Raw genomic sequence first — 132,047 nt, forward strand, 5'->3', positions numbered from 1 at the left:
AGCGAAGCAGCCTAAAGTAATGCTCCATACGAGCTTTAAAGGTGGTGGTGGTGGTGGTGGTGAGGACCACGGCTTCACGGCGCAGCCCTCGGAGACAGCCCACGCTAGATTTACGGAGGCGGCATGGCGTGTTGCCGCGAGGCCGTACGGACGTCATGGCCACCACCACCACCTCCTCTCCCTCCCGGATTATAGTTTATGGGGTGAACCCTTTGCCCTGTGATCTGCGACGATCACCTCGTACGTATAAAATAGAAAGCAGCAGCGGAGCGGGCGGCTCTAAGCGAGAGTAGAAACGTGATCTGATGTGTTGGGAAGGAAGGAAGACAGAGAAAGAGTCAAAGAAGGGCAAGTGACACGCACGTGCTTCTTCTGCAAAGGTCGAAGCTAATTGCCCTTAAGAAATGGTCGCCCATGAAACCAATGGCTCGCGTAGAATCGCTCCCCAAGCTTTGTTTTAGGGAGGTAGAAGGACACGAAGCAGCCAGAGAATAACTGCGAGGGTAGAGTGGATGGGAGGCAGTCAGGGGGAGGATAACAGCGGACGTCTCTCTCTCTCTCTCTCTAAGATACGGTGAAAGAAGGAAGAGAGGACAGGGACGGGTCCGGGTGCAATAATTACACGTGTCCCGTTCCATTTCCTCTCTCGGCCTGTCTCTCTCCGAGCCTTCCTCCAATCACACACGGCTTGCTCGCCCGCGAGAGAGAGAGAGAGAGGTTTGACTAACTTTTAGCAACAACAGGAGTAGCGATAGATACTGGATACTGGGCAACAGGAGGCGGCAGAAAGAGTGACACAGAGGAAAGGAGGAAAGCAGGCGAGAGAGTGAGATCGAGGAAGGAGAGTGATTCAGAAGGTACTGCTCCCCACCAGAAGGAATTTTTCAGAGTCCCCACAACCTCACTTCCACCTTCTCCAGACACCAACACCCATCCGTCTCTTCTCTCTCATCATTCGAGCTTCTCCATTGAGAGTCAACCTCTAGCATCTCTCTCGCCCCACCCTACATGTATAAACGAAACAAAAGTTGTGTATGACGGGTGTTATTTGTTTAGAGAAACAGTAGGCAAGAGAGAGAGAGAGAGAGAGAAGTCAGGTCTTATCGAGGGAGATATTTGTTTAGATAAACAATAGGCGAGAGAGAGAGAGAGAGAGAGAGAGAGAGAGAGCGAGAGGTCAGGTCTTGTTGAGGGACAGATTTGGGCAGTCGTTGGTGTAAGAGTGAGCCAACGAAGGAGGGGGGCGATAAGCAAGTGGAGGGAGCATAGATCGGCTTTTTCTTCTCTCTATTCTTGATATAAGAGCAGCCGGCGTGGCTTCTGGAAGGCGATTTCCTTCCGACAGTGGCGCGTTCGCGGACTGGGTGGCAAACCCGGCCGCTGGCGGCAGAGGCGATGATCTCTGCCTCGGCTTCAATGCCGGCTCCAGCAGAGGAGGAGGAGGAGGCGCTGGTGGAGTAGTATGGGGTGGCCCCAGCTCTTTATCCGCCGTCGGTGGTGGGACAAGGCAGGGCGTCAATTACGGGTTACCCGCCGACATGGGGATGATGGTGCTGGCCTCCGCCGCCTCCTTCCACCAGCAGTGCCACCATGAGTCCCTGCTGTCCTCCTCTGCCGCGGCGGAGCAGCACCCTGTCATTCCCCTCCTCGCCGCTGCGTCGTGCGTCGTTGAGGACGACAACCCCACCGCCCGGGCCAGGCCCGGTGGCATCCACCTCTGGCAACCGGTCCTGCCCCAGCTGCCACACCCCCACGCCCCTAACCCTAACCCTAACCCTAACCCTAATGCCAGCCTCGCCAATTACCTCAGGAAGGCTGTGCCGACGACCGATCCCAGTGGAATTCTCCTCGGTGGCGGCGCTGCCGCCGCGGGCGTGGGAGAATCGACGTGCCAGGACTGCGGGAACCAGGCCAAGAAGGATTGCAGCCACCGGCGGTGCCGTACGTGCTGCAAGAGCCGCGGATTTGAGTGCTCGACCCACGTCAAGAGCACCTGGGTTCCCGCTTCCCGTCGCCGCGAGCGCCACGTCACCGCCGCAAGCTCCTTTGCCTCCACCTCCGCCTCCAAAAAGCCCCGCCTCGTGGCCTCGCAGCCCGCGACCGCCTCCCACACCTCCACCCCGAACACCACCCCGCCTCGTAGCTTCGACACCACCTCCAGTCACCAAGGTAGTACTCCAAGAACTCCCATCTCCATCTACTCCTACTCCTCGCTCGAGCTCTCGTAAAGAAGCCCGAACCTCTGTTACTCCAGACGCGGGCGCCATCGAGAACCTCCCGGGCCACGTACGAGCGCCGGCGGTGTTCAAATGCGTGCGCGTAACCTCCATCGACGACGGAGAAGACGAGTACGCCTACCACGCCGTGGTCAAGATCGGTGGACGCGTCTTCAAGGGCTTCCTCTACGACCAAGGTCTCGACGACGGCAGCCACGCTGACGATGCCAACGACGCCATTCCGAACATCTCGGAGCTGCACCTCGGCAACCGACACGGTGGCTTGTCGTCGTCGCCGATGCTACCGTCCAATGTCTTCGGAGACGGCGGTGGATTCATCGGAGGAACCAACTACGGAAACCAAACAAACTGAACTCATCGTCACTCTTCACACACACCACACACACACACACACACATCCAATCCTCTCACGGAGCTTAAAACTTCTATTGCTCATCATCTATCACAGAAGCCTGGAGGTAGCCATGACGAATGCAGGTAGTGGTGAGGGGTTTGGTTCTACTTCTTGTAACCATATGTGTCTTCTCTATTGACTCATTTGTCTTTCTTCAGTCTACTTGAGTTACTATTATTTTTCTTGCTAATAATTCTATCTAGCAACGATGATTACTGCTGTCTCTCTCTGATATGCAACACAGTCTTGCACTGTTACGAGGTGACTGCTGCTTTCTATTCTTTAATTTCTCTTCCATATATGCTTTCTCTCTGATATTTCTCTTCCATATATGTGCAATGTAACTGCTGAAGAGTCGTTTTTGTGCCGTATTTATGACTGCCGCTTTCATGTGATCTTCTTGTGGTTCAGTAGGATGACTCTTAGCCCATTCTTCCTCTTTTATGTATGCTGGGTTTTACGAGGGCTGGTGTGTGCTGTAAGGCATTGCATTGGAACTTGCATCTGAATGATGCTTTCACTATCAGAGAAATGTAGAGAATATGGGTTGCTTTTGCTGCATAGGGGTTAATATGGCAGCGAGCTTACTGTTCTTTTTGCCATCCCCACAAGTCTTGCCTGTGAAGCTTATCATGACTGAGCAATGGGTTGTTGTTCTTGTATTGTTTGATGACATTACTGGTGCTTTATGATATAATTACATGTATTATGTTTATGATGACCACCATCAGCATGATTGGATCATTTCTAAGACTTAACTCACTGCTCACTGGTTCTCTCATTTGCAGTTTCCTGCTTTCACTGTAGATGACTTCAATTCTGTCTTTCATGTATATTAAAAATTTATTGCCTTTTTTTGTTTTCAGCTCAATAATAAGATTGACAAAATGTTCGTTCTCTGCTTATTGTGTCTTTTTGCTTCTACAAAAGCAAGAACTTAAAAGATGTGATTGCATGGTTAGATTTCATTATGACTTGGACATCTCTGATTGAGTTTTAGGACAATGTACTGTGCACTTGTCAGCTTGTTTCTTAGTCTTTATAGCATGTTTCTAGAAACCGCTAGTTATCTTTGGAACATTATGTGGTACATAGTCAGCTATTTGATTCTTACATGAACTACATAATAAGCAATATAAAGGAAAATATGATTTTGAGAATTCCAACTTTTTGGAGAGTTTTGTTTCAATTAGTATTGAGTGTAATTAAAATATATTTTTCTTGTTTCATTGTTTAAGTGGGTAAGGTAGGAACTACATAATCATATTAGAGCCCATTTGATTTCAAGACAATCATGGGAACTGTGTTCTAATACAGATTGCAAGAAAATTTTCCTATTTTGTTTTTCAATTTCAACTCCTTTACTCCATAGTAACAATTTTTTCCCAACTATCTTAGAGCTGTATGATTTATATGTTAATTCACCATATCCTAACTTATCAAGTATCAATCGAGAATCACATAATTATTCATGAAATCTAGAATTTATTCTCAAAATGAGGTTAGCATAATTTGAGTAATTGTACAAAGGCAAAGCAACGAAGGCATACTTAATTTCTTTAATGCCTTCAGTTTTCTTGGAAAAAAAAAGATAAATTTACTAAATGCTTTGCATTTATTTCTTACTATACTCTATTGAGTATTGTTTATGTGCATGAACCTTGAATCTGCTGGAAATTAAAATATATATGAATTTGAAGTTTGAGTGTCACCTTTTTCTCATGGTCAGTTATGACTATGCCATGCATTGAAGGTCTCTATTGAGTGAGGATATCTGTGCAGTTTAAGCTGTTCAGAATCTTCTTAATTCATTTGCCAGTTCTGGCATGAACCGAAAATATGTGAACATTTGCACTCCTCTACTTTTCTTAAATGAATTTGACAAACAAGAAATGCTCCTTATGTCATATGCCTCAATATTACTTACCAAATTTGATTCAATAAGGATGAAACTTTTATAAGGTAACAAAGTTCTCCTGTTCTCTTATTACTTTAATTCCTTTTTTCCTCGTTATACTAAGTAGTTTAATGATTTTCTTCGGTTCATTTGGTTTTTTTTGTATCCGACAATGTTCGACAAACAGATTGCTTATTGCTGTTTATCTTTCAACGATCTTTCACACTTGAATAATAATTGATTTGCAATGTCTGATCAACAGATTGCTTATCTCTGTTTATCTTTGATGATTGAATAATACCAATGTGCACTAAGATACATTCTTTATGTTTTCTTTTTCCGATATGTAGGCGCCAATTCTTGTATGAAATCCTGATCATGATTCATATAAGAACTATGTATTGAATAGGTGACTTTAGTATCTTGAAATGACTCCTAGATTTCTTATCCCCAAGAACTATGTATTTTGTAGGTGGCTTTAATGATATGACTTTTATGTATAGGGTTGATAGGATGATTTGCCAAAAACATGTTTCAAATAAGAAGATCATGTGATATATGTGGTTTGATTTATAACTTGACAATTGAAGTTTGTTAACAAAACTTGAATTTCTTTTTTAATTCTAATGCTGAGCTAAATCTGTCGCTTACTGTCTGGTTTGATGTAGCTTTGTGATTCCTTAAAATACATTTAAGTTGGAGGGTTCAGTATTATCAGATTCAGCATGTCTGCAAGTCAAACAAATGCTGTTTCTAGGTATTACTTGCTTCATCACAGTGCTTCGGTGGATAAAATATGACAAACAGAGGTTTCAGGTAGTAAGGAAGGTTATTTTTTAGGTATTACTTGCTTCATCATAGTGCTTCGGTGGATAAAATATGACAAACAGAGGTTTCAGGTAGTAAGGAAAGTTATTTTTTAGGTGTTACTTGCTTCATCATAGTACCTATTTTAGGCATTTGAATCATGATATTTTCTGTAACAAGTTGTTTCAGGTAGTAAGGAATGCTGATATTAGTAAAAGGCAAATAATAGATGAGCACCGACCTAGTGAAATGAATTCATCGGGTCTTGTAAGTACAATTTATTTTTTTCTGAGATTGGATGCCGTTTCAATGATGAACTAAAGATATTTTTTGTAAGTTTTGCTAAAGATCACTGCATCTTCTGTACTTGGATCTCTGCAGTATGCATTGTTACTATTGTTTCACAGTTTTATGATCTGAAGTGGTCGATATTTTTAATGGTTTATGCATATGTTGATAACCCTTGCATCTAGTTTTTTCTTCGAATCTTAATCATTAACCTCTGCTGTCTACAACAACACAAAAAGCTATAAAGTCCTACTATTTGGGATCGGCTATCGGCTACATGATCTAAAAACTATTTACCTGCTGTATACCTTCACAAAATTAATCCTTGACAAATTGTGCATAATATTGGACTGAATTGTGGCTATTGTCATTACAGTATGCTAAAATAACCATTAGAAATTAATAAAGTTTGTTGTGATCATTAGGACACTGCCCATGTCATTATTTTGTATAGAACTGCTGTATGAACTAATCAAGTTCCCAACTTAAGGTGAGCTGTGACTTTTGCCTGTAATGTTCTTTTTAGATGTTTGATAAGTTGTAATGCATTCTGGACATCTGAAATATATGAGAATACAATTCATTCAGTGATTCAGAGATTTGTTGGTTTGCTCAATTTTATTATTCTATGCTGACTGCCTTCTCATTTTAAGATCAGCCAAGTTTTGGAGAATGAATGAGATCAATAATGGTACTTTGTGGATGCCTTCTGGGTGAGATTATAATGAGTGTGTAAGAGGAAAGGCTCTGATCTCATCAAAGGCAGGAAGGAGAGTGGGGACAGTGATAGAACTGGTGCAGTGAGTGGTTTGATATCTTGACCAATGGTTGAGAAAAGACCTACAAATGGCTGCCAGTTTATTTCATGCCTCATTTGGGTCAGTACTGGATGAGAAAAATGCAACTGGATCTCCTCTCTTTCCTCTTTGCAGTTTCCCAGCCAACTGGGAAATGTTCGGAAATTAGTGCCTCAATAGTACAACACATTGGACACAAATAATGGCATTGAAGTGGACAATGGAGTTTGCCACAATAAGATTACAGCATCACACTCAAAGCATACAGCCATGATCAAGAACATTCAACACCTTTCATGAGTTTCGGCGCGACTGCACCCAGACAAGATGATGCAGAAGTAATATCTGAAATATGAATAAAGTGCACAGTGGCAGTTCTCCGCATTAGACCTAACATGATTGAAGAGAGGTGAACACACTGTACAGAATGCTGCTGGTTTACTATACACTGAGAAGCAGCATCATAGACATTGAAACACGAAACTACTACTAGCGGCCCAGCCTCTGCAAATGCAGCTGGTGCTTGCCGGCGGCAGCCTTCTCTGCAGCCTCTCGCTTCAGGGCCCTTTTCGCCCTTCTGCCAGTGACATCCTTTCGTGCTTCTTTCTTCTTTGGACCGCGGGTTGGACCCCGGCGTATGCGTCGTAACGATTAAGAAGAGGTCGTGCTGCCTTCCTGCCTACCTTCACGTAACCATTATCGCCCCATCTCCTATTGCCTATATGAATACTTGATTTGCTAGTAACATAATAGCTTTCATCTAAGTCATCGAGTTCATCATCATATTCATACTGCAAAGCATCTTCTTCTACCTCATCGGAAGCTTCAAACCAGCTTGTTCCAAGGAAGAGGCAAACACTCTCCTCAAACATACAGTCGTGGATGCTGCATGAAGAATTAATCTGATCGGTACAAGTTCTGGCACTGTTTTTTCTTTTGTCGTAGAGAGAAAAGAAAAGATTGGAAGATGTCTAACCTGCCTTCCAGGAACGGAGAATGTTCAGGAATTCAAATGGATGCTTACACTGATGACAAGAAGACTTTTCATTGTATAATGCCCACCGTAGGATGCACGTCACACTGCCCACAGCAAACAATAATGAATGCATAGGCACAAACTTCTCAACATAAATCTGCAGTTTAATACATTGAGTTCAACAAATAAATAAATATTTAGCTCCTTATATTTGCCTCAAACATCAAATTACATTAACAATACATGTCGCAGTAAAATATGGTCTCAAATGTAATCGAATATGCACAAAGGTATCAAATATTGGTCTTGTGTAACTCAGATATAAACATTGCACTTAACTAGAATCAAAATTAAGATACTCAAGATGGGTATCTCTTCTTGATGATGCTAATTGTTTATTGAATTTTCATGATCAATGGAAATATCATAGTCTGTAAGTTGAAATAAACGAGCCCAATAATTCAAAACAAGAAACAAGTGAGAAGCAATTCTTGCTTGTCAAAAGTTCCCAAGGAAGCATACCTGTTGAGTTAGAATGTGTAAAAACACCAGGAATCAGACTGATATGTCACAAAGGATGTGATGCATGCTCCTGTGGACATGTTCATTTCTTCATTTATACCTCTCTTCCATTTCTCCATGACAAATCAAACTTCTTTTGTGAAGTGCAAGTGGCCATGGAAGCATTAGATTTGGATGTGGTCATTGAATAATTGAAAGACCTGTTCTAGCACTACAGTCATAGTTAGAGATCCAGACCAAAATGCGATGCTCAAGGGTCATTGAAAGATCTTCTTAGTTCTTTGTTTCTAACACATTTATGACTTCTCTGTCTCCCTCCAGCAGAGACATAATAAAGCTTCCATTACCATCATAATGCAAAATCGGAAGTTAGCATCTCAAGCAATGCAAACACCATTTCTACAATTAATTGAATTGAATGTTTTCAAAACTTAACATGTCAGATATAAATATTGAATGTTTTATTACTTACCAGAAATAAAAAAAAAAAAATAGTTTTTGTCTTTCAATTTAAAGAAACATTAAAGAAATAAAGACAAATATAAAGACAATCTGATTACCTTGTCAGATATATATATTGCTAAACCACAAATAATATGAACAGCACAGAGAAGTAAAGAAGTGATTCATGATGAGATGTAACAAGTAACTAAACAGCCTCAAAACCAAGAATTGGTACAAGCACAGCAAGATCTGTATGTACGTGGAACAAGACGTTAGAGACGAACCAGTAGGCGTGCTCGCAGCCTTTAACAAGCGCCATATCCTGCAGAGCGATCTTCTCCAAGCAAATCGCGCAGAAGCCGCAGCCAGCAGCCGGTCCGCCTCGATCATCGCACCCATTCCCCTTCTCGATCCTCACCTGGCCCGGTAACGTAGTCAGATCAAAAGAGAAAGAATAGATCGGGAGCATCGAGGGATCGAGAGATCTGGATCCTCGCGTTACCTCTCCCAGGGGGCAAGTCAAAAGGATATTTGGCGCTGCTCCTTCATGGATTGGCCGCTTAGTTAGGGCAGGACGGGAAGATCGGGAGCGTAGATTGTTCTGCAGGCATCAGCCTTCTCGTCGAGAGAGATCGAGAGAGAGGCGGAGGAGGCATCTCCACGGGCACGGGGAAGATGCGAAAAATAAAAAATAAAAATCTATAAATAATATGGGCGAATTCTTAAAGAAAAATAATTTTGGTTTTTCTCACAAAACGCTCTTATTTTGAAAAATGCCCAAATTGCATCCCTACTTTAAAAAATATATATTAATTTTAAAAATTGCTTGGGTTTACATAAGATTAAACTGAATAAAAATTTAATTGAACTTGAACGGATGCTACACTATATATTTTTGTTTTATATTTGTCAATCGATATGACATGTGTTCTATCATTATTATCATAGTATTTTTCACGACATCTAAGTATCATCCAATTTGTGTTATTATGTTTACGAGCGTTTGAGTTCCATGATGACACCGGCTCCTTTGAGCTTCTATTTCATCGCTTCGTATTATTTGTGATAAAACTTCGGTTCTTTCATGTATATTCTTATTTATATAAAATTATTTATTAGAAAATCTAAACTTTTAATTTATTATGTAGATAGGGTTCCAAGGTTGCATTGAAGTTTACTATTGAATAGTATTTTAAAAACTTATTATTTTACTATCAATATTTTTAGTGTTCTTTATAAAATAAAATCTTTATCCAGAACAACGTGCTATCATTACCTCGTTTATTTTATTTTCAACAAATTATAATTTCTGTCTAATATTTTTTTATATTTGAGCTTCTAAAGAGGTTAGAAATTTTGGTTTAGACAAAAAATTCCTAATAGGTGATGCATTATTTTTTAGAAACATTTAAAAATAGTGCATCTATGCTAATAAAAAAAATCTCAAATTTTTAGGAAAGCTTTGAATAATTGACACTTTATGCTTTCCATTTTAAAAGATTTTTTTTTGTATTTTTATGATTTTTTAGCATCGCAACAATGTGTCTTTTTTTTATTTTTTTTCTAATTAGATAATTTTTTATTGAATTATTAACTCTAATCCCTTTTGATTTTAAATAGGAAATAATATGTCATCAAACACTTATTATTCGAGTAGAATGTCCCAAGCCAATTGTAAGAATGTTGATTTAAGCATAGATATGTTTTTGTTTATATAAATTTATATTTAATTTCTGTTGAATTATTGTTGATAATTTTTAAATTTTATCTTTGTAGTTTCCTTTGTTGGTAATAGTCGATTAAGTTATTACGAAGATGAAGAGGGGTTACAAAGTCATTTTGATTGTATAGTTTTAGGACGAAGTTTTTTGGATTATTTTTATTACTTCCTTATGACAACTACTCAGCCTAATTAAGTAAAATCGGTCTAGTTATCATGTGTCACTTTGATATTATAAGAATTATTGAATTTGATTTTTTTTGGGATATCCTTGATATTCTTATATCTCACTGATTAATATTGACAATTATAGAATGATGGTCTAAAAATGATAAGTTTCCGGTGAATGATGTGGAACTATCCTTTTTTTTAATCTGACGTATCTTTTTTTGCTTAATCTATACCATTTTGAGTTTAGTACAATACGGTATGAGTATTTTATATATATATATATATATATATATATGGTTCGTCTTATCCATCTGTATCGATGTGCCGACCAATTGTTAGTATAGCATGTGTTGAAGCGTATCAAAAATACGCTCAAAATCACTAAAAATAGTTTTAAAAAAATAAATTAATATTTTAAGTAAATAAATAAATATAAAATTAGTATATTTTTATAAAAATAATTTAAATTAGGATAAAATAGTGACACTTATCTTTTTCGGACTCTAAGGAGTAGCTTTGTGGTATGTTCCCGATTGTGCTTTCGTTAATACTAAATTATCTTAAAAGAAATGATTTGAATTATTTTTGTTTTTAAATAAGTTCAAATTTAAAATTCAAATGAACCAAGTACTCAATCAATGAATATATCTAGTTCTATTTAAAAGAAAAAAAAATAATGAAACTCTACAAGTGGTGGATCAAGGTCCTCGATTATATATATGTATATTAATTTGATATATTTGTCGAACATAATCCTAATACATAATAGACCAATACATTGTATGTTATTGGTGCATTGATATGGTGATGACCATAGTCTGGTTATCGTAAATCACATGTGTTTAAGGTACCTTTTAAGACAAGTATAATTGTGCCATGTATTGGTGTGAATGATGAAGAATAATGTTGGAACTTCTACTTTTATCATTGATTTGTTGCTCCATATCATACGATCAATTACTATACTATTACTAAAAGAAGTATAACTAACTATCACCATATTGTCATTAGTCATAAGATTCTTCGTAATACAATGATAGTAAATACGATGAGCTTCGCTATGTGTCTATGTCGTATAGGCTCTATTGTATCTTTTCAAAATTATCCACTATCTTCTCCTTTCCCTACTACCAATAACGATCTTTTCCTCATCTGAAGGATCCGCCGGAACCAACAAAGATCAACATAACTTAGCCAACCCTACACGAGAGTCAGAGTCATTAACGAGTTGAAATAACATAGCAGATCAAAAGTTCGACTACTCAACAATAACAACAGTAGAGAGCAGTTGAGAACCAAGAGACACATTAGACACGTTACAATTGAAGTAGAAGATCGAAGACTGAACAGTTAAAATAGCTAATCATTGAACGTTGCTTGTGTATTTTGTTTTTTCTAAGTGTGGGTGTTGGGAAAAAGCCGAACTTTTTAAGGGAATTCGTCCAAATAATATTAATTAGCTAATTAATTATTTCTTTATTTGTGTTCATTTTTTACGTGGTTACGTAACGCTTTACGTGGCGCGTACTCGTGGACCGTCAGTTCCAAGTTGCTTGCCATTGGATGCGGGCCCCACATGAGATGGTTTAATCATAAAGACTGTCGGTCGGCGAGGCTCCCTAATATCTTATAGCAAGTATATATCGCCCGTGCAATGAGAAGGTATGCACGTGGTCGACGTGGCAGCCACCGACTATGATGTATGGTTGTCGTCAACGAAGACGTGTAGTTTGGATGCACCTCACTAAACCACCATAATTAGCTAATATACTATATTATCTGTTGTATTAAAATATATATCACAAGTTGAATCATAATTAGTTAAATCACATGTTGAAAGGTATTGTCTAACTAATACATAGCGTAGTTGATAAAGGTTTTGATGAATCATCATAATATCTTGAGCTCAGATCTTATCTTCATCATTTATTCTTTAAAAACATATATATAATTAATTTTTTTTTATTTACTTTTGCCAAAGACAAAAGATCAGAGATTAATGTGTAGTAAATATGTGTTGGCGTAACTAATTATATTCATGAAATTTAATCTAGATGTTTATAAAAAAAATCTAAAAATGAACCTTATAATTTTTATAAATATGGGGAAAAAAAAGATAAAAGTGTTGGATTTAATAAGATGCAAAAAAAAAAATCAAGATGGAAAAGCTTATTATTTTATATATATTTTTATCATGATGAAGAATTTATTTATTTTTCATGTACATAGATAAAGAGTATCAACCCATGTAAATCGCTTTGTTTTTTAATTTATATTTTATTATTAGCTTTTAAAATTAATTTGATTTTTCTATCAAAGTGCTTTGAGTCATTGCTGATGATGGTAGACAAAAAAAAATAAAATGGTGAAATCATCCAGTTTTTGGCAGTATGTAATAATGTGTTGGCACGACGAATTATATTAATAAAATTGAATCTAGAAGTTTCCTGAAAAAAAAATATCTAAAAATCAACCTTATAATTTTTATAAATATGGAAAAAAGAAAAAGAAGATAAAAGTGTTGGATTTGATAAGGTAAAAAAAAAATTCAAGTATGAAAAGACTTCTACATAAAAAAAAAAAAACTCTTAAAATTATAATTTAATTATTTTATAAATATTCTATCATGGTGAAAATTTTATTTTCTCTCCATAGACATAGATAAAAAAAAGTGTCAAATCATGTAAATCTTAAGTTGATGTTTTTTAATATGATCAATTTTTAAAACTAATTTGATTTGTTTCTCTGAAAGTAGACACACAAAAAAAAGTGTCTATTAGAGAATTTTATAGTGATGCATAAGTGATAAGCTCTATTAGAAACAAGAGAAAGAATGGGTGTGTTTGTTTATTAAAATGTCATTGCCACCATTAAACATTGCAATTTTCAAGTTATCAATAACATTCCTATAAGTTGCTTCTCTTTTCTTTCTCTCGTTCGATTTAATCTCTCTCAAACATAATTGGGTCCACTATCATGATTGAAACAATGCTACAATATAGTTAACCAATTGATACCCACCTATGCAATCATCATGGAGATATCTAATAAATAGGCTATGGTTCCTCTAGTTGGCCAAGAGGATGACCAACTTATTGTACTCAAACACCAATCATTTGCACATGATTACTCTCTGCCTCTATAATTCTATGTTCTTGATTCATGTTGCACGGCCATGAAAAGGCAAGGCTAAAAGTTGGCGCAATGGGTGAACAAGCGGCAACCCTAAACAGCTCAAGATGATAACCTTCCATTAGAAGATGCAGTTTGGATGCTTTCCATGCACTCACCTTTGCTTGTGGCAGATTGGGAAGAAGAACTGGATGGAAGGTATCACTAATAATTGAGTTAGAGACAACTTTGAATTCACCTTTCATTCAACGATTACTTTGTCTCCTTCTCCGGGCCTTGGAACTGTTTCCCTTGGCAACCGGTCGCTTGGATCAGCGAGTAAATGGCGTTGCAGGTAGAATTGTGGCCATGGGAGTTTGTCCGATAGCGTTTGGGCTTGTGGCTTGTTGACGACGGGGCGACAAAGTACAGGGAACCCCCACAAATAATTCGAGTAGGTCCAAGAAATGTTGGGCATCCCGAGAGGCTCATGACGAGGCACAAGGCATTATTGGGAGTACGGATGGATGGATCGCCGAAGCATGCAGTCCACGGCGTGGATTTGGCTCCCTCGGTCGGACCTACCATGGCCTGTGGCCACGGAAAGATCTCGAGCAGTAGCTGAGCCATGTCTGCGACACGCCGTGGCCTCACCTAACACTTATCCATCGATCCCTTATACATCTTCTTCTCGCTCATCCCTATCAACAAGCAGCGAGCAGTTTGCGCTGCTGCGATCGCGCGATGTCAGGCCACCGGCGACAAGCCTCCCAGTCTCTCCCGGCGTCGTTCGACGTTACGGCGGAGGAGGAGCCGCCGCCCAAGGTGGCGCCTGAGGGCGCGGGTCATGGCAATGCTGACGGTGGGAAGTCCCTGGGTGGTGATGCTGCAAGGAAGGCGCTGCCGCCCGGCGGGGAAAGCTCTGGTGTTAAGTCCAAGGAGAAGCCCTCCGCTGTTGCGTCTTGAGTAGAAGATGGTGTAGTGATGAAGAGGATCGAGAGAGTGTCTCTGCTCTCTCTCTGCTCTCTCTCTCTCTCTCTGCTCTCTCTCTCTCTCTCTCTCTCTCTCTGTAGTAGTAGTACTAGTGCTACTTGGTTAACCTTTTGCAGTTCACGTAAGAATAATTCCATGTGTGCTTGTCCAGTTGAACCATGTCATGAAGGAATGTCTATGCTGAACTATCCAAGATCAATCGTATATCATTAAGAATTTTAATTTACAGCCAAAGGTAGATTTACAAGGTTTATCATTTGACAAGGATATATATGAAGATCACTTTCTCATTGGTATCACTTAAGGTAAAACCAGTTCAAGCAAGCACATGATGAATCAAAAGATTAGAATGGTCAACATCCATCTCCATGAGGTCGATGCTTGAATTCAAATTTGGCCTGGATTTAACCCAGACTTGTCAAAGTAGCAAAGCTTAGATCTCAAGTTTGACTTTCCCAACTAGCCTAGCTTGGTCAAATCGGCGTCCTCATCTCAGCTTTCGCACACCCTCACTGACTTCTTCTCTCAGAAGCCGAGATCGAAACCAGTCAAGAAAAAGAATGTGTATTGGCAATATCAGCTGCCAACCAACCCTAGTGCTGAAGAAGTCACAAAGACAAGGTGAAATGTGCTGCTGCTTGCCACTAGAATAATATTTTAGAGAGGTAGAAAGAGTCAAACATTACCACCAACTCACACAATAATAAGAATAGGATGATGGTTCATTGATGGAGGAAGAATGTTGAGTCCGAGGCATGTTTAGCATTGTCCTCAAAAGTAGTTTTTAAGTTATCCTTTACTTAAGAATAATAGGTTTCAAACACAGATATCTGTCAGCTCAGAAAATATTGAAAAATACGACAAAGAAAAGGATGAAAAACACTATGAAAACAAATAACAAACACAAGATCAAGAATATTATAGAAAATATTTAGACTTGAAATATGTATAAATACTTTCCTAAAAATAATATTTGTACCTTCTTCTCACTAAAATTATTATGAGTTTGATGCGAATAATTTTAGTGGATATTACGAGCCTTTAGAAGATCTGTATTGAGTAAACAAAATCTTCAAATAGAAATTAGAGAAAATCTAATTCAATCATTTAGAAAATAAAGAATAAGAGTATGAAAGAAATGTCTACATGATTTACCCTCAAATACCTATTTATAGATATTTTCTCAAAGACACAATCTTTCAAAAATAACTAAAAAATCACCTTTTCAAATAAATCTTTTGAAAAGAAATTTTTTTTTCTTTTTAATTTGAACAATTTATAACAGAAAACACACCGAAAGTAATTAAATTTCACTATAAACTTGATCAAATTTCACTAAATAAATTCAAACTTTAACAAATAAAAAATATAATAAAAACTCTTATAGAACTGACAGGATATGATTCTAAGATGATTAATAATATATATATATATATATTTTAATAATTTTATGATAATTAATTATTTAAATTTTAAAAAATTAATAGGTTCAAAGATTAAAAATAATTTAATTAAAATTAGAGTATAATTTGATTAAATAAAATTTTATAAAATCAGTTCATCCTAAAAAAATACGTTCATTCTGTCCAAAAGTCAAATCGAGTCAATGTCTGAATAATTTCGTCGGAGCGAAAAAAGGCATCCGGTAAAATGCCCATTTTACTTTTACAATAATATTTATGTCGTTCCAAACATAGCCCGAAACAATGGGAATATGATATCTATATATTAAAGGCCGATGCCTTGCACCAGCAGAGCATCCGTTGCGGCGATCGAGGGAGGCAAGCCGAGAGAGAGAGAGAGAGAGGAGATGGAAGCGGCGGCTTTGGCGACGAAACCGATTGTGAAGGTGGCAGCGCTCTGCGGTTCCCTCCGCAAGGCTTCCATGAACCGCGGCCTCATCCGCTCCGGCAAGCCACCCTCAACCCTCTTCCCGTTGCCCTCTTCCTTGTGAAGCTGTTAGTTCTGATTCCCTTTCTCTGTTCTTCTTCCTCCGTAGCCATTCAGCTATGCGACGAGTCCATCGAGGGCATGACGATCGAGTACGTGGACATCGCGCCGCTCCCCTTCGTCAACACCGACCTCGAGGTTGATGGCACGTTCCCCGAGCCCGTGGAGGCCTTCCGGCAGACGATCCGCGGAGCCGACGCCATCCTATTGGCTTCGCCCGAGTACAACTACTCCTTCACGGGTAACCCACCATCCAAATCCAAACTTGCCTTCAATGATGGGGATATAAACAGGAATAACCTTTGTATAGGAACAAATACTAGAAGACCAAAATACGCAGCGGAATAAAATGGAAACACAATCAAACAGAACACCAAGATATACGTGGAAAACCCCTTCAATGTGAAGGGTAAAAACCACGGGGCAAGCTAGAGATAATCCACTATGAGAATAATGAATATACAAATCTCAATCTCTTGCCCAAAACCCAAGCAACAACCACAAGAGAATAACTGGGATACAAGGATCACGTTACTGCCCACAATATCTAAAACCTCCCAAGTAATCATAGCAAGAGCCTACTGTAGATTTGATCTAACCTGAGATGAGAACACTGCTAGATGATTGTGAACAGTCTCTCTGCGTTGTCCTTGTCTTCTTCCCTTTCTTTCTCTTCCTCTTCTGCCTTGTTCTCCTTCTTCTCTTTGGAATCTCGTCGCTCCCAAGATCTGCCTCGTTGCTGCCTTTTTATAGCTTTAATCTGTCTCTAAAACGCAGCCACCACACCCCCCTAATCTTAATTAGGGTTAGGTTAAGAGGGGGTGTGAGCTGTGGGCTGATAAAGCCCACATGGGCTGAATATGGGCCATCAGCCCAACATTAAATACTATTGGTTCTCGTTTGATCGTCTTCATAGCTGCTGCTCTGTGCTCTGTTAAAGATCATTTCTTTCGATTATGTTGCGGATTCTTTTGATCTTTTTATATATTTTCTGATGCCACTTTGTCTGTTAAATTATTTGTTCTCGTAGACATCTTAGCCTTGCACAAACTAAATGATTTTGTAGTGAATGTGCAGGGAATTCTTTGATGCGCCCTGTAAGTATGTCCTTGATAACACTAATGCAGACGGACACACTTTTGCTTTAGATTTAGTTTGATTGGCTTTTCGTTCATGAATTAAATGGTAAAGCCTTCTGCAAGGAAGGATCAAGCCAATTTTTTTTGTTCTTTGCAAGATATAGTTCTATGAAACTGATATTAAATAATAGCAACCTTCATCATTTCTGGTGATTTAGTACCAGAAACATGAAGTAATTTTTACATCCTTTGCAAGATATATTTTTCTGAAATTGGTATTAGATATGTCCCTATATTGATGAGTTACAACCTATAACTTCCATTGATATCCTTGATCCAGCATACAAAACACTTCGAAACTCTTAAAACTCCGAAACCACAGACACCATGGTTTATAATAGCTGTTCAAATAAAAATTGGCAGCAGATCATACAGCTTGGAATTGCTTGGTGCCACTCATATTTTGTTTTATTTTTATCATTTTTCTAGTTATTTTGGATCATATAGGACTGCCCAAATAAGCACTGGCAGCAGGTCATACAGCTTAGAATTTCTCTAATATTTCTTTGTTTTTATTATCTTTCCTGTTATTTTGGGATGTACAGGTTCTTAATGTTGCTCTACATATTGGTATATGGTGGTAGCATGCCAATTTGATAGGTTGTTGAAATCAATATTAGATTGGTATTTAAAACCTTGATACATAATTTTTTGAATAGCTACATACTGATTATAGATTATTATATTTAGGTGAACAATGAAAGGAATAATGATAAATAAAGGAAAGAAGAAACTCACAAGATAGCTTTGTTCCTCCATGTGTTCATGTCATCCTTCTAGGCTGGTCCTTTTATGGCATACCCTTATGCTTCATATCCTAGATCAGTAATACAGTGCTATTTCGAAGAGATGTTTAATGTTAAGCACTTCTCAGGCTATAAAACTAAATTTTATCCACTTACCACAGGATAGAGGATTTCCTCTAACACTTCTTACTTTATGCCAAGTTTATTATACCACAATTGTAGGAATGGCAAAAATGATTGGAATGATGTGTAAGGTATAATTCACATCTCATGCCCTGTATGTCAGTTACCATGGTTGTAATGGTTTTGAATCTGTACATGTTCATCAAACTTTGGCAATGAAAATGATCATCTGTTGCACTAAGTGGACAATGTTATGAACCTATTAGTGATCATTCTTTCTCTACTAAAATTTCAATGTATTTCCCGATATTGTGAGTCGATTAGCTTGGCATGCTGGCATAATGAGCCTCTATAAGACATTAATCTAAGTTGGCAAGCAAGATCGAGTTGAAAACCTGATAAACATTTTCTTTAAGTTAAATAAGCTCAAGAATGCTTAGGTAGTAAACTAACATTCAATTATTAGTATTCATAAAAGAAGGGTCTTACATGTGTTGCAGATTCTAGATGTTGCTTTTTCTCTTAGTATCAGATTAAATTGTCCATCTGCATTCACTTAAATCTAGCAATTTCATGATGGGTTGGAGTCTCTTACATATGTGTATGGCATCATCACACTCCCTTTGGTAGCATCAACTAGTTCAGGATATTCAGATAGATGATTTTGGATGAAATGTGCATTTTGTCAGATCCCCACAAAAGTACAAAACAGGTTTATAGATGTGTTCACCCTTTTTTCTTGTTTATATGTAGGTCCTTTGAAGAATGCTATTGACTGGGCATCAAGACCTCCAAACGTAATGGCAGACAAGCCTGCTGCTATTATAAGCGCTGGTGGTGGTTTTGGAGGAGGAAACTCTCAGCTCCATCTTCGCCAGGTTGGAGTTTTTCTGGATCTTCATTTCATCAACAAGCCGGAACTCTTTGTCCATGCATTCCAGCCTCCACCAAAATTTGACAGAGATGGAAATCTTATTGATCCTGAGATTAAAGAACGGCTAAAGCAACTGCTTTTATCGCTCAAGGCTTTCACCCTTCGGCTTCAGAACAAATGCTGAATATTTAGATCAACTGAACATTGCAGTTGACCAATTGAAGCGATATAAGTGTTTGTGTTATTAAGCAGACAATATTTGCTGGATTTACTATAATTATGTTTCCTGTGTTATTTATCTGGCTACATTTGGTTATTTTACTAAAATAAGCAGGAGGTCATGTGATTTTTCTTTTAAGCTTGTTGTACTGTTCAATGACTCTGCAATTTAATGTTATTATTTTTATCCAGCGTCTCATCAAATTGATTTGTTGCTATCAGTGTTTCCAGTCTGACCATGAACCATATAATGGACAATATATATTGGTAGAAATCTGTGTTCAATTTTCTTTTTTCTTTTTCTCTCTCTTTATGATGTTGAACACTATATCTTAAATATACTGATATCATATCTATCTGATGGACACCCAAGATTGATTTAGGTCCAAGATTTAATTACTTTCCATTATTGCTTATTCAACAGGTTTCCATAAATATTTTTATGGATATTGTATGTCCTTACAAAAGCAAATCTTTACCCATATCTTCCTTTTTGGTTTGCCTACATGTATCTTTTATCTATCACCAAGGAGAACAACATCCACCTATAAAATGCCTTTTTGGTATGATCCATATGTAGGTCAGACTTATGAGTTAGTCATTTTCCTCCAAAAAAAAAAAAAGACCTCATCTACACTATATTATTTTGCGTGAATTCTTAAAAAAAAAAAGCCTCATCTTTCATCTTTTTTCCTGCTAAATGCGTCTCCTTTTGAAATTTTCATAGAATGCTTAATTTTTCTTCCCTTATAGAAATATCTTTGTACTATTTTTCTTCATATGTTCCACCAAAAGAAGTCATCTTTATAGTTTGAGGGAAATTACGATATTATTGAAAAAATGGAAATTCATAAAATAGGGGCTTTTCTTTTCCAAGAATTTGCACTATATCATATGTCTGTAAGCAAATGACCATTAAATTCTCAAAAAAGTTCTGCATAAGATAGTCTGATATGAACGTTTATTCGGACTATATATTGCTTATAATCAAGGAAATGAACATGAAATTCTCAGAATAACGACTATTGCCTGCATGCCATTACACCACTAGAGAATGCCTATGTAAACTGTATATTGTCACATGTTATGTCATTTCATCAGTTTTGCTGCTTCCCTTTTAATCACGCTGTAATAGTGAGTACTCAGGGAAAAAAAAATCTCCTTACTAAAATTCCACATAAATTATTTCCACCTTGTTCTTGATGACTGCTTAAGTAGCATAAACCTCATCACACTTGCAGAATGCAGATGGAGGCATCTTGGGGATGGCCTGTGGTCTGCTACTTGAAAGAGCTCTGTTTTAGTTAGAGCTTCCAGTAGATATATTGAATCCTGAACTCTGCCTCATATTGAAAGACAACTTATTTAGCATTTAGCATTTATCATAATGATCTATTCCTACTAGATTTGATTTAAGTGAAGATGAGCTGCATCATAATAGACAAATATACTGACAAATATAAAAGAATAATCTTAGGGAGACGTGATAGACTTGAATGTTGAAAAGAAATCATGTGTAAAGTAAAGATTGAGATAAGATTAAGAGTAGTTTATATAGTTAAGAGATCAAAGAAAGTGGAGCTTTTATATTATCAACCCACAACTTAAATAAGCTTAAACTTTGGACTTCAGTTAAGATGAGTCTTGCAAGAGGCCTCGAGTCAAGTCTTCTAGATTTCCTTTCCATATGCTGGTAATCAACTTGGAAACTTCTACCCAAGTTTTCCATCCTGTTTTCGTTGACATCATGGATGAGGGTCTTCCTTCAATGTGGTTCCATCATTGGATTTGATAGGTGAAGTCATTCTAGATCTCCAAGTTGAAGTTTCACCAAACATATCTTGACCAGAAGATAGACTTGCAACATTGACTCTTTCTTTTTAATGTAGTGGCCTTCTTTTTTTTTTATTGTTCTCAGAGTGATTACTGCATCACTAATCTGTTCTTGGTTTATTATCCTGTTCTAATATGAGAGGAAACATATATTCTGATGCAGTGATACAAGTACTTAAATTATTTGCATTCTTCTCTTGCTGCACAGACATGTAAACTCAAAGCAAGAACTCAATCCTTAGCTTCAAACTTTACTTTGGCTTGCGAATACTAAATTCTAAGTTTTGCCGAAAGTATAGAAGAATAATGTTGGAATTTTCACAATCTTTTCCTGCAAGGATGCATTTTATATTGTTTTAGACTGACTGAATCTAGATTCTCTGAAATGTCAAAAGTGTTGAACTTTACTGATATCCCTCTTGTTACTATTGCTTTGTATTGGTGCTTACTAGCAACAAAAAGATGTACATTAGCTCAACCTGTTGCTCCTGACATTTCCATCATTTTACTGAGCAAAAGCCTGAATCAGAAGCTTTACTAGTGTACTATCCAATCAGATTATTTCTAGTTCCTTTTTTTTTTCCAAGATGCAGAAGAAACAATGATATCAGACAGCATGAGGCAACTCGATGTAGTTTTTCATAAATCTAGTTTATTATCGACTTCATCCTTCAACAATTTACATTTCCTAATTCTCGATAGCTTCGAGCAGCACAAAATTTGCATCATTTGGAGGTATTTGTATGTAAATTTCCTGGCAACACTAATGCTACCTGAAAAAGGAACTAATGATCTTTCTGGTTGATGAATGTGTGTAATCATATCAAGCTATTATTAGACAGTCTCGGTCTTCTCCTCTCTGGTGAGAGTTCGTCATCCCTGGCTTTTCTTTTGTTGCTGGTGATGCTGGTTTCTTCTTGTTGTAGCTGCTGCTCTTTTGATTTCCCCTTCAGTATGTGAGGCCTGAGTCTTTTCATGTCTGAGAGCTGCACTGGCTTCAGGAAGAATTCTTCTGCTCCTCCTTCCAGGCATCTGCGAGCAGCACACATCAAAGCAATTCCACCTTAGATGTAAAGATACAGACACCACAGGTGGGGTCTCTCTCTCTCCCCTTCTTTTTCTCATCACATCAACTTCAGAATATTGAGCAAATCTAACAAGAGCAAGGAAAAGATTATGACATGTTTGACTAAGTTGCAGAAAAGGATTGTCTTTTCCCCTGATTCCTTCCCTGATTTGACCACAAGAACAGATGACATCTAGGCAACTTTTCCATCACATAAAATTTATTGGAATAAAAATGCATAGGACCACAAGTTCCTCAATTATGGGCAAGCATAGAGAGATATCAGAAGGTTCTAATTAATGCAGAACCCAAATCTGCTTCTTTTTCCTTTTATCAAGGGTTCTTAATTGAAGGAAGAAAACCTCTCCAGTTCGCATTGGCAATATCAAGTCCCATCATCACATCAGAATGTATTGCTTCATTCATGAGCACCAAAAAGGACCCTTTTACCAAATTTGACATCAAGAATAATATTCTTTCCAGAATCAAGAAGAGTAGTTGAATTTCTCTTCTTGTATTTTGATTTTGTTGGTGTCAATCAGGATGTTTCAATCAAAAAAATAAATCTTTTAAATAATGATGCAAATGTTTAATTCAAGCAGGATTTATGGCCTAAAAGTTTGAGGGAATTTTTCCTCTGATGAATGATAGCCAAATGCATGACTGTGACAAGCAACCAACCAAGAGTAATTATTTCAGAATCTTCAAGAACATCATATATCTTCCTGGTAAATATCATCATATCTCAAGCAACTTTTCCAAAAGAAATTGCCACCACAAGGAAGGAATTTGCTGATCATTCCTCACCTGTTTATCCTGGAAGGCACATTTTCGGATGACATGATCACTACTGGGATGTCCTTCAAAGATGATGAACCCTGATGTGAAATGAACAAGCTCCCCATAAATCTCTTGAAACATGTCCACGAAATGGAAATGTGAGGGAGCATCGACTGTACCTTAATCTTTTTGAGAAGGTCATACCCTGTCATCCCAGGCATGCAGTAATCTGTTATGACCAGATTTACCTCGATCTCCTGTAAGAAGAAGAGAAACAATCACAGTTTCAGAAAACGAAAGAAAGGGAGAACAAAAGGATCCATGACACAGAAAAGAAGAAAGCAATCACATTGTGAGCTGGAGAGACGGCTGCGGAGCTTGTGAGGTCCTCGCTCAACCCCAAGACTTCAAGAGCCCTGCTCCCAGAATCCACAGCGGTGACTGCAGGCACCACCGCCAACTTGTCAAAGAGAGAAGGAAAGGAAACCAATTCAAAGCAGGAATCACTGGCATCACCAGAGGTTTGGTACCTTGGAAGGAAGAAGTCTTTAGGAGCCTCTCGATGAGTTTCCTGTCCATGAGGCTGTCATCCACAGCCAGCACATGGAATTGGGCTTCTGCAACAACAGCCATGAGCTTCCCCCCTCCCAACAATGGCCAAGAGCTAGAGAAGAAGAAGGCAGAGGAGGTGGAGTCTCGGTTTCTTCACTCCAAATGGACTCTACTAGCCAGCAAGGTACTGAAATATAAGCCAATTTCCAACCCACCAAATCCCACCTCCTCTTGGAAAGGAAGATCCACCAGATATCACCCATATCTCCCCATGTCCAAACAAAGATAGAGACTTGTATTTCTCTCACTACATGAAATATATTGGTGATCTTACGCTGTTCTTAGTACAAGGCATATCTAAACTCCACCCTCAGCAGCAGTTAACTTAAAGGAAGACTCACACAGATCATGATTCCTCGAGCCGTAAGAGTAGTGTGGGGGTCTCGTGAAGGGTGAGGTAGGGAATGGGGTTGGGGAGTTCCCGAGGGACAAGTTAGCGACGAATGGTTTTAGCCATGTGATTTGGGGTGGCTTTAAAAGGTAGCAGTGGCAGTGGTGGTGGCCCACCTGATTCTGGCCTTAGATACGCTGATGTCAGCTGGCCCCACCATTTTCCAGTTGGGTGAAATCTTAATCGTGTGGTCTTCGTTGCCATGTCACATTACCCCACAGACATTTGGGAGGCAATTCCATGTGATATCTCCAGATTTGCCCGTCTCTCTCTTTCTCTCTCTCTCTCTCTCTCTCTCTCTCTCTCTCTCTCTCTCTCATGTATCTTCCTCAATCCTTCTTTATCTCTAATAAGACACCAAAATCTTTAGAGAGCACTTTCTTTATCTTCACAAGTGATCTCAGTAATAAGGAAAGGAATGCAGAATCATGCATAGTTGGCAGATAATTGGTACATCTCAAACTCTGGCAAGACTTGATAGCATAAGAAGACCAAATCTTCAGCCACCACCTTCTTTTATCTTCACGACTGATATCAGCAATAAGAAAAGGGATGCATTGGAACATGCATGCATGAGCAGGTAGATAGATAAAGCAGCACAAGAAACATGCCTTTTGGTGATGAGTTTTCTGATGATAGCATGCAAATATATACCATCTCTTAGCAAATTGGAAGAGCTGGTAAGTTAGTATTAGCTTCTTCAAATCACTCTTATGATGCTATCAAGCAAGTCTTTGATGGCCCTCTCACCCACTTCAATTATCTGTTACCACAAAACTAAAAACTTCAGTGGAGAAAAAGCATTTTAAATGCCAAACATCTAAGATCTTTTTTTAATTAGATTGAATAAGGTTGATCTGCTCATCTGCTTCCAGAGATACAAGTCTTCACCCTCCCATGGGTTATTAAAATGTCAACAAGGATGCTGTTTCATCAAGAACATCCAAATCACATGTTGGACTGCACTAGTAGAGTAATATCTGCTGTGGTCATGAGGAGGGTTGCTAAAGCTTAATGTTGTGAGATAATGGAACTCCTAGAACTGTGTCAGTATGAGTAACCTAAAAGGAGGGAAATATATGTTATTTTTTATGTTGTTGTTTTCTTCATATTATGGATGGATTTGCATCAAGTTTTAAGCATACCATAAAGCTTTTCCCTTGATTTACATATATAGTAACCAATAACAAAATTAAGTATCACTTGGCATTTTGGTAAGCTAACAAAGTAGTTTTGTGTATGTTGAATGTGGCATTTCATTATAATTTGTGAAGTGAATGATGCAACTTATGACTCCGTAAATCTTAATTTACATATATCCAAACTATTTCTCTTTGGTCAAGATTCCTCCATAATTTGTAGTTTGCATTTGGATTAAAATTTATCTATAACAAGTGACATTTGCTTGATATAGAACATTATCACCATCCTTCTCTCTCTTTTTCTTCACCAAATTAACTTTGTTGTCACACCTTTATCAAAACCAACGAAAAAGAATAGCCACTGCATCAAATAGAAACTGGAAATGGCCCAATGGCAGTTTGTTTTATAGAAAGCAAAAAAGATTGGCTTTTGAGGTGTAGTTGCATTGAACTTGCTTTCTTTAATGACATTTGGTTGTTGGCTACAGTACAAGTCAAAAGGCAAAAGAAAGAAAGAAAGAAAAAAGAAAAGAAAAGGTGAGGATTCACAGGTCCTATTGGGTTAATCATGTTGAGTTTGACCTGGTCAGATTATTGTTTTTGAACTAGAACAATGGATTGTTCCATGTAGCTTAATTTGTGTAATATACATATGTATAGTTGTCTTGAAACAATGTGATTGTGTAAAATTAATAGTAATTCATAGCTTGCTAAGCTCAGTTTTGAGGACTTCAACAGCTCTTAAAGAACTTCAAGCTTTGGAGAGTCAGGCAGTGGAAATATTTCAGACTCAATAGAACTCACCTTCTGTTCCTTGTTCAACAATCGATGGGCAGATGACTTCAGTCTTTTTCAACGAGCATGCAGCTGAGCGAGGCCTTTGAAAAGCATTGCTCATGCTCTGCCCATCACCACATGGATTGAAATGAGTTCTCAGTAAATGAGACTTGGAACTTTCTGATCAGATATAATGTACCTTCTTTGTGACCATGTATCTGAGTTTGTTTGATACAGAGGGAGAAAATTAATAGAAAAATCAGACATGCAATCATGTGAAGATAACACACCAATTTAGATTTCTAATCAAATCAGTTTGGGGGTGTGAGTCCACAGTTTGGTACCATTGGCTTGCCAGATCCAGATTTCATTCCTAGGTGGACATGACCAAATCAAATCTTTTATTTTGTTGTCCTTGAAACTAATACATGAGTTTAATAAATGATCCCTTGAGTGACATGAAGCAAGGTGTTGCATTGCTAGTGGGAGGATAAACAAGCCAAATCCACTGTTTTTGTTTCATCCATCATGTATAATATGTCACTAAACCTCTAGCTGAGTTGGTCATGGAGTCACTCCTCGATCCTCCGAGTCAACAAAGGAATCATTACTCTCGGGTCCTGCCAAAAAAAGAAAAAATTTCATACAAATTAGTCATTGGCAGCTAGTTGATAAGTAATCCTGTCCAACTTCTCAAATTTCAGCTATGAATTTACACAAAAAATCATGAAGACCAGTGTTTCTCATTGTCCATCTGCGGTGAGCATATAAATCAAGATTGATATGCTGGTTATTAGTTGGCCAACACATAACACATCAAGACAAATGGTATCATTGTTTCACAAGATACCTCCTTCTGGTGGTCCATTCTTTCCTTTTTCTCTTTCCATCAAGGAAAGAGTGTAAGATCTAGCTATATATATGAATATAAGGATCAAATAAGATAAGATGCACAACAAAGTTATAGAGTAAAAAATAACATGGAAGGGAAACACTGCAGAATCTATGAAGAAGCATTTGGGGCAAATAAGATAAGAAGAAAATGCATGGCAGAAGGCACAGATTCGCCAGTGGATGTGGTGGGTGTCAGGGTGCTGCTATTTTGCTATATATCTTCAAGGAGACAGCAATCATAAGTGATAGCTGGATGGCATCTTTAATGGTGTTCCAAGGTGGAAAAGAATAAAGTTGACTTGCTGGTATGAAAACTTGCTAGTGTTCTTTGTGATCCAAACCTAAATAATGCGAAGGTATGCACATCTTTTGAATTAATAGGTTTAAGGATCCAAAATGTATTTAGATTTTGTCTGATTACAAGGAATTATACTGAAGGATTTATACGGATCCTGAATGCAAAACTGCATGATAAGTTCATTGGATCCAGTAGGACTCCATCAACACCCTTTCCCTCATGCATGCATATACAAATGATTTGAAACTTGAAAACCTCATATCATACCCCTAAAATATGAGAGCAGGAACTCATGTGGGTCCCAGAATCCAGGTAAATTCATTGTCTATGATTCATTGCATACAATTATGATTACTTACATATTATTTATTTATATTCCAACATTATAATTTTGTAATATTACATTTCAATTACTAACATTTACCTTTTGTTGATATTTCAATATGGTTAAGGTTAATCAGCTGCTTCAAATTAAAACACATGTGAAATTAAATTATACCTCTTAATATAAATATTATTCAAGGATGAAAATAATAATTGTTCTACTATTTTACTATATTCACACATGTGAATCGATATCATTGGACTAATTTTTTACACATATTATTACTTAGCTACCCAATGCATTACAGATAGGCTTTTCATAATTTTATTTATGCTATGAATTTTTCATGATTGCCAAAATAAAAGAATTAAATAATGCATTCCTATCAAGTTTGATATTTAATATTACTTGTAACAAAGGAAAGTGGGTGGCCATTGATTGGAAGGACTAATATATGTGTGACCTCAAAGTATGATGGTAAAGAAATAGATATCAGATTAATTTTGAAGTGTAAGCCATAACTACAACTGTAACCTTCCAATGGAAACAGAAAAAGGCCTTTTTTTTATTATTTTCATCATCATGAGCATATAAAATTGGTAACACTGAGTTCAAGGGTTTTGTTAAAAGGGGAATGAATCAAATTACTTAGGAAAGAAAATTTGCTATGAATTGATTATTTACCATATAATGATCTTATCTTTCCATCCTTGTAACATTCAGCTGGCATATATTGTTGGTTCATGTACAAGCAAGACATGTCACAAATTCTTGTGTTAGAAGCTAGTAGATGATTGTGCATGAAGAATTCCTTTCAAGGTGGGTGTGCACACTCCCTACTCTTTACTACGTTATTTTTCGTTTATGCTATTGTTTTGCTTGATTTGTGATTCATAAAAATTAGTTCTTTTTGTCATCTTTTTTCTGCAAATGATCAAACTAAATTTCTTGTCCACATTATTTCTTTGTTCTTTTCCTATGTAGATCTTTGTTCTGATCATTCTCCTTGTTACATTTCTGTAAAACTTCCGTCGACTAATCACGTGATGTAACAGATGATTCCATATATAAAAATATCTATAATTCGGATCCCCACAAGTAGGATGAATTCTCCAGTTTACCAAAATTAGATATATTATGTGCAACACAGATCACACTTGTGACTATGCCTAACTTTTAATACGTTGATATTGTTTACCAGCCTCAAAATATCATTTATTAATAACTTCAAACTCCATGGAAGACCACTCGTTTCATTTACCAGGTTGATTACTTCCAGAGCATCAGGTGGCACCTACAAAATTCTCAATTCTTCTGTACCAACAAGTTCAGTGTTCTGATGATATGATCCTTCATATTCAACTACAAAACTATACATAACAGGGGCCTCATCAATTATATGATAATTGAACTAGTATAAGTAGAAGAAAACAAAGGTCATTATAAATTTGAACAAGGAGATAATTCTGAGATCACCTTTTAAGATGTTTTTCTCCTAGTATATTTTTCTAGTTTATCAAATGGCTGATAAGAAGCTTAGAACAGATCTTATGGAGCAAAGGAGTTACAGCTACCAGTAATGTGACAGGATACTCACATGCAAGCAAGCATTAGGGGTTCATCAAAGCATCCATAAAAAGGAGAGGGACACTGCTAAAAAAGCCAAAAAAGATGTGTCATGCCTCCCACAACTCTCTGGTACAGGTGTTAGAAACCTATTCCCCCGTACTTCTCACTCCAACAAGAAAAACTACTACAACCATGGAACATTTCCAGCAATGAGTCTGCAGAATACGGTCGAACTATAAGATTTCAAGAAGAAGAAGCACGGAAAGCAACCATGGGAGGTTCATTTTCTCTGTTGAATGCTTGCAATGTCAAGAATGGCACAGACCAAGATGAAGATAGAATTGACCTTAATCTTCATATTTGAATACAGGGATTAACTCTTTTCTCGTCCAATAAAAATAATCATGCAAAGTAGTCATGTGTTTTTCATTCTTATATGGATTATAGACATCCTTCATGGATTATGCCTTTAACTTATAATTCCCAATGCACCTTGAGATGTATGTTACTCGATTCCATATTACAAGTTTGTTGAAAAATCAATACTACAATAATAGTATTATAGATGTCAATCATTGTTTTTACTTCTATGGATGAACAACTAGAGAAAGATTCTGATTGCTCTATGTATTTCTTCTTTTCAAACAACTAGTTAAGATCATTTTCACATTAATTTGACATGGCTTCTCTTGCTTGAATATTTGTTTTATCACTTATGAGGTTCTTATTATTGATGCATTATGTGGAATAGAAATAGAAATTGAAGAATTACTTGATTAGCCATGACTTATTGCAATGCATATAAAACTATTAAACTTGAAAGAACTTGATGATTCTTATTTTACTCTTTTATTAAAGGAGGCTGTAGATATCTACCCTTGAAGAATTTGGAAATGTTATATTTGCTCCTATATGGTCCACTAAATATTATTTCTCTCTATTATTTGATTGTCGTTTGACTATTAATTAAAATTCTAACTGACATTAATACCATGAAGAAGTTGGTTTTAAAAAAATGGTAAGAATGAATGCTAGAGATATTTAAAAAAATATTATTTTTCTATAATTCTTCTTTTCGCTTGAACTAGCTAAAATTAGTCACAGTTACAAGTGAGTAACCTAAATCTTTCTTCTAGATGGAAGATATCAATTTTTGCAGGGACATGAATGATACATTAAAATTTCTAAGAGCAACTATGTTATTTGTAAACTTTGCAGAAATAAAGATGTAAAATCCCCTATTTTACAAATAATTATGTTCAAGTTACAAAGGTCAAGTCAAATAACGTAATTCATGAAATGATATCCAAACAATTTTTTTTATTCTTATATAGGTGGATAGATCCTTTGTATTTGATAAATGAAACAAAATGACCATGATATCTTCTAAGGTGAGGACTCGCAAGTTTTAATGGCACTAAGACATTATTTTTATATGTCAAACTTTAATAGTTATTAATAAGATAGATTATTACCAATTAAAAGTATTCTGAGATCCATTAACTCCTGATAGCTTGTTTCTGGTGCCATATACTTCTATATCATTTGGAACATGTAAGAACCTCATGAACTGATCTCAAAACAAATTTATGTTTCTTTCTTTCAAAGACTAAATTCTTTCTATTTGGTGAATAGGACAAGATGATCCATATGTCTACTAAAATAACACTTAAATGATATTTTTGTATACAATTTAGTAAGTTTAGTGGCACCAAGGCAAGTTATTTCTTACCAACAACAAAAAAAACATGTTTTGAAGATAGATCAAGTTGTATTAAAAAGAATACTATATGACTGTTTTGAGTTTGCATCTAAGAAGAGGACTACAGTGTTAAAATCTTAATTTTCTTGTTCAATTTTAAGCTTCTTTTGTAAAGGTAACTGAGATGACTCCACTTGAATCTTGTAAGGTTTAAAGAAAACAAGAACAAGAAGAACATTCTATGTCTCTACCTGAGAAAACAAGGCTACATCTAGTTCTAATGTTTCAGCGAGTACACTGACACAGCTAAGATCTGAAACCATCCAAAGGACAAGTTTATTAGATTAGGACTCAGGAGTCCCGTATTATACCTAGCATCAAGGTTTGCAATACGGCCTGGTGCAGTTCTGTATGAGGGTATTTTACTGGTCCAAAAGAGTTACTGGTGCACGGACAGTATAAACCAGGCAGTACACCTGACACCAGACTTGTACCGAATGGTACAGGCCCTGTACTGTGCAGTACACCTGGTACAGGATTGGTATGACCCGATAGAGGATCAATATCGTCAGGTACAGTGCAGTACAAGCTATGTACCAAGCAGTTTCTGTTCTTCAGGCTTTTTTTTTTTTAAACTTGGTATGTACCTGCCCACCCCGATACTTAGTACACTGTTACCAAGCCCTGACAGGTACAATACCGGTCCAAGTTCTGACTGGTACAGTATACAAATTGTGAACCTTGACTTGCATTACCCTACAAATTTGTAGTAGAACAATATTTCTAGAAATTGCTAACCAACTAATCATCTAAATCTCCAATTTCAAGTTAACTTTTACTATTGAGGTGTTGTGATCCATCCTGATAAGTGGCAGACAGCAGCAGCATCTTTTAAGAGGGATGTGTTTGCAATTAGATTTCAGCATCATCCTATTCAGGATCACTAAACCAAATTTGACACAAATGATAAAGCTTTTAATGGATCAAATCAATTTCCACAGCCAGTATAATTTCCTGATGTTTTCATGTATAAACTATACCAAAGGCTCAAGCCTCCAAGTGTAAAAACACTTATGTATACGTTCAGCTACCTGCTTAATACATGAAGCTAAACATAGAAAATGGCCTGCTCTGGCAACAAATCTTACTCACCTTAAATATCTCTGACACAACCTTCGGCTCCGCAATGCCAAGGCTGAACTTTGCCTTCTTCCCTTTTTTTCACCTTTGGAAAATTAATCTCCAAGAAGTTCCTCAGCTCCTCGGTAATAAGCCCTAATCCCGCACCCCCATAAAAAAATACATCTAAAATTGCCACAGTTTTAATTCGGGGCAAAAGGAATAAACAAAAAAATCGATTTTTGTTTTAAGCTCACCTTCAGAAATGGCGTTGCATTGGTTGAGAGCGTCCAGGGTAAAGGAGAAGGGGTGGAAAGCGACGAGCTTGACGACCTTACCGAAGCGGGTGAGGTCGAGGACGAAGTTACGGAAGGCCTCTGTGCTCTGTCCGATCTGATCTCGTCGACGTCGTAGGCGTGGAACACCGAGTAGCCGGAGACCAAGTACAAAAGGAGGCAGAGCGCCATGGCCCGATCGATCGGACTAGGGTGGTTACAGTGGAGAGAGAGAGAGCACCGGGTGAAGGATTTAGGGTTTGCAGCCATTTTCACGTTCAGCAATACTTTACTTACCCATGCATAGTTACCAAACAAATTACCTTCCTTATGAGACAAGGGACCCACATAGCATTTGAGAGAGAGAACGAGAGCAACGGGTGACAGTTTTAGGGTTTCCAGCCATTTTCACGTTGAGCAATACTTTCCTTACCCGTTCACCCGACTCGTTACCATCCATATGAAAGCAGGGACCCATGTGGGTCCCCCTTGTTCATTTCATACAATGATTATTTACGTATTCTTTATCCATATCCCAACATCATAATTAACTAATATTACATTTTAATTATTATCACTTACTTTCTTTTGTTTATATTCCAATTAGCTTAATCAGCTATTTCAAAGTGTTTATATTTGAATTTTAGTAGTTGTTTTTTTGTGGCTATCCTCAATTCACTTTGGTATTGAATATGAGTGTAACATTACTCTTTTAATATCCTAATTGGCTCATAATTAGACACAAGTCTCTTAAATTACTCATCACTATGCTAATGGTTTATATGAATATTTATTAATTTAAATATATTTGAAGTGATTTATATTTATAATTGGTATAATTTCAGTAAATTTACTTCTTCTTTTTTTTGTGAGTTTCAGGATAATTATATTCAATTTTGACCAATATTATTCATGGTTGAAAATATTATTAATTCTACCTATTCTACTAAACCCACACATCTAAATCTATATTCTTAGACTAATTTTGTTGCACATATCATTACTTTAGTTACAGAAGAAAGATTCTTCATAATTTAATTTATGATATTTATTATCATGATTAATCATATGATTTACTACTTGAGTTGACAATCAATATGTCTTCAAGGACTAGTATGAGTTTGTGGCCTCAAATTACGATTGTGGATTTGCCACAATTCCATATCAGATGAACTTAATTTGATGTGCAAGAGATGAGACTACAAACGTAACCTTTCATTGATAACTTACCATTTGTATTAATATACTCGGATAGATTTGTTCATAATAAGCATGAAACATATAATTGGTAACAATGAGTTCAAGGGGTTCCTACTATAGATATTGAAAGGGGGATGAATCAAATTACTTAAGGAAACCAATTTTGCTATCAATTAATCACTTACCATACAATCATCAAATCCTTCCGTTCTTGTCTTGTTCAGCTAAGCAAGCATATATTGTTGGTTCATGTAGAGGTAGGATTGCATTCACCAGAGATGCCATTGTGAGCCACAAACTTCTTTGTTAGAAGCTAGAGGTAGATACCATATGTTTCACATTAATTTTCTTCTCTACTATTGTTTTACTTGATTTGTGATCCATAGTAAATAGTTCCCTTTGTAATTTTTCAGCATATGATCTAACTAAACATCTGTATATATATAGCTAATAATCCTATATGTTGCTACTTTTATGAACATGCTAGTTATCAATGACTTCAAACTCTATGAATGGAACACCACTTTTCCACTCATATTTCTTAGTTCTTCATGTTTAGCTCTTCACAATCACTTGTAGACCATTGTATACTATGCTTGCCTGTTGTTTGCCACCCTACATGATGAACACACTGCAATAGTAACTTCATCATTTTTATTATTCTTGATCATGTAGGATGATATGATCCATCAGATTCAACTTTAGATTCATTACTACATATGATCATTAAACTGATACAAGGGGAAGAAAAAAAAGGTGATCATGCACCATATCATATCATGATTTTTGAGTTTTAACAAGGGGATCATTCCTCATATTAACATGGTTTTTTCACATTAAATCTTGCTAGTGTCTGAAATGGCTGGTAAGAAGCTGAGGATGGATCATACTGAGGGAAGGAGGGGTTTCAGCTGTCAGTTCTGTGACAGGATATTCCCAAGCAAACAAGCATTTGGTGGTCATCAAAATAGCCATAGAAAGGAGAGAGAAGCTGTCAAAAGAGCCAAAACTGATGTGCCACTCTTTCCTGCACTCTCTGGTATAAATGTTCATAAGCTGTTCCCATTTTCTTCTTCCTCCAACAAGAGAAAGTACGACTGCCTTGGAGCATTCCCAGAAAACGAGCCTTCAAAACATGATCCTACCATGAGATTTGAAGAAGAAGACAGACTGCAAACAACCATGGGAGGCTCATCATCCTTGATGCATAATCCTTCTGATGTCAAGAATGGTGGAGACCAAGATGAAGATGAAATTGACCTTACTCTTCATCTTTAATCATGAGGATGGACCATTTTCTAGTCCAATAAAATCAATCATGCAGAATATATATTGTTTTTTTATTCTTATATGGCAGATAGACATCCTTCATGGATTACTTGTATTATCCTTGATTCCTGATGCTCTATTTGCCTTAAGACATATGTTATTTGATTCAATATTATGAGTGTACTGAAAATTGCTACTACAATTGTGATGTATCAGTGTTTTGCTTATGTGGCTGGAAAAACTAGAGAAAAAAATTGGAGTATCCTATGTGTTTCCTCTTCTCAAATAACTAGTTAAGATTAATTCTATCTACACTTAGATTTATTTTTGTCACTTATGAGGTTCCTAGTAGTGATGCATTATGTAGAATATAAATAAAAGCTAAGAAACTACTTAATTAACCATGACTATTGTGATGCATATTAGACTAGTAAACTTAGGTGAATTTGGATTTTTTTATTTTACTCTCTTATTAAAGGAAGCTCTATAAATCTATCCTTGAAGAGTTTGGAAACAGTGTATTTGCCCCTATAGATTATAATACAACATATATATATCCTACCAAATGTTAGAGTTTAATACCCTTTAGAAGTTTATCATATGATGGTAAGAATGTAAGACATATTTGAAAAAATAATAATATTATTATTATTAGTATTATATTCTTCTTCTTTTAGCTCAAAGTAGCTAAAGTTAGTCACATCTATAAATGATTAATCTGAAATTTTTGGAGGGACATGTTATCACCTCAATTATGCTAACATTACAAGAATAGAGATGTAATATTCCCTATTTCACAAATAATTTAGTCCAAGTGTCAAGAACATTACTATGACAAAGGGGATGATGTGTCATGCTTTAATCCTTATTATGACTTGTTGAAGCTCTATTATATATATATGTATATATATATAATTTCAAGAAGAAAAATATAACTATTTTTGGAATATGAAGATAGAGTTTTATCATCATTCTTGGGCATGGCCATGGATTAATGTTGGTGATCTACTACTACTAAACTCTCTGGCACAGGTCAAGGTAGGAACCTTTGGGAGGAGAAGGTAACTGTTGTTGTGTTCCTGGGGATGGTGACCTATAGTTCACATGCCTTGTTTCTAGCTTCCTTCTAAGAAAGCCTTGTCTGCCTCTAATCCTTATTCTTCCATCAATCTTCCTGTAGCTTCTTTATTAGGTAAAATAATGCTCAATCACAAAATATATTTATTTGATTTGAGATGTCATTTTATGTAGAACAAATTGATGTAGTCGACTCAAACATTTAGTTATGTATGATATGAACGATGAACTAATTTAATTTAGTGGATTAGTGACTAATTAATTTGATTAGACTCTATTTCTATCAGAGTCAAAATCACAAGCCACGTCAAGTGCCTACCGATTGATGGATGGAGTGAAGACAAAACTGATTGCACGCAGAGAGAGAGAGAGAGAGAGCGAATGCGGTGAAGGCGTGTGGCCACATGGGGGCGTGGGACGTGAGGGCGGGGATCCATTTAGGCTAAACTGATACAGTGAGCGCCTCAGCCGTCGGATTAGGATCTAAAGGTTGTACGTTGCCCATGGGCCTTCGCGTACTGCCGGGACGCGTAAAGTTTGCGGCGTGGTGCGTTCGAATTACTTGAGAGGCACGCTTTTTGAAGGCGGCCCCTTGGGTGCGTTCAGGTACCGGTTACGGGGGTTCCGAGATGCCGGAGGGGACAGCAGACCGCTGACCCTCGCTTCCCGAGATGTATATCTTTATGCACTCCGAGAGAGAGAGAGAGAGAGAGGAGCGGGGTGATGGAACGGCTTTAATTCGAATTCGATGTCAGTGAAATGCCTTCCTTCGCATTGAGTTCCTCGTTGTCGTTCTTCTTCTTCTTCTTGATCTGTTTCTTCTCCATCTTCCTCTCTTGAGAGGTACGGTTGCAAGTTGTTCTTTTTTTGGGCCAAGACTGCGAGGAGTTAGAGGTTCATGTTCGATTAGGGAAAATATCTGATATTTGGGTGTAGATTTTGTTTCTTTTTCTGCAATTTTTCGATGGAAATCTTTTGGATTTTGTTGTATGTTCATGTCTGCTTGTATTTACTCCTATCTTTTCCGTAAATTTTTGGATTTTTTTTTTCAAAGGTTTGGATCCGCCATGGTTCTCACAATTCGCGTTCTATTTGCCCTTTGGAGGACTCGATGTTGACGGAGGAAAAGTTGAGTTCTTTGAAGTTATGTGTTCTGGTTCCACTATGTATTCTTGCGTTTTCTGTTGTTTGTTGATCGGATCTGTTGGAATGTTGCGTGCTTTGACTTCCCTTTATTCTCTTTTGCGGTTGTGTCGGTTGATCTGATGTCTGTTTTCTCCGTTGATGTTCTTAGCGTGACAGGTTAGTGTTGATTATTCGCTCCGTCCTCTATGTTCAAGAAGGCTTTTTTCCTTCGTTGCGCTTGGTTCTCATTTAAGTTTGAGACAAGTGAGATACTGCATTATGTCTGTTAAATGCGCAGCTGATTGTTTGAGATGATAATTATAAGGCCAAAAAGATCGTGATGGGTTAATCTGAGTGGGTTGGCAGTTGGATTGACATGGACTATTTCAGTTTTTGTGCTTGAGCATTACTAGCTCTATTCTGCTTGCCCCTGTCGAGATGCCTCATTTGGTCCTTATTGGAGACTAATTTCTTGCGCCGCGCCCTTGCTTCCTTCACTTCTTGACAACCTTCTGAGGCTAATCATTATCGAAATCTTAAAAATAGACACTGGGGAAATAACTACATACTATTTGGTCTCCAATGTTTTTTACTCCAAATTTCATGTGCTTTTTAGAGGTAACATAAAAAAAAAGCAAACTGGACTATTTTTCTCAGTTCTTACACCTTATAATTTCAGAATTAAGAGGCTGTTTTGGTTGCTCACTTGGCTGTGTTAAACACCCTCAAATTGGCCTAATGGTGAGAAGATTGTGCAGAGATAAGGAAGTAGTAAGACAGCTTCAATTACTTGTCTTTGTTATTAAGAGGAATGAATTAGTTGGAGCATAACATTCTAGTTTATGCATAATGGTTATTAAGCATAACAGTTGATTGTGCTTATGTAACTTTTAAATTGAATTATATAATTATTATTTAACAATTTTCTTCTCAAGGCACCAGCTAGATCAGGATGGACTTATCTGAATGATCTATTTTGCCTATCACCTTTGAACAATGATCATTGTTTGATTTATTAGTAATACCGCATACACTTTGGCTTATTCCTATGTATTGTTCGCTTCTCTTGATTCACATTCAATACTAACTTATTTCGTACAAACAAAGTTGACTGGCTGACTTGGTTAATTATGTAAACAGGGCACGGACAAGGGGCAGTAGTATCTCCTTATGGCACTTGATGCTACTTACTATGATGATATGAGTGTCAACCCTGAGGTTATTGATCCTTCTAAAAATGAAGATATGGTGGAAGTAAGTGAGCATGTTAATGACCATGTTCAGCACTCACCAAAGCCGAATATTTCTGTTGCCAGCAGTGTGCGTGAGCTTTTAGAATGTCCTGTATGCTTAAATGCCATGTACCCTCCTATTCATCAGGTCTGATTTATATATGCCTCCCTTTTTTTGCATTTTGCATTATTCCATAACAATAATTTTTTTATATTGTGTCTGATCCAATACTTTTTTTATGGATTTTATTCAAAATTAATTATTGCACAAAATCTAATTGTGTTGCATTGTTTTATTTTGATGGTCATAAGACAAAACTGATATAACTTTTCACCTATTTGAATTTGGATTTCATCAATCGCTTCCACCATGTACTGCAGTACCAAATTCCCACACATATGCTTGAACAGTTTTTGCTTTTATCATGTCATTGTTATCATAGATTAAGGATTTGGTTACTCACTAAATATATAAAGTCATACCAATCCATTGACTAAAGTTGATGACTTCATGGTTTCTTGATGAATAGTATTCTATTTTCTATTCATGATCCTTGAACTATACTTCATTTAGGAGCCCTTTTTTAGTGAGTTTAAGGTAAAAGATCTAGGATTAAATGCAACAAAATTTCTCATTACAATAGCCTTGGAATGAGAACATAAAATACCTTTATTTTTTCCTATGAAATAATTAAAATTATGCTATACATGGAAGTCTTTTATAATGATAACTACCTTTTTGTTTGTATGCAGTGCTCAAATGGTCATACTTTATGTTCTGGATGCAAACCTAGAGTTCACAATCGATGCCCCACTTGCAGGCATGAGTTGGGTAATATAAGATGTCTCGCATTGGAGAAGGTTGCAGCATCTCTTGAATTGCCCTGCAAATATCAAAGCTTTGGTTGTTTGGGTATATATCCATACTACTGCAAACTGAAACATGAATCACAGTGCATATTTAGGCCCTACAATTGTCCCTATGCTGGATCTGAGTGCACAGTTGTTGGTGACATTCCTTATTTGGTGACTCATCTAAAAGATGATCACAAGGTCGACATGCACAATGGAAGCTCCTTCAACCACAGATATGTTAAATCTAATCCGCATGAGGTTGAAAATGCAACTTGGATGCTGACGGTTTATCTCGTGATCCCTTTTCTCATTTCCACTATAAGAAACTGCAGCTTGTTTTATGTTTGTTTTCTATTCCTCTTATTTTTCTACATGTTCTTTTTGTACTATTAGGAAATTGTTTGCTGGGTTAACATTACAATTAAATCAGTCATATCGTATTCTCCTATTTTCTTGGGCTAGTGGTCATGCAGTTCTTGCAATTTTAGGAAAGCTTCATAAGATCATAATGCTTGGTTGGGTTACAAGCTTTCTCAATTAACATTTATAATTATATGAAAATGACTTTTGACAATTTAGTCAGATCTAATAGCTTTCTCCGATTCTTCTTCCAATTTATTTGCGGAATATATATCATTTCCTACAGCCTAATTACTGTCATGAACTGGGTGCTCTGTTTAGACATAGTTTCTCATCATTATAGTCCTGCCAATTTTATAATGTCAGTTCTCTGCATCTAAAAACACAATATCTGAGGTGCATAGTGCCAATGTTAAGGTTGAAATTTCATCCATGAAATCAAATTATTACATATTTACTTGTCATGCTTTAAAGCTAATAAGACATTTTGTGTACAGATAGCTATTTTTTATGTGTTCCTGTATCTAATCTAGAAAACATGGAGACTATTAACCATGCCTTGCCATCCAATTCATTTCTGACACATCTATGGGTGAAGAAAAATCATCACTGCTTATATTGTGTTATAACTATGACATGAGCTCTTACATACAGAGTAGGAAGACACAAGGTATTTCCAAAAAGATGGCATATGAAATAAGTACATGTTCTTGATCATAATGTGGTCATACTGCTGCCAAAATATTGCTACAATTAAAACAACTATTACTCATTTCATGTGACTGACTCTTGTCATTCAATGGATGGAAAATATGGGCTGGTATGTTTACCTAAGTCCAGGAGTCATTACTATGCAACTTTAGTGGTATCTCCAGGATAGGCAAACATAATTGTGATATAATGCTTTTGTTCCTTATATAATCTTCATCATCATGTAAGCTTTGTAGGGGCTTTACTAGGACCAGCAATAGTGATTTTGTTCTCTAAAACTATCAGGTTCACAGAAGTGATAGTTCCTAATATTGAATTTCTAAAGAAAATGAAAAAGGTTTACTTCTCATTGGTTATGATTGTAATATTGGTTAGGTTCACACTATGAATGCTTGTGTCTTGGGTACTAAAATTTCCAAATGGTACCAATGTTCTTGAGTTTCTTGGATCTACTGGGAAATCCCATATGTGCATGCATGTAAGAGGGAGCTTGTTTCATGATTTTCTGAGGATGCAGCTGTAGCTGTAAAGCTTTTCAAAGTATCTCATCTTTGTTGATTAGGTTCCCTATAGCATATTCTGGATCATTTGTTCATATTTGTGGACTGAACGAAACAACGTGGCGTTTTATCTAGGTTTTCAGTTGCTTTGGACAGTTCTTCTGCCTTCATTTCGAGGCATTTCAGCTGGGTACAGCCCCTGTATACATAGCATTCTTGAGATTTATGGGGGATGATAATGAAGCTAAAAACTACAGCTATAGCCTCGAGGTTGGTGGCTATGGAAGGAAGATAATTTGGCAAGGTGTGCCTCGAAGCATAAGAGACAGCCATCGGAAGGTGAGAGACAGTTACGACGGGCTTATCATCCAGCGAAATATGGCTTTATTTTTCTCTGGAGGGGATCGGAAAGAGTTGAAGCTGAGGGTAACTGGGAGGATCTGGAAGGAACAGTGAATATATAATTCTCTGTTGCAATCTCTTTTGCTTTCGTTATGGATTGCTAGAGTATTGAGTTCTCCGAGTCTCTCTAGATTTGAATTTTGGAGGGAGGTTAAGTATTATCAGCAGCAAAATTTCTTTGCTCGGTTGATGTTTGAACTTGCTTAAAATGTATGAGAACATCTTTTAGGCTATAAATTCTACACCGTAGTTGACAAATCCTAGGTGCGTCATGTTGAATTTGTCCTATATATTTCTCTTCTTTTCTTCTTTTTTTTTTGTCTTTGTCCCATGGAAGTTAAGCTATGTTGTGGTTAATTATGCATTCCTGAGTCATAGTCATGTATAAATCATAGATCATGTGAGTTCCATTTCATTATCAGATGACTTTTTCAGAGCTCATTGTCATTTCTCTTCCGGTCATGGAAAGCCTATTTATTCTATTGACAAAATGATGTTACTTGTGTGTGTTCCTCTCAAGGAGATATCTTTGTGAAGTCTCATAATGAGGTGTTGTGCTACTCGAAAAAAGTTGGATCTTACATATGGGAGATCTGTATATTTGCATGATAATATTCATTGTCTATGGTTTGTATATTGAATCTTGACATACTGCTGTCTGATCCTTCCTGCCTGAGAAACCCAAAGAAGCATATATTTATTTTTCTAGATTCATATAACATGAACAGTAGATGTTTCAAGATTCATACATGATTCAATGAGTTTTCCCCTTCTGAATTTAGTGTATTTGGCTCAATAAGCTGCTACAATAAATTTCATAGATTTTAGTACATTTAGGAAAAATGAATAAAAAGGAAATAATTTTATTATACACAAAAAAATAAAATTAGAATTTTAAAATCTTCATCAAATATATTTCAGTAAATAACAAGAAAAAAATGTTCATGCACTATGGCTGGTTAAGCTGCTACAATAAACCTCATTGATTTTAGTATATTTGGAATAATAAAAATAAATAATTTGATTATATAGAAAATCAAAGGAATTCAAATCTAAAAAAATTTCTACTATAATAAATATCATAGATTCTATTATATTTTAAAAATAAATAAAAAACAAAAAAATATTTATTTTATTTTGTTATAATAAATTTCGTATAAATAAAAAATAAAAATCTAAAATCTAAAAAAAATTCTACATAAAATTAAATCGCCTACCAAGTCTCAATAAGTCACTACAATAAATTTGGTAGATTTTATTATATTTTAAAAATGAATAAAAAAAAGCAAAAAATTGGTTAAATGGAAAATATTTAATTAAAAATCAAATATAATCGCCCACCGTGGGGCTCGAACCCACGACCACAAGGTTAAGAGCCTTGCGCTCTACCGACTGAGCTAGACGGGCTTATGTTACAGGTTTGCTTATGTTATATAATCAAATAATAATAAAGATCACTAAGATATATATAATTACATGTCCCAAAGTATTGTCCAAATATGTTCAGTGGAGAAACATCTACTGCAGCCATTACATCAAAATAAATGGGATTTTTGCCAAATAAGAGGATCTTATATCTTAACTCTCATCGCATAGATCTATAAATGGCCTTTTGCATCATTTATTAGCTCATTAAAAGCACTAACTATACTGTAATTTAGCTGCTGTATTTTTAGCAGAAAGAGAGGAATGGCATCCTATTTCTATGTTTTTCTCTTCTACTATCACTGGTCTTGTTTTCTCTCTCCAGAAGCAACCATCAAGAAAGTAGAATGATAAAGAGTCAGCAAACCATTGTGGCAATCTGGCGCTGCAACTTAGCTGCTCAAGATACATTATGGCTCCAGCAAAAACAGTATGATTCAGCAAGCAAAGCATGCATCCTGGTTTGCAGTACAATTTAACGTCAGTGATTATTTCTACTGTATGTGTTTGAAAATGACTACAAAAACGCCTGTCTTTTTAGCATCCAAAAGCTTTACATCAATCAAATTTCAGTTCATCGATGATCACTTTGGTGAGTCTGTGATTTCTTCAACACTATGTGGGGATCCATGTTACTTAATTGGTGGGAGTTTTATGCCAATACTATAGTCAGTAGGTATCTGCTCAGAGATCCAATGGTGCCTTTTGAGAGAGAGAGAGAGAGAGAGAGAGAGAGGAAACAAGCCATTTGACAAAGGTTGAAGGAAGGTGATGGTCAATATTTTTTATATTAATTGGCAGAACCATCAGCTTCTTTGAACACTTTTGATTTGTAAAGGAGACCCCTATCCTAATGGCATTTTAGGAACCCTTTCATTAAAAATATTACAATTATTCTAAACAACATTATTAACACCTGATAAGACAAAAGTATTCTAATCCAAAATGATTCAAGTAAAGACTAGTTTTGTTGGGGTGTCATCACATATAGGCATGTGTGCCCCATGCTTCCCATTTGGTTGCAGTTGCCTTTAATTAATTACTCCATTGTGTCCCCTATAATTTTTTTTTTGATGTATAACAATGACAGTGCAAGGGACCCACCATACCACATGCCTTGAAATCATCATGACTTATAGTGACAGATTGAATCTAAAATATTTTGAAACAGTATAACCTATCCAAAATCTTTTTAAAAATTTTATCATTATAATGGAACTTGTAAAAGATACCAATGATATCCTAGCATTCAAATGACATAATTGATGGAGATTATATATATATATATATATATATATATATGTATGTATATATGTATATATACACACACACATACACACACACAAATGAAAACTTTTAAGTACTTATGTATGTATATAAGTGTTGGATTTTGAATAGAAATATTGGTGTATGCTAAACATAAATTTAGAGATATTACAGGAAAATTACTAACATTGAAGGAATATGTACACATGTATATACATATTCACCTAAGAATGTGGATATATAGTTGATTTTTCTTATCAATGATTGCTTAACTATTGGAAATAAGGAGGGAGCAACCTTTTCATCTTTTTGCAACTTTACTGTGTTGTGCTACTGTGTCTGTAAGATGTGTGTCATCCAAGGTCTGGAATGCTTTGATGTTACATCTCATGCCATCCTTTAGCTTGGATGATGATTGGCTCCAAAGGGCACAACTGCTGCAACAACAGTGCATGACAGCATGACAATGAGATATTATTACTTCCAATATAGTTGATTGCACACAATTTGAGGTTAAAGAAAAAAGAATAAACATGGCAGCACAATGCATGAGATCTCTGCTGAAACCAAAAAAGGATATTTTATTGAGCTAAACATAATCTTTTCAGAACACATGGAAATAAAAGAGAAGTATTGTATCAGGTTGAGAATCAAATTAAATATTGTATATGTACTCAATGAAAATTATCACTTCTATACTTTTCAAATATTATAATAATACATGAGAAAAGATTTACATAGTTGATTCTAAATATTAAACTAGTACATGAGAAAAGAATCTCTTAAGACTTGGGATGCAATGAGAGGAACTCTTCTACATGCATATGCCCTACTGACTTGGATTTTGTTGATTACTTACACTACAAGTGTTTGATTGTCCAAGCCAATTTTGTTACCAGATTTGATATATCCAAGCTGTTAGGAAAGTGTTAGTGGTAAGATTTCAAAAATTTATGTGATTTTTGAATCATTCTTTACCAAGCAATAATGCATAATATGTGTCCATGAAATTCTTTCTAGCAATTATCTTTTAGAAACATTTGAGATTTTGAATAATCTTCATTACCCTAATTGGAACAGATATTATTTGAAAGTTTTTTTTCCACTTTTTTCTTACGACCTCAAATGAGTTCATGCAGAGGATCAACATACACAGTCTTATCCGCAGTTAAATAGTTTCTGTACATGAGCATTCTTCATCCATATATTTTGGTACACAAGCACTAGGTCAGACAATTGATAATGTTCTGTTGATCATAGACTAATGATGCTGGACCAGCACAGAGATTGCACAATTAAAATATGTTTATTGTTTTCAATTAGACAACTCTGTGAGTCATAACAGGAATAGTGAAACTTTTTGCTCACTGATTCCAATGATTAGTGGCAAAAGTAAGGAGGGAAAGGAATAAAAAAACCTATTATCAGATGATACTTGTACAACCTGCTGGTTATATGGCACCAAATGGTACAAAGAGTGTGTGGAACTTTAGTGTGCTTAAATGGAAACTTGCTGATGAAATGGAACCCTAATGGTCCTTGTCATGTCAGATCTGATGATCTTTCCATCTATCTATGAATATATATCATGCAAAGTAGGGTTAGCATTTTGCATCAACAGTAGCTATTGTTTTGTCTACAAATCCCATGAACACTGTATTTTCTGAGTGTCAGCTAATGAAGACACTATTTAGTGTACAGTTCCAAATAATGACAGCTCCAGAATCATGTCTGCCACATTACTGTGAGTTATAAGCTTGAATTTGATGTCAAATAATTATCCTGAAGTAAGAAGTTGGCAATGAGCATGTGGTTGGATTGTGTAAATAGAATACAATTGTCTTAAATATAAGAAAGTTGCCATTGGGAGTTTAAATCACAGAGGAGCAGACTCATCCCAAGTACAATATACATCCATAAATCATAAGTATGTATCAAGAACATATGATTTTTATATTGTAGCCAAAAACAAACTCTAAAGAAAGTTTAGCATTACTGAAGATGTTCAGCAAATCTAAATCTGAAGGAGGTTTAGCTCCCAAATCAGGTGAAGCAGAACACTGCTTCAGCTTCAGAAAGGCTTCAGTTAACTCTTATGCAGGCAAAAAAAAAAAAAATACTGTGGATACAGTGTAAGACTCCTCTTTTGGAAGATTGCTCCACTTGAAGTGTTAAATCACCTTTTTATTGCTTTCATTGTTAGAGAAAGTCACTAAATGTTGAGAATCTGGTCTGGGGGCAGTTTGATATGAAATTGATACTGTAAATGACTGTTTCTTCAGATCTGCATGATGAAATGACTTTTGTTTGTACACAATCCTTTAATAACATCTGAAGAGAACAACTGAGACTGACTTGTGCCTTCACATCTGCATATATGATAGGATGACTTTGTTTATGTACAATTCTAAGAGGAAAATATTCCTTAATTGCTAGCAGAAATGATCCTTATATAACATCTGGATAGAGCAAAATCAAAGAATATTTCGGAAAACCAAAACTAATGTGCAGGTGTGGTTCAGTTGATTAACCTCAAGAATAAATTTTCTGCTGGCTTCAGGATAGAAGACACTGTTATCAAAGGATCATTGATTCAGCATTGCCAATTGCCTGCAAGCTTGCCAAGCTAAAGACTTCTCTGTGTTGGTAGGAGGGTTGTCATGTAACTTGTTTGAGGAACTGTGAGCAGTAGTTTATTGATAGAGGTTTGGAATGGCATGATTAGGTCTTTCTCCTGTTTAGACTACCATTTTAAATGCTTTTAGTTGTGCAAAAAAAAGCTCTCTACCATTTTCAAGAAAATAGCTCTTTGCCAATCCATTTTTGGGAGATGATCCAAGTATTATTATTGGGTCCAATGCAAGTGACATTTAGGATCTTAGCTTTCAAGTTCCACATACACAAACTTAGTTCCTAGTATCAGCCCAAACTCCTAACTTTATAGATATTGACTCAGGAGATTATACCATGACATTCCTAACAGCCATGTTTACACATGCAACATGACTTGCCAGGTAAACATATCCAATTACAAGAATTAAGCATATAAAACATGTAAAAAGTCACTTCTTCCAGATCTAAAGAGAAAACAATCAAAATTACATGAGACTCAATACAACATGCCAGGTTCTCTTCAGCTGCAAGAACAGCAACTCCTAAGATTTTCCTTGTAGGTACAATCAAGAAACATCAGTGACATCTATCTTGTCTCTGTAAACCTTCATCCATTTCTAAGCAAACAAATATATTCCATCAAGCATTATTTTCTTTCTAAGATTATTCCATGCATCTCTTTGTTTGGTTTCTAGACCACCTTATCTTCCTCCTAGTCCCGAGCAGCCAGCCGATCTAAAGCTACTGGAATTGTGTTATCTGGAACATCAGTGAGCTAATTTTATTATGTCTGATCTGTACTAATTCTTGCCAATGAAATGTCCTCTTGATAGCCAGAATAACACCAAAAGATGGTACTTCTTCACTTTCCAATTTCATGCAGAAATAGAACTGACAATTTTCCTCAGGTTTAGCAGGTTCCTCCACACCCTGCTGCAACCTTGATCTACTTCTGGACCACAACTCAGAATTGATTGGCCTCCGCAAAGGATGTTAGAGTGTTACATCTTCTTAAGATGCCTTCTTAATGTACCTTCAAAGCACGTCCATGCTCTTCTTCCAAAAGGGAGTTCACTCAGGGACCATTAACTTCTTAATATTCCTAAAGGACAGGAAGCGGATTTAGAGACCGAGCAATGCTTGCAGACAAATGGCAGGACATGTAGTTTTGTGCCAGTGATTCAATCACATCAAAGCTGACTCTGATCATGGAGAAGCTTATGGATGTTGACTTTTGAACAAGACTGATGTCAAACAGAAAGGTGAGCAAATTGCTATCATAAAAATGACTTGGGATTTGCTGATATGTTTTGTTTAGATGGTGAAGATGCCTTGATAATTTGTCCATTTGCATGCATGGAAATTGTCAGGGGTAATAACACAAACACAAAGAAAGCGTGGGGATCAAAAGGGAGTCCACAAGCCCAAAGGAAGCTGGGAGAGACCGTGGGGAGTGGACAACGTACGGTACCAAAAGATGAGGCTACCCATACAGAGTATATACGTACGTGTTTAGGTGTATGTTACGTCGGTGATGGGAAAGAGAGGAAAGAAGGGACACGGAGACACACCTCTTCCGGCACACGAACGCCCAGTTGCAGTGAGGGGTAGCAGCGAAAGCATGGGATGGGATGGGATGGGATGGAGGAGTGAGGTGGTGGTGAAGCGAGGAATGACAAGTCAACTGTCACTTCCCACACCTCAAATCATAAGACTGTCAGCGATGCGTCAATCACTGCGATTTCCTCCGCTCCTCTCCTCCCCCCTTTCTCGCTCTCACCATCGTCGCTTCTCGGTGCGCGAGTCTGCCCCCATGCATCGCACAGGCACAAGGACTGGCGCTTTCCCATGGCGCAGCGAGGTCCGCACGAGGGGAGCGAGCCCCTCGGCACGCGCGTGGCCACGGTCAAGGCGTGGTGCATGGCATGGCCACGGCCACGGCCACCGCCACGGCCGCTGCTGCCGCTCCACCCCCCTCCCTCTCCCCAACACCCCCTGTCCCTGTCTGCACGAGTCCCCATAACTGTAGTGGAAATTAAAAGACATCGGCCCGGACGCGAAGCACGATGCCGAGCTCCCCTCAGTAAGCCCCAGTCTTTTCCTTTACTCTCTCTGCGTCTCTCTCCCTCCCTACCTACCAAGTCTATGTCTTCAACCCCCCACCTCCCCCACTCAAGTTTGAACAACAGCTGCTACAGTGCTTGCTGAAAGCAGTTCGAGCATGGAACATGGTGACAAGAATATAGCCTTTGGGATAATATCCATCTGGTGGTTTGTGAGGCATAGGGAGGAATGGTTTACTTTTATACGCACTCGAAGAGAGATCCGACATGGGCCATCAGATGTTGCAATCAGTGGGAGGAAGAGAGGAGAGGAAGATTGAATGGATCCATTGCAGAGTGGGGCAGCCATTGGAGTGCTTGAAGCCGAGAATATCTCTGAACTGTTGTTAGGTTTGTGGGGTCGTGCTTGATGTCGACCTCTCAATGCAAAGGTTCCCCAATGAACACCTCCGGATTTATTTACCAACATATGTGTGTGTGTGTGTTGCGCAGATGAATCAGCTCTCAGAGTTACTGCTTTTACTGTTGCAAGGAATGCTTTCGCCTGGAACTCTCATTGACCTGTTCTTGGTCCTATCAATGAATACTCTGCGGAGAAGAAGAGGATGATCGACTAATATTGAAGTGGGAAATAATTGCACAGACAATTAGCATCTGATAGAGAGTCCAACAAAGGTTACAGCTCATTGTCTTCTTCAATGAACCTCTAAGAACATAAAAAATAGCACTGGCAACCAACCAAGTGATTGATTTGGTACAACATGAATGGTTGGTTTATATATATAGGTGGAGTGGTAGTGAGCTGTTTATTATGTTCATGCAGGAAAGCTGCTTATTATGAGATGATGTGAAAAATCTATCTGAAAATGATGTGTGGAATAATTATATCAACCACTGAAGAAAATGAGATGCTTTGACAGCCAGTTGTCATGTAAAGTGTCATTCGATCATGGCTTCTGTGATTTCTCTTCTCAGAACACTATATCTCCATCCAATTTCCTCTTCTTACCTCCTCAATTATTTTATATGCCCCAGCCGCCCACCACATCCATCCAGATTGCTCTCTTTCTCTTTATCTTTCTCTTTCTCTGTCATACACACATAGATCACCTCTACTCTCTGTTCTCTCTCTCTCTCTCTCTCTCTCTCTTCCCAAAAAGAGATATCTCAACCCATCACGAGCGCACAAGTATACAGATAGAAAGAACAACAGGAACCAGAAGTAGCAGCACTGAAGCAGGAGCAACAGGGGATATGAAAAGAAAAGAGGTCAGAAGGAGAAACCCCCTCCTCTCTCTCTCTCTCTCGCTCTCTTGGCACTACTGCTTCTGCTACTCTTCTCTCTTGCTCACCTCGGTAGCTCTTCTAGCCTGACAAAGCTTTGTCTTCCAGAATCATGATCAGATGTAGTTCTGAACCTTAAGCTATAGAAAGGAAGGGATCAGAAGAGGACAGGGGGGAGGGAGGAAAGGGAAGAAGGAAAGCATGGAGGAAGCACTCAAGTCCCTCTCCCTGGACTACCTCAACCTGCTCATCAATGGCCAGGCCTTCAGCGACGTGACCTTCAGCGTCGAGGGCCGCCTCGTCCACGCCCACCGCTGCATCCTGGCCGCCCGCAGCCTCTTCTTCCGTAGGTTCTTCTGCGGCACTGAGCCGCCACCGCCGGGCCTGCTGTCGTCGCCGAGGGGCGGAGCGGCGTCCCCAGGGGCCACCGGTGCCGGCGTCGTCATCCCCGTGAACTCGATCAGCTACGAGGTGTTCCTGCTGATGCTGCAGTTCCTGTACAGCGGGCAGGTGTCCGTGATGCCGCAGAAGCACGAGCCCCGCCCTAACTGCGGCGAGCGCGGTTGCTGGCACACCCACTGCACCGCCGCCGTCGACCTCGCCCTCGACACCCTGGCCGCCGCCCGCTCCTTCGGCGTCAAGCAGCTCGAGCAGATCACCGAGGTCGCCTCTCCGACACGGACACTGCTCCTCCTCCCAATACTTTCACCTCCAACAGTTCACTTGGATGTGGTTCTTTTTTGGGAACGCTGAATCTAACTTGTTTGCTCTTTTTTGGATGTCGTCATCCACTGTTGTTTCTGTTCTTCCTCTTCTTCTTCTTCTTCATATATCTCCTGCGTCTTCTTTACTGTATGAAGAAGCCTTCTACAGCAACTTCTAAGAGCTGCGTCTCTCTCTCTCTCTCTCTCTCTCTCTCTCTCTCGCGAATCCACCCATCATACGCATTACTAAACTAGGGTTTTCCCTTTCCCAATAGATCAGATCCTCCTCCTACTTTGCCGTCACAATTCATGCAAGACCCTGGTGCCAACAAGCTGAACTAAGGTGCCGACTAGCTTAGCTGGTAAAGATCTTGACAGATTGACTAGCTTGAGATCTCGACAGATTATCGCACTACCCTGAATTCGAATCTCACTTGTCCTTTGCCAAAAAAGAAAATTTCATGCATCATTCCCGATTTCTTGAATTGGGTGCTTCTGCTCTCTTACGATACAATCACCAGGTCCACTACTCCGGGCGATCCTCCAATCCTCCTCTTCCTATATTTTATGCGAGGAATCAACCTAGAATTCCCTGCTCACCATCCTCTCATTTGTATGATGTCGGTCGATGCTCATGTTTGGTGTGGTTGGGTGCAGAAGCAATTGGCTAGCGTGGTGGAGAAGGCATCGATCGAGGACGTGATGAAGGTTCTGATGGCTTCGCGGCAGCAAGACATGCAGCAGCTCTGGGCCACCTGCTCGCACCTGGTCGCCAAGTCGGGCCTCCCGGCGGAGGTGCTGGCGAAGCACCTCCCCATCGACGTGGTCGCTAGGATCGAAGAGCTCCGCCTCAAGTCCTCCCTCGTCCGTCGGTCCTCCTTCGTCGGTCACCACCCCCACCAGATCGATGTCGGCGGCCCCGCTGCGGACCTCGAGGACCACCACCACAAGATCCGCCGCATGCGCCGCGCCCTCGACTCCTCCGACGTGGAGCTCGTCAAGCTGATGGTCATGGGGGAGGGGCTGAACCTCGACGATGCGTTCGCCCTCCACTACGCCGTCGAGAACTGCAGCCGCGAGGTCGTTAAGGCACTTCTCGAGCTCGGCGCCGCCGACGTCAATTGCCCGGCTGGTCCAACGGGCAAGACACCGCTCCACATCGCCGCCGAGATGGTCTGCCCCGACATGGTCGCCGTCCTGCTCGACCACCACGCCGACCCCAACGTTCGCACCGTCGACGGCGTCACCCCGCTCGACATCCTCCGCACCCTCACCTCCGACTTCCTCTTCAAGGGTGCAGTGCCAGGCCTGTCGCACATCGAACCCAACAAGCTCCGCCTGTGTCTCGAGTTAGTCCAGTCCGCGGCATTGGTCATGTCCCGTGAGGAGGCCAACTGTGGAGGGGGCACCGGCGGTGCCGGAAACAGCCCGAGCTCGGTCATCTACCCACGGATGAACCCGGAAATCGGCGCTTGCAACACGAACAGCTCAAGCTCCAGCATGGTCAACCTCAGCCTGGATTCAAGAATGGTGTATCTGAATCTTGGGATGGCGGCACAATTCGGAAGCAAGATGAACGATGGCGGCGGAGACGAAAGCGGCAGCGGTAGGCCTCGAGGTGGTGGCATCGGCCCATCCTCCATGTATCCTTCTCATGCCTTCCCATGACCAACTCCGCAAGATCCGAGGACCACCAATCCATAGCACAATAGTCACATCATTCTATAATCCGATGAATTCACAGGGGGAATGGGGAACTGTTGTATCTTTAATCCAAAGGTTTTGTTATTGGAGGAACAGGGAGAAGGGGTATGTGCAGCTGCATCCAGACATGGCAAGGAAGGGCTCCTCATAATTTTATATGTGTGTTGGATTTGTTTGGCTTGTTGGGTTCTTGGTACTTGTTTGGTTTATTGGCTCATGGGGGTGCACCAGCATGTGGGAGATTGGAAAAGGGAGACAACAAGAATCTAAGTAAGCTGTGAATGATGGAGGAGATGCATGCAGGTCAATCCTTTCTCTCCCTAACCTTTCACACCCTTTGTTTCTATCTGCTTTTTTTGTTTTTTTTCTTTTTCTTTTTTGATATCATCCCTTCCTTGTTTGTTTATTTCACTGTACAATGACCTTGTTCTTTTCTTCCCCAACCCCCTCCCCCCTCTCTCTCTCCTTCTCTCTCTCTCTCTCTCTCTCTCTCTCTCTCTCTAGACATGTAAATTTTCTCCTGCACTGAGTGAAGAATGCCTCTCTTAATTACTTGAGCAACTATAACTTTAGGTCATCAAAGCCAATGAGGGTGGGTTTCCATTTGCCTACTGCCTTTAAATGGTGTGATTTGCTTGTCCTCCCTACTGAAGCAGTGTTTTGACATGGATAGATCAATGAGCAGTGCTCTCCACAACAGCTTCAGTAGTGGCTTTCCTTTTTACATGGTTATCCATGCAACAGCCCCATCTTTATGGCCCTTTACAGTATGTTAGTGAAACAAAGGAAATCAGTAAGCTGTAGACAAATATGTCCATTGTCTTGCATGAATGCAACACTGAGTGTGACTACACTACGCTACACCAGCCTTAAGGTTTGCTCAACTTGGGTGCTTTTTATAGTGTTCTCCTTTTTCCTTCTTGTTGACTCTTTTGAGGCTCAAGGCAGTGTTTTCTTGAACATGGTGGCTTTATTAGCACTGTGTAATCTTAGCCCAGTAGCAGACTTGTGTGGTGAAATTTTAGCTCCATAATAATGCCTTCTTGTAGTTTGCCTCTACCTTCTTCTCCTGTATTTTCTTCATTCTTTTCTCTTGTACTTGGAGGTCTTACACACACAAACACATAAAGAAAGAGATGATGCTTAGATTATCTTATTTGTAAATATTGTTTGACAATCTAAAACAAGTTTGATGAATACCTTTAGCTTCTTGCTTACGCCTTATATTTAATTGTTGCTTACATGTTTCAGAACCAATAATCTGTATTTTGCCATTCAAGTTTAATGAAATCCTTTAACAGTGGTTTATGTTCTTGTTCTAGTTCCATAGAATCTGGAGTCCTTTCTATATTTTTTTATTGCTAATGATGCTGATATTTATTTTTTCATCAACCAAAAATGAAAAATATATGAACAAACCTTGTTCAGAGAAAACATATCATGATTCAGAACATCTCAACTATGTATAGTTCAATCAAGTCCATTAGCTATTCTTGTCCTTCACTGTTTTTGCAATCATGCCAAGATTTGTGGTATTCCCAAGTTCTAAAACAGCCTGTCATAATTTCACTGTAGACAGTCATGTAATAAAACTCATGTGAAGGATACTTTATCTTAAGCAAGTTGGTGAGAAATTAGCTGAACATAGTTTTCTGTATGTAATTTTGTCATCTGAAATGTGCATCTTCTTGGTTGATTTTGGATAAAAGATAATAATAATAATAAAAGTAGTACTACAAATTTAGTGGTTTAAATCAATATTGGAAGCATGTTGATTTTTTATTCCTTCATTGACCATATTCCTGGAAATGCATTCAACAACTATGTAGAATAGATGGAAATATCCTCCAAAGCTGTTTGAATTTGTCCAGGAGAATAGTCAGCTTCAACTTACAGCTGAATGTGGTTTACTAAGTCATGTGTTCAATCATTAGTACTAATCTTCTGAATGGAAAAACAAATCATTGTGAGCTTTTTCTGGCAGCTATTCTTGTCTGGTATGGGAAAAAAGCTTCCTGAAAATTGTCATCCTCCAAAGATTGCTCCCTCAATATATGAACAATGAAAGTAGGTGCTGGAGTTCAACATCAAGCCATGTTGTCATTTTATCATGAAGCAAGCTACTTACTTCATGATAAAAAAAATTACAGAATTAAAGAATATGTCTCTTGGATAAGACATCTTTTGTATATTTGATGATCTAACAGATTGTTTATATCTATAGGATTACCAGCATCTACCCTTTTTAGGCTTTTCCTGCATGCCTATTGTATTGAAACATATCCATGAACTCTAATCCCTAGCATTATGCCAAAAATATCATGCAGCAGATTGCTTATTTTAGCTTCTGGTGGTGTTGTATTGTTGTTTTGGCATAATCCCTAGGATTATGCCAAAAGGTAGTGAATTTGGGGGAGGAAAAGAACAAACTATGATTTAGTGTAATGTTATATTGGTTAGAACTTTTAGATGGTGTGTGCTACTTATGCATATTATCCAGTATAAGAATTCTATTGAAATCATATTATTCTGGTCATTGCTTACATTCAAAGTAGTTGGAGGTTGCCAATGATGGGCTTATATATGCATTTTTCATCTTTAAGGTAAGTTTTTGCAGTAGGAATCTCAAAGTCCATGATCAGCTATTTTGCTCTCATAGTGTATGGAGTACATGAGAAGCATGTAAAGAACATTTGAAAGTAGGCAAATCATGTATGATGTTTCTTGTTTTAAGATGGATAAGCTCAAATGATACTGTTTTTGCCCAAATTTCTATTGTCTGGATCTAATACATGTAGGAAGAATGGCAACTCCAGTCATCAGCTCTTCCAGGTTTATTAAGCTCCATCAAATTTGGCAGTCTACTGAAATGCTTTTTGAGATAGTATCCGAACTTGTATGAACACATGAAAAATGCCTTGACAGATGAGTATCATGGATGCAGTGTCTTGAACCCTAATCCAGTGACATCATTATTGCAGTCAGAAATGGTACATGCAAAACAAAAAACAAAAACACACAACAAGTGACCATCTGAAATATTTACATGAATTATAGGAAGCTAGTGCTTAAGTTAGTGTCTACAGTGGGTTTCTCAGATCACAGATATGTTTCCAAGTAAAAACATGCTGATACTGCAACCATGAGTAAAATATCTGATGATGGAGGCTAATTAGACCAATGAGTTCTGAGTTCTAGTAAGGCTTTAGAGAAATCATGCTTGAGCAACAAGTAGTTGTTCTCTTTTGATGATCTTAATATGATTGAGCACATTTTTAGTCTCAAAAGGTCCACCACAACTATCTGCTATTGAATCTTCCAAAAGCAAACTGGAAAGTTGGCTTAGATATATAGCTTTCTTTTGCACCACAGCTAGTCAGGCATGATTAAGAGAAAAAGTGAAGAGAAGCAGTCAAAGCTTTACGATCATGATTAGGAGGATAATATATGTGCTTCCACTATAAAGTGGATGTTTTAATTGTGCTTCCACTGTAAAGTTTTCTCTGAGGTTGTCACTCTAAAAAAAGAAAGATCTTACTGAGAAGACAGCCACTGTAAGAACTCACAAAAGACAAGAACAAAATAGTTCCAACATATATATATGCGCAGATAAGACACAGTGCAAACATCCAAATCATAATCACCAAAAAAACAACTGAGAGAGAGAGAGAGAGAGAGAGAGAGAGAGAGAGAGAGAGAGAGGGAGAGAGATTGATCTTATTGATAAGCATGTATTATTACTGTGTATTGTAGAGATTCCAATTCTTAGTTTATGTTTTCTCCTTCTGCTTATCATTTAGAGGAATTCGCAAACACTTACAAAACCTGATGAATACTTTCTAAAGAAATGCATTAACTAATAAATTATATATATATATATATATATATATATATATATAAGTGTGTGTGTTAACTTTTCTAAACCAAATTTTATCATAAGTTGTTTGCCTATTTAGATGTTCAAATGTCAATGGGTCAATACTATTTTGCTTGAAATGAAAAAATATAGAAAAATAAAAAAATCATAAAAATAAAGAATAAAATTTCTAAACTAGTGTAAGTATGATACATGTGGATAGGGTTACAATATGTTGATAAAGATTTTAAATGATTTGGACTTATTTCACCCTGAAAATAGGTTATCGTATATTAGGAGTTTACTTTCCTAGACTAAATTTTCATGAATTATCAACCTATTTAAAAGCTCAAATATCAAAGATATATTGCATGAGTCCATACTATTTTGCTGGAAATAAAAAAAAATATTGAGAAACTAGACAATTGGTAGACTCTTAAGATATGATTAAATCAAAAAATATAGAATAAAATCCCTAAATTAGATATATATATATATATATATATATATATATATAATATGTCCGTATGGGTTCAAAGAAAATATTTCATGAAGATTTCAAATGATTTGAACATCTCCCGGTAGGGGATACCCTATTTTTGATTTCACCCCAAAAATAGGATATCGTATATTATGAGTTGATTTTTTTTTGCTAAGTTTATATCATCGTTGTCCACTTAGATGCTCAAATGTTAAAGAATATTACGTAGATTCGTGTCATTTTGTTTGAAATAGAAAATTATAGAGAAAATAGAACAAGGGCAGATTATTAAGATGTTGAATAAATCAAAAAATAAAAATAAAATCTCTAAATTAGAAAAAACTTTGATACATGTATATATGGGTGTAGTGCAAATATTTCAAATATTTAATACTTTATTTTTTATTTCACCTCAAAAATAGGATATCATATATCAAGAGTTGCCTTTTCTAAACCAAAATTTTATTTTGGGCTGTCTATCTATTTACATGCTCAAATGTCAAATAATATTATATGAGACCATGCTATTTTGTTGAAATAAAAAATTACTTTAAAAAATTAAAAATATTAAAATATTAAGATTTGAATAAATAAAAGATTATAGAATAAAATCTCTTAATTGGAAAATGTATGAGACAAGTCCATATGGGTGAAATGCAAACCTTTCATGAATCTTTCAAATGATTTGAAGTCCACCCTATATGTGATACCTTCTTTTTTACCACCCCAAAAACAAGGTATCATATACCAGGAGTTAAAACTATTCTGCACTTTGGAGTTGACTATTTAGATCAAATATTTAATATAAAGAATTCAGTAACTTGTTTTGAGAACAATGAGAATATTCGAATTTATCATGAAATAAACTCTTGAATTCCTCATGAACTGCTGAACGATCTGCATTGGTGGAATCACCACCAACTACAAATACTTGAAATCCATTTCTTCTTGTCTCCCATTTGCAATTTGGTGGAGCAAAAAATTGATCTTTATCTCCACAATATCATTCTTTGGGCCTTCATTCCCAGAGTACATCAACAGCAGAGCAGTATTTACCCAGTTGGCTCTTCATTTGTTGGAACTCAGGTAACTCCTGCTAGATCAAATAATTGTGTACTGCCGCCATCTTCTCATAGCAACTAGTTCTTGTGTTCTCTCAAGACTTTTTTTCTTTATCCTGCCTTATCCTTTGTAGATCGTGGCTTTAATTGGTGAGTTCTTGTTATTTCCAGGTTCAGATATCCCTACATCAGTATAATTTTTCCAATCAACAAAAAATATATCATCATGCAACCTGGGGTACCAAAGCAGAAAATTGTAGTATTTTTTATTAAATCATCAACATAAGATTGCTGCAAAACATGATCGGATAATAAGGATTAATGAGCATTAAGACCAACCATTGGAAAGAGATTATCAAATACCTGCCATTGCATTTTGTAGGTAAGTTATGATGAATGAATAGAATCCGACCATTTCTCATACAGTGAAAATAGTTTCTTCTAACCTGTATAGCTGCAGGTGCTAGCAATTCTTTTGATTTCTTTCTTCTTAGAAGCATCTGAGACCACATTTGTGAGAAGTCAATGAACATTGAGAACCATCTATGATGAATGTTTCGAAGCAAAAGTAGCAGTGATGCAGACACCTTTAAATCCTGTTATTCTGTAAACAGAACACCAGCAAAACCCAAATTCAAGCTTATGACAAGAGCAGGAAGACCCCTAATAATGATTTCAAACTAGCCAATGTATGGGAATCATGAGACATCTTGACAAATCCTACCGATTTCTTTCATATCCACTTCCCCTTCATCCCCATAGACAACATCCAATTCAATAAGATAAATTCATCTAACATCATAAATTCTGATCACTTTGTTGTGTTTCAAAGCTTTATAATCCAATGCAATTGAATGCAGGTGATAAGAGCAGGCTTAACAGAGAAATAAAATTGACCCTGATATCATTTTGAAGTCAAAATGATACTCCTGATAACTATTCCTTCCTTTTATATCATAACAATTTCTGTCTTAACTTGGTCCATCTGCCTTGAAGAATTCAACTACAGAACTTTTGGCAAGTATATGCACATCACATGTCCAGCCATCATGGGCACTTGCATTAGACATTGACTGGTTCCACTGTCATGCATGACAGGTTGAAATGAAGAATGAAACTGAGTTTCGTTTCAGTTTGATTTTGAGAGACCCTGCCTTCTTCCCAAATCCATGTTGAAAGAACAAATCCAAATTAAGCACTTGAATAACTGAGGGTTTTGTATGGAACCATGCCATACAATATGGTTAGATATATAGCACTGGACTTTTCTGATAAGTGATTGTTAATATATTTGAACTGAAGGCTATGTTTTTGTCTAAAAAAAATCGACTGACCTTCCAAAACTGGCACATTGGAGTTCATAGCAGAATCCCGCTTCCTTTGAGTCAAGCTTCTTGGAGGAGCTCCTAGAGGCAAACAAACAATATATTACGACAACAATATTTACTTTGAATGACCAACAACTGAAGTATAAAAAAGTAAAATATAGACATCGGATAAACTTACAACCAGTAAGCAACAGGAAGATGATTGAGGATAACAATCTAGAAAATGAGGAACCACTGTTTTGTTTTATCCCTCTTCATAAAGCCAATGGAGGGTATCTTTGTGAACCAAGTGTCTGAAAAGAGAATATATTTAAATAGAACAAAAATATGCAATAAAAGCTTAAGAATTTTAAGATGCATGAATTGAAGGATAAAAAAGAAAGAAAAGAAATCCAATATGCTCAAAAAACAACAAACATTGCCAAAGAAACAAACTACAGGATCAACATATAGGGGAAAGTATACTGAAGGGAAAAGGAACATCCTCTACACAGCATAAGTATAGCTAGCTTCATTTCCCAACAGCAAACCACGGTCTCAACAACATAAACAATCTCCAAAACACAAATAAAGTCGACATGTACTGGTAGACAACGGCAAGTGTAGAAGCGAACAACAGACAGAGAAAAGAAGAGAGGTAGGAAGCAAACTTCACCATTGGCAGTTTTTTAAACGACAATTTAACACAGCCTGTAAAAAAAGGAAATAACAACAATGCAAATAACTAGAAGTGGCCATGTCATGATGTAGCAAATTTGTTTCACATGTCTCTTCCAACTGTGCAGTTGATTCTTACGCCATTCTGAGAGTGAACAAAAGCTTGCAAGGAGATATATATGCACTTAAACTGGTTGGAGAATAGCATGGATCTCAGCTGCTCTCAGAGTGTGAACATGCCTTGCATCTGCAAACTAATTGCTTTTGTCCATGGCATGAAAAAAGGCTATTGCCATCTCAGTTTACAACCACCTAAGTTACAATAATGACAAGCTTTCATAATAAAAATTGGCATACAAAATGACAATAAATATAATCTGAGTCATAACTACGACAAAATATACTGTAATGTTATGTAAAAACCAAAATCGATCTGATGTGCTTGAAAATTTTTGAACAACAATCACGCCAAATAATCCACTACATGGAAGATGTAAAAGCAATTAACATACCAGAGAACACAAGTTCTGAAGAAACCTTAACATGGAATTAAGACCATGTAAAACCTATATATAAAAGCAAAGGTCCAGAAATTTTCATTTACATTGAAATTTCTTGCCAACTACCAGAACTGAGCCACTATGATGGCGATCCATGTAGGAAATGGGCAGACAAAACATTTCAAAATCAAAGAAAAATGTTTATGGGTATGCCTCTATCATAACAACTTCATGGAAAATCATATCAAATCTCACTATTGACACTAAGTGTTCTCAGTCAATGATGAACCAATCTGAAGCATCAGCAGATACACGGGACTAAATTCCTTGTCTCCTTGAGCTCTGGCCTTTATCTCATAATCATCAAGGGTTGCTTTAATTCCTTTCCAAATCTGATCCTCACCTTGTGAATCAAGCCAGAGAGAGTACTGAAGAGGTGTAAGCTTATTCCTCTGCAATGGTGAATGCAACTCATCAGGGCCTCGAGAATACAGGTGGTGGAGTACCACACTTGGTGGCAGATCCTTGAGAAGTGAAGACCCTCCAAGCTGAGCTGTCTCCAGAAAGATGACAGGCCGGAAAGCACGAAGTGCTCGATATGGTGCACCGAGCTGCTCGACAGGAAACAAGTTCTGGCCAACAGCGAGCTCAAGCTCTGCCATATCCCTTGCCAACCTCAGCTTGCCTGACTCAGAAAGAGGCCTCACCAGAGAAGCATGTCGGATGAAGAATATTAGGACTCGAGAAGCCATCCTGCGAACTAGCATGGTGCATATAGTCTCAGAACGAGCAGCAGAAGAAGGCAGAAGTTTGGACAGGAACTCATTCCGGAAATGAAGTGTGCATTTCTGCAACTCATCCATGTAATTAGAGGCATTGTTATCCATGGACACATCCATCCCCTCAGCTCCATAGTCTTGATCATGGATTTGCAGGATGCAAGATTCCAGGCGATCAAGCATCGCTTGGAATAATGAGGTTACTGAGTCACATGCAACTCCATAGATGACACCAAGCGAAGGTGACAGGACATCTGAGGCTATGGTTGGAAGTGAAGATGTAGTGCTTGTAATGCGTGCATGGATCTCCTGCAGATGCTGGCAAAGGGAAAAATTCTTGATTTGGGCTGCAGTTGCAGGACCCATAACCTGGCGAGCTTCAGGACCAGTGGATATCTAAAAGTCAAAAAATATAAAAGCATTAGATGAAACTTCTGACAAATTAACTAAAGCAAAAGAAGGTTGATTATGTAATACCCTCAGATAGTCCTACTCGTTATTAGTCAATCAACAACCAAATCTAATAGAAATGGTCGATCCCATAAGCCCTCAAACTTGAGTTACTTTGAGACTAACCAAAACAAAACAAAGCTAGTGCATAAAAAATGAAAGCAAAAGTATTGTATTGCAACAAATCTAATCACTTTAACATCTATCAGCTATATCTCCTTCAATCAGACCTACTTAGAATTCCAATTGTTGGCGCTCAAAGCAGATTAAATTAGCCTCTTCAATAGTACTAAGAAATTAATTTCTATAGAAAAACAAGAACATACCACACTGTTGACCTCAATTTAAAATTAATTAGGCTGAATTGCAACAATTCACTTCCTCTGCATCATGTCCTGACAATATTTTTTAAATTTGCAACTACTAGACAAATCATAATTAATCCAGATTTTGGGTACGAAAAGTAACACTAAAGTCTCACTCATGTTCACAAAATTGCAACATTTAAGGAAATAAATTTATCTAAAACCAATAAGAAGCACAACAATCTAATTTTGTATGAATGGCAACGAGTGATGAATCATCTGGAGACGTAAAGACTAAGCAATTTTGTCTTTTACAGGACTTGGCTTGGCATCAAGGGAAAATAATAGATGGCATGTCTTTCACTGCAATTTCTACATTTATTATACTTTCACACATATGAATCTAATTATTAGATTTTATGTATGCAAATGATCATGCATCCAATTGATAGTCTATATGTCCTAGATCATTTAACAATGAAGAACCAAAAAAAGATTCATTAAATCGAATGTTATGCTTCTTAGTAGATTTTCCTTATTTGCAAAACAAAAACTTTAATTTTGAGTTCACTTTGTGATACAGGACAGAGATAAAAAAAATGGTTACCTACTTACAAACTTGACTTCTACCTTTCTTATATAAGCACGTCATAATAAATCCATAACTGCTAAGTTATAGATTATACTCATTAGCTTGTCCTCGAGGTTTTCAGAATGTAGATAAAATAACAAAGCAGTTGCTTTTCTGGAATTTTGATGGATTACAACATGTGACCCTTATATCAGCCTTAGAGGAATGGGAAAAAGCAAGTGAGAACTTTCTAATACGTGGCAGCTGTCTTAAATTCCTCGATGTCCAAAAGCCAACAGTATCAAAACTTCAAGAACAGAGTAATCAGATAACTTAATGATCAGGACATACTCTGGATAGTGAAAACACAAAGGAAATTAAACATTATCTCAAGGTAGTATACTAGAAGATTTCTAGAACCTACATTCGACTGCATATCCCAGAAACAAATGGAAGCATCACAGGTATCCAAAATTCACATTTGTGAACTTAAGCATAAGATTCAGACATTGAAGAAAAAACATGTACACAAGTAGATATCATTCAAATGGTCTTGGATTTTGGAAATCATTTACCTGGTATTCAGCTCTCTCAGCTAACAAGAGCAGAACTTTGCCAATTTCATGTAAAACAAGAAGCATAAGGTGCCCATGCATTCTCACAACTTCAATCTCTTCTTGGATACGCAATACAATTCTAGAGATCTGGTCCTTGGAGGGAATACTTCCACGGCTAGACACAGGGAATATGCTATTTACACTATCTGAGAGACGACTTAAGCATAGAGCTAGAAATGATGTCTGGAATATGTTAATTGTAGCAACCAGTTGTTCCTTCCCTTCAGGGTTGAGAGCTGGTAGAACCCCTTTAACATCAGTATCTCTTGAGATTCTTTCAAGAAGATTCTCAATCATAGAGAACAACTTCGGATACCCATGTGTAAATGCCTCTTTGACAAAACTAGATGCTGTGAAAGCAGATTTCATTTGGCTTGCAAAAGCTTTGACAAGTGCTTCCCAGACCCGATCTGTTAATAGAGGATCACCCTCCTGCACAACATCCAATAAGAGAAAAAGATAATTCAGAATCAATTAGTCAAAAAGAATCAGTATAACTAAAATCCATTAGAAAAAGAAGTCCATCAGATGACAGAACTCGGGAAGAACAAAAAAGAAAGTGCAACTTACTACAACACAAACTTGTCATGTTCCAAGAGCCATGAGATGCTAAAAGCTTCTTGTCAAATTTCGGGACCAACAAAGGTATTTTTGCAGAGTCTGCACCTTACTTTAAAGGTAATTGATGAGTCTATTACATATTTAAAGAATTCAGCTTAGAGAAGGGAACAAAATGGAAGCATAAAGAACGACATCAGGAATGAGGCAGGGAAGATTTGTTGCTTCAATAAAGACGAAAGGGGGAAGTGTTAGTTAACCACTTGTTTTATATTTCAAGTTTCTGAATGACATTCTCTGTGAATAGCATAACAAGACACCCCGACTGAGATCAGGTTGATAGTTTTTATCAAACTCAATTTCACACCAAAGGTTGGATCAACTAATCTGGCAGGGTCAGACCTAGAGACAGATAAAAGGGTGCAATTGACTTTGTCTAGTTCAATCTGATGAAGAAAATGCCTAAAATTGATTTTATATCAATTATGCATTTGATTGGAACACTATAGTAAAAATTTCAGAGGCAACACAGACATGCAAAAAGGATTTCTTTTCCTACAAAAGAGGTATACGTAGGCAGGTTTTGAACAGTACATGACCACAGAAGTGGCCGCAGGATCAGAAGACACTTTACTAACTAAGATATCCACAATAACCATACAACACAGGAGTAAGCGCAACAATTTTGCCAATTTTATGACAGTTTCATAATTGAAGGTCGTGAGATGCAACAGATAAAGAAGTAAGCAGATTGATCTACTAAAAGCATTTATAAACAAGCCAAATTCACAATCAAAAGCTCGGGAGAAATGGCCTGATCCGAGAGAGAAATCAACTCACCTGCCAGACCTCATGGAGGAAGAGGACCTGCGTGAATGGCACCCTCTTCTTCGATAGCACGGTCTGAAGTTGCCACACCGCCGTCACAACCCTGTGAAGCTCGTCCATGCACCTTCCCATCCGCTCCCACAGAGCCTCCGCAGCCCTTTTCCCTGCCCCAATCTGCGGTGTCCCGCTCCTCTGCACCCCGCCGGGTCCAAAACCCCCTGATGATGTCGAGATCGTCTTCATGTCAAGCGCCACGCCAACGCTCTTGACACCCACACCCTTGTACTTGCTGACGAGGGTGTCGACAGCGGATCTGAGCTCGCCTAGGTTGTAGAACACCTGGAGGCCGCACCAGATGTCGTTCTGGTTGGACTCATCCATGCCCCGTTCGACGGCCTTCATCGCCTCGGCACGCAGCCGGTTCCCGGTCTCCGAGAGCCAACGGATCTCCTCCTCGACGACGGAGATCCCAGAGAGGCCGCGCTCCTGGTAGAGGAGCTCGATCTCACGGTGCATCTCCGCAGCCTTGGCGAGGTCAAGGCGATCGGAAGGCCCCACAGCGACGAGATCGCGGAGCCTGCGGGAGAGGCGTAAGAGGCGGGCGGCAGATGCAAGGAGGTCGGCGGCGGCGTGGAGGTTGGAGAGCTGGAGGGTGTGGGTGCGGACGACACGGCGAGGCTCGGCGAGATCTTGGCGGGCGCGGCGTAGGGAGGACTGAAGGGCGTTGACGCCGGAGCGGACGGCGGCGAGGGAGGACTCGGCGGAGCGGAGGGAGGCGAGCTGGGAGAGGAGGGCGGGGTGGCGGGCGAGGACCTCGGATCGGAGGTGACCCTGAAGGAGGTGGACGGCGTCCTGGAGGGACTCGGCAAGGGCGGCGGCGGAGCCGGAGCTGAGGGCCTGGGAGGAGAAGCGGGCGGAGTCGAAGTCAGGGGACAGGAAGGCGGAGAAGACGGGGTCGGAGGCGAAGGCGTCGAGAGGGGAGGAGGAGGCGTCGGGGGCGGGTGGCGGTCGGGGAGAGGCGGCGGTGGTGGGGGCCGGGCGGTCCTTGAAGGTGGCAAGCTTTTGGAGCGGGGAGGAAGGGAGGATGCGCGGCGACGCCATGGAAAGAGAAGGGCCGATTCCACCAGATCTCGGCCTCCTCCTCTGTCAGAGTTTGTGTAAATAGTTACAGCAGTAGAAATACGAAGAATACGTACTAGCAGTAGTAGTAAGATGGGTGGGAAATAGAAACCGTAAAAGGAGGCCAAACAAGTACTGACGGACCGAGTGGTTTCTCTTTTTTATATTTATTTTTTTGGTTTATAAAGATAAAAATTTTCCTGGGCCTTATTTTTTATTTTTAATATAGTTTTGGATTGATTTTTAATAGAAACACTTTGTTCATGAGAATATTGACAACAAGATATATATATATATATAGCTGAGAGATTACAACCTCTAATTGTTGCTTTAGAATAATTTTTCATAAGCAACATTTCGAATGGACCATGCAGGAATGTAGCAATGGATCACTTGATTGGCCATTGCAATAGGGGTCATCCAGCAGTTGCATAACATGTCTCAATTCCTCCAAAAAAACAAAATATGTCAATAGAACCATATGGAAGGCTAGATAGAAATAGAACAAGTCACTATCAAAATGTCAAAATAATGGACTGATAGAAGTCTCATTGGAAATTTTGGATCGCCCAAGCAAATCCTAATCGATGCAGCAAAATCCAACTTGTCAAATCAGTGAACCATGGACGAACAAATGTACCGATTAAGCACAGAGATATGGATGGAAGCAGTTTCTGTAATGATAATATTCAACTCTTCGCTGACTTGTTCTCGAGCTCCCTCCTCAACTGTAGGGAGAAATCATCGTTAACATCATCATCATCCCAGTCATCCTCCCACTGCTGCAGGGCTTCTTTACCTTCTTCCTTGTCATCCCATTCTGCAGTCGATCAAAATGACTGACATAAAGATCAAAGATTTCATCCCTCTTCCAACTATTGACTTAGTTATAACTCAAGCAATATGTATACTGCTAAAAATACACAGAAAAATTGTCTTTATAGAAAATAAAACAAATATATAAGATATAGATGCGACAGTGATATTTTTAATTCAAGCACTTCATAGAAAATGTTGAGTAAAAGAATGGAATATGTATTACATCGAGGTATGATCCACTTAACTGTGATGCAAATTAGATAGATCTTGTAATGCCTTTTTTCAGAACTTACAACTTTTAGAACTTCAAATCTCAAGTTAACATATTAAATAATTTGAGTTTGGGCATCATTTAGTTGGTAAAACAAACAAAATAAAGATATCTGGAGCCAGTCGGCAAAAATGGAATAAAGGGCGGAGCATTTTTGTTGCAAATAACACCAGCACCAGCCCAGAACTTGACCAGTGCATCAGGATCTAAGATCACTATACCTCAGCCCGACTCCTAAAAGGAATCAGCTGGATGCTCAGTAGGAGTCTAAATTCCCATTTCATGTGGAAGAGGCAGTACAAGGTGCACTAAGTGGGATTTAACAGTTCCATATAAGTGGACCAGCTAACCCATTTAAGCAATTGCATTTTCACAGATATCGCAGTATGGCCTAGATAAAAAAAACAAGGATATTTATTGAGAAGCACTATTTTTCCTCACTACATCTTTGATTTCCCACAATATTGTCAATTTATCAACTAACGAACTAATTGTAGACAAACACAAAAAAAAAACATGACCAATACATACCAAATTATTGACGACAACATAAGATACACTAGGATGTTATATGCTACAATCAATGCACCATACTGTTTGCTCTGAACTTTTTAAGTGACATTACATCTCCACCATGCTAATGATGTTCATGTGACTCATCCTACAAGGATACTTGATGAAATCATCAAACATGAAAAGAAAATGCTGAATGGAGAGAATTTAAGCACTTCAATTTGGCTCTAAGGTAGCCGTTCTAATTTGATTTAAAAATAAATTTGGTATATTTCAGAAAGGTTAGCATCTTTCGTTTTCTGATGTAACCATGAGCTCGGAAGTAAATTCAGTATGTAGTAAAAATTAACCCATGAAGCATATATTATTACCGGGTACCAGCTATTTTCAGTGAAACCCATGAACAAATGAGAAGAGAAAAAGAGGCCTCCTCTCTCTCTGGTTTACCAAGGAAACAAAGATATTTGTTGGATCTAAAGGGACAGATAAGGTGCATTACCAAAATATTTATTTTAAAAAATCCAAGGACAGAGATGATTTTTTAACTACCCAGTATAATTTAACTGTGTTTTTAAAAACCAAATTTAGATGTAAAATCTTTTCTGGAACATGCAACAAATAGTGTTATTAAGAGGTGTTCATACTCTCTCATAGGCACTCATGCGAGGCGAGGTGAGGCAAGGCAAAGTCAAAGCGCTCAAACACTCACGTAGGCCATGCCTAGGCAAGCACCCTGATTGAGGCATTGGACAATCAGGCACTTTCCTAGGGCTCACCTGAGTTTCCAGCCTAACAAGATCTCGCTTGAGGCATTGGACAATCAGACACTTGCCTAGGACTCGCCTGAGCTTCTAGCCTAACAAGATTTTTCGCTGACACCCACACATAAGGTTTTCTGTCTATTCCCTAATGTATTAAATTCATCCAACAAATTCATAAAAATAAAAGATACCAATTCAAGTACTTCGATGTGTATTCAGCAAAATCAAGCACTCGAGGCTGACATCGATTTGTGTATAATTATTCATCCTATTTCTCTAGATGATATTGATGATTCAAATGAACAATCTGTTGGGATAAGCGTGCTAACATGTCCAACACACAAGATGATTTAATATTTGATGATCACATTTAAATACAGGGTGATTTAGCAAGGGAAACTATAGTTGAAGAAAAAAGGGCATCGACTATGAGTGCAAACATCAAGTTCAAGGATAGTAAATATAAAAAGGAGGAAATAGAATAAGAGGCTAATATCAATGATGATGTTGATGATGATGTGATGCACCTTGACAACCACTAGAACTCCTGGATTGAAAGATATTTAAATGTCTTTCATTTTGTTATTTATATATGAACTGGTGTAATTATCATTTGTTGATTGACTACTTAAGAGACACTTTATGCTTATGCGATTTGGTGCCTTGGTGATAACCATCATGCATACATAATAATATAAAACTCATTTTGAGCCAAGTTCTTGTTTTAATGATTATTGTTACATAAATAAACTCCCATAGTTTTTTTATCACGCCTTATTTTACTCAGGCAAATGCCTAATTCAGTAACTAATGCCTAGAGCTAAAAGGAACCTTTGTGCTTTATATTGCCTAGCGCTTTCGACAACAGTGGCAACAAGTGAACCATGCACATGCAAGTACTCAGCATATGTAACCACATACTTCAGAAAAAAAAGGACAAACAATTCTTGATGTTCATAAAGAAAAAGAACATGGAAATATTATTTTGTAGAGTTACTTTTCAGTATCCTTCTGGTAAAAATCCACTACGTTGGAAGATGGGGGAATGCAAAAAGGTCATTCAAAATCACCTCATGCAAAGAGAAGAGCAGTGGATCAAACATCCTTTGAAAAAACAAATTATTGGAAAAACAAGTAAAAAAACAAAGCTAGCATGATGATGTTCCATTAGTAAGAATTACATATGATCATACAGCTCACGTATTAATAATACACGGTAAGGAAAAAAATGAAGTTACAGAGGACAGAGAATTGTATTTCAAATAAGGTTCCTATATTTTCTGCCCAACTTACACCCACATTATCCAAGAATCTCACCAATCCAGCAGGTATTGACAGCTAATCAGTCATAGAATTCTCCTAGAATGAATCAGAGGCATTCAAACTTCAAGTATTTTCACTTAACAAGCAGTCTCTCTTCTGCATATAAATTGTGCCCCTTCTAACATTATCGCCTTAATCCACAACTGTGGTATGACACATGATCTTTCCCTTCATCTTGTCATCACTCTTCTTCCTTGCCTCACTAATGCAAGTCCATGATAATTTTATTATATCTTCCTACAGGGAAAAAAAGACAATGAGATGCATCGCTTCTCATTCCCGTGTTTCAAGCATCAATGAACAAAGAAGAATTTGGTCCCATGGGAAAGCTAGTGTATTTTCCATTAAACGAATATTGTTAGCATCCTAGAGCTGTGTAAACAGATTAAGTCTGGCCTTTTCAAGAATTGGATAACTCCAAACAGTAGGGTACCCTAAGTACTGAAAATGTGTGATTGCAAAGATCCGAAATTCGTCTGTTCTGAGATTTAGACCCAATCTACCACTACTTTGGAAGATAAACTCCAGACATGAATAAAGGCAGTCGTGCAACATGAAATCAAGTAAGAAATTTCCCTTAGATGCTGATCAATACCCTCAGAGCTTGGTGTTGGCAGTATGGAATCCAATGCTTAGGACGAGAATTAAAGATCACAAATATAGGACATGATATGAACTACCATATCATGCCTCCTTGTGTCACTCGTTAATTCGAAAATCTAAGCGGCGATGTCGACAAGAGACACATACAACTGATTCTACTCACGGATTCTTGAAAGATGCATCATACGAATCTGCTAAAAGAAAGGGCTTTATGTCTTCAAGTGTTGTTTCCTATGCTTCTACCAAACAATACCGAGAAGAGATCAGCTTTATGTTACCTTGATCGATCTCGAAGTCTTCGAACTCGTCGTCGTCCTCGAAGAGATCCATCTTAACATCTTCGGCAGCAGCAGGCTTCGCCTCCGTCGCCATTCTGCGAGATAACCGAGAAGCGCGCCTGCAGATTTACGACTGTAAACTAGGGTTCCGATCGACTTTTAGAGGGCCAGAAAGCCCTCCTTTTTTTGAACTATAATACCCAAACGTGCTACCTGCCTTCTGAGTGGCGAAGGTGAACAGCCCACCTGTGGAACTCACATTTGGTCATCGGTGCGTTGCGTCACACGGTAAACACGTGGGTGAGAAAAAACGAGGGTTCCATTCGATAACTTAACGGCCACTACCAGCCTTGTGATTGGAGAACTTAACGGCTCCTGTGGGATCCACATGTGGCCATTGGTGCTCTCCATCAGACGGTAAACAGCTTGGACGAGTGAGATAATGGAAAAAGATCGCGTGGGATCTTTGCACATTAATAGTACTATGCACATTTTCTTGGACCCAAAAGCTGTTAAAACTAGGAATAGAAAGGGTTTTCTCGCATATTTTAGTTAAATCATTTTTAATTGTAACAATCACGGGATAAGAATTTAAAAATAAATATTAACAAGTCATGATATGCAGTGAAATTAAATAGAATCACTATCAAATAAAATATCAAGATTTATGTGAAAAATTCCTCCAAGAAAAATAAAAATTATGGGATAAACTAAAGATAATATGAGAATGATAAATATATATATCTTAATATTTTGTCCAAAACCCTAACAATATAATATCTAAATTCTTTCCAAATAATCACAACAATAATCTACTATAGATCTAATCACCTGTCAAAAAGGGATGAGCTGTGAATTGTTAAATATGTGGATTGTCAGCCCAAACTCAAAAATCTTGTAATGTATTTTTCAAAAGCTTTTTTTTACATTTATCCATCATTTTATATTATATACAAATATATATTTTATTGATAGACTATTCAAGATTTATACATAAATTATGTGCAAAATAATTCTAAAGAGTATTATTCATAAATCTTGGACCCTTTTGTCTCGTGGATTAAAGAAGCCCAATATAGATTCGCAAAAGAATAGAAAATGTTCAAACTCTTTGGAGATAAAACAAGAGCTCCATTTACAGTAGAGAAGTTTTTGTGCTGTGATCTTTAAGGGAAACTGACTGGCAGGACTAATTAAACTTCGAAATGAGATATTATTGGATAATAAGAAAGAGAAGCAGCATTTTTTAGATCAACAAAAGTTACATTATTTTGCTGTAATATGAAAGAGAAGCAGCTCAGTAGTGACACAAATGCGGAGCAAGAAAGCCAAAGGGGTGCATGGAAGAATTGAGTATGAATCTCCCCAACTTGGGGCTGCTGGTATATAGTTTGCCAGAGTTCCATGAACTAGGCTGGTTTGTACAGCTTCTCCACCATTTTCCTGAACTCTGCATCAGACAAAGAAGAATTTTTAGAGAAATAAATGAAGAACCATTTCGGTAGGACTGCATCACTTTCCTCACCTTCTTGATTGACCCAAAGTGCTGCTGCTTGGGTGTTGAGAGGAGACTCATTGTTTGGTTCTGAAATAAGAATAATGTCATTAGGAAAATAATCAAGCAACTCTTCTATGTAGCAAACCTCATGCTTACCCCCCAGCAGACTCTGGATTGACAGCAGTATGGTTCTCACATCATATGCAGATGACCATTTGTCCTGTTAACCCGAAACATTCATCAGACCATGAGGAATACGAAGGAGGAAAGATGGTGATTTTGTTCATCTCCAAACCTGAAGTATATCCAAGCAGATGTTGCCGTAGATATCGACATTTGGATGGAAGCAGGCAGTCTCGAACTTCACCTTTGGAGGCTTGAATGGGTAATCAGTAGGGAAGGAAAAGGAGAGTTTGTAGATCATGCCCTCGTAAACTGTCTCTTTGCTACCAGTGATGGTCCCTTTCCAGCAAAAGATGTTGTCTCCATCTGGAAAGGCTGATATCCCAGGATCCCCACACATCTGAAGAAGAGAACAAGCAAGCATGCAAATAGAATCGTCAAGAACACATCGACCATAAGGTTCACTGAACATTGAAATGAGAGACTTCGTGGATCGAAGTCCCAAGTTCTTTTTACTGCACATATAATGCCTGACGTCTCCTCGAAGACCAACATTAAGTAACTCTATCATTGCGGAGTAAATTCTTCTTGCTTACCATCAAGGACATCAGTTCCGACTGCAATCTGCTTGCATCAAGACAAAAAAAAAGAGTAGAAGTCAGCATGCGGTGAAAAGGATCGAGAAGAAAGAAATGATCTAATTACAAGGCGATGAATCATCACAAAAGTCCTAAAAGATGAAATCTTTAACACAGACTAATCAAGTTGATGTGGCAGAAACAGATGAACGACACGCAGAATGATTAAATGGACAACGACTTCGGTGCTTGTGATGATTGTTCCTGAACCTTCAAGAGGAGGAAAACCCACGAGAAGATCAATCAAGAAAGAGTAAAGAGGATAGAAAAGAAAGAGAGGATATCATGACAAGGCCATAAATCATCACAAAAACCAGATGCCGCCCTCAAAGATCAAATCTTCACGATAATCACTAGTATGGCGGAAGCAGATGAACCAAGAAAGAGTGATCTTTCAAGAAAAAGGAAAAGCCGCGCGAAGAGCAACCAAGAAAGAGTGAGAAAGTTGCAATACCTCTTCAGGACAGACTGGCCGTCGAGGCCTTTGGCGGCCACAGCCGTGTGCTTGGCGGCCGAAGGAGCGATGTCGGCGGCGGGGGGGATGTTGTCTTGCACGTCTTGGTTCTCCGTTGTCGTCATATTGCCTGACCTTCTTCTCTCCCTTTCCTATCAGTGAGATAGTTCAACAAGGAGGAGGAGAAGGCCGTCGAGAGAGTGAGCAAAGAAGGAGTGGGGGAAGAGGAACGATTGATATAAAGAGAGGGGGGATTGATCGGGGGCGAGAGGGGTCCTCGTCTTCTTACCGTTGGGGCTTGATTTCCCCCTTCTCCAACGGCTAGTTCTTTTTTCAATTTTTAAAATATTATAAAAAATTGGTAGGATGAAAACGTTATTGTTATCTATTTTCTCCAAGCGGACTGAAACACACCGGAGACTCGCAGAGGGTGACGTCATTCCAAACTAATTAATTACTTCTGTAATTAATTATTTTTAACATATCAATTTTTATATTTTTAAGAATTATATTATTATTATTATACTCATGAAACTAAAGCATTTAATCTTGTTTGACGAAAATATCATATATACTAAATAGTAAATTGAAGTGAGATTTCCAATGATAAATCCTATGATATTTTTGTGCAAAAGAGACGAGACCAAATATTTTTAATTTTTATAAATATAAATTTTTTTTAATATAATTTTTAAAAATATAAGGATTAAAATATATAATCATCGGTGCAGAATTCAGTACGGAAAATATTTAATTTTAATTATGACAGTATTTGGGCTTACCCGTCTCGCTATCGACCTTAGGTAAGCGCAAATGGGCCCCGGCAATATTGCCAGGGTAGTTTCACACGTCAGCCCGCATCCCCCCTAATCCAAGCACCAAAAAAGTCAAAGATTGGTCAAAATAAATTGGCGAGGTCAAACGTGCGGGCCCCTCCACCCATGTGGTGGCCATTTATTTATTTATTCATTCATATATTTATTTTACTAGTATAATTCCTATATAATATTTGGTTGATGGTAACCATTAACTTAAATAAGAATTTGTTGAAGTACTACATTCGAAAATACTACTTAAATAAAAAAAAAGTTTCATATGATTTACATCGCTAATACTCGACAAATTTACAATCAGTAAATTTTGTTTTCTTAATCTTCATCTAAAATTTTGTTGTTAGTTCCATTATTTTAAGAGGAAGCTAAATACTATCCTACTTGAATAACAATTATTTATGGACAAATTCATAGTTAATGTCTTAATTTCTAAAAAATTTTGGAGAGTAATTTTTTTTCAAAATAACAATATCATCTTTATCGACTATCATTTCTGGTTAGTACTATTGTATGCCTGTCCTTGCTAAAGAGGGTAGCCTACATGCTCTTATTGTAATCCTCATACCCCTTCTTACTTATGTGAGAGCTATAAATAAGAACAATTCTAACAAAGGGCAACGGGGTTCATAGAGGCAGGAGTAAGTTTATGAAAATATACACAATATAGTAAAAGATAAAGAAGAGGAGAGATAAGGGTGATAATGCTGGTTACAATAAAAAATAGTGAGAGGTGAGATACACAATGATAGACTCGGTAAAAGACCACATAGTCTTAAAAAAAATTAGAGATAATATAGGGAAGTCAAAGTGAATATGCGAGGAAGAGACGACGACAAATCCAATGAAAGAAATGGTAAAATAATAAGGAAATAAGAAAAAGAAAAAATCTCTTTTTTCACTTGTAAGATTTAGATTAATCCTCCCTTGGATCAAATATTCCTATTGTTAATTCAATAAAGATTTCAAATGTGAATCGTACGAAGTTATCCAAATATTTAGGTTCTAAAATCAAATTTAAAAGTCACCTTCCAAAGCATACTATTCCCTTCACTTATTATCAAGTCGAATCAAAATTATTATATTCTAAAGGTGCCATCCAACTTGGTAAAATCTAAATCAGTTCTACTTATTTTTGAAATCATATGAACCTAAAATAATTGAAATACTTTCAAGTCTTAATTCACTAAAAATGATATTTGAATTTCATTAGAAGTATTCAAGCGTGTGTCACGATGGAGACGACGGAGAATAAAACTCTAATATATTAGTATTTTATTCATATCAAATTTTATCATATTTCAAAAAAAATATTCATAATTAATATTGTATTCTTAAAGAAACATATTAAACATGTGATGGAATCGATTGATCCAATGGTTGAGATTTAATTGGGTCTATATTGGAATAATTTTATGCCACGCGTCAAATATAAAACTGTAACAAGTTTCGTGTTCCGGGAGATGGACGGGATCAGGAGAAAACCATGACGCCATGCCCGATATATAATAAGCTTCCAAAGTGTTCGGGGGAAGGCGATGGCGGGAATCAGTAACTCTTCGCCCTCTCCGATTGCCATCGGTAATCCTCCAAACCCTAGAAGAATGCACGCATCGATCTTTGCCTCGAGAGATCCCTAAGATCGGAAGCCTCATACCCTCACTTTTTTGATCTCTAGGCTTCTTCTCTTTCCCACTGACCTTGCAGGTAACTGCAAAGTCGTAATCGAAGGGCACGGCGTTTCTTGCGAGAGCAGCGAGAAAAGTCTTCGCGTTTCCGTCTCCAGTGATGCAAAAATCCTAATTTCAGGCACATTTTTCCCTCTATTGGCTCTTGATCTCTTTGATTACGTCTTGGTTCTCTGTCCGCAGTGTTTTTCTGAGTCATGCCATTCCTGCTTCTTTTTTGTTTTTTCTATGCAGTGGATGATCCAAAGGTTTATTCGAGAAGGAGAACTTGCAAATCCACTCTATTAAATCTCGATCACCAAGATAATGGTATTAGTTGGCATCTATTTGTTCTTTTAGCTCTTAACTTCTGCAGTCTCCATGACTGTCCTTATCTGTGAAACCGAGACATACATTAGAACCCGAGTAACTTTGTCTATCTCTTTTGGGTTTTTGAAGCATTATTCCTGGTTCCTTAAAAAAGATGGGAAAGTAGGAAGTCTGAATGTAAAATAAAAAAGATGGTGCTATACGGCTTACTAGCAAACATATTTGCATGTTCCACTAACCCTAAATTTTGCTTGTGCCTTTCGTTTCCACCTTTTAAGATAAATTTCACCATTTTTTATTGCAGGTATGTTGGGATTTCCTTCAAGAGATCACTCATTCTTGCTCCTAAATCCTAAAGATGCAGACAGCCATAGTAAATCCCTGCTCCAGGTAGTAAGTCATGACTAAATTTTAAAATTTTTCTTGTGCAAATGCAAGGGCAGGTTGCTTTATTGCAATTTGGCACCTACATTGTTTAAATGCTTAAAATATCGACAGTGGTTTTAATAGCATAAATCAAATATGTGATTGTCAAATCAGGTTGTATTTGGAATATTCTAGAGGTGAGTCATGGCACTTTGTGTGGTGATTGAAACAAGTAAAAAAATTATCGATATGATATCCATAAAACAGCTAATGATTTTCTTTAGCAACTTCTCAAATTGATCTTTCTCTGGTGTCCAGTTAAAACTAATTGATTCATACATGACAATGCTTAAACATTCTTAATGGAAGCTGAAGTAATGTAATAACTTGAAGTATGACTAGCACATTTCAAGTATACTCTTGAAATTTTTTTCCTTTTCTTTTTCTTTCTAATAAAGATCTCATTTTGGTAGTTTAACCTCGAAACTTTTTTCCTCTACCTATTGATATTTGGATGTACAATACATTGGATGTTTTGTGACGACAGAAGATTCTTCCTTTCACCATTTAAATCAATATCTTTCCCTTTATTTTTGTTTGCAGCAAGTTCTAGAGCTTTACTTGGAAGAACTTCCTACCATGAACTATGCTGCAAATACTGGAAAGAAATCCCAATTTCTTGAAAAATGTACAACGAGTGGGTAAGGCAGTTGTTTTCTTAGCTAGATCTTGGCATTGAAGATAATCAGCAACCCTTTTTTATGGTCCTGAATTCACGTTCAGTTATTCTGATGACACTTTAATTATTCTAATGCTTGTTTTTCTATTTTGCTGCAGAAAATATACGACCTTGGTTCTGAGATCAGATCCTGTAAATGGGTGTGGTGAGGTAAGTTTTACCAACATCAATTTTCGTGGTCTAGCATATATTGCATGTCTATTGAATCATTCTTAACTGCACTTCAAACCTTCTTATTTTGGGCAACTTTAAAACCATCTACTAAAGTTGGCAGACTTGCAATGTAAACAAATGAAATTCATCACATTCCCACTCTTTGAGTTAAGGAAAGTAAATGAAAACAATAAAATTGCTAGAGAGTTAATGGAAATAACCATTTTAGGCATTCTACTACCAGCATTGTTGACCCAATCCGATGGACAATTAATTGCTTAGTCAGACAAAGTTATCATATCTAATCTAGTGACAGAAATAAGTGATTTGCTGTGCACAATGTTCCAAACAATGAAACAACTAATCCTAATCCCCATGTATTACTATCCAAAGTAATTAACATGCTTGTATCTATATCATGACCCAGAACAGTCCCCATTTTTTTACGTAAATCTGGATTTAGATAGTGGTGTCATATTATATATAGATATTTTTTATAAATCTTAGAATTTATGCACGGTCTAAGGTGGGTAGACTTTATGGTGCATATATTAAGAGTCTAAGGAGGCTTGCAAAGAAGTTTCACAGTAACTGTATCAAAGAAGTGAAGAAGAGATGTAAATGAGCTTGAAATTGGAAAGTTTGGTAAAGGGTCCTATGAATATATATAGCTTAAGAAATAGATGCATGCTTATGAATTGTAGTGTTGTCATTAAATGAGTTAGTGCTTGTTATGCTCCTAATTGGGCGTTTGGTTTTTGTTTTAGAAATTTCTAGGAAACATCTGAATAGATGAAGATCCCAGATCATTGGTGCCAATTCAAGCTAAACATACTATCATTTGCTTTGTAGTTTGTGTGAGCAGCCATTGCTTTGATTCTCCTCAGGTCCTAAGCCTGGTAAAGCATCTGTAGCAGGCAGTAGATCTTTGATGTGATATACAAAAGTTGCAGAAACTGATTGGAAGAAGAATTTTAAATGTTGTGCATATACAATAACAATCCTTTGAATTTGCATATTTTCTCGGGTCCTGTTCAAGTGTTGCATTTACCTTCATTGCATCTGCACTGCCCTTAGACATGCTTTTTCCCTATGGACAAATTAGGAAGTCTGAAAACAGAATTTGCAGATATAGTTTTTGTTTGTGCTTCCTCACAAAGTTCATTATTTAACTTTTGTAATGTGATTGTTGATCCATCTTCTCTGCAACATACAGGTTATTGCTGCAGTATCATATCAAATAATTCCAAATGACACTCAATATGCTGAAATACCTCTTACTGCTGTCATTTCAAAGAACCAAAAAATGGTAAGAGCACGATTTTCATTCATGTCTTCGTACTTTCCCCCCTCTGCCTCTTCTGTATATGTGCTACATGCTTTCTTCTTGTCTGAGTAACCTATAGAAATTGCACATACAGTTAATGGATGTTGTCTTAAACTTGTCGTTAGATATTATAGGTTATGTTTGAAAGGAGATGCTCTTGAATTTTTTAAGATCTAGGAACATGTACAGTTGCCAAGTACTAGTACTATCTTATATTTCCTACTTATACCCTGGTGATATATTCTTTTGAAAGTTCGGTTTACTATAATAATAAGTAGCAATTCACGAGTAACATATATGTAGTTGACGTGTACCCACTAGTGCATAGAGATCAATGATAGATGTTATTGTAATTAAAGAATAGAACAGGCATTTATGAATGAGCTGATGTACTGTACTGTCTTGATAATCTATAAGTAGCATGCATCTGCTGTCAGTTCAGGTGCAATCTGTGCTGTTCACTGTGTCTATTACTGTCAAATCATGAAATGCACATAATAACATTAGTTGATATAGGTAGATGTAACTTCTTTTTCAGACCTTGATGAAGAAAAAAAATATTTCTTCAAGAAAAGCAAGGCCATTATAAAGTTAACAAAAATCAAATCAACAGATATGGTGATGACCATTTGTGATTAATGAACAGTAGACATTGCCTTATTAACTTAATGTGTCAAACATGTGATACTCATCTCATCGTGCATTAAGTTCTAGGCTTCTAGCAGTATGTATCTTTTTTGCTCTACCAAATTTTGTCTTATTAACATGCAACTATGTTAGGCTTGCTAGTGAACCAATGAAGAGGCCAGGCTTTGACTTATCCTGTATAATTTCTTGGTAATGTCATTATTAGAAAATCTTTCTGGATGTTGCTTGGACTAGTACATCAGTGCCAGTTCCAATAGATCTATAGGGCTCACAATTAGAAACACAAAAAATACATCAAACGATCTCCTAGCCTGATCTATATACTTTCTCTCAAAATGGCTCGAGTTTGCTCCACATTGATCACATTATGCAAGGAGATAATGACACAATATAGATGACATCTGTTGCATGCCTTTTCAATGGTTCCATATTATCTGAAAAATGATGGGATTTAGTGTGGCTCCATAAATAAGGTCAGTACATGTGTGGGTATCACAGTTTAGCATTGCAGGTTTGCCATGCCAACTAGTGACTAGCAAGAACAGACATGGTACATTAAAACTTTGTCCTCGTATCATGTGTGATAATAGATGAGAACTTCAAGCACACTTTCATCTTTTCCTTTGATATAGTGATTTTTCTTAATGCTCCTGAGCTAATTCATTGTTGCATTGATTTAATAGATAATTTTCACTTGTAGTTATTCTGTGTAAATTTTAGAACCTGAAGTTACTCTTCTTTGAGCATGATTTATGACATATTGTGGTTTAAAGATGCCTGTGGAATCTTTTGTTAGTTTTTGAAGTCAGATGTCTGGAGAGATTATTTGTTATTTTTTATAATTGCCACAAGCTTTACAGTGATAACGATGCTATTTCTCTAGGGTTTTGGTCAAGCCTTGTACAAGGAATTGAGAGAAAGACTTCAAAATGTGGGTATTTTGACAATATTTTGCTGGGCAGATAAGACATCAGAAGGTTTTTGGCTTAAGCAGGTATTTCATATGGATTGTTTACTAAGGAACTGCATATTTTGGGAAACAGTAATACAATTATCATATAGTACATGTTTAGTTTTAAATCTATGTTCAAGACCGATATGATCCTCAGTTGGATCAATATGGCACAGTTACAATCACATCAACACTTGGTATAGGTTAGTACCAGTCAATTCTAGCTCGACACCCTTCCAAACCTGATTATTCATCTCAATAATGACTCAGCATATATTCTTAAGACCTATTGCAAAACACATACTAGAAATACATAAGTAAAAACTTCTGAACATGTTAAAAGTAGAATATTATACATGAGTTATATATAATACAAGCGATACCTTATTAGTAGGGGTCCTTACTAATGCTGAGATAAATGTCATGATGCCTCGAGATGAAATGGGCGTAATAAGCTATACCTTATCATGTCAGTACCAACCAGTATGTACCGATCCGCCTAGTGACTGATACGATTGGTTGGCACGATACAACATTCCTTGGATTGAAGTTTGATTCTGATAAGAATTGAGCTAACTTCGAGGGAAAAAATAGACAGTGAAGAATTTTGAGTGAACTAGGCTGATAGTGGATGAAGAAAGAAGTGAAATCAGGTTAAATGGGATGGACTGTATCTAGTTATTGGAAGGTAGGCTTACTCTCAAGTGCACCTAATATTACCATACTCGATCAGTACTAGTTTCACACCGGACTAGAAAATACTGATCTGTTTGGACCAATCTGATGGTTTCTCAAACCTTGAGATATGTACATACAAATTAAAGTATGTATGCTGCTCCATGTGTTCACAAAAGGCACTTTACTTTCATTTGATGCCCTCGATGCTTGAGTTCATGTATTCCTTCAAAATTACATCTCATGAAAAAGAGATTTTTCCTCTTAAACAAAATATTAAAAAAATCTTATAAGATGAAAATTGACCCTACAGGTTAGTTTTCTATGCCTGTGTTTTACTTGACTTATTTTGTGTCTCCAGGCCTGCAATTACCCTTTATCCAATGTTACTAAGCAATAAGTCAAAGGCAATTTGTTTCTTTATTTTTTGACAGAGTTGTTTCTATTTACCTATCACACATTTTAGATCAATGGAGCATACCCTGTATTATACATGCATGATGTTAGATAAAAGAAATCATTTAATTATTCATTTATCTTATTTTTCCTCGTCTCTACCATTTTTTGCTTATGCAACTTTATAGTTGTTACTAGAAAGCCCCTAAAAATTTGACAGCTACATAATTTCTGTTGATGCTCTATTCTTCATGTTGACAAAAATTCGCCATTCCAAGAGATCATGATTCTTTGGTATGTCATAACTTTCTGTTCATGGATGCAACACAGGGTTTCATAACAATAGGAGAGGTAAACAGCAAAGGCAAAGTTAGCAGGCTACCAATCAGAGCAGATATTAGGAGGGCATTATCTTTTCCTGGTGGTTCAATGCTTATGGTTGCTCATGTTAAGAAGGATACAAGTATCGACAACTCTTTGCAACATCTTAACCTTTATTTTTCCAGTGCTCCTCAAACTTATAAACTTGCAAGAACTATGAAAGCTTTGTCATGATGAACATTTTTCCAAGTTAAAAATGATTTTTCTCTTTGATTTTTAACAAAGGAGAATACTTGCGGCTGATAGGCATAAAATGTTGATTTTTTTATGTAATCTGCTCCATTAAAATTGTAAGATTATCAAATAATTTTTTTTTTCTTTAGTAGCAGTGATGAAATCACCATAATTCTTTTTGATATTTAAGTCTTCTTTGCATGATAATGCTTACAGTGCCCAAATTCCCAAGATCAGATCAACATACAATTGCCAATAGTAAACAGAAGTCATTTTGCATGTTTTGGGCAGAACTTTTTCTCCTAGATGTATCTTTGCACAAGAATGATAATAATTGTCAACCTTTTTCTTTCAGGGTAATACAAAAGTAAATTCCTTCTTTTGCACAATTTATAGATGCATGACATGCAAATTTAGAAATAAGTTCTTTGCAGATTGTTATTCCTTCTAGTTTTACAGTACTAAAACATAATTATAACATCCCGATTAATCTTACATCAGAAGTGGGCAAAATTAAGATTGACTTATAAGGGCCTAATAAGTGTACTACTTATCAATTTTAGGCTAAACATTTTGACCGGTGATTTAGATCAAGCGAAGTTGATAGGCTAGTTAGCCTATCAGGCTCGGGTCGTGATAATAATGATTTTTTGAAATGTAGAATAATAGAGCTAGCATATTAGTAGCCATAAGAATTTCTTTCTTCTCGTGTTTCCTTCCTGTGACTTCTGGATTTCTGTGCCTAACTGATTTGGTTTCTCCAGATAATATAGGCTGCAACAGTGGTAAAATTAATTTAAGAGAGGCTGTGAGGGAGTTTGATGTTGATGTTAAAGATAACTCTTCTCAGCAGAGAATAAAGAGGCCAATCTGGGAAGCTTCATTATCTTCACTTAAGTCAAAGAGAGTCAGAGGGGCCCATCTTATTGGCTGTTGTCAGAACTCAAATCAGAGTCTTGCTTGTGACAATTGCTTCTTGCAATCATCTAGACACACAGACATGGCAAATGTGCTGCCTGACCATTCTAGTAGTCCTAGTTGTTTTGGAATTCATGATGCAGGACGAAGATCAGGTGACTTATGTGATCATCTGGTTTCAAAAGAAAATTGTCCTAGAATAATGTTCATGGATATTGCTGACGATGTTAAGAAGACATGGCTTACTAAGGTAACATTTGCAAATGCCTTGACTCTTGAAAATATCAAGAATTTGTTGCTTCTCTTAGTTTCTATTCATATTGAATTTTGATAGATGTTATTAAGTTCTTAGAGAGCTGCAATGCTGTTAGAAATCAGCACCCTTTAGCTCATTCATTGCTGGGTAAAACCTCTTCATCTTGGGGAATGACACATTGGTAGTGTCATATTGGCTTATGTCTCATAGTTTTCACATGCTAACTAATGGATAGCAGATAGATGTTAAAATTAAGATATTTCAACTGAATTAAGGAGGGTTCATGCTCAATTGTTTAATTGGGTAATAGTCATCCAATATGATTTTAACAATGTTCTGAGATGATTAATATGTTGAATAACTAAAGTTTGTTATGAAATATTTCAATTATTCGAACACAAAAAAAATGAGCCAATTTAGTGAGTCTTTCTTGTCAGCTTGTAATATAAATAATGTTTTCTCTTAGAACCATGAATATTTTACTTGATCATGAGCACTACTGTATTTTGGGGAATAAAATATCAATTAATCTAGAATCAGGTACTAAAGATAATTATAACAGCCTATTACCAAGTAAATCAAGATTCACTGTTGGCTAATTTTGATCTTAATAAAAGGTGATCTTGCCAAACTGCACTTGCATCACTCGAGCAAATCCTATTTGTTTAAACTTAAGCACTGGGAAAGGTAACATCTAAAGGTACCATGCCCCAGCTTCGGTGAATGCTACAATGACACTTTTAATCATATTCTAGTATGCAAATATTTGAATTTCTTGAGTTTTTATTTTGGTAAACAGAATTGAGCACTTTAACATGCACCTATGCTTAGCCTGACTCAAAGTTTGAACATTTGAAGAACAGTAAGAGTTGGTTTTGTGCCAAAGAGAGTTATGAAATAACATCTTCCAGTTCCATTTCAGTATGTGAAATAGTAATGGTTGATGAGAATTTATTCTCTAAGGTCATCATCAACAATTGGCTAACATAAATGCATGGAATGGTACCCTTTGAGAAGGGTAATAAGTCTCACTTTTAAGCAAATGAAACTTATTGAGCATTTATGACAGACTTTGGTAGATCTTTTCATTTTCTATCACTAGCTGTGAAATAATTATATATCAATGTTTAAAAATGCTTCTGTATATTCTAAGACATGTTATTGTGAAATCTATATTGAATTATGTAGATAGTTGAGGAACTTGGGGGTTTTGTCACATGCGATGGAAGTAACAGCACACATGTTATTACTGGAAAAGCACGAAGGACTTTGAACTTCTCCATAGCTCTGTGCTCTGGGTAAGTTTCTCATCATTGTTGATGATAAACTATGATGTAACTTGGCTAGGCATGTTAGGTGCTAGTTCTGCCTCGGTCCTTTCTTGTACCTGAATATTATTTGAAGCTCAGTGGATTCAACATGGGAAATCCGTTATGCGTTTCATTTAAAGATTTGAGGCTGAAACCCAGAAACATCTTATGATAGTTGCCATTGGACTTCTTTTCATATAATAAGGCTTTAAGTTGAAGTATTTTATTGTTTGTTCTAATGACAATTTTTATTTTGGGAATGGGAGAACTAATGAAGGGACAATTTTTCTTCATCTTTATTTGCCAAAAGGCAAGAAACTGATTTCATTATAATGTTGCTACTTTGTTGTTCCTTATCTCTTCATATATTGTTTCTTATTTTTCTATCGAACTGTTGTTGTTATATATTGTTTTGCCCACCCCTCCATTCTTTTAATTTTTTTTTCTTCTACTACTGCTCTTATTTCAAATTTTCTACTAATTTTTGTTATTACATGGCTGTAGAATTTTTTTTTTTGTATAGTTCCATGGAGGATAAAATTAGGCAAAGTCATTTAAAATGATATGCATATTGCCAAGGAGATCTGCAGATACTATAGTTAGAAGAGGTGAGATATATACTATAAGAGATATCTAGTATTAATGTTGCTAGGAGAGATCCAGGGAGGTCTAGAAGGCTTCAACTAAAACTATATATGAAGATCTAAATGCTTTTAACTTAGTAAGAATAGTATTTTGTATAGAGCTCAATGGTGGCAAAAAGTCCACATAGCTGACCCCAATTAGTTGGGACAATATGGCTTATTGTTGATAACATGTTGCATTGCTTTAGCAACTTTCTTTTTTCTTTCTTAAGGGAGCCTCATCTTCATGTTAATCCATTTTGCAATTATCATAATTTTACAATGTTTTACCGTTTTAGCTAAATAAGCCAAAATTAACCTTTCATTTGTTTACATACTATTTACTTGTAGGTAAATCCATCAGGAAAAAAGTAGTAGGAAAATACTACTTTTGTAGATTGATTTATTTTTTAGATCATATGTTCGTTAATTGTCATACCAATTGCACCTTACTTTGATGAGGCATATCCCTCACTTCATGCCTCACACCTAGGTTCCAAATAATCTCATCATATGTTCGTTAATTGTTTTATTTTTTTTATAGATTGATTTATTTTTTAGATCATATGTTCGTTAATTGTCATTCCAACTGCACCTTACTTTGATGTGGCATATCCCTCACTTCATGCCTCACACCTAGGTTCCAAACAATCTCATCACTCAGTAGTGATTTCAATAGGCGCTCGGGCGCTTGCCTAGGTGCTCTGGCGAGGCGAGGCGAGGCTCGAGTGCCTCGCTTCATGTCCAGGCGGCACGCTTCAAAGAGGAGCCGCCTGGGCGCTCGCTGAAGCGCTCGACGCTTGGGCTCGGGCGAGCGCTTGGGTTAAACCAGGCGACCCCTGTGCTTTAGTTGGTTTAATCGAACTAACTAAAGCACTAATATCAGCCTCCTAGCATCCCTCTCACGACTTCCCTAACCCTAACCCTCCTCGCGATTCTGTCGCCGATATTTCCTCTCTGCTGTCGCTGCCTCTCTCTGCTGTTGTTGCCTCTCTCCGCTGTCGTTGCTCTTCGTTGTCCCTACTCGCCGTTGCCACTATCGTTGCTTGTTGCTGTTGTCACTGCTCGCCACTCTCGCTATCACTGCTCGTCGCTCCCGCTGCTCTCAGTGAGCAGCATCGGTCTTACTCTTATGCTGCGCTCTCGCTACCGCTGCTCGTTGCTAACACTACTGCTACTACTATCGTTGCCAGTATCACTGCTCGTTGCTGTTGTCGTTGCTTGCCACTGTCGCCGCCGCCGTTGCTTGCCGCTGTTGTCTTTGATACGGGATGGGGGGGGGGGGGGTAAATGTAGAATGGATTTCGACAGAAAGATGATAGTACAGTTTTTCAGATAGAAAATAAATGAACTCACGATAACACTTTAATAAAATCGAAAAGAAAGTTCACCACCAAGTTCAAAATCACAAAGGGATACAGAAAGATCATTACCCCAAGGATAATAAACAAAGATACAGAACTGAAAACAAAAGACTCGCCATTCAAGGACGCATCCAAGAGATACAGAGTTTAAGAGAGCTTCTGCCAATATCATTAGTTTCTAAAGTTCTTTTTAACCCCTAAACAACAAAATAAGTACTAGTGCATGAAACAACCCTTCATACATAGGAAATTTCGAAATTAAGTGTTTTACGACTGGTAACCAACTTTTTTAATGTATTCCTTGGTTATGAAGAAAAGTACATTGAAATAGCTATAACTTTATCTAAGGAATGTGCTAATGAGCTGTCATATTTGAGTGAGTTGAGTTGAAAATTATGAGACAACATTGTGGACTGAAAAAAATATCATAGCATCAGCAAGGTCCATATGAGCAGATTGTAGCAAATTAGATACTCCCGTGTCAGTCTTACTCTTACTCACTCTTCTCACATTGACTCGATAGTATACTATTAACAGTATATTAACAGTATACTGTTAACTGTATATTAGTAATAATATTTTTTATTTATTAGATTAATAATATATTATTTTGATTTTAATACTACTAATTTTATTTATTTGAAATTATTGATATTGTTTTGAATTTTGAGACTTTTTGTTAATGTGTTATTGATTTTGCAAGATTTTCTTAATTTAATATCATATTTTTATTTAAATAATTATATTTATTAATTATATTATATATTTTTATATTTTAGTGCCTCACTTCGCTCGGGCGAGCACTTAGCGCCTCGGGCGTTTTTGGACTTTGGTGCCTAGAGTTTTTAAATCACTGTCACTCAGTGCTCATTGACCTTTGATAACTTAGATCCAGTCAATTAATGTTTGCTTAGCGGTTGTGCTCATTGCTTGGAGTTTTTGATTACTTGATTAAATCGTAGAATATAATTTCCAAGGAAGATTACTTGATTAAATATTCACAAACATGACAACGATCTTCATTGACATAAGTATACCAAAAGAAAAGTGAGTTTTGAAGAAAGTCTTATTTTCTTTGGCTTATAATGAGAAATGTGTTGAGAAGAGGGAAAGACTTCCAAGAGATATGGGAGTATTATAAATGTCTGCCACCGATCTTTCCCTTTGAATGACAGGTTTCAACTGATATTGATCCAAATGACGTAAAGGCACTGAAACTGGACCAAGTTCAAATAAGTTTAAGCTATTCTTCCTGTGACCAATATGATGACAATTTTCATGGGTCATCTCTCTGATAACGGGATGATTATGAAAGTTGGCAAATAGCTAGTGCTTTTTGGTCATTCTTATCTCTTCTGATGCAGCTAATTTCATATAGTATGTCTCTTCTTACTAATTGTCTACATGTGCAATTTTTCATCAGAGCATGGATAGTGTCCCCAAAATGGCTGAAGGCAAGCTTCAGGGAAGGCAGGTTTTTAGGTGAGCTGATATACTCTTTCTGACCCTGTTATGTTTGACAAATGTATAGGTTATCCACAGTTTAGGTCCTTTTCATAGAAAACTACAAAACAAAAGGTGTTAATGCTACATGGTTCGAAATGCTTAAGTCTAAATTAATTATAATATATCCATCAAACCCTTATAAATAGCATGTTTTCTCCCATTTCCAACATGTGACTGGATTTGGGGCATTATTCTTAAAAGGTCAACAGTCAGGATACATTTATTTCAATAATTTATTCCATTTTCCTTGTACAGAGGAGTCGCAATTCATTCTAGAAGACGAAGACTATTTGTTGAAGTACAAGACCGACTTGAGAAATGTGGTTAATAGAGCAAAAACAAATCCCAAATCATTGCTCAGAGGATATGATGTCTGCCTCACTAAGCATATTCAGCCCTCTGTTGGCATCGTTTCAACCATTATTCGGTCAGCTGGTGGCAATGTATGTTTCCTTGATCTTTGTATTGCTATAATTTATGTATTCCATCAAATTTGTATAATGCTATGCATCAATTTTATGAAAGGTGGGCAGCCTATGAAAGTACATAAAGCATGAAATGCAATCATTAGCTACATATTTGTAATTTGTTGCTGCCACATAATATTCTTAAATTGCATTTTTTTTATGACTTGGCAACCATTTTGCAGACTAGCATGTTAAATGCCAACTGCTCTCAAAATGCTTTTACATCAAAATGTACTTATTTATGACTAAGACAGAAGCATCCAAGTGTCTCTAGCTAATGATTACATGCCCTAACATTGCCTTCACGTGTTAGGTACCAATGCTTAAGTTGTAATCCAGCATGACATTTAAAGTGACTTGCCTTCAGTGATCTGCTTGCTTCTTCCCTGGGTTATATGTTTTTGATTCTGAGCTATTAGTGATCTTGTTGTACAACTAATTTGACTGATACATACTTTTAGATTAATCTATTGGGCATGCATTGGTCTTGATACTTGGAAATACAAACTTATAGGAAGCCCCAGCATCATTGTGAACTATCAAGTAGTGACAACTGCTAGCAAAATTACCTTGTGTCTGTTGCGTACATCAAGAGGCTATAGAGTAGATGAATTCCAACATGATGAAATAAAATAAACTTATCAGGAATTAGCAAATTATTTTTTCCTTTTACCTAGTTCTTGTCTTTCTGGATAAAAGAATGTAACATATTCAAAACATTATAGGTGAGTTTTGCATATGGTTTCTTAATTTATCTTTAAGCAATTATCCAGTAGTATGAATAATTCATGCAACCCTTAATGATTGTCATTTACAGGAAATATACTTACTTGGAAGTCTAAAAATTAACCAAAAATTATATGTGATCATCAACTTTAATTAGTTCACCTTTCTATTGCCCATGGTTTCAAATAGTACCATATGGGCCAGTATTTACTGGTTTGAGGAAGGACCAGTATCAGACCATACAGTCTGATGCTGATCACTCTTTTATCTTTTAGTAATTTTTTCAGCTGATACTGAGCAGTACGGGTTGATCTACTTCCTGATACACCAATATCATACCAGTCGAATAGATTGCCAAAACTGGTCCTGCATCGAGATTTAAACTTTGCTATTGTCTTCCAATGTATTGTGACACTTTTATATTATTCTTTCTAGGCATTTTTAATGTTTGCAGGTTCTTGTTTTTCTTTTATCTGCTTGAATTTACCTTATCATCAGTCAAATGCTGCTTGATCCCCTCCGATGGGTCATACTGAGTTCATCCTTACCTAGTACGAATGAATACTTAATATCACTTACATCTTGGACCTTGGCATTTTCCCCTATTATTAGACAGATTTCATTAGATATATGTAAGATATTGAATATTTTTATCATCTTATAAAAAATATAGAAAAGCTACAACCTCAGAAAGCAATTTGATAACAACTTCCAAACTCACCAACAAGTCAATCACCTTGGCAAATGAAATTTAGTACTAGTAAGTCGTAGATAGCTACTTATTACTTGTTATCAAGTCAAAACTGTATGAACAATTATGAATTATAATGTCTTGCCATGATGCGTTTCTAAGGTAGAGATGAGCATGATTAATTGATGGTGATGAAAATGTGCAGGTAATGCATGGCCTCGGCTGCATCAATGAGCCTTCAAGAACCATCTTTTTGGCATGTGAAGAAGACATGTCAGAGGCTTTGTTAGCAGCAAAGAAGGGAGCATGGACTTTTAGCAGTGACTGGTTAATGAACTGTGTCATGAAGCAGGAGCTCGATCTGGAGGCTCCGCAGTTTGCCGAGTCGCTTTAGGGCTTCACACAAATCCAATCGTTTTGATGTACATACTTATCATTTTGTAGTCCAAATGTAGAATCAAACTTTGACTATTAACATCAACATTTCTGCAACCAAATGAAGAAACTTATTTTGTCTAAATTGTGCCCATTTTGATTAGAACTTATCCTTCTCTTCCTCCAGGGATATCAGACTTACTTTTTGGTGGGACTGGCACTTTGAAAGGCAAATAATGGAGCATCAATCAGAACTAGAAAGAGTCGTGATAATTGAAGAAATGTTATCAAAGAATCAATCAGATGCTTATCATAAAGCATGTTTTTTTCAAGGATGATGTTTTGCAGTGATGGATATTGAATGATAAGTGACAAAAATATGACACAGGAAACTAGGAAGTCATGGGAGGGACAACAAAAAAAGCTGGAAAGGGAACCGATGGATAGTGATATGAGGGCAACCAATTCAAGCTGCCATGTAGTTCTATTTCACCTTGTGAATCTAGCTTTCCAAGTGAGAAAATTGGCAGAAGTGGAGCCTCCAATCCTAGTTCTACAAATCCGAAGAAGAATATATTGATATACTATTACTTGATAGATGAATTCTATTGTTTTATCTTCTTTCTTTTTTTCCTCTGAGAGTGTTACAATTATTGCCATGTTTTTAAATCCTCCTTATTTCTTGAAGTTACTCTGATGTGAGAAAAGTTTGTATCTTAATTTTTTATTCAACTATAAAATATAAGAAAAATTCATGATTCATATCTTCAATTTGTTTTTCTAAAGATTAATCTCTTGATCATCTTTTATTGACTGCTATCACTAATATGGTCATTTGTCATGGATCATTTTCTTGATTGTGACACATTCCTGTTGTTTGATGGTTGTTTAGGATCACATATTTTCTCAGAAGATCTTCAAAAACTCACTCACTCTCTCTTTAATTCATTGGTATTGGACTCACTGTTTCTGGTTGACCAGAGTCATACTATTTACTCAATAGACAACAGAATGACTCTTAATCAATCTCTAATACTAACTCCAAGTTAATATGCCGATTTCATTACACAACAGAAATGATATTTTCCTTAGCTGACAAAATGTACATCATCTGCGATATGTTTTCTTTCCCTTCTATACTTGAAGCAAGAAACTGATGCCTTGTGGCAAATCCATGGTTCATTACATGCCAAGTTGCTGATGCCACATTTGTGCAGGTCTTCATAATGGATGGCTTCGTTTCAAGCTGAGAAGAAGGTCTTGTATCGGAGTAACTATCTGTGGCAGTTCTTCCTGTACGAGATGAGCTGCGGGCGCTGCGCCGAGGCCATCGTCACGAGGACCGCACCGCCTTCTGAAAGATCCTTTGTCCAGGCGCAAGAATGTAGAGAGGATCGTAAACGCCTTTTCTCCGAGCAAAATCCTCCCATCTGTCACCGAAATGGGCTCTCCACTCTTCCTGCATGGTGTAGTATGGCAAGTATTGCTTCATCCTGATGCCTGCCTGCTTGCAGAAGTCCAAGATCCTATCATTCTGCTTTAACGCGCGGTCCAAGCTGTCGTGATCCGAGGAAGATGGTGCTGAGGACAGGAAGGCCACCAGGTAGAAGATCTCCTCGTCTGGAATGACTGCTGATGTTCTGTTGTCCCACCTGCAGTGGAGTGGAGCAGAGAGATTAGTGTCGAGATGCAGTGACGCGGCACTGTTCGATGATCTTGATGGGCTACTGTGGTTTACTTGGATTTGTTGAGTGGGTACAGGAGGATGGGGCCGTTGTTGCTGTCCGGGAGAATCTTGCCGAAGACTTGTGCTGCGAAATCTCTGATCCTGGTTCTTGGTATGAGAAGGTTGAGCCATGGGTGTGGGACTTCCCACAGGCCTTTGGACCTCAGCTTCACCTCGGAGACGTGAACTCGGTCCAAGAACTCGAGGTAGGAGACCTCCGACTGGAAGAGGGTGGACGGGATGTACCTCAACTTGGACAGCAGAGCTTCGACTTGCTGCAGCCACAGGGGAGGAGGAGGACTAGACTTTTGAGGGGATGATCCAATTCGGACGTGCATGGGAGGCGATGTGGTGTCGAGTAACTTTACCTGGTTCACGATCTCGGCGTTGTCTTGGTCGAAGTTCTTCGTCATCTCCAGGCAAAACAGGATCCTGCCGTCGGAGTCGAACTCACTGGCTTGAACAGGGTTCTGTGGGTTGAACGATGATCTCCAATTGTTGAGAAGTCCCGTCCTGTTTATGATCACGAAGCCTTCGATGTAGTCGAAGGTCTCCTTCAATGATATCAGCATCTCCTGGTCCTCTGTGAAGCCGGCGAAGTCAGAGTACAGCACTCGAATCCACTTCACCTGCGCCAGAAATCATGGACTTGTTGAGAGAGAGCGAGAGAGGATTAATCATCACTTCTGTTGGTGTGTAAGGTGTTGTGATCTTTGTACCATCTTCGGTGCAGGTTCAAGCGCAATCCTGGCTCTGGTGATGATCCCGAACTGGCCGAGGCCTCCGAGAGCAGCATAGAAGAGATCAGCGTTCTCTTCGGCCGAGCAGTTGAGCAGCTCGCCTTTTCCTGCACTCGACAATTCGATCCAAATCATGCACAGAACACATGGTGATGCTTGCCAACGAAGAAGAAGAAGAAGACGAACCAGTGACGATCTCCAGCTGGTGGACGTTGCTGATCTGGGGGCCGTGCCGGAACGCCTGCCCGCTGATCCCGGCGTTGGACAGCGTCCCTCCGATGGTGAGGTGAAGGTAGTCGGTCCACGACTTGGGCGCCAGGCCATGCTTGAGGCATTCAAGCAGAACATTGATCCACAACGCCCCCCCAGAGGCGTCCACATACGGCTGCTCACCGTCGTGCACCTTCGTCTCGCATCCGCGCAGGTTCTCCATGCGAACCACGATCCCGCCGTCGGCCTGCGCCTGCCCCTGCAGCGAGTGCCCGTGGCCTCGGGCTGCGACGGTGAGCTTCGACCCCGATCCCATCCTGAACACGTGCCTCACCGTGGCCGCCACGTCCGACACCGAGCCCGGGTGCAGCACCGCCGACGGCAACAGCCGGTACCGGTTCCCGAAGTCCCTCGCGGCGAGGGAGACGTCATGGAAGCTCAAGTTGCCGTCGATCCGAAGCGATTCAAGGGAGGAAGCTACGCCGGGGTCGGACACATGCATGGCGACGCTGCCGAGGACCAACACGACGAAGAGCTCAAGGAAGTAATGCATGGTTTGGAGAGAGCAGTGGAAGTGGCAGGAGGAAGGAGGAAGGAGGGAGATTTAAAGGTAGGGGGCGTGAGTGCGTTGGTGGGGTGGTCAAACCAGTGTTGGATTCAACGTGGACCGGCTGCGTCTCGGGTCCAAGTCGGCGTCAAAGGTTTCGTTTTTCGTCACCTGTTATTTGTTTTCCTTGGTGGCGACGAGCAGAGAGAGGTTCACATGGCGAAGCTTCTCCCATGGCCGTCGACACGCAGGGAGAGGAAAGCGGGGGGGGAGTGGGGGCCTGCAAGCTGAGATGCGTTGGGGGAATGAGAGGCTGCCATGTTAGGGACCGGTTGGGGGACTCGTACCACCTGGCGACGAGGCAAAAGCACAAACACCAAGTTGGGAGAGATTTGGTTCAAGGTTTCATCATTGGGCAGGCCGTGTGTTTAGTGGTGTGTTGTTGGCTGCAGTGGTCAATGCCTAGAAAGGTAGCCAACCAAATCCTACGCTTCCCAATAGGCTGGCTCGATGGGAACGAATCCAATCGAGTCCAATCTGGTCGCGATCGAGATTGGACTGGAGAAGAGAACCACGGATCCAAATTAGGTAGGATACGTATCAGGTGGGGGGCCACCAGCCCACTCGCAGCTTTTACCCTACTTGAGTGCACACTGTGGGTGAGCCTTTTGTGTACGCTTCCCGAACAACCGAGTGCCTTTGCGTCACTGTTGCCACCAGCACCGCCCACAGGAGCGCACAGAGAGAGAGAGAGCGAGAGAGCGAGAGAGCGAGTTGTATACGATTTAGATTTACAATGGATAAGGATGATTCGACGTTGAACGGAAGAATAAGCTCATATTATTGGAGGGGGAAGAGAGTCATCGAGGGGATGATTGGGAAGGAGAAGATGAGAGGGGGAATGTGAAACTGTATGCTTTCTTTCTGTGAACTTCCTCTCATGTACTCCACTTTGCTCAACAGTCGCAGCGCATGTGGATGGGCCGGCCGAGGGAGCGGCCGACACATGGCGGCGGCGTGCAGGGCCGACGTGATCGCCACATCATCGATCTCATCGCCATTGCCGGACGTCCACGACCAACAGGAACAATTCCATGCAAGACTGCCCCAGTGGTGAGGGGGGGAGGAGGAGGAGGAGGAGGGCCACCTGGTAAAGGCTCAGGGGATGGAATAAACTTGGCCCCTCCCCTCCCCTTTCTCGCCACGTCTTCTCCAACTCACTACATTCCATTCATGTCTTGTCCCCCTCCCTCCCCCCGTGTCGGTCTCCGGCCTTTTGCCCTGCGCAACGCCATTCGTCACTCGTCCTACTGTTCTCGGCCTTGTCATCACCAAATTACAGTGACTGGTTTTCCTGGGAACGATCGTGAGAGGCCGTCGATGTGTGCCTCTTCTTAAAGATTAGGAAAAACTGGAGTGAGCGCTTCCCCTACTTCCTCGATGATCATATAATACAGGATTGCAGAGGTCTCCTGCGAGTCGTGCCAAACCTTTGGCCTCTTACTCCATGCAATCTTCCATGCCCCTCTTCATCGGAGGAGGAGCATTGTCCATTTCCCAGGGATCGATCCACCGTAGTAAGAGAAAGAGTAGTGTTGTAAATAACTTTATGCCGTAGCCTCGGGGTCGACGCGACTTAGTTGAGGTATGAATGATAGGGATCTGGCACGGCGCCCCTCGAGATCGTCCAGGTGGCCGATTACGGTGGTCCGATCGGGCCGTTGCGTCGAGAGGAAGGCTTTTCCACAGCGCCGGGAAGAAGCAACCCCGTCCTTGCACCTGCACACAGGTCGGGTCGGAAGCTCGGCTCGACCCCTCCGACGATCAAGTTAGCAGATGTGGAGGGGGTTCCAGATGAAGAAGTCTTTTTTCCTTTCTCCTTGCTTCCCCCTCGTTTAAAACTCGGGGGTATTTATAGGTAAGTTTAGTGTTACCTGATGTGCCTACCTGCAGGAGCAGGATCGTACCTCTGATGGCGTCTGACATTGCCGTTGGCGTTGCGTGGAGAACCGAACTACCGCAGGGCATGGGCGTGTCTCGGTCATTGTTTTCCTTTGCCTCGGCCAAGCGTGTTGGGTCAGACAACGATGAAGTCGTTGTCTAAGAGCAGATGACGTCAACGCACATCGCGTCGGTATTATTATCTTCGTTTAGCAGAGTGTCGTTCAGGCGGAGCTAACGTCGTGGCGCGTCATGTCGCCATTATTACCCTCATCAAGTTGGAGATGGGATCACAGGCATATCGCAATCATTCCTTCCGGTCCACCCGATAGCCATTCCTTTTATCTCTCGAATATTTACTTGATTTGTCACACTCTTAATCCTTTGCTTCCAACACGTTATGCGCAGGAAGAGACCGCAAGAGCTGACCGACCGCTTCTTCTACAGAATATATCCACGTGTCACTTTCTCCCCAAGTCTTTTAGAGGAAGATAGCATCTCATCTTTGATGTCGGTTGACTACGTTGACTCACGTAGCTCCTCTCACCTCCTTCCCTCCCCTATCAATCTCATATTGTTGGTGTTTCAAGGAATACACTTTAGAATAACAATATGATGATGAAGTAATTCTTGAGACTTAATGCACTTTGATAACAAATAAATAAATAAATAAACAAGAAAGAAGAAATGCTTTGTTTGATGTGATGTCGTCGCATGAGATTAAGACACAGCAAGTTACTGTGGCACCCACACACACACACACACAGGATTCATGATTTCCACTGATTGATGTGACTTACAATTCATGTGTTATGTGCATATGATGCATCCGCTGGAAAGCATGTCAAGGAAGTCATGTCCTCCGTGCATCACTCATTATATGTAACACCGTGAAAAAGAAAAGAGGATTTTTTTTCTTGGCTTCTCTTTATTTCCTAACAACAATAATCTTCGGATCATTCATTTTGATTGAAATTAAGCTTAATCACATGATTCTAAATCCTTCGATAACCTTAATGCCTTGAATTAAACCTTCAATGTAATAGATTATTCGGTCAATAATACTAGCCAAATGAAAACGACACGTTAAGCTATCAATAAATATCGTCCTCTAATCCGAGAATCACAAAGATATCGATCTAATTAGACTCGTCTAAAGGACAAAAATCACAAAAATCTAATACTCGTCCAAATGAAAACGATACGTTAAGCTATCAATAAACATCGTCCTCTAATCCGAGAATCACAAAGATATCGATCCGTAACGAGAATTAGACTCGTGTAAAGGACCATTATGATTATTGGATCAATAGAGATTTATAGTATATCTTACATAAATCTAACATCATATTAATTTTTATATTTTTTATTCTTTCAATCACATCATGTAATCGTTAAAGAGTATTAAATTAGATGAATAATAATTTTAAATTTGAAGATATTAATTAGGAAAGGAGCAATTATATTAGTGTAGACCAGACAGAAACAAGATTGAAGCTGATCCATTCATATAACCCAATGCCTTCGATGAACGAAATATGACAACAAATAGACTACTCTTGGGAGCCTCTTTCTTCCACCGGCGAGTTCCAAAGATGGGTGGTGGTAGCCATCGTCTGCAACAGCGGTGAGGACGAAGAGCACACGTACGGGAGAATCGCAGTGATGTGGTGGGAAAGATTGTGTTGTCTCGAAGTTGCTCTCACCTCCCCACCCCACACACGATTTAATTCCCATGTGAATTATCCATTCTGCGTGTTTGTTGCTGATATGCAGTGCTGATAGATCTGACTGAGGACGATTCGGAGAAGACATAAGATGTCGAAACGACTTTGCTACTCCTTTGTTCCTTCTTATCCTCTTCTTCTCATCGGAACCTATTCCCGGTCACACGAGGATCCAACAACAGTGGTGTAAAGAAAGGTTCATCAAATCTTTGATTGGATCATCTGATGTCGGTCTAATATAATTGGAAAAAATCACTTTATTCGATCATATGATAAGAAATGAGAAAGACCGATTAGCCATATTGAACAAAGTACTTTTGATGATCCATGGAATGGAAAATAGTTGTTGAGAATCTAATTTCACGTTTAGAGGCATCCTATTTTTTAGTGTTAGATATAAATATGATGATATAATTTGGCTATTTTATGATATAATTTGGCTATATATAAACTACATGGACTTAATATTATCCATTTAGTATAATCTTATCCCTAATGATTTCAAGTTTATTGAAATGGAATAGATTGGTCCAATCAAATAACAAAAAAAAAAGGTATACATGAAAATTAAATCTACAAAATATTTTTTATTAATCGAAACCCGACGCATGATAAGTAGTCAATCGAGTCTTGTCCAAATAAGCCAACATCAATTCCTATCAAAAATATTCTCAAAATCAAATATAATCAAAAGAATATTATCTCGAATCATATGCTTTAAATATTCTCTCTTATTTATTTCTTGACTAACTTAATCATCAGAGTAATCTCGTCGTACACATCTTTATCTCTATAGGAACATCAAGTCGAGGATCCGAAGTTAAAATTTTCACTCTATAAAATCAAAAATCAAGGATCAATATCCTAAATGTCTCTCTAAGAGTTTAGATCAGTTTAAATATAACATTAACGATAGTTCACTATAAATTTAGTGTTTAAACTCTCATTTTTGTCATAAATGCTTTACCAACACTTCCTTATTTCACTTGCAAACTCATCTCCAACTGTAATGCTTGTTTCTCAAAATTGTAACCATACATTTATTTAACTCTCAAATTCATATTGATTTGGGGACCAAAAACAACATTACTGTATCGTAGAGAATTATGAACACAAACACTTCTACAAACATAGTTTAGAACTTGCTATTGTTCGTGCGCTTTCTTCAAATTTGTTATTGAAAACAATTAATGTAGTTCCTTTGTAAAATTTTCTTAATTCCATATGAAAGACTATGACTTACGTATAAATATTAAGATTCAAGAATTCCTCAAAGAACTATTTTTCTCAATTTATGAATTTTAAACTTCTTTATGTAAAACAGAATAATCAAAGAAAAAGAAAGAAACTCATGTTAGAAGACGCTAATGATTGGGTGAAAATGGGCCCATGATACTTACAAGCTATTGAATTTTGGGTTGGAGAGGTTTTTGCCAAATCTTTTTTAGCCCAATCACACACATAAAATGAAGCATTCTTTTGCCACAATGACTAAAACAACACTACCATATAATTTGGGATATAATGATATTATGATGGGAAATATTCACTTTCAACTACCGATTATATGTTCTAAAAAATATTATATTTGAAGAATATTTTTCATAATCGTAAACGATTAGAAACACTTCAGCTCTAAAAAAAATATATCAATTATTTTTATATTTTTAGAAACACTTCGAGCAACGAAGATGTCTAGTCGATAATTTCTTTTCGATATAGGGTTCCGTGTGATACAGGAGAGATATAAAGAATTTAATGCTATCTCAAAAACTATAACTCGGAGAAAATCATCACTTCTAAATATAAGTTAGAATTGGATCGAATCAAGTTATCAATCACCCAAATCCGATATATGATTTATGTAAATGTGACAATGCATACATTTTTTTTTCTTCTTTTATTTTGATTTTATACATTCTATTGGTTAAAAGAATAATAAATTAGAATGTGATAATTCAGTGTCTTTTCTTATATAATAAAAAATAGACGATTTATGATAATTGACTAATTGTGACGTAATCGATGTCAAAATCACTTTAGTCATTAAATCTATCATCTTATTGTTGATAAGAAACAAAATCTTTACCTTTTGAGACCAAATGTGTACAAAGCTTGTCGGATGGTCTTACAAAACGTGTTTAGAACTCGATCAAAGGAATAATTATAAGGAACTGTTTACTAACAAATCGATTTCCATCAAGAATTCAATTTATTTTATTTCTCTTTTTTCTTTGTTCTTCTTCTTCATCATCACATATATTTTTACGTGTGATTAGGTTGGAACTCTCCAATGTCCGTACGGACCTCTTCAGTCGGCCCCACGGGTCCGGTTCGTGAGAGAAGGATGGTTTTGGGGAAGGTTTTATGGGGACGCGTTCGTGCGATGAAAACAACGTCGCAATTGGACCCATCTCCGAACGGGTTCGGATCCGATAGTTGCGGAGCATCCTCTGTGGAGAAAACAACGCATCTTTGAACGGGCTCGGATCCGATAGTGGAAGATCCAACTCTCAAGCATCCGCGTAGTATTAAGCACCTAATAAATGATAATAATAATTACGAAAAATAAAGCACTCTTGTGTCGGAGGAGGGAAGGGGGGAGATGTCGCTGGTGGATTACGCCTCTTCGGATGAAGAAGAAGAGATCGATTTGCACGGAATTGAAGAAGATAAGGGCAAGAAGCAAATCGAATCTGCTGCTCCTTCGCTCGCTTCTCCTCCTCCGTCGTCGCCGCTGCCGCCTTCTTCGGTTCTACCTCCCAATCGCCGAAATCAGTAATCTTTTATTCCTTCCTCTCCATTGTTTCTTTGTTTTGTTAAGGGGTTTTGATCCTTTCTATTCTCCTGTTCAAAAACAACCAAAATTAGTGAGTGGTGGTGTGATATACTTCGGCATACTCGGTCATCGTAACTACGCAAAATTTCAAGGGTCGTACTTTTCAGCTGGCCATATTTCATGAGAGTGTGCTTCTTGATAGACTCATCTTGATTTGGGAGAACAACTGTAAAGGATGGTACTTTTTAGTTGTGGATTCTTCTTTGGGGTTTTGTGCCTTAGGGTTCCAAATTAGTTGTAATACGTCACCAAGGGCAGCAAGAAGAACCTTTGAGCATAGAAAGCGCGATATTGTAAATAAGACATATAATTTTCTTTAACTCTGCATAAGGGCGACCGGAATTATACAGTGAGCTCTACGGCACAATGCAGAAAGATGATAAAGAAGAGGAAAAAGCATGCTTTTGAGCAAATCATTAAGCATTTGAGCATGCAGATATTATGTTGGAATTCTGCCGTAATTTTCGATATGGTTGTCTTTTTTATTATCATCATTTGAAGTGACATGTTAATTTATTTGTAGAAAATAGCATACATTTGCTTGTTGCAATAGTGGAAAGAAAGATTAGAGATTTGGGTAATGTTTGTTATATGCATAAAAAACAAAATTGAAGGGTTCTTGTAAAAGTTATTGAGAGGAATTATTTCTACAAATCATTTGATTAGACAGATGGAGTTTTCAGCATTTTGTCATACTTCACATTTCCCCATGTAGCTTCTCGATTGTTGATTGTCTATCTAGAGTAAATGAATATCTGCAAGTGCTACAACTGTAACAATTTATGAACTCAGTTATGGGCTTACCTTAGCTTACAAAGATTCTCCTTGTAAGAGGGTCTCTATTTTGCTAGCAATAGGAGCATCTGAATTTGTAGTATTATATTATTTATTTACTGCTTTCTAACCTCCATTACTTTTTTTTTTTATTCTTTTGAATGTATCTCCAGAAACTCCATAGTGACAGATCAACCTTCAACTATAATCTCCTTGCCGCCACCATCATTGGAAGGACTTCCAGATGTATCAGTTCTACTTGCAGCACCGTCCTATGAGTCAAACCACATGGTTGGTGATCACTCCTCTAGAGTTGCCGCTGCAATTGCAGAAAGAGCATCAAGGAAGAGAGAGTCAAATGGTTCTACCTTTCCTCAACCATCTAGTAAACATCCCAGAGGACAATCAACACATTCAAGAAATGTTCCCAACACAATGGGTGGCTTGTTAGTTCCACCACAGCTCAGTGGGAGGTAAGGGAATAAAAACTAAAGGAAGTTGGTTAGCTTCTGTTCAATCCGGAAGAATCTCCATGCTATTATATACACTAACTACTGGTGTGTGATGATTGTTTACTGGTTATTTTGGATGAGATAAGCAAGAATTTCCATGTTATCTGATTAAAGGGTGTGCTTCCATTATCCGTGACTACAAATCACATTAAATTGCATTAAACTTTTTAGTTTCTTGCTTCCTGGTTGAGTCAAGAGGTTGGGGCTTCAGTCTTTGTGGTGTTAGTGCTTGGGTGCACATGGATAACAATGATCCGCATAGCACCTAGTGCACGTGAATGGTAAAATGCATATATACAAGGAAGGATTATTTTCGGAGGATGTGGATGTTATATAACTACATGCCTTTAACATTTGTAAGTTTGCAACTCACTAGTGCTTAACATTGTAATTCTTTGTTATCGGTATTTGTATATGAAATATCAATAAAGTTCATTAATATTATCTCATGGAAGGTTCTTAATACTATTAATATAGTGGTATGTTGTTTCAAGCATTTCATTCTCTAGGTTTCTGCCTAGCTTTTAGGCAGAAAGTGCTTCTCGTTTATTACCAAATATCTAAAAGTTTAATAATTATTTTAGGAATCTGTCACTTCGGTGAAGCATCCCACACTGTAATTAGACATATCCACCAGAAACATATCTGATACGAGTAAGGCACACATTTAGAGCATCCATGTTCCACCAACTAGGATGATGACCGAGTAGAAAGATTAAAAACTATATCAGAAGCCATGAAGTTTGATGCTTGGAAATGCTTGTTTAATTACGAGTCGGCCCCTTTCTTCCTCACATAGTTCTCTTGGACAGTTGCTTGTTCAACACACACACACCAATCTGTAATATTATCAGGTGTTATCATCTGGTAGTTAATATTTTAGTCATAGCGAGGGAAGGAGAGTTTCTTCGCATGGTTTTTCAGCATAATGAATGAACATACATATTATATTTTTACTCTTGCTGCTACATCTAACATCAGTTTCTTCTATATTAGTCAAATTGACAAGTAGCCCCTTTCCATTAAGATTTATATAGCAAAACTTCAAGTAGCTTAGTTTGTTTGCAAATTTATTTAAACTGCTCAAATTTTGACAAGGCATTATTTCTGAGTTAAGATTTTTAACATTCAAGTCAATGATGTTATCTCCATTACCGATATGCATGTGTTATAAGTGTTCAATAAACTGCATAAATGACTTGCTTTGGATAAGAGAAAATTTGACAGATTAGTTGATGTTTGATGTCATTATCTGTGTGGTGACTGATTGGTTGAAGTGCGATGGTATGATATGCTGCTGCTGTATATCACCAGAGAGCATATACAAATTTAGTTGAGATGTCAGTATTATCACCTCGATATTTGAATTCATGTTTTCTTGGTCTCTCAGCCATTAACATCTCACTTCTCTTGTATATTTTGCTGTGGCTGATGGTTAGCTCTTTCCTGTGTTTAAAGCACTATAGTGTTGGTTTTCGGTCATTCTTATCACATTTAATTGCCTTGGCAGTAATATCATAATCAAATTGAACTTTGTTTTTGGCCTTGTCAGGAGCAATGTGGTTACTGAAGATGTCGGAAAGTTATTCGTCAGCAAGCGTGGAGAGTCATCTCGGTAGCCCGTCAAACACCATTTTGCTTGTGATCATCTTGCGAGGAGCATATGTTTCATGGACGTGTACTTCACTTCACTGTAGCCACAGGATCCGGCATCATAGTTGTGACCTTCTTGTAGACTGAACTGACCTTTCTTTTCTCTCTTCATGTAGACTGCAAATGACATGATGATATCTGTGACGTTTGATGGATATACCGAGCACCGGGTTCAATCCATGGCTTGTCGCACGATGTTCACATGGTCGCGCGTGCAAGCCGCCGTCCCAATTCATCACCGACCGAGCGATTCTACCAACGCACGCGAAGCGGACGCAGTTCGTGCGAATAAACTCGAGCACGTCAGCCCGCGGTCAACATGCAGTCTAACGTGCCAAGTGGGGTCAATAATCTTCGTATTGTTCCTTTGGCGATTTTTACGCCATTTTTTTAGGCATTTAAATATTATATATTGACATAGTCTAATATCTTTTATGCACTTTACAGTAACATCGGAATACGACAATCATCACGTAAACTAAAAATAATGAGCTGCTGTAGAAAGAATGTGACAGTAATTGCCCTTTTCCATCGCAGATGAAGGCAGACAACTGCGTTCACTGTCCAAATATTAGGTAAAATTGACGTTCTCAAGGCTTCTTTTCCTGTTATATATATATATATATATATATATATATATATATATATATATTTATGGGTGAAAAATCAAGGATCTTGAAAATTGAGATGACAATCAACTTTTATTTTGAGCAATTATGTCCTTGATTTGGAAGAAAAAAAAATCATAGCATTTCTTAATGGTTTAGAAATTGAAGTTTTAAAAATTTGAAAGATATGTAAATGTTTATACATATGGAGTGATCTTCGTAGGAAAAAAGTTATTAGATTTTTTTTTGGATATCAATCCAACTAAAAAAATATTTTTCTAATAATAGGATCTTAATAACAAAAAGATGACTTAATACTATAATAAATTTTAATTAATTTTTAAACTTGATTGAAAAAAATATATAAATACGATCAACAAAATATAAAGTGCCAACAAAAATCACAAGAAAATAAGAATACAAAATCTCTTTGGATGGTGATATATATATATATATATATATTGATTATATTTCACAAACAAACAACTTTATTTTTAGAAAAAAAACGAAATAAAACAAAGAAAAAGTTCGATGGTGATATCGGATACAAAACTCTAGTGATATTTTCGTAAGGAAAACATGCAGAATTTTTGGTTATTTTTTTTCTTTAAACTTAAATATGATTAGATTTCACAAACCGACAACTTTATCTTTAAAAAACAGACCAAAACACTAACGTCACTTCACACATGAAATCAAAACGAAACAAAACAAAGAAAAAGTTGAAACATCCTCCACCGTCCAATGCTTTTACACGGTGCACGTGCCTTTTCTTCCGGAGTTAGATATTTTTCGGGAATCGATTTAGTCCCGAAGGTATATGAGAATCAAGGGCTCATAAATCTGTCCATCTTTCTTACCCTCAGAGGTATCTTTTGGAGCTGTGCACATTGGCTATAAATCATTGGCTTTCCTACCGAAGGAAACACTGATAAAATTATTTAGTTTCACGTTGGTTAAAGAGTATAGGAAACAAAGACTCATAAATCCGTTAGATCTCCTTTTTTTTTTAGAGCTCACATGCTTCTAAAAAGGATAAAACTATGTATCACTCACTCTTATGAAGTCGTCCGAGACACATAACAATTATTTATACAGATGATTAATAAAAAAATATATTGAGGTAAATACTTAATATACAGGTGACACATAACAATACCATGAATAATTAATCATAAAAGAAGGGATAGGAAAGACCTGAGAATAATTTGTAAGAAACTATAAATAAAAATTTACTTACTATTTTATCTAATTAATGATATTATTTTATACATACATTATATAACAACTGAAAAAGAAGTTTCATATTTACCAATCTTTATTATTTTACTATTAAATGTTAATTGACATTAATAATTATAAAACTAATTATTAACTTCTCGATCGATCACATTCTCCTCGCCACGCCACATCACGGGAAACGACGGCATATCACGAGCCACCACCACCCGTTCGATCCTTCTCTTCCCATAAAGCGCACACCAAATCCGTCACCACCGTCACTTCCCTGCCTCCACTGCACTCTTCCTCCTCTCCTCTCCCCTCCCCTCCTACCCAATCCAATTCCGGAAGCCATGCTCAAGTCGGGACTCTTCCCCGGGATCAAGTCCCTGAGCTCGGTCACCCTGGTCTTCCGACTGCCGTACTACACCCAGTGGGGGCAGAGCCTCCTCGTCTGCGGCTCCGAGCCGGTGCTCGGATCCTGGAACGTGAAGCAGGGGCTGGCACTCGGCCCGTCGCACGAGGGCGACGAGCTGATTTGGTGCGGGAAGGTCGCCGTCTCCGTCGGGTTCCGTTGCGAGTACAGTTACTATGTGGTGGATGACGGTAGGAATGTCTTGCGATCGGAAGCGGGGAAGAAGCGGCGCCTCACCCTGCCTGATGGCGTCCGGGAAGGAGCCGTGGTGGAGATCCGTGATCTTTGGCAGGTGCAGTTTGATTTGATCTTTCTTGCTGCGGCGTTGGGGTTTCCGTGTATCCATCTTGTATGTCGTCCCCGTGCAGGAAGCTTCGGAAACTCTTTTCGTCAGAAGCGCATTCAAAGATGTCATTTTTAGTGGTGGAAAGAAAAGCTTGCCAGCTGCCGATGAAAGTTCTAAGGAATTGGAGAAAATCCTGGATCAGCAAGGTATTCCTCCTCAATTTCCTTTGCAATAGTTCATTTCAGAAGCTTCATTTCTGATGCTGTAGTTGCTTCCCGCAGATTCTATTATCGTTCAATTTATGATTAGATGCCCAAAAGTAAAAGATGGAGCATCAGTAAGTCTACATCAGCCTTTTTTTCCAATTTTTTTTTTTTCCTAAAGGCACTTGTCAGGCTTATCAACTTAAATTAATTCTCTTTTGCTAGCTAGTTGTAGTTGTGAAAAGTGATAGTTGTGCAGGTTCATGTTATTGGAAGTGCCTCCGAACTAGGAAAATGGAGGCCGCATGATGGACTAAAGCTACGATATGCTGGAGATTTTACTTGGAAAGCCGAATGTGTATTGAGAAAATATGAATTCCCACTCAAATATCCTTTTTTCCCATTCTTCTTGGAGATTCTAATGATTACTTTTGAACTTTTCTTTTTAACAGATGTTTTCCATGTTATTTATCGTCTATTTCTTGGCGAACTTTCTGTTTTGTCCCTAATCATAGTCACACATATAAGTATTGCCATGTTCACCAAATGAAGGATCCGTCTCTTGAACTTGGTCCCAACAGAGAGTTAGCTGTTGACTTTCAATCGAGCCATCCTCCTAACTATGTTATACTGGCTGATGGTCCCTATCGGGTAATGTTTAGATTTTAATTCAAAATTTTCTAACCTTTAAGTAATATTTGATTTGTTAGTTGTTGAAACTCCATTTTATCATGTGTTATGCTGAATATAATTGACAGAGTCTTAATGATTGGCATTTACTTAGGCAGGCAGTTCCATGGAGGGGTGCTGGAGTTGCTATACCAATGTTCTCTGTTAGGTCAAGCGATGATCTTGGAGTTGGAGAATTCCTAGATTTGAAGTTACTTGTTGATTGGGCTGTTGAATGTGGCTTTCACCTTGTGCAGCTTCTTCCAGTCAACGATACCTCAGTTCATGGAATGTGGTGGGATTCATATCCGTACAGGTACTTAAGGATTTCTCCTTGAAGCCAGCTATGTTGATTTTTTTTTTTCTTTCATTTAGCAAAGAACAGGTATCAACCACATGCTGCAACCTATGTAGCTTCTGATAGTTCATATGCTGAAACCTATATGCGGGTTCTTAATCAATAGTCCTAGATTCATTATTAGCCATGTACCTATGCATATAGATGCTATTAAAAAGTTTGTGGATGCAGAATCGCTAAATATATCTTTTTAGTAACTAATTTAAGATGAACGTGGGATTCAATCCTAGGACTTGCTATCTACAGTAAAGATACTCATCAGCTGATATTTTCACCAACTAATATTATGTAAATCAGCACTGCTCTTCTGTATAATACTTGAGATTCTGAAATTGGCAGTTCTCTCTCTGTATTCGCATTGCATCCCTTATATCTGAGAGTTCAAGCACTTTCAGAAAACATTCCAGAAGATATTAAGGTTTGTTCTTGAAACCTTTTTATTGATTTTATTGAAATTTAAGTTTCATGCCAATGTGGTTTGCTTCGTATTTGGACATGGTTGGCGATCTCTTCATTATTTATCTTTCATGTGCTGTATCTGATTGCAGGAAGAGATTTTAAGGGCAAAAGAACAACTTGATAAAAAGGTAATACGTTTGATATTAATTTATTTTGTCTCGAAAGAAAATAATGCTTTTGCTCATTGGATGGGGTTCTTTTGTCCATTACATATGTTTTGCATCCAAATTCATCTCATTTTGAATTATTATTTTAAATGCTATTGTCTATTCTTTTGTTATTTGTGGAAGATGGAAATGTTACGTATTGTTCTACACTTTTACTCCTTTGCTTCCATAAGCGGAGTGGCAATTTTAAATTTATAGAAACAACTAAGCATGAGGAGAAGCATTTTAGCTCCAATCTATAAGCACAAGAGGAAAAGAATGTTGCAACTTTAACCTTATGAACCATACTAGAGGGGGAATGAACATTCTTAACGTACAAAATTAAATCATTGAAGGAGTTAATGAAACATTATATAAAAGAGAAAACAAGAAGGATTTCACATAGTTTTGTTTAATTTTATAAAAGAAAATGCTATGACAAAGCTTCTTCAAATATAATATGGTTTGTTTTAAGAGAATAGGGATCTCCAATAATGCTTTGATATGATGAAAGGTATATACATCAAATTAGTTACGAAGTGTTACTATCAAAATTTCAATCACTGAAGGGTTGTTTTAAGGATCATGTTCAAGGACTTGTATTCCTAATGGATGAACTAAACATGTCATGTTCAGAATTAGATCCATTGGTGTATGAAATTTGCTAGTGAAATCATTTTGGTGGTTAAGAGTTGAATACAATAAACATTATTTTAGAAATACAAAATCAAAGTTTTTAAAACTGTGTTTAAGTGAGTCAGAGGCTGAACATATATGAAGGATATTTTTAGCAATATCAGGAAAGAAGAGACATAATTACAATAAATTAAATACCCTGGCAAAATCACCTATTTGCATATTTATCCCTCAAAAAGTCACTGTTCAATAATAGCCTCTGAAAAACCTGTACTTGTGCACCAGTAACCTTGGGCATATTTGAAGGGAATATATAATTTGCTTATGTAAGTACTATTTTTTTGTTTCTTCATTCTTTATTGTTAGTAACTAGACAGGATGGTGGCTTTTCACTGCATTTACTTATATGAAGACTCAGACAAAATTCTTCAAACATAGATCTTTGAATTTATTGTATTAAGAAAAGGACAAACTCGACAATCTCTAGAGGGTTCAAATATTATGGTTGAAGATTAATCTTGCAGTTATCTGTATTCTTTTGTAATAATTAGTAAACTGTGGGAGAAATAGGCTTTTTAAATTTGCTTCACGTGTTATACCAGACAAAAATGTACTTTGTCTTGCTGACAATTGAGGAGGCTTTTGATTGCCAACAATAATAAAGTCAACAGTTTCATGGTAATTAAGCAAATTAGTTGACGTGTTCTAGAGATGTTTTAAACTAAGCTTTTGCTCCTCAAAATACTTCGGGAAGTCCTTATATGACATGTTAGTTTGACTTTTTAAAAATTTTTAGAGCTATAGAGTGAACTGCTATCGTTGTTAGCCACATTGGTAGAATCATGAAAGCTTAACTTGAATATTCTTTTCAGCAAACCGCCATAGTTGCACCTCACTATTTGATTTGACTCTTTAAACATCTAGTGTGCAACTTCAGATTTTTCCTGTTTAATTTGAAGCTTTTCTTTCTTGTTTATACAGGATGTTGACTATGAGGCTACAATGGCTGCTAAATTATCAATTGCAAAAAAACTATTCAATCTAGAAAAATCTAAGATACTTAATTCAAGTTCTTTCAAAAACTTCCTCTCGGAGAATGAGGTAGGAATTTCACATAGTGTTACTCAACAATTTGTATTCGTAATGCTGCAATTGTTATATTTGTAACACAATTTGTTAAAATCTTGTTTTTTCATTTGATTTAGATTGATGATGATCAATGTATATACTCGTTCCTTATGGCTATAATTTTTTTGAACAGAATTGGTTGAAACCATATGGAGCATTTTGTTTTCTGAGAGACTTTTTTGAGACCTCAGATCACACTCAATGGGGCAGCTTTTCTCATTTTTCCAGTGAGAAGGTACTTGAGAATTTCTTTCTGATCTTTGAAAGCTCCATAAATGTTTCTTGTTGTAAACACCATACTTGTCCTGAATTTTAGATCATTTGGTGGCATGTCATCTAGGTTAGTGAATATGATTAATCTGTTTACTGCGAATTTTCAGCTTGAGAAACTGGTCTCAGAGGATGCCTTACACTATGATGTTATATGCTTCCACTATTATATTCAGTTCCATCTACATGTGCAAGTAAGAACAGATGACCTATTCTGTTAAATTCAGGGATATATTTTGATTTTTGTGTGTATATATATTTGTTCATTCAGATATTGTGTTGGCCATTTTGCTACTGCATTCTGTAATTCATCAGTTTCTCTTCTTGATAGTTATCAGAAGCAGCAGATTATGCAAGGGAAAAAAAGGTTGTTTTGAAAGGAGATCTACCAATAGGTGTTGACAGAAACAGTGTAGATACTTGGGTATATCCAAACTTATTTCGTATGAATACATCGACTGGAGCACCTCCAGATTATTTTGACAAAAATGGACAAAATTGGGGCTTCCCCACATATAACTGGGAGGAAATGTCAAAGGATAACTATGCATGGTGGCGAGCTCGTCTAACACAGGTGCCGCGGAGTATCAGTTTTAAAGTTAGGCATCTATTCGAACTGGTTTTTTCTTTCAACTTCCCTTATAATTTGGCTTCTTTGTTTAACAGATGGCAAAGTATTTTACAGCTTATAGGATTGATCATATCTTGGGTTTCTTTAGAATCTGGGAACTTCCGGATCATGCTGTTACTGGTTTAGTTGGAAAATTTCGTCCATCTATCGCTTTGAGCCAGGTACTACAGTACAGTCCATAGTTAAGGAGCAACTGTAACATAGTTTACCATACAACTAGAAAGTTTTTTAGATAACTACAGACATAGTTTTAACTTTTATCTTTGTAATTATCATCAAATATCTCCATATAACATTTTGTTCCTTTTTTGCAAACTTCTCATAAAATTTATAGGAGGAGCTTGAGAGGGAAGGCATATGGGATTTCAATCGCTTGAGCCAACCATATATTCGGCAAGATATTTTACAGGTTACCATCTACTTTGATTTCCTTGCAACATCTTATTGATACTCACTTGCATTGTTATATAATATTATAGTGTAATGTGATATTCTTTATTGCAGGAAAAATTTGGAACCCTTTGGACTGTAATTGCATCAAATTTTTTCAATGAATATCAAAAACTCTGCTATGAGGTAATGTCATTGTTGTGAATTTTTTTCTGTATTTTATTGGTTCTAAACCAAGCCTGGCTTCAGATTTGTTTTCTGATAAGGAATATCAGTTTTATTGACATCATGATATTTCTGACCATATTTAATGTGGAAACATTGAACATCTTTGTATTTGGTCATGCTAACTGGTGACTGGTACCTTATCTTATGTCCCTTATTGTATATGTACATGCTAATTGTCTTGTAAACTCTTTCTCATTAATATAAACCCAGAAAACTCTGTACATTTGTGTTCCATTTTTTACCCATTCAATTCACAAAGATGAATAGCTTGAATTTTTGAATACTTCTCAAAGCTTCAAGGCTCTCACTAGGCACCATTGACAAACATGTCTGCAACCCTTTTGCACCATTGACAAACATGTTTTATCAGATTCTCTTATTTACAACTTGACATCATAAGCTACACTGCTAAAATGTGCAACCCCTAGATTAACCTGACAACTTCTATGCAGTCTTTTGTGCTCTTAGTTCAAATGAATTATACAATTCATATTGAGATAAATGTGGTTTTAGAAACACACCTGCAGAAAGTGACATCACAATTCACAAAATTCTCGACTTCTGTTTATGCATGTGGTTGAACAGTTCATTTTAAATCACTCCAAGTTGTACAAAACTGTAACTTTATCCTAAATCTTCTCTGTATATGTCATTCAAAACTTATTGACTGTATGCATGAGCATTTCTTAGGGCCTTTTAACCCAGTTCAAGAGGCCATATGCATGAGCACATGGGTTGCACCACTTGTGATTCTCTCCTTAAGAAATGAGCACTAGGGTAACCCTGTATCAATCACTGCTATGAATCAGTTTGGCCTGACGGACATTGTGTAAGTGGCTAGACTAACAAGTGTCAACTGTCAAGGTTATTGGTACAGTTTGACTGAGTAGGTATATTGCCTGGTACATCGGTACTATATTGGTCTAGTAGATTATTGATACCGGTGCCAGACTGTGATTTAAAATCTTGGTTTGAAGAATTATTTTGCATTTAAGAAACTTGAGGAAAACAACTCTCTTCTCATAAGCTTACCTTGTGATTTCTCGAGGAGATTTGGGCTTTATATGTAGTTGGGGAGGATTAATTTGTGCTATAACAAGTCAATTTGTAGTGGGGCAGTCATGCTCTCTCTATATGAATTCAGACCATTCTTATTTCTTGATGTAGGACTACTATAGTATTATAATTTCCCACTTAAATTCATAATACCACTTTCAGTACATGACATATAACCCACAATCCACTAGTGAGGTTTGATGTGAGACCAATTCAACAAGAAGCCATTCAATGTGCATTAGGTAGCCTTAATGGAATACACTCTAGCCTAGATTGAGGGAGTTGTGGAACACTGTACAGAAATGCTTAGTCTAAGTTATCAGAAATTAGCAAATTAAGGCATATATATTTATTCCAACATTTCCTTGACTGTTGATGCTAGACCCCTATAGTGTCACAAGAATGGTAGGAGTGTCTAATTATTCATAGGGAAGAAAATTTTAGGGGTTATGTAGCTTTTGAGTCAGCATTCACCAGGATGGATTCCACATTTATTCCTCTCTCTCTCTCTCTCTCTCTCTCTCTATATATATATATATATATATATATATATATATATATATATATATATATATATATATATATATATATATATATACACACACACACACACACACACATGCAAACTAACATATAAATGCTCCGGAGTTATAAATGTTGGAGTTTATAGTTTTCTGAAATCTTATACATGAACTTATGCATGCTGTAACTCAATAATGCTTGGATTAACATCAACCATATTGCAGTGATAAAATATGTTTATTCAGTACTTGAAAATTTAATGTATATACAGACTCCATGTTTCATGCTGTAATTGTCGAGACTGTATGATGGTGTGATTCTATCATATGTATTACACTGTTTAGAAATTATAGTGCTTGAAATTTTAAGAGATAAGATTTTCATAACCATTTAATGTCTCGGAATGAACATTGATTGGGCAAAAGAAGTCAAGAGTATAATAAAATATGTTATACTAACATTTAGTTTTATATAAATCTAGTCAATTTTGCTTGTAACCATGTAAATTGGGTCAAAGTTCCAAACTTATTGAGACTAGCCAAGGCTAATCACTTCTATCAAAGTTTTTCCGTCTTCTTAAGTTTCATTTCACATTTTCTTTATTATTTTCAGTTCAAGGATGACTGCAACACAGAGAGAAAGATTATAGCCAAACTTAAATCAATGACCGAAATATCATTGTGGTTGGAGAAAGAAGACAAGATAAAGAAAGATCTTTTTGATATTCTACAGGTAGAATATGTTACTGAGAGCCAGAAATAATTGTAAATTGCATTGCTCTCTACCAAGAATGTGTCTGATTTTGGTCAACTTCTACAGAAGATAGTGTGGAAATTAATATTTCACTTTTGTTTCTGCAGAATATAGTACTGATCAGGGATCCTGAAGACCCAAGGAAATTTTATCCTCGTTTCAATATTGAAGATACTTCCAGTTTTAAAAATTTAGATGAACACAGGTAATTGTATGCTTTTAGTTAATGGTATAGGGTTCTTTGCCTATCGATTTGGAAATATCAGCATTTGAGGGCTATCATGTTTAGTTTCTTAACTCTTAGAACTTAGGTTTTCATGATTCTCTCTTGTAATTAAGGAAATTCCTAATTATCTTACTGTAGGTATTGAGTTCACCTGATACCTTGAATTTTTAATATGTAATATTATGTCTCACCAAGACTTCCTTGCTACAGCAAAAATGTTCTTAAAATATTATATTATGATTACTATTTCTGCCGGCAAGAAAACCTTTGGCGGCAGAATGCAATGAAGACTCTACCTGTCCTTTTGAACTCATCTGATATGTTGGCATGTGGGGAGGATCTTGGACTCATTCCTTCTTGTGTTCATCCAGTATGTCCTTTTACTTTCAAGTTAATCTTACCTTTTCAATCTCAACAATTTTAATGATGTTCCCCATTTCATGGCTTATCCAGGTAATGCAAGAATTGGGTTTAATTGGTTTACGCATTCAGAGAATGCCTAGTGAACCAGACGTGGAATTTGGTATACCATCTCAATACAGCTATATGACTGTGAGGTTCCTTATCTTTACCATTTTTACAAAGCAATATTGACAACAACATTACTTAGCTTTTATTTCTCTTCACGTTTGTTTTATCTGGTAAATTCTTGATAACATTACCAAAGAGAAAGCATGAGCCATAAAATTTGTTGCTATTGTTGAAAACAGCTACATAAAAATTTGTCACCTGTCAACTATTGGATAACCATCAGTAGCCCAATCAGGTTACTCGAACCAAAACATTAATGAGAATAACCTGCTAAACCTGATAGTTTGCAGTTAGGTGAATGACTATCCTCTAGTCAGTGTGTCTTTTAAAAGAGTTACCATAATTAGAGTTTTAACCACTTTGGTTGTGCAGGTCTGTGCACCATCTTGCCATGACTGCTCCACCATGCGTGCTTGGTGGGAGGAAGATGAAGAGAGAAGATGTCGTTATTATAAAAGTGTTGCTGGATGCAATGATATGCCGCCTCCTCGTTGCACCACAGAAGTAGCATACTTCATCATTCAGCAACACATGCAAGCTCCATCGATGTGGGCAATTTTCCCTCTTCAGGTACTTAATTGTGAACCATATTTGAAGTAAAAACCATGTGAGATATTCCTAACAGTGATTTTGCTACTAATGTAGGACTTGCTAGCACTAAGAGAAGAATACACGACAAGACCAACTGTGGAGGAGACAATCAATGATCCTACAAACCCGAAGCATTATTGGCGATATCGTAAGTTTCATCATAGAGATTCTTATTTGTTCAATTTTAATTCAAACTGGTTCCTATCAAAATCAAACAAAGAATTGAGTGTTGAACTTGCAATAGTTATTTAAATTTCTTAAGATCTATGATAATTGTTATAAATAACAGGTTAGACTTCTAGACTTTTATTCAACTTAATTGGTATACAACTCAGTATGTTCTTTTCCTTGTATTGCATGTGCATGACATTTTTCTGGGGTTATCATCCTTCCTTATCTTTATTATGTTGCGAACAGGTGTACATGTCACTTTAGACTCACTGATGCTTGATGAGGATCTCAAAACAATCATTAAAGATATGGTACTTAGTAGTGGGAGATCAGATCCTGTGAATGAAACAAATGCTTCCAGCTCAGAAAAGAAGCTGATGGAGAAAGTCCAGGAAAAGATTTCTGCTGTCCAGATAAATGGTAACACATGAAGGAGAAGCCACATTCTTGTTTTGATTCCATACTTGTCCTTCAAGGAAGAACTTTTAGTTTCTAAATATCATCTGGCCATATTGTAAGTGTCAGTTGTGTGGGGTATACTACTGAAGAATAAAATCCTCATGTCCATGAGACTTCAAGGCTATCTTCATCCTTGTTATTGATTTCTGTACATGAGCCAGAAATAATGATTCATAATTCTCTTTTTGTCTTATTTTGTGGGTGCAAAAAGCATATCCATTTAAAATATTCTTATTTTATTAATTCAAAACTGTTTTTTTGTAAAAGATAATATTTAGTTAATATTTAATTCCAGTACATATTTACTACTAAAGATTTTAAACCATGATGTCAATAGTTTTAGTTTAATTAATCCTGAGTTGTGTTAACAAAGAATAATTGGAAAATATAATAGGATAATGAAGCTCCCTTTAGATTTGGTCCATGAATATTACTAATCTTAAGAGCCCCATTAGAAGCATAATCATTGTAGCAAGTGGCCTTGAGATGAAAAATATTGGAAATCTTATTTATAGAGAGAGAGAGAGAGAGGAAAAACCTTGTAACTTGTTTCAAGAAAACACAATGAACTCTTCTCCATTCTCTGCAGTCATCAACCTTGACACACTCGAAAAACAATAACTATCAAGTCCAAATTGCAAAATAGGATGAAGTCAAATATTGAGTTAAGCTTCCTTTTTTAAATGACATCTTTTGAATTCCATAGATTCCTGCGGCCCCACAATGATGAAATCTGTAATATACAGTAAATTTTCCAATCCCCTTTATATTATTTTGTGAAGAACATATCCTATTTCTCATAATTCATAAAATATCTCATGATAAGATAAATCCGGTCACACACTATAGAATATTTTTGAATAGACTTATAGTGTTTTGAGAAACGTTGTAAGCCTATTGAAAAAATATTATAATTAACATATAAATATTCTTATTTGTTATTGATATTCCTAAATCAATCAATCAAGATATTTCCAATGAGTTAGTTTCTATTGGATTTTAAATCTATTTATATCCTTTGGATATACGAACATGAGAGCATCTCTCTCTCACAAAAAAAAAGAAGAAAATTTCCAGTGAATTAAACCCTATATATGTATGTATCCCTTTCCCTTTGAAACATAATTCCTGGGCTATTATTGGACACTCACATCACAAACAAATGTATACTTACTTCCTTAGATTACCTCGGAAAATTATCATACAGCTTGATGAAACTTATGTACAACAATACACAGTGCTCAAACTTTCGAATACTCGGAGATGATTTGGGTTCATCGACATGTGTGCTTGCTTGCATGTCAAAGTAAGCCAAACTCTTAGCTCAGCAGCAGCGTGCGAAGTTTGTCATGGATATCCATGCGCCAAGCATGCCTCCCAAAACGCCCTGTCCTCCTCTCTTGTGTCCTTCACCAACCTTCTCTCGCCTTTTCTACGACCTCCATGTTCGTCGACCTTCTCCGACTCCTCCTCCTCCGACTCCTCCGACGGCGACGATACCCAAGTCAGATAAACTCCAGCCTTATCTACGTCGTCGTCGCCGTCCCTGTCGACGGCGTTCGAACACGCTTCCTCATTGTCGTCATCGCTTTGCGGGTCCCTGACACGCATGCCGCTGTAGAAACCGGATTCGGTGTCGCTCCCATCTTCGTGTTCCATGGAACTCGCAGCACAAGGGTCGATCTCCATCTCGAACTCGATCTCGAAGTTGTCTGCAACTTCGGCGACGGGGGAGGAGGGCGAGTCGAAGCGAATGGCGTCCATAGTGTGTGTGTGTGTGTGTGGTATGAAGGCAGTGGAGGTCATGAAATGCTACGGTTGCAGTATATATGCTTGCAACGGGGAGATGATGAAGCTGCTGCCTGCTGCTGGTTGTATTGGGAGTGGATGCGTGTTTGATTTGGTTTGGGGCAGTGGGTTTGCGGTGTCTTGTGGGAGTGGGTTTAGGTGCTCGTGGTAGGATAAAGAACCGGCCAACTTGCTTCTAGAAGGCTATGTGATGGCCAACTTCTTGTGTTCTAGAAGCAGATCAGACAAACCTGCTGTTGTAGATTCAGAAATCCATGCAAGATTTGTACACCGTTCCTCACGCCCACTGGTCCATGTACCAAGTCAATCTAAGACGCGGTTTTGAACCAGTCAATGGAACAGCTGCTATCTTTGTCACCGGTAAATTATAATTATAATTATAATTATATATATATATATATATATGATGATGAAATATTTAGAAAAAGTTACGGTTTTAAAAAGTTTATCGAAAAGCAACCCTAACTATTAAATATTATATAATTATTTTTTATTAATAAAAAAATTGGTGTCACGTCTAGAGTTGAATGGTATCAAAAATAAGTTTGACCATGTCAGGAAATACCGTCCCTGTTCGATTTCAACAAGTTGCCGATCAACCGGTTGCTGAAACCATGAAGAAGTATATATTAGACATTGGAGATTTGTACTGAGAGACAAGCATTTCCTGATCATTTGCTGATTGTTTCAGATTTCTAGTGTAGAGAAGAAAAATAGAGGAAATCAACTCTACTACGGAGGAATAATTGAGATGTATAATCTCCGACAAGTGATATTACAAAATCAGGCTTAAAACAAACACTTACATGTACAAAACAAAATTTACTTCTGGAAATCCCTCGGCATATACTATCTTTTCGTATAACTAATGAAAAATTCACGAGGATGACCGACCAAATACCTGCAAAGAAAGTAAAAAAAAGAAAGGGATCAGCGATCTCTCCCGAAAAGAAGCCACCTGAGATTTAACCAGATTCGTGATGGTGGTACCCCTGCTAGGAGATCCTTCGAGAGCCTAAGTTTACTTTGAAGACCACCATCTGCAACTGGTCGATTCTGTGGGTGTTGGCGAATGACCTTGGTTTCTTGTGCACCTTCTGAATCTTGCCCTTCAAACCTTTGCTTCTGAGACACAATATAAGATCAATATATAAGAATTCCTTGTTAAAAAGCTTAAAAACCGATAATCAACAAAGTAAAAGGAATATACAGAAGAAGAAAAGAATTCAATCGTGCAGCATTGCTTGCTCAGGTGCTCAAGTAGATGATAAGAAAAATGGGACACACCATAGTCTTTGGAGTTTTTTACCCGACTCCTAAAGATACTGAACTGGATACCCCACTTAAGCAAATTATGATAGCTTCACATATCCTTTAGTGGACAAGATTGGTGCCATTCAGTTGAGAATCATTTTGAGTAAGCTTTATGTTGTCATTCTTGTACCGTACATCAATCTATCAATATGTGAATTTGGATAATTATATTAAACAGGACACTTGAGGCATTTTAGATCAAATACTACTCTTTCTCCTCTTTATATTTCACATTGTTCCAGCCTCATTAATTCCACCTGGACTGGCAAGTTCTTTGAACCTTCCTAAGACTAGCACTAAACCAGTGGCTCATGCTGATTTGAACCTCCTCTCTAATATTGTCAACTTCAAATATGAAAATGATCCGACATTTTGGATGAAGGGCCAAACAATTAGAATCAAGATCTCATCCACAGGATCTCACATAAATAGAGGTATACAAGACAATGACAACATTGAATCATGCTATTGGCAAAGATACCCTCATTTTAGACCCAGCACGAACACATGTGCACTTCCCTTCCTCAATTTGAATCAGTTCATGGTAATGACAAATCAGTGAAGTCACCATGCGCTCAGACGTTCGCCTAGGTGCCTGGGCAAGGCGAGGCTCAAACACCTCGATTCGGGTCCGAGCAGATGCCTTTAATTGGGCACAGCCCAGGCGCCCAGGTGCCAGGGGCTCAAAAGCTTGCCCGATCCAGGTGACATTGGGTCAGGTCATTACCTTTCTTGTTCAAAATGTTTTCATGACTTTTTTTTTTGTCCACACAACTCTGTTTACCACTCAAATACATAACATGATGTGTTTCATCTACCAGGTAATTTGTAATTCCATACAATTCACATGATTAAAGTAGTGCATAGGATATTGTTTGATTGCAGCTACATCCCTGCACTTCTATAAAAACTTTATTATATAGACCCTTCTATACATTTAGAATTTTGGATTTTCTTGTTAACTGACTGATAAAAGGGATTTTAAATAATTCCTTTTGGGATTTCATCATCTGTCTATTAATTTTTCATAAAAAATGAAGGGATATGGTTGAACATCAAGCAAAAGTTCACACACACTTTTGAGAACACAAATATATAAATCACAGATAAGTAGTTGAGCATAAGTCATGTGGTTGATTCCCATACTAAAACAGAGAACATAGAAAGGTGAACAAACCATATATTCCCTTTGACTACAGAAGCTATATGTATACATAATTCATGAACTACCACATGTAGTCAGGATATTCAACAGATGAATGCCAAAATATATCGCTTATGTAACTTTATAACACCTATTTACTAGATTATCTAACAGTCCTCCGACAGTCCACTATAAAATTGCCTACTAGGTACAAAGTGACATATTATTCTAATATTGAAAACTAAAGCATGTAATTACAACCTTACAAGTTAAGCTATTAAATACAATGGAGAGTTGAGGATTACATACTTTTTCTTTTCGTTCCCGCATAAATTTCAAAGCTCTAGATTGTTCAACCTTAGACATGTAGAAGTCTCGCTCCCTCTTTGCTGCAGATATCTCCAGTTTGAGCTTCTCCTCGCATTCCCGTTTCTTGCCAGCTGCAGGGACGATGGCAAAATCAAGCAAGTCCTTGACAAGATGAAAGAATGTCAACGAAAAAACATACAGAATAATAGTTATCTGTACCTAGTTCACCAATCAGATCATCCCATTTGAACTTACTCAAGTACCTGATGTTCCAAATGTCATAATAGAATGCCGACCTTTTCTTTCCACCTGAAGAGTAAAAAAATGAGTAAAAAAGGAAACCATAGTATCCATGTTTAGATAAACTAGATCCACTAGAAAACCTATTAGGCAGTATCATCTTTGCACAATATGAAACTGTTGCACTCGCTTGGTAACCTAGGGTGGAAGTTTACTGGTCCATCATCAAGATGAGTTATATATTAGTTATTTCCATTTGTCAAACATCATGTAAAGGAATAATAAAGTAGTTAATAAAATTATATAATATGAAACAAGAGTTTATGTAGTTTAAACTGAAATTTCCACCTTGGGCTCGTAGTTTCTGAATAACATTCATACGAGTCAGTGAAGTAGATAGACTATACAAATTCAACTATTCCATGAGTTAATCAAGGTTTCTCATAGTGATCCAGATTTGGTGCACAATAATTGAAGCACAGATCCATCCTGCACATGCTTCTGTCTTGGAAAAAAGGTAAATGATAATTGAGAAAGACTGACCTATTTGTTCGCCGTTTAGCATTCTTGCAACCTTCTTGGCAACATTTTTCTTTGCAAATTCGACCCACCTATAAAGGTAAATGCCAAATTTTAGAGTCACACCAGCAGAAACTACAAATAAGAAGATAAATTTCCACTAAACAAGAACACTTTTGCCAAAAATGATATTAGTGCATGTAGATTTTGAAAATCCATACAACTCTTGGCAACTGGCAAGACAATTTGGAATAAACTAGAGTTGGCTTTATTACCCATTAATCATCATTGTGATACCAGAGTTCTGGTGTTACATATTCTCCAAGTATCTAGTTTCCTTACTAAATTTCCAAAACATCAGCAAGTCCAGGAAGCAACCAGTATGGCAACATGTTTAATGATACCCAGGAAGGATGCAGGTTGTGCGAAAGGCTAACTCTAACCAGACACAATGCTCACATTACTTTTACCAACCACAAACCAACCTAGTCTCCTTACAGGCTTAACTCCAATTAGAACCCACTGACAATGAATTGGCTTGGGTGGGCCAGGTCATTCAAGCTATAAGACTGAACTATACCGGTGTCAGAATTATGTGTATAAAAAATGCATCAAATTGTTCTGTATTGTAAATAACATCATATTAGTTAAAATAAGGTTGAACAGGATCAAGCAAAGGTCAGTCCCCCATTGTAACCTAAACAGAGTTGAAAATTTACAACTTTCGCAGCATTAAGAAACTTACATATTTTGCAAAAAAAAATTATTTGCAGTCCAATGGTTAGCATCGCTACCTCGAAGCTAGAAAAACTTTCAACAACAGAGCAATTAAAGAACAAGTAAAGGAGGCAGCTAGAAGTAACGAAAAAAAAAAAAGTGAATCCAGAAAGAAACTTTGACTTCACTAATATTAAAATAAATCTAAAAGCAGTCATAAAGAACCATGAGGGTTTTCTACGCATACCCTTCAGAGAATTCTTTTCCTCGAAAACCACCAGATTGCTTACGCTGAACCTGAGATGTGGGATCTGGATATAGTAAAGAGAAAAAGGAATTTGTGATTAGATTGGAGAACATTGCAACAAAGGCTGTGACTTGGAAACTCTAGCATGTATATGAGAAAATTCATCAAACAGTAAAAAAGGTTGCAATCTTTTGGATTAAAATGACAACTTTGTTTTAGGGTTAGAAGTTCAGCAAATAAAATCGTCTTTCGTTAATCCTTAAAAGTATTACGTCGCGAGAAAATATTACCTTCTGGAACAAGATATATCCTTTGTATTTCGCCATACTGCGAAAGGATTTGCCGAACATGAGACGGATCCATGCGCGGTGGAACTCGACTCAAGTAACAGACACCACGTTTTTCATTCGCATCATCATCTTCCCGAGATCTTTTCCTCTTTCTTCTACCTTTTGAACCTTCACATTTCTTTACTGCATCGTCTCCAAACGAACCCTGGTCCTCCATGGGATGACGCTCGGGCTCCTCATCTGGTTCCGCAGCCATCCGCTTCAATCCAAAAATATCCGGAAGAAAGAACGGCAAGAAGGTGAACTTCAATTTCGTCGACGCGGTTGCTCGCGGCCTTCACCGCACCGGCGATGGCTAGCGGTGGAGAGTAGGGCTTAGGGCTTTGGTTGCGTTTTCTCGGGTTCACACACACCGATATGCCCTAAACGATTCTTTCGGTGAACGCTGTCGATTCCTATGGTCCTGAACGACCCAATGATAGGGCGAGTCGGACCGGACCAGACCAGACCGGGCCGGACCGGACCCGACAAATAATTTGGTCAATGGTTAGACCGGTAGGATTATTTGATGAGAGAGAGGGATCAATCGGACCAACAATATAATAATAAGGCAAAATCATAAATAGATCCGTCCAATTACTAAGACTTGTAAACGTCTTATTAAATCTTGGTTTCTAGAAACTTCTACCATAATTAATGTGAATTGATGTCATCCAAAAATTCATGAAAATACCATGAAAATGATATATAGCTTTGAATAAGCTTGAATAGTTGAGACAAATATCTTTTATCAAGATTATAAAACTAGACAGTATGAAGGAATAATGTCAATAAACACATAATAATTTGTTTACTGTTCCCCCACTTATGATGTCATGAGTGAGGATTTCTTTATGCCTTCTTTAAATGCTAATATATTAGCATTATAACCTCGGATGAGTACAATGATATGAGATGCCTTCGATGGTGCTACTCATGACTGATGTATGGATAGAGTGCAAGTGTGAGAGGTGCAACCTAAGTCTTCAATTTGTTTCAAACATTAATAGGCAACATTTGATTGCCATAGATTTCACAAATGTGGTTTAAGAACAATTATAAATCATGGTGCTTTATTTATGTAAATATCTTCACAGTTTATCCATTGTATAATCATGATACTAATGCCAATTAATGATTCACAAGACCAAAAGAAAAGAGTAGTCTAAATGCCATTTATGGTTAACTTAGATACCAATAGTTTGGACAAGAAAGCATGGTCAACTAAATTTGCCAGGGGAAGGTGAATTAGTGTTGTAATAAATTTTAATCAATTTTTAAATTTAATCGAGAAAAATATTTTAAATATAATTAATCAAGTATTGAATATGAGTAAGAGAGTGATAATAAATAAATAATCATAATAAAATAATATATGTAAGAGAAAAAAGAAACTTAAACAGTGATTAAAAAGAAAGCTTAATATCATAAACTTAGAAAAATTATGAGTAAAGTATTTATATGCTTCAAAAGGTTTAAAAAATAGAGTTAAAAATTTAAATTTTTAAAAATTCAAAGTACGATAGTAATATCGCAAACACCGAGTAATATTATTATCGTAACTTATGACACAACTATAAATTTCAACCGGAACAAGTGATGGTATTACTATCACATTTAGTGATACAACTATTTCTAGTTAAGGCCATATGTTTGACCTTTTAATAGACTCAATTTTAATCCAAATTAAAGCCCAAAATTTATTATGAATTTAGGCCTTAATTCAACCCGATAACAACTCAAATTGACTTCAAATTATATTGATCAAGACTTTAACTTATCAACCACTTATCTGGCACGACATATTATCTTATCTTTTAGTATTTCATTCGAACCTTCAACGTATCAATGTATCATCCAATCTTTTGACATATTCATGATATTTGATCTTCTAACATAATATAAAATCTTTTTGGCATGATGTTCGAACCTTTAGCATAGAGACTATTCTCTAGCACGTTGACTAATCATCCAACTTGACGTCTAATATTTGACATGATAATTTTCTAGTATAATATCCAAATCTCCAAGTCAACGTTTGGTCTCTTAGCAGTCCAAGTTTATGATTGAAGTATTTCCTCGATCACTTATCTGAAAAAACATATCAGTTTACTAAATTTATCAATTAATTTCATAATCAAAATTCAGATTTTAACAAGAAGAATATTATTTGAAATATTTTTTGTTATAGAAATATTCTTCTCGTGTATCATTTAAGATATGAAAATCTATTTTTAATCCTATTATATAATTGACTAGATGGTTAGAGTGATCGTGTGTCTGACTATGACACTAGATTTGAGAAAATTAATTTAAATGAGCATCGTCCTTCTCGAAAATTTGATTTTCAAGATAGTATAAGAAGATATGGGTGGATCTTAAACATAATTATACCCTCAAGAATGCCCGTATATAAAATCATAATTTTTTTAGAAAAAATATGGGAAGAAATTTATTGACTATTTTTTTCACCCTCAAGTCTTGGAACAATCCTGTTCAAAAATAGATATTGTGATGATAGCATACGAACACAATTTGTAATGATCAAGCATTTAACAATGTGCCATTCATCATAAGTTTGCATCCTCCAAATATGCTTCAAATGAAGAAATAGGGCTTGAAATATATATATATATATATATATATATAATGGAGAAGATTTATTTTACACCCTTTATTTTTAGAGTATTATGATTCACACCCTCTATATCAACAATCTTGTGACACCACTTTAATATCACTAAGAATATATTATAATTATTATTAGTGATAATAATATATTATAATTAATTATAAAAGTATATTATAATAACATTTTATTAATAGAACGGTTAAAAATTTAAATTATAAGAAATATTTTAGTGTATATTGATCTAAGTCTACTTTAAGAAATTTCATTATATTTTAAAAAATATATATTTTACAAATTAAAATATAATTCATTGACGGATCATTGATTATTTCACTACCCAATAAAAAATATTTATTCGTTCGTGAATTTGTATCCCATATCTATGCATGAGTTTTGTTTGTTTTTGAGACTTTCTATAGTTCATGCACATTTGAAGGGATAAACTTAAATGGAAAGACTCTTCAATTAATGACTTATATATCACATTGGATTCTCTCACTCAGCATTCAATGAATCAATAAGTGTTCCCCAAGCTATAAATTGGTCGATCATGTGCTCCAACTTTTTCATCTCACCTTTTGGTAGCACAATCCATCTCCGCTTTCTTCTTCAACATGGAGGAAGAAGATGACAACCATTTTGGAGTTATTTGGCCTTTCAATTCTGAGGCTCAGAGTTTGATCCCATCCATGTTCATTCGAGATCCTCATGTTTCTTCATCGAAGTAAGTTTTATTTCTTTAGAGAATTTATTTTTTACTTTATTGCATCTAATATCATTGATTTACTACTCTTTTTTTTTCTTTGTTTTTGTTCCTCCAGTTAGAGAGCTCACGGGGTGTTTTCAGCCAAGCATGGTAAACATTCTCATCCATCCATCCACGTTAAACAATGCTCCAATTCTACATGTAGAAGAGTTGAATTGATTTATATGTTTCATAGCAATGTTAGAAACTTAGGTTATGCAAAAGATTTTAATGTTTATTGATCGTGACTTCTTGCCATTGATTTCTCCTACACAAGCTTTCTATTGCATTCTACATAGTTTTCCTACCATGAAAGTATCCTTCAAACTTCCTTCATGAATGTATTCTCCTCCACAGTTACTCAATTGTGACAAATGAAAAGCTTGGCAACATGGACCACTGCCTCCGTGCAAAGCTCCGCTCACCGGTCGCGGCGAAGCCCGAGCCTCCATGGCCCCACCCGGTTCCCCCGACGGGCTACCGGACGGGATGATGAGGGAGGTGAAGATGAATGAAAATGAGATGGTAGCAGAACTGTGCCACTCCGAGCCGGTGGTGTTCCTCGACATCCTATGGAAACTGGGGTCTTGATCTTTAGCCGGCATGAGAGACCGTCGATGCCTCTTCGATTGTGGATCTTGGGGTACGTGCTCCGGTGCGTCTGTGTCTGTGTCGGACACCAGTGAAGACCACCCTCCTGAGGCTGCTGTTCTGGACGTGGAAGTGGGCGGGAGTGGGAGGAGTTCGTCCGCGAGCTCATCGAGATCGAAGACGATGAACAGAATCAAGAAGCTGAGTGCACATCTACGACGAGTGACGGGATTCAATTTTCCGGAATCTTCCTTCAAATTAGATTCCCTTTTCACTGTTCTTTTGTTTTGAGCATGAGATATAATTTCCTGGAATTAATCCTCTTTGGATATTGTCTAGTGATGTGATTGTGTATGATTGATTCTTAGTTCGTGATGCTATCATCATTTGATCCTTTTATAGTCATCAAGATGCTCTTACTATAATAATATTCAGCATTAAGCAGTGACATGGTATCGTGTTGTACCCCAACCATGGCACTGAAACTTCCGAAAGATGATGGTATGCTTCAAAGAGATTGTTGGAAGAAAGATCCAAAACCTAAGAAAACTGAGATCTGCTATATTTTTGGGATGGTTCTGATGAAAATAATAGAAGATAAGAATAATTATTGAATATGCTTTATTAAAGATGAGGATTGGTCGTGGAGTCTCTTAGGAATGTGGCTGCAGCGACGTTGATCACTGGCCGAAGACAAGGGCGAAGCTTTGCTTTTCTCAACGACGTTGGTCGCTGGCCGAAGACAAGAGCGAAACTTCGCTTTTCTCACTGCTCTGATACCATAATAGAAATGAAATAGAAAGAAGAAAATTATATTGAAGAAGTTTTATTGAAGAAATAAAAATGCTTCAATATATTAACATGTTCCCTATCCTATTTATACAAATTAGAAAGAATTTCCCTTCACGATGAAAGGTTTTTTCCTATCCATATTGGTATTTCACCATGTATTTTATTTTCACCAAGATCAAGGGTAACTAATCGGTCACAATATTTCAAAAACGAAGGAATTGATCCAGACAAATTGTTATGGTTCAAATGTAAATATTATAGAGAGGTTGGGAATGAGCTATGACAATCTGGGACTTCTCCAAGTAAGTGATTGTTATATAGGTCAAGTACCTGAAGTAAATACATATTGTAAAAAAAAAGGAGATGGATTACCATCGATATGGTTATGAGATAAAGATGATAAAGAGAGGTTTGTAGCTTCTACCAAGCTCAAGGAAATTGGTTCGACAAATGAGTTATTGATGAGATCCAATATGAATTGTGTAGCAGAAGGTAATCGACCCATCAAATAGTTGGAGCAAGTTAAGATCTTTCAAACCTTTTGAGAAATCTAAAAACCAAACAAGGAGGCTACCTAAAACTTTGCAATTGTTGTTGAGTCTGAATCCAATCAGAAAATTTTGCTCCTATATGACAAAAGCTCGTATCGATAGTGAAGGCACTAAAAGGGAGGGAGTCAATCATTTGGTAGGATCATATTCAAGGAGTTAGAAGCTATTGTGAAGTCATTAGAAAAGTGCGCTTCAGTGATATTACCTTCCAACGGGTTTGAGGAGAGGTATAGTTTATTCAACCAACATAATTGGCCCATACTTAGGAATAATTCTGCTCAAATTGTTACCCTCTAGATATAAGGATGATAAAGATGTTCAATTTGATATATTAAAAATGAATATACATCATGCCATATATATAACCTTTCAAAATCAAATATATAAAATACTTTATTATAGACTCACCCGGTCCCTTCATATTGTCTCACATGATAGAGGCATAATAAAGAGGTAAACCCTTCAGCGAAATAATTTAAAATATATATACACATGAGTATATCATACCTTCGACAATAAGTGATTATAGTACACCCAAGAACTCCCGTATCATATATCATTATATTTATATGCACTCTTATACTATATATTGTATATACCAATGCATTAAACATGTCGTAACGGATGTATAATATATTAATAAGTTTTATATCACATTTTTATCACATTTACGTATACTCCCATATTGTATATCATATCATATAAATGCATAATAATAGATGCATTACTATAGGATAATAGCCTAATAAATCTGAATACACATATATAAGAATTATTAATATAACCAATAGTAGAATTCACAATACATTCACGAATAGTTAGATCATATTTCGTAATATATAAGTGTACTCTCACACTACATGTCATAACTACACCGCACGTAATAATATGTATATCCACTTTCATATCGCATGTCATAATATCTATGTGCACTCTCATACCATATATAATACCAACATAGTATATCATAATATATATTTGCACTCTCATATCGCATGTTATGTGTGCTTTCCACATTGTATGTCGTAACATATGCATAAATATTATTTATTTATATTATAATTTATCTATTTTTATGCTTATATAATAAACATATTAACATCAAGTTTATATTTAGGTCATGACGATCTTATCCTTCAAAACATGCTTTTAAACATATATTAAATTCATAAGAGCTTATCATTCAAGACATGCTCATTACAAGGCCCAATGGCCATTTTATTATTCAAAAATCAAGAATAAATGCTCATTGCAAAGTTTTGATTTGATTAAATTATGAATGTGGCACATGAAACCTTTAGAAATGAATTCAAAGTCCAAATATGAAAGCATAAATGCAATTCTTCAAATATTTTATTCCTAACATCCAAATATCAGATAAAGACATAATGAATGTTTTTTTTTTTGGCACATGCTGCTTACTTTCCAATTATATTTGATTGCTAACTTGTTGTATAATTAAGTTACAATGATCCATTACAATGGTAAATTTTTATCACAAGAAAATAACATCAAATGAAACATAGAAAATATGAGGACACAATTTTGCACTAAGAAAGCCTTTTTCTTTCCCATATCTAATGTATGGCTACACCAATGTTTTTGAGCCAAATTTATCTATTAAACAATGTTACCATATTATGGACTTGGTAAGTTATAATTGTATATTAATTAATTACAACAACAAATTACAATATATTTTTATTAATAGAAGTGTTAAAAAATTATATCACGCAAAATATTTTAATGTTTATTGACCTAAGTCAACTTTAGTAAATTTCATTATCTTAAAATATATATTTTAAAAATCAAAATTTAATTTATTGATAGGTCATTGATCATTCCCCAATCGAATCAAAAATATTTATTTGTCCATGCATTTGTATCCCATATTTATGCATGAGGTTTATTTGTTTCCGAGACTTTCTATAGTTCATGCACATTTCAAGGGATAAACTTAACTAAATAGGGTCTTCAATTAATGACTTATATCACATTAGATTCTCTCATTCAACATGCATGAATCAATAACTATTCCCCAAGCTATAAATCGGTCAATCAGTCCTCAAAATTTTTGCATCTCAGCATGATCTATCTCCATGTTTGCAATATTAAGCCTTGGTCTTGATGATGACCATTTTAGAATTATTTAGCTTCTTGGTTCTGAGGCTCAGAGTTTGATCCCATGACGATCATTCGTGATCTTGAGGTGCTCTCATTGAAGTAAGTTTTATTTATTTATAGATTTTATTTTTATTTTGTTGTTTCTAGTATCATTGATTTGTTACTAATTTTATTTATTTTTATTTCAACAGTTGAAAGCTCTCGGGATCTTTGCCGCATGGTAAATATTATTCTCATTCATCGACGTTAAACAATACTCTAACCCTACATGTAGAAGAGTCGAATCGATATAGGAAAAGTATATACTTAGAAATGTTAGAAGAATTTTAGAAACTTATATTGTGCAAAAGATTTTAATGTTAATTGACCTAAGAATATATTTATCTTTCTTGTCATCCATTTTGTCCTGCACATGCTTTTTATTACATTCTACATGGTTTCTCTACCATGAAATTTTCCTTACACTTATTTATTACTTCATCCCACTTGATGTACTATTTGAAGTTCTTAAACTTTTTTAGTGATATATTTGTAAGTTTTAGTGATAATTTTCATCCATGGATAATAGTCTTTTTTTTTTTTTGTATAAATGTCATGATCTAGGTTTGATGGGCTAATTGGTCTATCAACTTCGTTTGATCCAAACCACCGATTAAAATGTTTAAACTGAAGTTAATAGTAGTACAGACCTTTATAAGTCAATCTTAATTTTATCCAATATCGGACTAATCGGGGGGTTACAATAAACATTATTCATTTAGAGATTTTATTTTTACATTGTTGTTTCTAATATCACTGATTTATTAATATTATTTTTATTTTTATAGATGGAACCTCATTATATCTTTCAAAGCAAGCATGATAAACATTATTCTCATCCGTTTAAGTTAAACCATAATGCAAGCCTACATGTAGATGAGTTGTATCGAAAGAACAAGTGACACGGCAATGAGCTGAATTGGAAGAACAAATGGCAGCAAATGCACATCTACAAGGAGGCTCTACATGTACGAGAGTTGAATTGGAAGAACAAGAGGCAACAAGCGAACATCATATTCATGAAATATAATTTCCTGTAATCAATCAATCAATCCTCTTAGAATATTGTTGTCAAGTGATGTGATTGTGTATGATTTTTGTTCCAATACAAAATTTACTCATTCTTTTTTTCCATTTTCTTTATAATAGCTTATGTAAATAGTAAAAACATGTCCATATTAATTAAGTATTGCTCATTGGAATTGAGGGTGTTGGAACCATTTAATCTGTAAAGAAGAGTTGATACTTGTGGTTAGTTGCAAGCAATATCCATGCAAAGCTCAAAAAATAAAATAAAATAAATAGTCCATAACACATTATATTAAAACTTCAAATGTATAAACCACAATATATAAAAATATGAGATGAAAATATAACATTTTTAAAGAAATATGTCAAACAAACACTTTGATTGTTCTTAGCTCATGATGCTAACATCACTTCAAATTTTCTTCCTTCCCTTGTGCTAAGCTGAGCATTAGGAATCACAATTGATCCAAAAGAAGGGATTAATCTACTTTATAGTTCATGAACATTTTCCATATGGAATTGGGGGAGGATCTTTAAGTTCATTACCTTAATTTCTTCCCATAGAACAGAAACCATAAATAATGTGGATTGCTATCACCCAAAAAAACATTCATGAGAATGATATCTAGCATCGAATAAGCCTGAAAACTCGAAACAAATATCTTATATCAAGATTATAAGAACTTGAATATTTCTCACACAAATCAAACTTGGATAATTCATTAGATCCCCACACACTTCTATCTTATACAATAGTAAGAAACTAGCAATTATAATTATATCTTTTGTTATAGTGAAAAATGATATGACTAATATATTAGTGCCACATGCTCAACATATCAACTCCATTTGAACACCTTGGCTTTACTTGATCGATAAGCTGACCCCATATGGTCGATGTGCTAGTTCTACGTAATTGATATATCAATTCTACGTAAAAAATATGTCAACCCCATATATCCAACCAATGTGTTCCATGTGATGGACATGCTAGCTCCATAAACTTGACAAGTGAGCGCCACATGGCCGACACAATCAAGCCATCTGGTTGATCACTTATTGCCACCTTAGTTGGTTGTGTCCAATAAATGTCATGTGGAGAATGGTTATACTTTGACATAAGCTGATATCAATTAAGATCGAACTCATACCCCCTATTGCTACACGAACTATATAATAATTGAGCATAATGGTCCCAAGCACTTATTATACAAGGGGTGCATAGTTACGTCTTGACACATTGAACATATTGAGTTCGATTAATCGATTGACTTAAGCTTCGAAACGATATTGTTAGGAGTACTATCGACATAACTTTGGATGACACTTAAAAGTTCACTATAAGAGTGACTCAAGAGTTGACTTTAAATCAACCTTTAGCTCAGACAATCAAATTATGCTCTATTAATATACTTTACATCAATATTGTATGGGATCTTTGATCGAAATACTCCAATATTATTGCTGCCCCAAGAATACATATATAAAGTCATCATTAAAAAAAAATACAGGAAGAAATTTATTGTGTTTTTTCACCCTCAAATCATGTAAAAAATGTTCAAAAATAGAGATTTCGATGATAACGTATGAACACAAGTTCATGACGATCAAACATGCAAGCAATGCATAATCATCGGATTGCATCCTAAAAAAATGCCTCAAATTAAGACATAGGGCTTGACATTTAAACATCTATATAAAAGATATGGACAAGATTTATTTCATACCCTGTATTTTTAGGGTATTATGATTCACACCCTCCATTATCAACAAGAACAATCTTGTGTAAAACATCAATCTAATACCACTAATATGAACATACCTTCTATTATTAAATAATTGTAATGAATTTTTTTTACATTTGTAATTATTGAACATAGATAGGAAGAAGATTAACCACAAAACTTGAAATGCTAATAGCAATCAAATCCTTCAAATTGATTGTTAGCTCATGATGAATCTTCATAATCGTTGTGATGCTTGAGTTTTCAATCAAAAGTCAAGAATAAATGCTCATTATATATTTTTGAATGAATTAAGAATGTAACACATGAAATTTTACGTATCGCAATCAATATTTTTAAGGAGTTCCTAACGAATTCGAAGTCCAAATATACCACACATATATAATTCTTCAAAATATTCTAATGTCGACATACAAACATCGCGCAAACAGATGATGATAATTTTCTCTTTGAATATGTTGCTTATTTTTCTACGGTATTTGATTGTTAATTTGTTGTATAAATATATTGGAATGATCCATTATAATGGGAAATTTTTATCACGAGAAACAAAATCAAATAAGACCAAGAAAATATTGGGACACATTTTTGCACTAAGAAAGCCTTTTTTCATTCCCCTATAAAATGCATGACTACTCCAATATTTGAGCATAATGTATTTATTCAGCAATGTGACCATATTAGGGACTTGCTCAGTTATAATAATAATATTATTATAATTAACTAATCATAGCAACAAATTATCATAAAATTTTATTTATAGAAATGTTAGAAAAATAGATTATGCAAAAGGTTTTAATGTTTAATGGTCTAACTCTACTCAATGAAATTCTATCATATTAAAATATAAAAAAAATAATTTATTGAACTAAATGGTAGAAGTTAGATAATGGTAGAAGAAAAAATTCTAACTTCATTTTCTTCTACCATTATCAAACTAGACGTATTTATTTGTTTACGTATTTGCATCTCATGCCAATTACTAATTGTATATTTTCCTTATATTTAGATCTCTTTAGAATTTTGATTTTTAAACTTAAAAAATTTATAATAAAATTTGTATAGTTATAGTTATGAAAGCGAAACATCTAGCTTCATTTATCATAGTGTCATTGGTTTTATCGACGAAAGCATGAAAATGATGGGAAAAAAATAATTTTAATGTTTCGGTTATGTTTTCAGTAGTAGGGAAGGCGACATCGTTGTTGGCCGCAAGTGGCTATTATGAATAAGGAAGAACGATGACGAGGGGTGAGACAAAAGGAGAGGAGGAAGAAGATGACGCAGATACCAATAAGC

The 132,047-nt window shown here is 37.0% G+C and overlaps 14 protein-coding genes, 1 long non-coding RNA gene, 1 other non-coding gene and 2 pseudogenes across 20 annotated transcripts; 9 read left to right on the forward strand and 9 right to left on the reverse strand.

Annotated features, from left to right (window-relative positions):
• The first annotated feature begins 734 nt into the window (after positions 1 to 734).
• LOC103977686 (protein LATERAL ROOT PRIMORDIUM 1) lies at positions 735 to 2,854 on the forward strand. The gene is made up of 2 exons (XM_009393267.2): positions 735 to 2,169; positions 2,255 to 2,854. The coding sequence occupies exons 1-2, from the start codon at positions 1,539 to 1,541 to the stop codon at positions 2,587 to 2,589; spliced, it is 966 nt and encodes a 321-aa protein (XP_009391542.2). The 5' UTR covers positions 735 to 1,538; the 3' UTR covers positions 2,590 to 2,854.
• A 3,780-nt stretch (positions 2,855 to 6,634) lies between these two features.
• On the reverse strand, positions 6,635 to 9,059 carry LOC103977688 (uncharacterized; annotated as a pseudogene).
• A 4,294-nt stretch (positions 9,060 to 13,353) lies between these two features.
• On the forward strand, positions 13,354 to 14,507 carry LOC135606432 (uncharacterized). The gene is made up of 2 exons (XR_010484816.1): positions 13,354 to 13,583; positions 13,701 to 14,507. It is a non-coding gene; the product is annotated as an uncharacterized LOC135606432 (long non-coding RNA).
• A 1,597-nt stretch (positions 14,508 to 16,104) lies between these two features.
• On the forward strand, positions 16,105 to 19,595 carry LOC103977689 (NADPH:quinone oxidoreductase-like). The gene is made up of 3 exons (XM_009393269.3): positions 16,105 to 16,267; positions 16,357 to 16,548; positions 19,069 to 19,595. Exons 1-3 carry the CDS (start codon positions 16,168 to 16,170, stop codon positions 19,371 to 19,373), a joined length of 597 nt encoding a protein of 198 aa, XP_009391544.2. The 5' UTR covers positions 16,105 to 16,167; the 3' UTR covers positions 19,374 to 19,595.
• Positions 19,596 to 21,858: 2,263 nt separating this feature from the next.
• Positions 21,859 to 24,102, reverse strand: LOC103977690 (two-component response regulator ORR9). Its single transcript, XM_009393271.3, has 5 exons — positions 23,618 to 24,102; positions 23,437 to 23,528; positions 23,267 to 23,344; positions 23,115 to 23,185; positions 21,859 to 22,273 (listed from the first exon to the last, which is right to left on the reverse strand). The coding sequence occupies exons 1-5, from the start codon at positions 23,718 to 23,720 to the stop codon at positions 22,060 to 22,062; spliced, it is 558 nt and encodes a 185-aa protein (XP_009391546.2). The 5' UTR covers positions 23,721 to 24,102; the 3' UTR covers positions 21,859 to 22,059.
• A 7,662-nt stretch (positions 24,103 to 31,764) lies between these two features.
• On the reverse strand, positions 31,765 to 32,478 carry LOC135607116 (nucleolar protein 56-like; annotated as a pseudogene).
• Positions 32,479 to 34,249: 1,771 nt separating this feature from the next.
• LOC103978075 (zinc finger protein KNUCKLES-like) lies at positions 34,250 to 34,669 on the forward strand. Its single transcript, XM_009393778.2, has one exon. The coding sequence runs from the start codon at positions 34,250 to 34,252 to the stop codon at positions 34,667 to 34,669; it is 420 nt and encodes a 139-aa protein (XP_009392053.2).
• Positions 34,670 to 36,423: 1,754 nt separating this feature from the next.
• Positions 36,424 to 41,363, forward strand: LOC103977692 (E3 ubiquitin-protein ligase DIS1). 3 transcript variants are annotated; one of them, XM_065098654.1, is made up of 5 exons: positions 36,448 to 36,580; positions 37,542 to 37,633; positions 38,003 to 38,242; positions 38,848 to 39,234; positions 40,656 to 41,363. In XM_065098654.1, the coding sequence occupies exons 3-5, from the start codon at positions 38,033 to 38,035 to the stop codon at positions 40,974 to 40,976; spliced, it is 918 nt and encodes a 305-aa protein (XP_064954726.1). In that variant the 5' UTR covers positions 36,448 to 36,580; positions 37,542 to 37,633; positions 38,003 to 38,032; the 3' UTR covers positions 40,977 to 41,363. The 3 variants fall into 3 exon arrangements, with proteins under 3 accessions (XP_009391547.2, XP_064954726.1, XP_009391548.2); XM_009393272.3 differs by lacking the exon at positions 37,542 to 37,633 and having other exon boundaries at positions 36,424 to 36,580; XM_009393273.3 differs by lacking the exon at positions 37,542 to 37,633 and having other exon boundaries at positions 36,466 to 36,631.
• Positions 41,364 to 42,256: 893 nt separating this feature from the next.
• TRNAK-CUU (transfer RNA lysine (anticodon CUU)) lies at positions 42,257 to 42,329 on the reverse strand. Its single transcript has one exon. It is a non-coding gene; the product is annotated as a tRNA-Lys (tRNA).
• A 7,081-nt stretch (positions 42,330 to 49,410) lies between these two features.
• LOC135607117 (BTB/POZ domain and ankyrin repeat-containing protein NPR5-like) lies at positions 49,411 to 52,139 on the forward strand. Its single transcript, XM_065098655.1, has 3 exons — positions 49,411 to 49,558; positions 49,682 to 50,236; positions 50,935 to 52,139. The coding sequence occupies exons 2-3, from the start codon at positions 49,775 to 49,777 to the stop codon at positions 51,943 to 51,945; spliced, it is 1,473 nt and encodes a 490-aa protein (XP_064954727.1). The 5' UTR covers positions 49,411 to 49,558; positions 49,682 to 49,774; the 3' UTR covers positions 51,946 to 52,139.
• A 7,750-nt stretch (positions 52,140 to 59,889) lies between these two features.
• Positions 59,890 to 65,161, reverse strand: LOC103977694 (conserved oligomeric Golgi complex subunit 5). Its single transcript, XM_009393276.3, has 3 exons — positions 63,985 to 65,161; positions 62,545 to 63,018; positions 59,890 to 61,039 (listed from the first exon to the last, which is right to left on the reverse strand). Exons 1-3 carry the CDS (start codon positions 65,071 to 65,073, stop codon positions 60,128 to 60,130), a joined length of 2,475 nt encoding a protein of 824 aa, XP_009391551.2. The 5' UTR covers positions 65,074 to 65,161; the 3' UTR covers positions 59,890 to 60,127.
• A 426-nt stretch (positions 65,162 to 65,587) lies between these two features.
• Positions 65,588 to 69,885, reverse strand: LOC103977695 (protein DELETION OF SUV3 SUPPRESSOR 1(I)). Its single transcript, XM_065098656.1, has 2 exons — positions 69,660 to 69,885; positions 65,588 to 65,911 (listed from the first exon to the last, which is right to left on the reverse strand). The coding sequence occupies exons 1-2, from the start codon at positions 69,751 to 69,753 to the stop codon at positions 65,781 to 65,783; spliced, it is 225 nt and encodes a 74-aa protein (XP_064954728.1). The 5' UTR covers positions 69,754 to 69,885; the 3' UTR covers positions 65,588 to 65,780.
• Positions 69,886 to 70,852: 967 nt separating this feature from the next.
• Positions 70,853 to 72,587, reverse strand: LOC103977697 (ubiquitin-conjugating enzyme E2 20). Its single transcript, XM_009393279.3, has 6 exons — positions 72,373 to 72,587; positions 71,877 to 71,904; positions 71,453 to 71,680; positions 71,314 to 71,377; positions 71,185 to 71,244; positions 70,853 to 71,109 (listed from the first exon to the last, which is right to left on the reverse strand). Exons 1-6 carry the CDS (start codon positions 72,495 to 72,497, stop codon positions 71,069 to 71,071), a joined length of 546 nt encoding a protein of 181 aa, XP_009391554.2. The 5' UTR covers positions 72,498 to 72,587; the 3' UTR covers positions 70,853 to 71,068.
• Positions 72,588 to 74,689: 2,102 nt separating this feature from the next.
• LOC103978076 (uncharacterized) lies at positions 74,690 to 89,943 on the forward strand. The gene is made up of 15 exons (XM_009393779.3): positions 74,690 to 74,783; positions 74,881 to 75,011; positions 75,125 to 75,199; positions 75,504 to 75,589; positions 76,169 to 76,266; positions 76,403 to 76,454; positions 77,674 to 77,766; positions 79,316 to 79,426; positions 80,786 to 80,918; positions 81,775 to 82,178; positions 83,373 to 83,482; positions 86,905 to 86,963; positions 87,243 to 87,430; positions 89,077 to 89,293; positions 89,434 to 89,943. The coding sequence occupies exons 4-14, from the start codon at positions 75,506 to 75,508 to the stop codon at positions 89,263 to 89,265; spliced, it is 1,521 nt and encodes a 506-aa protein (XP_009392054.2). The 5' UTR covers positions 74,690 to 74,783; positions 74,881 to 75,011; positions 75,125 to 75,199; positions 75,504 to 75,505; the 3' UTR covers positions 89,266 to 89,293; positions 89,434 to 89,943.
• A 333-nt stretch (positions 89,944 to 90,276) lies between these two features.
• Positions 90,277 to 92,519, reverse strand: LOC135607118 (cytokinin dehydrogenase 4-like). Of its 2 annotated transcripts, XM_065098658.1 has the most exons (5): positions 91,899 to 92,518; positions 91,692 to 91,819; positions 91,341 to 91,601; positions 90,985 to 91,247; positions 90,277 to 90,898 (listed from the first exon to the last, which is right to left on the reverse strand). In XM_065098658.1, the coding sequence occupies exons 1-5, from the start codon at positions 92,473 to 92,475 to the stop codon at positions 90,580 to 90,582; spliced, it is 1,548 nt and encodes a 515-aa protein (XP_064954730.1). In that variant the 5' UTR covers positions 92,476 to 92,518; the 3' UTR covers positions 90,277 to 90,579. The 2 variants fall into 2 exon arrangements, with proteins under 2 accessions (XP_064954730.1, XP_064954729.1); XM_065098657.1 differs by having other exon boundaries at positions 90,985 to 91,601; positions 91,899 to 92,519.
• Positions 92,520 to 98,713: 6,194 nt separating this feature from the next.
• Positions 98,714 to 102,072, forward strand: LOC135607120 (uncharacterized). Its single transcript, XM_065098659.1, has 3 exons — positions 98,714 to 98,915; positions 99,924 to 100,223; positions 101,815 to 102,072. Exons 1-3 carry the CDS (start codon positions 98,743 to 98,745, stop codon positions 101,879 to 101,881), a joined length of 540 nt encoding a protein of 179 aa, XP_064954731.1. The 5' UTR covers positions 98,714 to 98,742; the 3' UTR covers positions 101,882 to 102,072.
• A 1,868-nt stretch (positions 102,073 to 103,940) lies between these two features.
• LOC135582617 (4-alpha-glucanotransferase DPE2-like) lies at positions 103,941 to 114,065 on the forward strand. 2 transcript variants are annotated; one of them, XM_065098661.1, is made up of 22 exons: positions 103,941 to 104,451; positions 104,528 to 104,651; positions 104,727 to 104,782; positions 104,908 to 105,035; positions 105,170 to 105,299; positions 105,437 to 105,633; positions 106,015 to 106,093; positions 106,224 to 106,262; positions 107,898 to 108,017; positions 108,178 to 108,279; positions 108,425 to 108,508; positions 108,646 to 108,888; positions 108,981 to 109,106; positions 109,283 to 109,354; positions 109,450 to 109,521; positions 111,754 to 111,873; positions 112,002 to 112,099; positions 112,331 to 112,490; positions 112,574 to 112,672; positions 113,024 to 113,221; positions 113,297 to 113,390; positions 113,660 to 114,065. In XM_065098661.1, the coding sequence occupies exons 1-22, from the start codon at positions 104,098 to 104,100 to the stop codon at positions 113,842 to 113,844; spliced, it is 2,880 nt and encodes a 959-aa protein (XP_064954733.1). In that variant the 5' UTR covers positions 103,941 to 104,097; the 3' UTR covers positions 113,845 to 114,065. The 2 variants fall into 2 exon arrangements, with proteins under 2 accessions (XP_064954733.1, XP_064954732.1); XM_065098660.1 differs by having other exon boundaries at positions 103,942 to 104,451; positions 109,280 to 109,354.
• A 2,330-nt stretch (positions 114,066 to 116,395) lies between these two features.
• On the reverse strand, positions 116,396 to 120,889 carry LOC103977701 (pre-rRNA-processing protein ESF2). Its single transcript, XM_009393286.3, has 7 exons — positions 120,462 to 120,889; positions 120,172 to 120,235; positions 119,232 to 119,299; positions 118,668 to 118,757; positions 118,449 to 118,579; positions 116,672 to 116,806; positions 116,396 to 116,582 (listed from the first exon to the last, which is right to left on the reverse strand). The coding sequence occupies exons 1-7, from the start codon at positions 120,715 to 120,717 to the stop codon at positions 116,559 to 116,561; spliced, it is 768 nt and encodes a 255-aa protein (XP_009391561.2). The 5' UTR covers positions 120,718 to 120,889; the 3' UTR covers positions 116,396 to 116,558.
• Positions 120,890 to 132,047: the final 11,158 nt, after the last annotated feature.

Source organism: Musa acuminata, chromosome BXJ2-3 (assembly GCF_036884655.1).
Source record: "Musa acuminata AAA Group cultivar baxijiao chromosome BXJ2-3, Cavendish_Baxijiao_AAA, whole genome shotgun sequence".
In the NCBI taxonomy this organism is placed as follows: domain Eukaryota; kingdom Viridiplantae; phylum Streptophyta; class Magnoliopsida; order Zingiberales; family Musaceae; genus Musa; species Musa acuminata.

What these genes read in the sequence shown, in the direction of transcription:
- LOC103977686 (XM_009393267.2), top strand. Translation starts at nt 1,539, where the DNA reads ATGGGGATGATGGTGCTGGCCTCCGCCGCCTCCTTCCACCAGCAGTGC. An exon ending in CACCACCTCCAGTCACCAAG is followed by an intron (nt 2,170 to 2,254) that starts GTAGTACTCCAA and finishes CTGTTACTCCAG; the next exon opens with ACGCGGGCGCCATCGAGAAC.
- LOC103977689 (XM_009393269.3), top strand. Translation starts at nt 16,168, where the DNA reads ATGGAAGCGGCGGCTTTGGCGACGAAACCGATTGTGAAGGTGGCAGCG. An exon ending in CCGCGGCCTCATCCGCTCCG is followed by an intron (nt 16,268 to 16,356) that starts GCAAGCCACCCT and finishes CTTCCTCCGTAG; the next exon opens with CCATTCAGCTATGCGACGAG. An exon ending in GTACAACTACTCCTTCACGG is followed by an intron (nt 16,549 to 19,068) that starts GTAACCCACCAT and finishes GTTTATATGTAG; the next exon opens with GTCCTTTGAAGAATGCTATT.
- LOC103977690 (XM_009393271.3), bottom strand. Translation starts at nt 23,720, where the DNA reads ATGGCTGTTGTTGCAGAAGCCCAATTCCATGTGCTGGCTGTGGATGAC. An exon ending in ACCTTCTCAAAAAGATTAAG is followed by an intron (nt 23,186 to 23,266) that starts GTACAGTCGATG and finishes ATTTCACATCAG; the next exon opens with GGTTCATCATCTTTGAAGGA. An exon ending in GTGCCTTCCAGGATAAACAG is followed by an intron (nt 22,274 to 23,114) that starts GTGAGGAATGAT and finishes TGCTGCTCGCAG; the next exon opens with ATGCCTGGAAGGAGGAGCAG.
- LOC103978075 (XM_009393778.2), top strand. Translation starts at nt 34,250, where the DNA reads ATGGCTGGTAAGAAGCTGAGGATGGATCATACTGAGGGAAGGAGGGGT.
- LOC103977692 (XM_009393272.3), top strand. Translation starts at nt 38,033, where the DNA reads ATGGCACTTGATGCTACTTACTATGATGATATGAGTGTCAACCCTGAG. An exon ending in TGTACCCTCCTATTCATCAG is followed by an intron (nt 38,243 to 38,847) that starts GTCTGATTTATA and finishes GTTTGTATGCAG; the next exon opens with TGCTCAAATGGTCATACTTT. An exon ending in ATGCAACTTGGATGCTGACG is followed by an intron (nt 39,235 to 40,655) that starts GTTTATCTCGTG and finishes CGTTTTATCTAG; the next exon opens with GTTTTCAGTTGCTTTGGACA.
- LOC135607117 (XM_065098655.1), top strand. Translation starts at nt 49,775, where the DNA reads ATGGAGGAAGCACTCAAGTCCCTCTCCCTGGACTACCTCAACCTGCTC. An exon ending in AGCTCGAGCAGATCACCGAG is followed by an intron (nt 50,237 to 50,934) that starts GTCGCCTCTCCG and finishes GGTTGGGTGCAG; the next exon opens with AAGCAATTGGCTAGCGTGGT.
- LOC103977694 (XM_009393276.3), bottom strand. Translation starts at nt 65,073, where the DNA reads ATGGCGTCGCCGCGCATCCTCCCTTCCTCCCCGCTCCAAAAGCTTGCC. An exon ending in TCCTCCATGAGGTCTGGCAG is followed by an intron (nt 63,019 to 63,984) that starts GTGAGTTGATTT and finishes GATGTTGTGCAG; the next exon opens with GAGGGTGATCCTCTATTAAC. An exon ending in CTGAGAGAGCTGAATACCAG is followed by an intron (nt 61,040 to 62,544) that starts GTAAATGATTTC and finishes TTTGACTTTTAG; the next exon opens with ATATCCACTGGTCCTGAAGC.
- LOC103977695 (XM_065098656.1), bottom strand. Translation starts at nt 69,753, where the DNA reads ATGGCGACGGAGGCGAAGCCTGCTGCTGCCGAAGATGTTAAGATGGAT. An exon ending in AGACTTCGAGATCGATCAAG is followed by an intron (nt 65,912 to 69,659) that starts GTAACATAAAGC and finishes GATCGACTGCAG; the next exon opens with AATGGGATGACAAGGAAGAA.
- LOC103977697 (XM_009393279.3), bottom strand. Translation starts at nt 72,497, where the DNA reads ATGACGACAACGGAGAACCAAGACGTGCAAGACAACATCCCCCCCGCC. An exon ending in GGCCAGTCTGTCCTGAAGAG is followed by an intron (nt 71,905 to 72,372) that starts GTATTGCAACTT and finishes TGATGCAAGCAG; the next exon opens with ATTGCAGTCGGAACTGATGT. An exon ending in CGGAACTGATGTCCTTGATG is followed by an intron (nt 71,681 to 71,876) that starts GTAAGCAAGAAG and finishes TCTCTTCTTCAG; the next exon opens with ATGTGTGGGGATCCTGGGAT.
- LOC103978076 (XM_009393779.3), top strand. Translation starts at nt 75,506, where the DNA reads ATGTTGGGATTTCCTTCAAGAGATCACTCATTCTTGCTCCTAAATCCT. An exon ending in ATAGTAAATCCCTGCTCCAG is followed by an intron (nt 75,590 to 76,168) that starts GTAGTAAGTCAT and finishes TTTTGTTTGCAG; the next exon opens with CAAGTTCTAGAGCTTTACTT. An exon ending in CAGGGAAGGCAGGTTTTTAG is followed by an intron (nt 86,964 to 87,242) that starts GTGAGCTGATAT and finishes TTCCTTGTACAG; the next exon opens with AGGAGTCGCAATTCATTCTA.
- LOC135607118 (XM_065098657.1), bottom strand. Translation starts at nt 92,475, where the DNA reads ATGCATTACTTCCTTGAGCTCTTCGTCGTGTTGGTCCTCGGCAGCGTC. An exon ending in TTGAACCTGCACCGAAGATG is followed by an intron (nt 91,602 to 91,691) that starts GTACAAAGATCA and finishes TTTCTGGCGCAG; the next exon opens with GTGAAGTGGATTCGAGTGCT. An exon ending in TACCCACTCAACAAATCCAA is followed by an intron (nt 90,899 to 90,984) that starts GTAAACCACAGT and finishes ACTCCACTGCAG; the next exon opens with GTGGGACAACAGAACATCAG.
- LOC135607120 (XM_065098659.1), top strand. Translation starts at nt 98,743, where the DNA reads ATGTCGCTGGTGGATTACGCCTCTTCGGATGAAGAAGAAGAGATCGAT. An exon ending in CCTCCCAATCGCCGAAATCA is followed by an intron (nt 98,916 to 99,923) that starts GTAATCTTTTAT and finishes ATGTATCTCCAG; the next exon opens with AAACTCCATAGTGACAGATC. An exon ending in CCACCACAGCTCAGTGGGAG is followed by an intron (nt 100,224 to 101,814) that starts GTAAGGGAATAA and finishes TGGCCTTGTCAG; the next exon opens with GAGCAATGTGGTTACTGAAG.
- LOC135582617 (XM_065098660.1), top strand. Translation starts at nt 104,098, where the DNA reads ATGCTCAAGTCGGGACTCTTCCCCGGGATCAAGTCCCTGAGCTCGGTC. An exon ending in ACTTCCTCTCGGAGAATGAG is followed by an intron (nt 108,018 to 108,177) that starts GTAGGAATTTCA and finishes TTTTTTGAACAG; the next exon opens with AATTGGTTGAAACCATATGG. An exon ending in ATCAAAAACTCTGCTATGAG is followed by an intron (nt 109,522 to 111,753) that starts GTAATGTCATTG and finishes TATTATTTTCAG; the next exon opens with TTCAAGGATGACTGCAACAC.
- LOC103977701 (XM_009393286.3), bottom strand. Translation starts at nt 120,717, where the DNA reads ATGGCTGCGGAACCAGATGAGGAGCCCGAGCGTCATCCCATGGAGGAC. An exon ending in GCTAAACGGCGAACAAATAG is followed by an intron (nt 118,758 to 119,231) that starts GTCAGTCTTTCT and finishes TTTACTCTTCAG; the next exon opens with GTGGAAAGAAAAGGTCGGCA. An exon ending in TGCGGGAACGAAAAGAAAAA is followed by an intron (nt 116,807 to 118,448) that starts GTATGTAATCCT and finishes ATTGTGTCTCAG; the next exon opens with AAGCAAAGGTTTGAAGGGCA.